The sequence below is a fragment of the Bombina bombina genome, chromosome 5 (genome assembly GCF_027579735.1).
Source record: "Bombina bombina isolate aBomBom1 chromosome 5, aBomBom1.pri, whole genome shotgun sequence".
Taxonomy (NCBI): domain Eukaryota; kingdom Metazoa; phylum Chordata; class Amphibia; order Anura; family Bombinatoridae; genus Bombina; species Bombina bombina.
Window position 1 is genome coordinate 837,613,688 of NC_069503.1, and position 144,179 is coordinate 837,757,866.

At 38.0% G+C, this 144,179-nt stretch overlaps 1 protein-coding gene across 1 annotated transcript; it reads left to right on the top strand.

Annotated features, from left to right (window-relative positions):
- Positions 1–31,620: 31,620 nt before the first annotated feature.
- Positions 31,621–107,662, top strand: THOC1 (THO complex subunit 1). Its single transcript, XM_053714966.1, has 21 exons — positions 31,621–31,717; positions 36,874–36,947; positions 37,072–37,132; positions 37,254–37,320; positions 37,926–38,044; positions 38,181–38,229; positions 43,777–43,872; positions 44,714–44,796; positions 52,906–52,979; positions 53,203–53,311; positions 53,813–53,944; positions 59,373–59,473; positions 60,265–60,331; positions 60,411–60,461; positions 60,541–60,611; positions 67,115–67,210; positions 67,548–67,613; positions 91,064–91,147; positions 104,236–104,383; positions 105,800–105,872; positions 107,159–107,662. The coding sequence occupies exons 1-21, from the start codon at positions 31,670–31,672 to the stop codon at positions 107,455–107,457; spliced, it is 1,968 nt and encodes a 655-aa protein (XP_053570941.1). The 5' UTR covers positions 31,621–31,669; the 3' UTR covers positions 107,458–107,662.
- Positions 107,663–144,179: the final 36,517 nt, after the last annotated feature.

Consider the following 144,179-nt stretch of genomic DNA (forward strand, 5'->3'; position numbering starts at 1 on the left):
ATCACTATCTCTTTGTCATTATATCTTTACAACTTTCAAATCCCCCAAACGTATAAACAAAGTACAGAAAAGAAAAAAAAAATTCACACCAAGCTGTTTCCAAGTTCTCCCTAGTGGGGGTTTACACTATACACTGTGGCCTCTGCCCATATATTGCTAACCCAGTATTATTTCAAACACCCTTCTCAGCATAGACTCCTCAGAATTCCCCTTTAACTCCTATTCCAAACAGTTTGTATTCAGCACTCCCACAGTCTTTCCTTTATCTGTTTAAGCTGCAGTTCATTTTCTGTGTGCTGTTCCTTGCCCTGTTTTATTTTCCTGAGCAAATTCAGAGTCTATAGGCAAACTATGTTGTTCCAGTTCCTTGTTAGCCCTCTTTTTTATCCCAGAACAAGACCTTTTCCTCTTGTGTCCACCCAGTTAATGATTTGTCTGCTTAGCTTTACTTGTATGATTTTTTTTCCTCTTTTGGAATTCTCCTCCTCCTTTCCTTCCCTACTTTCCTTTTTCTTCTCCTCCTCTCTGTTTCTTATGTATGCTTTAGGAGATTTGATTAATGCAGTGTTAAAACTTGCTGTGCCCTCCTTTTGTTTTTTTTGTTTTTTGGGTTTTTTTTCCCCCCGGGTCTTACTCCTGTATAAAATAGTTATTAGCGGGGTAAGCACGAAGAGAGGTTATAGATAGTGGTATTCTTTTCTTTGTTACCCTTGTTGATGTGTGATGCGAGGCCCAGGCCCTACCTATAGCAGGAAAGCCCCTTCTCCTATTCTAGGGATTATACACCTGGGTCTCCCCTCTCTCTTTACTTTTTCTACTTTGCTGTGGATGCTCCTCCTATGTCCCCCGTCGGTACCAAATGCCCCCTCAGTAATGCATAGTTCAAAACAAATAAGGCAAGGTACTTATCTCATTCTCCTCTGGCATACTTCTTTATCGTGCTGAGTATCAAGCCTGTTTTCTTCCCAGCTCCTCACAGCAGTGTCCCTGCACTGCCGCTCCATGCTAGCTCCTTTCCTTGACGATGGCCTCCCCCTGCCTTGAACTGGAACCAGCCAGCTGTTCGATGTACCGCGGCAGGTGTGTGCGGTAACGTGTCTCGCTTTACTCCGGGTGTGAACCGGAACTTCTTGCCCTCGTTGTCCTGGAGGGATGCCTTAGCTGGATGTACAGGTTGTTATGCTGCGTAAGCTATACTTCAGCTATATGCCGACCATCCGCTCATCAGGCGAGTATCCAGCTCTCGTCCCCTTGGGCTGTATCTCGGCGTGAGACTGTGTCCGCCTAGAGAAACACAGCTCCTGAATCTTAGGTGCGTAGACAGAGTACAAGCATGTCTCGGCTCAGCTTGCACACGTGACCACTTCCGCCGGACTTAGAAACCAGAATCAGTCTAATTATTTTTTAAGCTACAAATGTAGAAACAACCTATTTTGTAACTCTTCTTTTATCTAAATATTTAAACTACAGGTGTAGCAATACTATAATTTTAATGGACTACTGTCTTAAATATATCAAACATATTTTCTATATAATAAACTACAGATATAGCCACACTCTATTTGGACAAATTACTGTCCTAAAAAAATACAAAATTTCTTCTCTTTAAATTATGTCTACTTTAAGTATATTTCTTTATATACAACATATTTAGTAAAACAGGCATCACTTCCAGTTATTAATTACCCTTGTTCTTGTCCATCTATGACCTTAACTTTTACATCTGCAGAGCTTTTTACCCTTGAAAAGGTACATATTACTGTCCATGGTTAAAAACTGGCTCTGGCAAATAGATGCCAACTCTTTCTAAAGTTTGTCCCTGAGCTTTGTTAATGATCATAGTGAATGCTAATTTAACTAGGAATTGTCTTCTTCTTAATACAAAAGGAAGTTCACTATTACTTGGGGCTAAGTCTTTTCGGGGAATGAAAACATTTTGCCCTTCAGCTGTACCTGTTAATACTTGTGCAATAATTACATTTTCACGCAATGCTTTTACAACTAATCTGGTGCCATTACAAAGTTCTCTTTTGGTGTTAAGATTACGCAAAAGCATAATAATACTACCTATTTTAAGATTGAGTTTATGAACTGGCATTCCAGAAGGAGCCAATTCATTTAAAAACTCAACTGGGTAATTATCCCTATCTTCCTGCGATTTATCATCAATGGAATCTGTACTTAAGTAAGTAGAGGTTTCACCTTCTAACAAACTCAGTACTTACTCATTGATTTTATCAACATCACTATTTTCTGGACATAAAATGGCCATTTTTGACAACTTAAAAGCATCAGAATCTTTTAACTCTTCACCAAAAATCTGTAAATGGAGTCTTTGCAAATCATTTGGGATGGAATTTCAAAGATGTCTTCATGCAAACCATGCTCTTTTGTCAGTAGTCCATCTACAAGCTTTAAAAGCCAATAGCTAAACTCTGGATCAACAGATCTGACATTATTAGTCAGCTTCAAAAGTTTAAACTTATGCCAGAGTGGATTCAATTTTATGCTGGCTTCAACTATAGCTGCTCTGCTTCCATGTGCAACAACAGGAAGAGTTTGTCTAAAATCACCTCCGAGCAGAATAGTTTTACCTCCAAAAGGTTTGTTGTTGTTCATCAACTCTTGAAGGAGTTTGTCGACTCATCTAAGTGCATCACTGGAAGACATGGTTGATTCATCCCAAATAATTATCTTTGCACTACGGATCAATTGCGCATCATTAGAGGTTTGCCTCATGGAAGAGGTTGAAGTATTCACCAAAGAAACTGGCAATTTAAACTGTGAGTGGTATGTTCGTCCACCTTCCAGCAAATTTGCCGCAATACCTGTTGAAGCAACTGGTAATGCTACCTCATTATTCCCTCTAATTGTCCTCAACAGAGTCTTGTATAGGTAATTTTTTTTCAACTGTACAAATATCCTCAAAAGAAGTTGCTCCTTTAACATGAAGTAAAAGCAAGTGTAAACAAAATCTCTTAACATCTGAAATTAAACTTACAGAGTACATACGACCAATAGTGTTATTTGCTCGATCTTGTACTCTTTTTTTTCCATGTTGTTGTCTTTTAATGGAAAACAAAATGCTGAGGAATATCAGTGTAAAGATATGCATGAGCTGACAAATCTTCTTTGTTTAATTTAAACCAAGCAGTCAAAGTTGTGTCTCTATAATGTGTTCTTTCTACTGCAGTTTCAATATTGTCTTCAGTAAACTATACTGACTGTTCTCCAGGAAGGTGAACTTGTAATCGCACAATCGTATGTGATAGATGGTGCATATGAAAGTCAAAAAGCTGCCATGCTGCTTCTGGAGCACTAACATTTCTTGAATCCATAAATGAAGTTATCTCATCATGAAGAAGTTTTTCATGTTCTTTAATTGCAATATTTGCACAGTCATGCCCTTTATAAATATATTTAAATATGTACTTTACATTTTTTATAGAAGCTCAGCTTTCAATATTAATATGGCAGTTGTATTTTAAAGTCAAGTATGGGTTGTATGGTACAACCCAAGAGTTATCTATTTTTTTACCATTTATTTAAATTGAAAGACTTTTTTTGCTTCTCTTGTAACGTGGATAACCATCTACATTGTTTAAAGTTTCTTCTTTGAAAGATTTTGGAAATTGCTTAGAGCAAACCCCATCAACCATACATGGAGATCTTAGATTATGCTCCCCACAGGGCCCATGTATCATGTGTTTGGTAACAATTGCATGTAAACGTGGATTGACTTCAAATTCAGGTATTTCAGCACAAATAAAGCTATCAATAACTTGTGCATTTTTAGGCTTATCTTGTGCACATAATATAAGCAAAATATGTGCATGAGGTAACCCACGTTTTTGAAATTCAATTACATGAACTTTGGCAGCTGGTTTACCCATAACATGTTTCTTTGTGATATCATCAAGATGTAGTAACAGCCTTTTTTTATATTCAACTGTCCTATATATATATATATATATATATATATATATATATATATATAATAAATATACCAGTTTAGCCAAATCCTATTTGCCAAACTTATTAAAATTGTATATTTATATAACCAACAGGTATAGTGACAACCTTATCTGGATCGACTGTTGTCCTAAATATAGTCCAAATATAGTATAGATAATAAGGCTACTGATGTAGCTATAATATTTATTTTTGTTATAATGATATTGTTATAGCAACACTTGTATTAGCTATGCTGCTTTCATCTATATATATATATATATATATATATATATATATATATATATATATATATATATATATATAGTCTTTATAGCATGGCCTAGTACTCACGGTAACCTTTGAACCACCGGGGTGCACATCAAAGAGATCCTGCATAATTCACGGATCCAACATATCGCAAAAAGGAAGTCACTCGCTGGGTTTAATAAGGATAAAGTTTTATTCCTTATGAAGTTACTTCATAAGGAATAAAACTTTATCCTTATTAAACCCGGCGAGTGCCTTCCTTTTTGCAATATATATATATATCATCTACATGTGAATTATATATATATTTATATATATATAACCTACAGGTGTAACAACACCCTTATTTGAATGGACTACTGTCTTAAATATACTAAAAATATGAAATGTCTAATAAAACAACATAATATATAATAAAGCTACCAAAGTAGCAAAAATTTATTGTGAAAACTGCTTTAACCTATATATAAATATTTCTACAGGTGTAGTGACAGCCTTTTTTATATTCAACTGTCCTATATATATATATATATATATATATATATATATATATATATATATATATATATATATAATAAATATACCAGTTTAGCCAAACCCTATTTGCCAAACTTATTAAAAATGTATATTTATATAACCAACAGGTATAGTAACAACCTTATCTGGATGGACTGTTGTCCTAAATATATTCCAAATATAGTATAGATAATAAGGCTACTGATGTAGCAATAATATTTATTTTTGTTATAATGATATTGTTATAGCAACACTTTTATTAGCTATGCTGCTTTCATCTATATAAATAAATTCATCTACAGGTGAATTATATATATATATATATACTGTATATATATAACCTACATTTGTAACGACACCCTTATTTGAATGGGCTACTGTCTTAAATATACTAAAAATATGAAATTTCTAATAAAACAACAGAATATATAATAAAGCTACCAAAGTAGCAAAAATGTATTATGAAAACTGCTTTAATCTGTATATAAATATTTCTACAGGTGTAGTGACAGCCTTTTTTATGTTCAACTGTCCTATATCTGTTATAAATATACCAGTTTAGCCAAACCCTATTTGCCAAACTTACTGAAATGTATATTTATATAACCAGCAGGTATAGTGGTTATATAAATTCATCTACAGGTGAATTATATATTTATATATCAGTGACGTGCAGTGAGGTCAGAGGCTGGTGAGGCACTAGATATGATACGACGGAGAAACACATGTACAGAGGGCCGCAAGTACCCCCAAACAGGGCAGGTTTAAATGATAGCTGAACCAGTGCACAGGTGACATAAGCAGGTGATAGGTGAGAGCAAGGTAGTAACCACTGAGTTACTGATCAGCTGATTACTTCACTTGTGCACTGATTCAGCTATAATGAAAACCTGGCCTGTTGGGGGTACTTGAGGACCATTGTTGAGAAACACTGCACTAAAGCACCAGCTCATCGGAAATGTATTGATTACCTGGAGAATAAAGCACACATACTCTGCTCACTGACACCCACACACACTCTGCTCACATACACACTCACACAATTCTGTGGCACAGTGCCAGTTACTAAGCAATTAGAATGATCCACAATCTCTTCTCTACTCACTACTGTATTGTAAAAATAGAAATAATTTACCATACAAGTTTTACACAAATGACAAGTTATCAATACTGCCAACACAGCTGCTGCTGCAATATGGTGTTCAAGAAACGCACGTGCACATCCCACTTAGGTATGCTCTTCAACAAAGGGCATCAAAGGATACCAAAAGAATGAAGTACATAATAATAAAAGTAAAATAGAAAGTTTATTTATTTATTTTTTATGTGCAATTTCTATCTGAATGATGGAAATGTAATTTTGACTTTCATGTTCCTTTCAAAAACTAATTTGATTTGCTGACATGGGGCCAGTAACAGTTGATGGTAATTCTCAAAATATAAATAACTAGAAACGTCTATTAAAATAGCATGCTCTACCTCAATCATGAAAGTTTAATTTTAAATGTTTCCCTTTGACTATGTGTTTAACCAGTTACTTTACAGTGGCATTATTTCTAAAAACATTTAACTGCAATAATTACATATATTTTTTAAATGACTCATTATCTCCTTTTTATTAATATAAACTTGTATAAAAGCAGCACATATTAAAAACACAATGTAACAGCTTTCAATTGATTTGTGAATTACAAGTTAACAGCAGTCTTTAAATAAATGGAGACACAGAGAAAAATAAAAATAGATACTGCATCCTCTGACTGAACAGACATAACATATATGGAGTTTGTACCTAATTAAATCAAATAACCATGAAAAAAGGGAGGCTTAGCAATATTCAATGTCAAAAACTTTAATATAAATAATGTGGACACTGCACACTTAACTTCAAACTCTGGGTTTTAAATGATGGATTTAAATTTGAATTGACCCTTTGACTTCCTGTCAGTATTGGGTTATGCTCACTTACTGCCCCCCCCCCCCCATCCCTGTTAATGAGCTGTGCCTGAACACAATTTGTGAATCACAAGAGATGTAGAATACTACTTTACTCTTCTGCTTGGGTTATGCTCACTTACTGCCCCCCCCCCCCCGTTAATAAGCTGTATTTGAACACAATTTGTGAATCACAAGAGCTGTAGAATACTACTTTACTCTTCTGCTTGGGTTATGCTCACTTACTGTCCCCCCTGTTAATGAGCTGTATCTGAACACAATTTGTGAATCACAAGAGATGTAGAATACTACTTTACTCTTCTGCTTGGGTTATGCTCACTTACTGACCCCCCTGTTAATGAACTGTATCTGAACACAATTTGTGAATCACAAGAGATGTAGAATACTACTTTACTCTTCTGCTTGGTGTCATCTGTTCTTAGGTTACCTCAGTTTCCAGTTGTGTCACATGACCCTGCTCACTGCATCCTCCTTCTGATTAATCTATATATCCTTCACTTGCTAGGAGGCATCAAGAGGGGTGCCTCCTATTGGTACCAATTTCTGCTGCTAATATATTGACAGAACACAGGTGGCGCTGCAGCACAGCTTTTCCTTTGACCCATGTACTGCAATGGAGAGAAGCGTTCCTGTACCTGACTCTCCATAGCATTACATGGGGGGAAAATGTTTTTTTTTGGACTTTTTTTTTTGTTTTAATTAAAATTTAATTAAGCTTTGGCCACATATGGCAGGGTAGGCACTATATAAATAACCTACAGGTGTAACGACACCCTTATTTGAATGGACTACTGTCTTAATTATACTAAAAATATGAAATTTTAATAAAACAACAGAATATATAATAAAGCTACCAAGTAGCAAAAATTTATTGTGAAAACTGCTTTAATCTATAATATTATAATATTATTTTAATATATAATATTATTTTTGTTATAATGATATTGATATAGCAACACTTTCATTAGCTATGCTGCTTTCATCTATCTATATATATAAATTCATCTACAGGCGTTGTAATGCCTTTTTTTGAGGATCTGATTTCCTAAATATATTTATAAAAATATATATTTAATCTAAAGTTAAAATGAATGGACTTATTTGGACAGACTATAGTCCTTAATATATAAAATCTACAAATGTAGCAACCCCTATTTGCTATATATTTCTTAACTATAGTTCAATTTCAATTTTTCATATTTTTTTTTATATAAAAATTGTATACCTTATTAATAAAGAGTATACTTTATGTTCTTATATATATCTTAATATATCTTATATGTTAATGTGCTACTTTAACTACTTGAGCTTTTAAAAAAGCTTTATTAACATTATCATCCTTTTCTTTAGCTTTCTTTAAAGCTTATGATGTTAAATCTCCTGTTTTTTTTTTTTTTGTCACCACTAAAGCTTTGAAAAAAGCTGTTAAAAATAAAAAACAACAGGCTTATCTTTAGCTTTTTGGTTGGACTAATAATTCTAAAACGTTAAACTAAATACGATCTTCCGCTACTAAAGTAACAGATCTCTCTCAGCAACTCTCCTCACAGACTGTTTTTTCCTAACTGCGTCAGATAATATTAAACCTTAATATTTTAAATGTCTAAACGGCACGAGGAAGGGGTGTGTTTAGCCGAGCGAGAGGCGTGGCTTTCTACAAACGTGCAGTGTTTGATTGACACTCACGTATATGTTAATTGCTATGCCCAATACTACCCTAACCTAACACCCCCTTAAATTAACAAATTACCTAAACTAATAAATTCTAAAGTTACAAAAAAAAAGCTAAGTTTACAAAAAATAAAAAAGACTAACATTACAAGATATAAAAAATCAAATCACCAAATTTTAAAAAATGAAACCTAATCCCTATGAAAATAAAAGCCCACCAAAATAAAAACACCCCCTAATCTAAGAATGAACTACCAGTAGCCCTTAAAAGGGCTTTTTGCAGGGCATTGCCCCAAGATAATCAGCTCTTTTACATCCAAAATACACCAAGTCCCCTCTAACAGTAAAATCCCCCCCACCTACCAAACCCCCCAAAATAAAAAACCTAACACTAAAAAAACCTAAACTACCCATTGCCATGAAAAGGGCATTTGGATGGGCATTGCCCTTAAAAGGACATTTAGCTCTTTTACAAATTGCAACAAAAAAAATCCTAAATTAAAAAATAAAAGAAAAACCCATAAAAAAAAAAACCTAACACTAAAGCCCCAAATAGATACTCACAGGTCCTGAAGTCCGGCGGAGAAGATCTTCTTCCAGACGGGTCCTTCATCTTCATCCACAGCGAAGGCGGAGATGCGGAGTGGTGTTTTCAGATGTGGCGATCCTCGGAGGCGGCGATGGTCCTTGGCTGCGGTTCCTGGTGGCGGATCCCGGGCGGTGGTGCTCCACGGTGGCATGGAGGTTTCTCTTCATGCGATCGTCTGCCGCACACTGAAGATTAAATGCAAGGTACACCATTTCTCTTGTAAGGTGTATCCAGTCCACGGATCATCCATTACTTGTGGGATATTCTCATTCCCAACAGGAAGTTGCAAGAGGACACCCACAGCAGAGCTGTAATATAGCTCCTCCCCTAACTGTCATAGCCAGTCATTCTCTTGCAACTCTCAACAAGCTAGGACGTTGTAGGAGAGAGTGGTTAAATATAGCTAGTTTATTTTCTTCAATCAAAAGTTTGTTATTTTTAAATAGTACCGGAGTTGTGCTATTTTATCTCAGGCAGTAAATAGAAGAAGAATCTGCCTGAGGTTTCTATGATCTTAGCAGGTTGTAACTAAGATCCATTGCTATTCTCACATATGTCTGAGGGGATTACACAGATGAGGTAACTTCAGCGAGAGAATGGCGTGCAGTTTATTCTGCTATCAGGTATGTGCAGTTATAATTTTTTCTAGAGATGGAAAACACTAGAAAATGCTGCTGATACCGGATTAATGTAAGTTAAGCCTGAATACAGTGATTTAATAACGACTGGTATCATGCTTACTCTCAGGGGTAATACCCTAATGATATTTACAATATAAAACATTTGCTGGCATGTTTAATCGTTTTAATATATGCTTTGGTGATAAAACTTTATTGGGGCCTAGTTTTTTCCACATGGCTGGCTTAAATTTTGACTAGAAACAATTTCCACTATTGTAGTATAAAAGTTACAGTTGGTGCAGTTAAAAATTACAAACTGTGACATCCAGCTTCCCTCAAAGGCCCTCTGAATGCTATAGGACATCTCTAAAGGGCCCAAAGGCTTTCCAAAGTCGTTTATTGGGGAAGGTAGGGCCACAGCTTGCTGTGGCAGTTGGTTGTGACTGTTAAAAAACGTCTATTTCGTTTTTTTGATCCGTTTTTTGAACTAAGGGGTTAATCATCCATTTGCAAGTGGGTGCAATGCTCTGTTAGCCTATTATACACACTGTAAAAATTTTGTTTGATTTACTGCATTTTTTCACTGTTTTTCAAATTCTGACAAAATTTGTTTCTCTTAAAGGCACAGTACCGTTTTTTATATTTGCTTGTTAACTTGATTTAAAGTGTTTTCCAAGCTTGCTAGTCTCATTGCTATTCTGTATAAACATGTCTGACATAGAAGAAACTCCTTGTTTATTATGTTTAAAAGCCATGGTGGAACCCCCTCTTAGAATGTGTACCAAATGTACTGATTTCATTTTATGCAATAAAGATCATTTTCTGTCTTTAAAAAATGTATCACCAGAGGAATCTGACGAGGGGGAAGTTATGCCGACTAACTTTCCCCACGTGTCAGACCCTTTGACTCCCGCTTAAGGGACTCACGCTCAAATGGCGCCAAGTACATCTAGGGCGCCCATAGCGTTTACTTTACAAGACATGGCGGCAGTCATGGATAATACACTGTCAGCGGTATTAGCCAGACTACCTGAACTTAGAGGTAAGCGAGATAGCTCTGGGGTGAGACAAAATGCAGAGCATACTTACGCTTTAAGAACCATGTCTGATACTGCCTCACAATATGCAGAAGCTGAGGAAAGAGAGCTTCAGTCAGTGGGTGATGTTAATGACTCAGGAAAGATACCTGATTCTAATATTTCTACATTTAAATTTAAGCTTGAACACCTCCGCGTGTTGCTTAGGGAGGTTTTAGCTGCTCTGAATGACTGTGATACCATTGCAGTGCCAGAGAAATTGTGTAGACTGGATAAATACTTTGCAGTGCTGGTGTGTACTGATGTTTTTCCAAATACCTAAAAGGTTTACAGAAATTATTAATAAGGAATGGGATAGACCAGGTGTGCCGTTCTCTTCCCCTCCTATTTTTAGAAAAATGTTTCCAATAGACGCCACCACATGGGACTTATGGCAGACAGTCCCTAAGGTGGAGGGAGCAGTTTCTACTCTAGTAAAGCGTACTACTATCCCTGTCGAGGACAGTTGTGCTTTTTTTTTTTTTTTAGATCCAATGGATAAAAAATTAGAGGTTACCTTAAGAAAATATTTATTCAACAAGGTTTTATCCTACAGCCCCTTGCATGCATTGCCCCTGTCACTGCTGCTGCGGCGTACTGGTTTGAGTCTCTGGAAGAGGCTTTACAGGTAGCGACTCCATTGGATGACATACTTGGCAAACTTAGAGCACTTAAGCTAGCCAATTCTTTTATTCTGATGCCATTGTTCATTTGACTAAACTAACGGCTAAGTATTCTGGTTTTGCTATACAGGCGCGCAGAGCGCTATGGCTTAGATCATGGTCAGCTGATGTGACTTCAAAATCTAAGCTACTTAACATTCCCTTCAAGGGGCAGACCCTATTCGGGCCTGGTTGAAGGAGATTATTGCTGATATCACTGGAGGAAAAGGTCATGCCCTTCCTCAGGACAGGTCCAAATCTAGGGCCAAACAGTCTAATTTTCGTGCCTTTCAAAACTTCAAGGCAGGTGCGGCATCAACTTCCTCTAATAATAAACAAGAGGGAACTTTTGCTCAATCCAAGACGGTCTGGAGACCAAACCTGACATGGAAAAAAGGTAAGCAGGTAAAAAAGCCTGCTGCTGCCTCTAAGACAGCATGAAGGAACGGCCCCCTATCCGGGAACGGATCTAGTAGGGGGCAGACTTTCACTCTTTGCCCAGGCGTGGGCAAGAGATGTTCAGGATCCCTGGGCGTTGGAAATTATATCCCAGGGATATCTTCTGGACTTCAAAGCTTCCCCCTCAAAAGGGAGATTTCACCTTTCACAATTATCTGCACACCAGATAAAGAGAGAGGCATTCTTACACTGTGTACGAGTCCTCCTAGTTATGGGAGTGATCCATCCAGTTCCAAAGGAGGAACAGGGACAGGGTTTTTACTCAAATCTGTTTGTGGTTCCCAAAAAAGAGGGAACCTTCAGATCAATTTTGGATCTAAAGATCTTAAACAAATTCCTCAAAGTTCCGTCGTTCAAGATGGAAACTATTCGTACCATCCTACCACTGATCCAGGAGGGTCAATATATGACTACAGTGGATCTAAAGGATGCTTATCTTCACATTCCGATACACAAAGATCATCATCGGTTTCTCAGGTTTGCCTTTTAAAACAGGCATTACCAGTTGTAGCTCTTCCCTTGGGATTAGCTACAGCCCCAAGAATCTTTACAAAGGTTCTAGGGTCACTTATGGCGGTCCTAAGGCCGCGGGGCATAGCAGTAGCCCCTTATTTAGACAACATCCTGATACAGGCGTCAAACTTCCAAATTGCCAAGTCTCATACGGACGTAGTAATGTCATTTCTGTGGTCGCATGGGTGGAAAGTGAACAAGGAAAAGAGTTCTCTATCCCCACTCACAAGAGTTTCCTTTCTAGGGACTCTGATAGATTCTGTAGAAATGAAAATTCACCTGACGGAGTCCAGGTTATCAAAGCTTCTAAATTCCTGCCGGGTTCTTCATTCCATTCCGCGCCCTTCGGTGGTTCAGTGTATGGAAGTAATCGGCTTAATGGTAGCGGCAATGGACATAGTGCCGTTTGCACGCTTACATCTCAGACCGCTGCAACTATGCATGCTCAGTCAGTGTAGCGGGGATTACACAGATTTGTCCCCTCAACTGAATCTGGACCAAGAGACCAGGGATTCTCTTCTCTGGTGGCTATCTCGGGTCCATCTGTCCAATGGTATGACCTTTCGCAGGCCAGATTGGACAATTGTTACGACAGATGCCAGCCTTCTAGGTTGGGGTGCAGTCTGGAACTCCCTGAAGGCTCAGGGATAGTGGACTCAGGAGGAGTCTCTCCTTCCATTAAATATTCTGGAACTAAGAGCGATATTCAAGGCTCTTCAGTTAGCAACTCTGAGGTACATCAGATTTCAGTCGGACAACATCACGACTGTAGCTTACATCAACCATCAAGGGGGAACGAGAAGTTCCCTAGAGATGTTAGAAGTTTAAAAAATAATTCGCTGGGCAGAGATTCACTCTTGCCACCTATCAGCTATCCATATCCCAGGTGTAGAGCACTGGGAAGCAGATTTTCTAAGTCGTCAGACTTTTCATCCGGGAGAGTGGGAACTCCATCTGGAGGCATTTGCACAACTGATTCATCGTTGGGGCAAACCAGAACTGGATCTCATGGCGTCTCGCCAGAACGCCAAGCTTCCGTGTTACGGATCCAGGTCCAGGGATCCCAAGGCGACACTGATAGATGCTCTAGCAGCGCCCTGGTCTTTCAACCTGGCTTATGTGTTTCCACCGTTTCCTCTGCTCCCTCGACTGATTGCCAAGATCAAGCAGGAGAGAGCATCGGTGATTCTGATAGCACCTGCGTGGCCACGCAGGACCTGGTATGCAGATCTAGCGGACATGTCATCCATTCCACCATGGTCTCTGCCTCTGAAACAGGACCTTCTACTTCAGGGTCTTTTCAACCATCCAAATCTAATTTCTCTGAGGCTGACTGCCTGGAGATTGAACGCTTGATTTTATCAAAGCGTGGCTTCTCCGAGTCAGTTATTGATACCTTAAGACAGGCACGAAATCCTGTCACCAGGAAAATTTACCATAAGGTATGGCGTAGATATCTTTATTGGTGTGAATCCAAGGGTTACTCATGGAGTAAGGTCAGGATTGCTAGGATATTATCTTTTCTCCAAGAAGGTTTGGAAAAAGGATTGTCAGCTAGTTAAGCGTCTGGCAGATGTTCCAGACGTTCAGGCATTTTGTCAGGCTTTAGTTAGAATCAAGCCTGTGTTTAAACCAGTTGCTCCACCATGGAGCTTAAACTTGGTTCTTAAGGTTCTTCAAGGAGTTCCGTTTGAACCTCTTCATTCCATAGATATCAAGCTTTTATCTTGGAAAGTTCTTTTTTTGGTAGCTATTTCCTCGGCTCGTAGAGTCTCTGAGCTATCTGCCTTACAATGTGATTCTCCTTATCTGATTTTTCATACGGATAAGGTAGTCCTGCGTACCAAACCTGGGTTCTTACCTAAGGTGGTATCTAACAAGAATATCAAAATCAAGAGATTGTTGTTCCATCCTTGTGTTACACAATTTGGACGTGGTCCGTGCTTTAAAGTTTTACTTACAAGCTACTAAAGATTTTCGTCAAACATCTGCTTTGTTTGTTGTCTACTCTGGACAGAGGAGAGGTAAAAAGGCTTCGGCAACCTCTTTTTCTTTTTGACTAAGAAGCTTAATCCGCTTAGCCTATGAGACTGCTGGACAGCAACCTCCTGAAAGGATTACAGCTCATTCCACTAGAGCTGTGGCTTCCACTTGGGCCTTTAAAATGAGGCTTCTTTTGATCAGATTTGCAAGGCGACGACTTGGTCTTCGCTTCATATTTTTTCAAAATTTTACAAATTTGATACTTTTGCTTCTTCGGAGGCTATATTTGGGAGAAAGGTTTTACGGGCAGTGGTTCCTTCCATTTAAGTTCCTGCCTTGTCCCTCCCTTCATCCGTGTACTTTAGCTTTGGTATTGGTATCCCACAAGTAATGGATGATCCGTGGACTGGATACACCTTACAAGAGAAAACACAATTTATGCTTACCTGATAAATTTATTTCTCTTGTGGTGTATCCAGTCCACGGCCCGCCCTGTCATTTTAAGGCAGGTAATTTTTAAATTTAAACTACAGTAACCACTGCACCCTATGGTTCCTCCTTTCTCGGCTTGTTTTCGGTCGAATGACTGGCTATGACAGTTAGGGGAGGAGCTATATTACAGCTCTGCTGTGGGTGTCCTCTTGCAACTTCCTGTTGGGAATGAGAATATCCCACAAGTAATGGATGATCCGTGGACTGGATACACCACAAGAGAAATAAATTTATCAGGTAAGCATAAATTGTGTTATTTATTGGGGTACCTTGCATTCCTATTGGCTGACATTTTCACATCAGTAAATAGGATGAGAGCAAGTGAAATCTTATTGGTTGGTGAACAGCCAATAGGATTTCACCAGTGTATGGCGGCGATCGTACGAAGAGGATCCTCCCCACTACATGGCTCTGCAGTCACCGTACTTCAGTTCCAGGGTCGCCGGTCTTCAGTTCCAGGGTCGCCAGTCTTCAGCTACGCTGTCATCAGTCTTCAGCTCCACCATCCGCTCCGCGCCGGATGTTCCTGGAAGAAGAAAGAAGAGGTTGCTGCTCGGAAGAAGACTTCACCGCATAGGACAGGACCTTCTCCGCCAGACTTCAGCAACCGTGAGTACCAACCTGGGGGTTAGACTTAGGTTTTTTTGGGGGGATTTGTTTTATTTAGATTAGGGATGGGCAGTAAAAGAGCTAAATGCCCTTTTAACGGCAATGCCCAAACAAATGCTCTTTTCAGGGCAATGGGTAGTTTAGTTTTTTTAGTGTTAGGTTTTTTATTTTGGGGGGTTTGGTGGGTGGGGGGATTTTACTGTTAGAGGGGACTTGATGTATTTTGAATGTAAAAGAACTGATTATCTTGTGGCAATGCCCTGCAAAAAGCCCTTTTAAGGGCTACTGGTAGTTCATTCTTAGATCAGTTTTTTTTTTTATTTTGGTGGGCTTTTTATTTTCATAGGGATTAGGTTTAATTTTTTAAAATTTGGTAATTTGATTTTTTAATTTCTGTAATGTAAGTCTTTTTTTTTTATTTTTTTGGTAAACAGCTTTTTTTTGTAACTTTAGAATTTATTAGTTTATGTAATTTGGGTTAATTTGAGGGGGTGTAAGGTTAGGGGGTGTTAAGTTAGAGAATGTTAAGTTAGGGTGCTTAGTTATTTAAATAGTTATTTGCGTTGTGGGTTTTGGCAGTTTAAGGGGTTAATAAGTTAATCGGATTTATTGCGATGTGGGGGGTTTGAGGTTTAGGGGTTAATAATGTTTATTGCGATGTGGGGGTTTTGCGGTTTAGGGGTTAATACGGTAATTAGGTTTATTGTGATGTGGGGGTTTTGCGGTTTAGGGGTTAATAGTGCAATTAGTTTTATTGCAATGTGGGTGGTTGATGGTTAAGGGATTAACGGGTTAATTACTTTATTATTTTGTGATGTGGGGGTTTGCGGTGTATGTGTTAATTATTTTTATTTTTTTTAATACTTGATGCGGGCGGTTAATTTTTGCTTTTTTAATGCTCCGTTTGCCTTTGCTGCATCCCAGGGGATTCCGAAAATGGCAGGGTAGTAAAACAATCCACCTTTGGTAGATTCTTTCACCACCCTGCTATTTTCGGAATCCACCTGGATGCAGCTTTGCTGCATCCAGGTGAATTCTTTTGTCCTCGCGCAACCAACATTCCATTGAGGATGCATGCGCAACTGCCGATGGCGACGGACATTACAAACGCAATTATAGTATGGATGTGGAAAAAAAATATCCCTTAAAAGGAATCAAAGCAATTTGGTATTAAATATTCTATCAAATACACAATTTAATCACAATTAAACTAATAATAGACAGGATAGAATCACAGTAATGTAGTAATTGAACTCATCCCTTTACCCTGCAAAGTTAAGTAAATGGTGACACCTGCTGTTTTCAGTCAATACCACAATATTAACTGGAATAGTGGCTGTTGATATGATTATATTTTGCTGTATTTTTTTTAACAAGCTTTATACAAGAAACAAATATCATCTGGTTAGTGTATGATGACAAACCTGTGAGGTGTTAAATAAATATCAGACATTTTAGCATTTGTATAACAAAGTGTTTCACCGTCTATCTGCATGTTGATCTGTTTCACCATGTTTTAAATTTTGTAGCTAGATAGTTGTGGAAAATGTCCCTTATATTCTGACATGTCTTAAGTATATATGTTTTTCAACAGTATATATAATTTGTAAAAAGAAAGAAAAACAAATATGAATTTGAAGTAATATGATATCTTGGAGAGTCAGCTATATATTAATTTTGCTAAATGGACATTTAAGGCTAGATTACAAGTGGAGCACTAAATCATCACGTGCCCGCAAACGGGCAAATTTTCCCATTGGCGGGCTTGCAATAAATAACCAACAATTACAAGTGGCTGGCTATTGGTACCACGAGCACGCAGTAGCAATTAGCGCTCAGAAAATTAACCAGAGGTCAGACTGGCCTTAAATGTGTTATGATTGTAATATAACATGTTTATGTGTAGTAAAACACGTTGCAATATGCTTTATGTATTTTGTCTCCTCCTCCTGTAATGTTAGGTTTTCCAATTCCTGTAGATTCCAGACTTAACAATGCTATATCCCACAGTCATTGGTTGCACACCTTAAAGGGACAGTATACTCCAAAATTGTTATTGTTTAAAAAGATGGATAACACCTTTACTACCCATTCCCCAGCTTTGCACAACCAACATTGTTATATTAATATACTTTATAACATTTAAACCTCTAAATTTCTGCCTGTTTCTAAGCCACTACAGACAGCCACTTATAACATGCCTTTGTATTAGCTTTTCACAGCAAGACATTGCTAATTCATGTGTGCCATATAGAAAGCATTGTGCTGAATCGAGTGGATTTGTGCAGGAACCAGCACTAATTGGCTAAAATGCAAGTCTGTAAATAGCCCTGAGATAAGGGGGCTGTCTTCAGAGGCTTAGATACCAGGTAATTACAGAGGTAAAAAGTGTATTAACCAGAAAAAAAGTGGAAGAACCAGGCGCCAACTAGTGAAGGCTTGGTGAGAGTAAAATAACAGAGGTTTTAATGCTAAATTAATAACATATATAAATACAGTACATATAATAAAATCAAATTCCTAGTCTATGGATCCAAGACTTCTTACAGTCTAAAAATATAAAAATATATATATGACGATACAATAATCAATACAATTGAACAAATGAGTAAAATTCAACTCTTAAAAAATCCTGGTAGAAGAGATAGAAGAGTAATCTTAAAAGATGTATATGTGTGTATTCTACTGTGCTTTTAGATACAACCTGACTGCTATCAAAGGTTATACAAAATAGTCCATAAGTTAATGTTCAATATAATGGAGATTGGTGTTGGTTTCTAAAAATAAACAATATTCAAATGTTAGGTGTTCAATGTCACTTCCTTAATTGTGTCCTAATGTGATAATCCAAAAAATACAATCCAAAAGATAACTTGCAAGCCAAAAAATTGCTGGTGAAATCCAATAAAGATTCAATAAAAATATTAGAGTCAAATGTCAAATTCCAGAAAAATAATAAGTGCCAAAAAATCAAATGTTGCAAAAAGAAACGATTAAATCTAAGTCCTTCGCAAAGTGAAAAAGTTCTGTCAACCTAGGTGTAATTTTTTTTGCTGTTTCAACACCAGAAATAAAAATAATTATTGAATTTTACTCATTTGTTCAATTGTATCGTCATATATATATTTTTATATTTTTAGACTGTAAGAAGTCTTGGATCCATAGACTAGGAATTTGATTTTATTATATGTACTGTATTTATATATGTTATTAATTTAGCATTAAAACCTCTGTTATTTTACTCTCACCAAGCCTTCACTAGTTGGCGCCTGGTTCTTCCACTTTTTTCTGATTCATTTATCACTGGTGACAGCTAGGGATTCACCATCTTCCGGGCAGAGTGGTGTCAGTTGGCGCTTATGTAGAGATTCCTTCTATAAAAAGTGTATTAACCCCTTAACGACGAGGACGTGCCAGGCACGCCCTACAAAAAAACGTTGTTAATGACCAAGGACGTGCACGTCCTCTGGGGTTTCAAGCGCTGGAAGCTGGAGAGGGGAGGGAGCCGGCAGAAGGGGGCGGGAGCGGGTGAGACTGCTACAGCCACGGTACATTCATTTAGTGAGTGGGAAGGAGGGAAGAGAGTGGCTATGTATATATGTCTTGGGAAAGTGATCTGGAAGGGGGGTAGGGGAATGAGGGGGTGCAGCTACACTACAGAAAACATTATTTATTTATTTTTTTAAAAAGAGCAAAAAACATAGGAAACTAGGTACTGGCAGACAGCTGCCAGTACCTAACATGGCGGCTAATAGGTAGAGGGGGAGGGTTAGAGAGCTATATGTTGGGGATCATGGAGGTTGGGGGGTAAGGGCATATCCTACATTGCAGAATATAATTTTTTTTTTTTAATTAAATAAAAAAATATATATATTTTTATACTGGCAGACTTTCTGCCAGTACTTAAGATGGCGGTGACAATTGTGAGGTGAGGGAGGGAAGAGAGCTGTTTGAAAGGGGTCAGGGAGGGGGATGTGTCAGGTGGAAGGCTGATCTCTACACTAAAGCTAAAATTGACCCTACAAGCTACCTAACTAACCCCTTCACTGCTTGGCATAATACAAGTGTGGTGCGCAGCAGCATTTAGCAGCCTTCTAATTACCAAAAAGCAATGCCAAAGCCATATATGTATGCTATTTCTGAACAAAGGGGATCCCAGAGAAGCATTTACAACCAGTTGTGCCATAATTGCACAAACTGTTTGTAAATAATTTCAGAGAGAAACCTGAAGTTAGTGAAAAAGTTAACGATTTTTTTTATTTGATCGCATTTGGTGGTGAAATGTTGGCATGAAATATGCCAAAATGGGCCTAGCTCAATACTTTGGGTTGTCTACTAAAAAAAAATATATACATGTCAAGAAGTATTCAGGGATTCCTGACAGATATCAGTGTTACAATGTAACTATCGCTTATTCTGAAAAAAAATTGTTTGGAAATAGCAATGTGCTACTTGTACTTATTGCCCTATAACATGCAAAAAAAGCAAAGAACATGTAAACATTGGATATTTCTAAACTCAGGACAAAATTTAGAAACTATTTAGCATGGGTGTAGTTTGGTGGTTGTAGATGCGTAACAGATTTTGGGGGTCAAAGTTAGAAAAGTGTGTTTTTTTTCAATATTTTTAATCTTATTTTTAAAAAAATTTTTAGTAAATGATATGATATGACGAAAATAATGGTATCTTTAGAAAGTCCATTTAATGGCGAGAAAACAGTATATAATATGTGTGGGTACAGTAAATGAGTAAAAGGAAAATTACAGCTAAACCCAAAAACCGCAGAAATGTAAATATAGCCCTGGTCCCTAACGGTAAGAAAATTTAAAAATGGTCTGGTCACTAAGGGGTTAATATAACCGTGTTGGTTATTCAAAACTGGGGAATGGGTAATAAATCTATCTTTTTAAACAATAACAATTTTGGAGTAGACTATTCCTTTAATGGGACATTGAACACTAAATACATTTTTTTAAGCTTAGTTATTCCCCTACCTCTTTCTAGTTATGGGTGCAGCCATGTTGAAATATAGCAGTTTCTGCATTCCAGTTCTGAAGTGATTGCACGTGTGCATCAACTCTCGTTCAGATACCTGCAGAGTACATTATATAATTAATTCAAGGTCATATTATATGTTGAGCCATAATCAACACTCCCAATCGAGCGTTGATTGCAATAGAAGTAATTTTTTTGAGCTTGTCGCGTTGCGCTCCTATTATGAGTTGAAGGTAAATTGTTTTTGCTCGCGCACTAACCCGACGAGAGCAAAAAGACAAACTTAGAATATTGCCTGTGCATTTACGTATTCCCCCAAAGCAGGATCACATATTCTCATGTGTGCTCACCCAACATGAAAATATGAATATTTTACATTCCAATGTTCTTCACATACAAAAATATGTTCTATTTATTCTTAAATACACATTTCAACATATATCTGATGTTTTTTGGTACAATATATATGTATACCTAATTATATATATATATATGTATATATATATATATATATATATATATATATATATATATATATATATATATTAGAACACAGCAGAGCACTCTCACTTTATATATATATATATATATATATATCTGTGTTTATATGTGTATATGTCTGTAAATACATATATACACATATAAATACATATGTACACATAGATATATACATCTTTATAGATGTACAGTTTGCAGAATTTATGATTTCTTGGCCATTTTTCAGAGAATATGAATGATAACACAAAAACTTTTCTTTCACTCATGGTTAGTGTTTGGCTGAATCCATTTATTATCAATCAACTGTGTTTACTCTTTTTAAATCATAATGACAACAGAAACTACCCAAATGACCCTGATAAAAAGTTTACATACCGTGGTGACTTTGGCCTGATAACATGCACACAAGTTGACACAAAGGGGTTTGAATGGCTATTAAAGGTAACCATCCTCACCTGTGATCTGTTTGCTTGTAATTAGTGTGTGTGTGTAAAAGGTCAATGAGTTTCTAGACCCCGGACAGACCCTTGCATCTTTCATCCAGTGCTGCACTGATGATTCTGGATTCTGAGTCATGGGGAAAGCAAAAGAATTGTTAAGGGATCTGCGGGAAAAGGTAGTTGAAGTGTATAAAACAGGAAAGGGATATAAAAAGATATCCAAGGAATTGAGAATGCAAATCAGCAGTGTTCAAACTCTAATAAAGGGTTCTGTTGAAACCAAAGTCAGGTAGACCAACTAAAATTTCAGCCACAACTGCCAGGAAAATTGTTCGGGATGCAAAGACAAACCCACAAATAACTTCAGGTGAAATACAGGACATATGGTGTGGCTGTTTCAAGATGCACAATAAGGAGGCACTTGAAGAAAGATGGACTGCATGGTCGAGTCGCAAGAAGAAAGCCATTACTATGCAAATGCCACAAAGTATACAGCTTAGAATACGCCAAACAGCACAGAGACAAGCCTCAAACCTTCTGGCACAAAGTCATTTGGAGTGATGAGACCAAAATTTAACTTTTTGGCCACAACCATAAACGCTACATTTGGAGAGGAGTCAACAAGGCCTATGATGAAAGGTACAACATTCCTACTGTGAAACACGAAGGTGGATCACTGATGTTTGGGAGATGTGTGAACTACAAAGGCACAGGAAATTTGGTCAGAATTGATGGCAAGATGAATGCAGTATGTTATCAAACAGAACGCCTCATTTTCCACTTCTTGATTAAAGTTTGAACACTGCTGATTTGCATTCTCAATTCCATGGATATCTTTTTATATCCCTTTCCTGTTTTATACAGTTCAACTACCTTTTTCCCACAGATCCTTTGACAATTCTTTTTCGTAACCCATGACTCAGAATCCAGAAATGTCAGTGCAGCACTGGATGAAAGATGCAAGGGTCTGTCAGGAGTCCAGAAACTCATTGGCCTTTTTTACACTCACACTAATTACAAGCAAACAGATCACAGGTGAGGATGGTTACCTTTAATAGCCATTCAAACCCCTTTGTGTCAACTTGTGTGCATGTTATCAGGCCAAAATCACCAGGGTATGTAAACTTTTGATCAGGGTCATTTGGGTAGTTTCTGTTGTCATTATAATTTAAAAAGAGTAAACACAGTTGATTGATAATAAATGGCTTCAGCCAAACACTAAACATGAGTGAAAGAAAAGTTTTTGTGTTATCATTCATATTCTCTGAAAAATGGCCAAGAAATCATAAATTCTGCCAGGGTATGTAAACTTATGAGCACAACTGTATATGTATGTATCTCAATGTTAAAGACCTTTGCCTGCTTTTTTTTTTAGCACCAGAGACTTCATATCTTTGAGCCTTTATAACTTTTGCGTGCAATATTTTTTTTAATAATTTTCATTAGATAGTGTTATTATGAGTTTAAATATACTTTGTAATCAGAAGAAATAGGCTAATAGAGGCTTATATAGAATTGCTGATGTGTATATAGATGGAGACTTCATTTCATTTGAACAATACCGAGACACAGACCCCAATGATAGAAATATATGGTATCATTACCTACAGCTTAAATCCAGAACAAGAGCAGTGACAGACCTCGCTAAATTGCCACTAAACACAACTTTTGAATCACTATGCTTATCCAGAGAGCTGACATTTGGTACAATCTAAACACTTTACCCTATATTTAATAACTCCCCTAGAGAAAATAAGCCTCCAAACATACTGAAATGGGAACGGGACCTGAACAAGACATGGTCTTTAGAAACATGGAAATCTAACCTAGCCCAGGGCCTTTCTTTCTCGCACAATGCCACTTTAAAAGAAAACTACCTTAAGGTGGCTTTCCAGTGGTATTTTTATCGAACTAGATTTGGGGGATCTGACGAACCCTCCCGGAACCCATGCTACAGAGGGTGTGTTGAGAGAGGAACGTACATTCACATGTGGTGGGAGTGTGGCAGAACAAAAGAAATCTGGGAGAAAACCTCAGAGCTTCTTAGCAAAATCTTTCACAGACCTATTACACTATCTCCTGAACATGCTCTTTTACACTTTCCTATCCCCACCATACTAAAACAACACCAAAAACTAGCTAGGACCATCTGTACAGTAGTCAGGATCTGCATTGCACAGCACTGGAAATCCACCCCTCCAGGCTTTACCTTTATCGAAAGGAAAATAATCCATCACTATGAGATGGCAAGTTTAGCAGCAGAGAACCTGAACGCCAAAGATGCGTTCATTATACAATGGGAACCATTCATTATGTACAGGGAGGCTAGGAGACAGGTAGAGGCTGAGACCCTATAAAATTAACCCACTCGTTTATACTTTATACTAACTCAAGAGAGAGCCGGGACCGAAGGTTAACCACAGCTCACAATCACCAGGTGAACAAGATCTGTCTCTGTTTTCGCTTAATTAATGATATTAGATTCTGCATTAAACTCTGGAAATGGACAATATTGAAACCATATTAAATGCTTTATTATGATTGAATATACATGCCATTTTACGTTATGTAATGTTTTATTTTCTTATGGAATTGTTAAAGAGGAAAAAAAAGATTAAGAAAAATTTAATAAAAACTTTTTCAAAATAAATATACTTTGTAATGTAATTTTGATGTGTTTTGTGACTTTTTAGTTTTGTGAAACAATTAACCAGAGCTCTGAAGTGGCGGTAATCATTCTAGCGTAAATCACGATTGAGCTCAAGCGATCACGTTTACTTTCAACTCGTAATACGAGTGGTAAATCCAATGAGCGCAAACCCCGGCAATAAACCCCTTATCGCTTGCATGCAAACAACTGGGTAGCTCTGCCAAAGAATCCTTCCAACACCTGGAACCTGCCACTATGTAGTGGAGAAGAGTGATTATAGCAGTTCCCACCCAAATATCTAAACAGACTAGCATTCAGGTGAAACAAGAAGTACACTTTATTGGGAAAAACACACATTTATACACAAACTGAGCTTGATAAGAGCCTTATCATTCCCCCAAATCTCCCGCCCCACCAGACAGGATGGCGCCTCCATAATGTCCAATGGCCCCCAGTGTCCAGCGGTACAGGGAGGGTGTATTTGGGGTGATCCCAGGGAAAGCGGCGGCACTTCAAGGGTGTCGGAAAGCCCTTGGCCCCCAGTTACTTCAGTCCAAAAAGCGCCTTGATCCATGACTGGAGTTCGGAGTTATGGGCTACCCAGCGTACACCGGGAAGACCTTTGGGAAATGGGTATTGAGGGAAGGTCCAAAACCCCTGGTTCCTAAGAGGAAATCCCCTCACCTCTAGTCCCCAAAAGAGCGGAGCTCTAGGACGTGGGGCTGCTGGAACGACCTGAGGAAAAGGGGACCGGGAATCCGAGCTGCTGTGGCCAGCCGGCAGTTCCATGGGGCCGGCCAGCCGAAAAGCGTTCTGCTGAGTAGGGCTCGGAAACCCGGTACCCTATGAAGCTCACCTCCGGCAATTGGCCCACATCTTATCCTCCCCACGGGGTACCAGTCTCCAAAAGAGCTAAGGTCTATGGCAAGGGGCCGGAGGTAAAGATCTCCAGAGAACGCTGGTTGTGGAGGCTGGCCGGCCGGCCAGAGACAGATAGATCGGTTAAGAGATCAACTCTTTCAATATCAGGTTCACACAAAAATTCTCACAAACGGAAAGGTCTGGGGGATCGCGGTTGCTCTGAAGAGCCCAAAAACACCAAGAAACGAGAGGGGGTGAAGTAGTAGGGGGTAGGGGTTTAACCCTTGCAGCCCGGTATCCGTGACAATGCCCCTTTAAGAAGGCAATCAGAATCATCATAACAAATTGTTTGAAATAACATATAACCTTGTAACCTTGTGAGGGGTATCACAGATTCAAACTGATTCTACTAACTATTATTATTATCATCATTTATTTGTATAGTGCGGCAAACTTCTATAGCGCTGACTAATCAAATAGATCTTATGTCAAAACCACGTGTGGAAATTGATCCTAAAGAAAATAAATTAGAGTAAATTTAACTGTTATGTATTCTTCAAGTTGCAGAAATTAGGATATCTTCACTTATCACATGGTGACTGCTGGATGCATTGGAGATTAACATTGGGCACCTTGTTCCCTCACCCATCTTGGTAAAGCATTAGAGTGTAAGGTTTGTAAACACTTTAAAGGATGAATTGTGCCTCAGCAGTGTGTCCCATTATCAGATTTTTTTTTAAATGACTTTCTGGCTTACGTGTAGCGATAATGAAAATCAGCTATGAGATGGAGATGCAAATGAGTTAAGCACATAGTTAAAAAGGACATGAAACTAAAAATTGAACTTTCTTGGTTCAGATAGAGCATGCAATTTTACTAGACTTTCCAATTTACTTCTATAATAAAATGCACTTTGTTTTCTTGGTATCATTTGTTGAAAAGCATACTAAGGTAAGCTCAGGAACAGCAATTGCTCACCAGATGTTTATCTAATTCTTGATAGTGTAGTGCTACTGTGGAACTGACGTTTATTATGTGTTTAACCACTTTACAGGGTTCAACACACAGTTATATGCTATAGTGCATTTGAATTTACTCTGAAATGCAATGTGAAAAACAGTACAACCTTTTGGTTTAAATGAACAAAACTACTTCACCCCTTTTCTCTAATACATACAATATCACATAACCCCCTTTTGGGCATAGGCATCTTTTTATAACAAGCACCATTCCAACATGGACTGTTATACTATTAAAAACACAGGAATAATCTGAGAGAGAAATAAGGACAGGGGCTTAGATAGCACTCATTCTTACCGCTAAGTAGACAACGTTAAAATATATACTTTAATCGTAAATGTGTTAAAAAACAGGGATACTAAGCCCTGACCAATTAAGCTATCACCCAACAAACTGTGCAAAACCGTGAGTCACTCCCGTTTCCTGGCCGATAACAGGAAGCGACGGCTTCAGGTGACAGGAGTGACTAACACGGTATTAAAATAAACAAACGCGTTTCAGCCGTTACCCAGCCTTTCTCAATGTTTAAGCCGAGGCTGAGCAGGCTGCTGCATTTTAAACCCATTGACAATCTATTCTGACCAATCATAGCTGCGTATACCTGACACTCCCCCAAACCTTCCAATGGGAGTGTTCTGTCTTTATGTTTATTTGTTTCAGGGATTGGGTATCTATTGTATGAATGGGAGGCTGCTTCTCTTTGTATGGTTAATGATCAATGTAATATATGTATACCTAATATCTACGCTACCTATGATTTATACAATCTATTATAGTGATACACTGTTATTATAGTTATAGACCTGAGCGTAGGAATTATGCATAGTGTATCACTATAATAGATTGTATATATCGTAGGTAGCGTAGATATTATGTGTACATATATTACATCAATCATTACCCATACAAAGGGAAGCAGCCTCCCATTCATACAATAGATACCCTAATCGCTGTAACTGAAACAAATAAACGTAAAGACAGAACACTCCCATTGGAAGGTTTGGGGGAGTGTCAGGTATACGCAGCTACGATTGGTCGTAATAGATTCTTAATGGGGTTAAAAGGCAGCAGCCCGCTCAGCCTCGGCTTGTTCATTATTCATTGTCATTTAAACATTGAGAAAGGAGGGTAACGGCCGAAACGCGTTTGTTTATTTTAATACCGTGTTAGTCACTCCTGTCACCTGAAGCCGACGCTTCCGGTTATCGGCTAGGAAACAAGGGAGTGACTCACGGTTTTGCACAGTTTGTTGGGTGATAGCTTAATTGGTCAGGGCTTAGTATCCCTGTTTTTTAACACAGTTATGATGAAAGTATATATTTTAACGTTGTGTACTTAGCTGTAAGAATGAGTGCTATCTAAGCCCTTGTCCTTATTTCGCTCTCAGATTATTCCTGAATTATTATATAGGGGGCAGCACCGGAAACCTTAGCAGGGCTCTTTATCATACCTTAAGCACTTTCGTAGTGCCAGTATAATCTCTCTATTTTCCTTATACTATTAAAAACACCAATTTCAATCTGCCAGTCCAAATTAACAAACAATAAATTGCTGTTATTAGAAGTATTCAAATAATAATACATTAACCTCGGTGTCACCCCAAGATTAATATCATTAGTGATACATACTCTAATGAACAGTGTAGCAATTGACACTCAAACACTATAAAATCAATATGGGAGGTGTTTCTATTAAAACCAGCATAAACAACTCACTACTGACATGAGAACTATATTACTTTTTCTCAGTTGGTTATTCCCTTCTTGCTTAGTTACTCCATACACGTTCACAAGTCACTCATATTAATAATTATGTTCATTCATTTCCTTGAAGTTGCGATTAGTAACTCTATACACATCCACAAGTCACTCATATGAGAGATTATGTTCATTCACTCTCCTGAATTTCCCATTAGGATCTCTTATTTTAACATTTTTATTATTATGCCGATCATGATTAGTATAACTATTAAACATGCACTCACTAGTAACTTGATGTACTTTATTAATGTACTTCCTTGAACCTTATCACAGGATTTCCTATTCCAGCACTATCACACGCATTTGATTAATGTTTTTTGTAATATATCACAAGAACACAGTGGTCATCACAATTATTCAGTGTTGGTTTATGTTTAACACCATCATTTTTTACTTTTTGTTTCAAGTTGATCCTGTATATCTAATATCCTTACTATCCTCCTTATAGTGTATAATACATAGATATTTAAATTATTACATCAGATACATTGTAAACTATATAGAGGATCCATCTAGTAATCCGAGTGTTTATTTGACATACAACCAATATTTGCAATAATTTCTATCGGACATATCAGCTTGTGCTCATGTCAGCTTAAAGTGAAGGTAAACTGTGATGAATGAAAGCCCGTTTTTTTAAAAATACTATTAAAAACAGGGGCACTTTCATTCATCACAGTTTAGAAAGCAGCCGTTTTGTTTAAAAACTTACCTCTCTCCTCTTCACAGCCGGAGCAGCTTCCCCCACCCGGAGATCCTCTCTTCACACGTCAGCAATGACTAATCTGGCTTCCTCCAATCACGGCATGGCCTCAGGCAATGATTCCCCTGGGGGGAAAGCTGTGATTGGAGGAAGTCGGATTAGTCATTGCTGACGTGTGAAGAGAGGATCCCCGTGCGGGGGAAGCTGCTCCGGCTGTGAAGAGAAGAAAGGTAAGTTTTTAAACAAAACGGCTGTTTGTAAACTTTGGTGAATAAAAGTGCCCCTGTTTTTAATAGTATTTTTAAAAACTGGGCTTTCATTCATCAAAGTTTACTTTCACTTTAAATATTAACTTTCTCAACGCAATAATGTTACTGATTATTCCCTACTAATGTAGCCATTACAGAGAGATTTACGCTGCAAAAACAAGGATGGCTGTGATATCCATAGGATTGGTTGTCAGTTGATGACGTCGAAAAAATGTGGGCATGATCTATTGTTGACACTATAAAAGCCGACAACTCCGCAGCGCGCACTCCTTTGACAAAGCCAGTTACAGCGAAACATGTAAGGGATGTTAGGGTTTGTGAGAAGTCCTAGGAGCGCCTGTGTTTTAGATGGCCTTAGGCTACCCCATGTAGTATATTTACTCGCTCATTAGGTGGAGCGTTTGACCGCTTTCAGTTCACATCAATATAGCTACTCTGGGACTTTGCTTAAGTTAGCTCTGGATAACCTGATGCACGTGTAAACTAGTTCAAACACCCAGATTATATTACCCGTATAATCTAAGAGCAGTGGGCTGCAATACACTATACAAACGTATTCAGACGCTATATTTAAGCATATATATTATTGTGTATCAGTGACTCAGCTACTCACATTGTACCAGCTATTAACGGTACTATAAGGGTATATTATAATCAGTAAGGGTACCATTAGTTTGTATTATGTATGCTGATCACTAAGCCTCTCTATGTACTTCAGAGCTTTAATATAATCAGTGACGTATAAGCATATACTACTGACACTATAATGGGAACCAGGTGTGTTTCACATTGCATTTCAGAGTAAATTCAATTGCACATTAACCAGCTATATACCATTTGTGCTGGGAACTGCAGAGTTAGCTTTAAGCTATTTATATCAAAATGTTGGCAACTCACTCCACCACTATTATATATTACACTATGGGAGGTACCAAAGAGTGTTTAAAATGTTCTTTCCTATTTTATTGACAACTTAATAAAAGTTAGGTTTTAATATTATTTGAACCACATCTTCAACATTATATGCTAAGTTGTTTAAAGGGACAGTCTAGTCCAAAATAAACTTTCATGATTCAGATAGAGAATGTCATTTTAATTTTTTTTCCAATGTACTTTTATCACCAATTTTGCTTTCTCTTGGTATTCTTAGTTTAAAGCTAAACCTAGGAGGTTCATATGCTAATTTCTAAGCCCTTGAAGGCCGCCTCTTCTCTCAGGGTATTTTGACAGTTTTTGGCCACTAGAGGGTGTTAGTTCATGTGTGTCATATAGCTAACACTGTGCTCATGCACATGGAGTTCCAGTGAGCTAGCTCTGATTGGCTAAAATGGATGTCAAAAGAACTGAAATAAGGGGGCAGTTTGCAGAGTCTTAGATACAAGGTAATCACAGAGGTAAAAAGTGTATTTATATAACTGTGTTGGTTATGCAAAACTAGTGAATATGTAATAAAGGGATTATCTATCTTTTTAAACAATATAAATTATGGTGTAGACTGTCCCTTTAATTCAATCAGCTATTTAGCTAGCTGAATAATTTTCTCTAAAAACCTAAGAGTGCTATAAGTGTATTTCTTTCAAGAGTTGGTTCTTTCCCTCTCTTAAATACTTTGTATTAACACAATAATACACAGCACCTACAACTCACATTATTAACTCTTCATGTATAAAATATTACAGATATGGGATTAAAGGGTTTATGATCGATCAAGTAGTGCCATTGGTTTTCTTTCCCTTTCAGTGATACTGATAAATGCCCCTATTTATCATTCAAAAATACGCCTAAAATTGGGCAAATACCAGATGTAGAAGCAATTTTTGGAAAATAAAGTGCTCAACAAAGAGCAAAAATAATATATAACAAAGCGCAATAGTGATATATATATATATATATATATATATACAGGCAATCCCCGGGTTATAGACATTCGACATAAGTACAACTTGTACTTATAGACATTCGACATAAGTACAACTCATACTTACAAATGGAGAAAAAAGAGCTTTATCGACAATCCTTCTTTCCAGGATAACCCAAAATACTCAAAATCCAATTGTCACAAGGACAGAAAGTGATGTGAAATTTTCTGAACAGGGGCACAGATAGCAAAACAAACTTTTCTCTATGGTATCTAAAACTAAAAAAAAATTGGCTAGAGATTCACCTAAAAAAAGTGCCTGCTTAAACTTACAAAATCAAACTGCAGAACCTATCTTGTTCGTTACCTGGGGATTACATGTATATATATATATATATATATATATATATATATATATATATATATATATATATATATATATATAGTGCAAATATATATTGGTGCGCATAAATAATATATAACGGTGCAAAAATAATATATATATTAGGGCTCACAATTAATATATAAAAAGAAGTGCAAAATAATGAAAACAGATTTATTTTCTTCTGTTTGTTAAAGAGGGGCGTTAACAAAGCTACTAGTGGGTCTGTATAATCATTGCTATTGGTTCAAATACGATTATTTGCTTATTTTCATTGAAAATAAGGCGCAGAGTCATGCTGCTGCAGACACTAATCCGACGACAAATATACTTGTGTCCCTAATGCTAAAATTTGAACATGGATTTTTTTCATTAGAATGGCCCACTAACTGGACACCTACGTATTTAAAGGATTTAGTTTGCCATTTATAAGGGGCTATTCTATTGGCATCTTCTAAACTGTCAGGGAAATTTCGTATTATTAATTTATATTATCTACACATTAATATAAAAACGTGGCATTTCCCCATATTTGGATCTCTATTTCAGAACGATTCTGCCTATATTGCGTTATCAGCCGTTTAATTTTAACTCTACATCAGACGACTAAGTTTATAGCGTTGGGGAAGGAAGGAGTTTTATATCCCAATATGGTTTTCCCTCTACTGCAGTCCGACATGCACCATAAATGCGTAATATACTACAGCCTTCTATATTCCCTGCTAGGTCTACAGTACATTTCTCTATACGTCGCTAGCAGCGCGTCACATGTCACCCGGAAGTTATTCCTAGCAATGTATTCCTACAATGTTTTCTTAAACTAATCGTCATCGGGGTGCGACGCGGATGCTGTGTGGAGGGCTAAAATGTCTCCGCAGTTATTTACGCTCCCGGAGGCAAAGAGTAAATTAACGGTGAGAAATAAAAATCCTCAGCAGTGAAGTTGTGTAATCCGTTATAGATAGGACTTTGTGTTTGGATAGTTGCAGTGTTTATGCTGTAGTGACAAAATAATTTGGATAATACATGTTATAAACGGTTCAAATACAGAATCACACATTTTAAATACGTATGTTTACACATTTATAAAAGAATCCGATGCATTATTATAAACCTTAAACAGGTCCATGGCAAATATGGAATGAGCCATGGATTATAAAGTTTTTTTTTTATATTAAAGGGACACATGAAACCCAACATTTATTTCATGATTTAAGTAGAACATACCATTTTAAACAACTTTCCAGTTTAATTCTATTATCTAATTTAATTCATTCTCTTGATAGTAATGCACTCCTTGTTTGTAACTGAACACCTGGGCGAGCCAATGACAATAGACGTATATATGCAGCCACCAATCAGCAGCTAGCACTCAGGTGCTTTGCTGCTTATGAGCTTACCTAGATAAACCCTTCAACAAAGGATAACAAGAGAAGGAAGCAAATTAAATCATTTAAGTAAATTAAAGTTGTTTAAATTGTATGCTTTGCCTGAATCATGAATGAGTAATTATGATTTTACTGTCCCTTTAAGAATATGAAATTGATTTGCTTCGGTACCAGTATGTGTGGTTTCCACTAAAAACTGATTTTTATCATCTCCCCTTCAACCGATTTGAATTAATGGTTTGCACTAATACTTATCTGTTATAATGAAACTGTTCAGCAAATTTGCATGAGGAAACCCATTACATTCATCTTGCTGAAGAGTTTACCATAAAACTATGAGAATAAAGGCTGTGACACACTGCAAGCGGAGCGGTGCGCAGCGTGTAGATGCAGCTGTGCGCGCTCAGTGTGTCCTGCCTTTTCATCTCTGAGCACTCTGCTGCGTCAGGTCGCGTAGCTAAGCACTCAGAGATGAAATAATTGAACTTCAGAAGCGATGCGACGCGGTGCGAAGCAGCTGCATCGCCTCGCGCCGCATCGCTTGCAGTGTGTCACAGCCTTTAGGGTCCAAGAGCCACACACATACAGGTGAAACTCGAAAAATTAGAATATCGTGCAAAAGTTCATTTATTTCACTAATGCAACTTAAAAGCTGAAACTAATATATGAGATAGACTCATTACATGCAAAGCAAGATAGTTCAAGCCGTGATTTGTCATAATTGTGATGATTATGGCTTACAGCTCATGAAAACCCCAAATCCACAATATCAGAAAATTAGAATATTGTGAAAAGGTGCAATATTCTAGGCTCAAAGTGTCCCACTCTAATCAGCTAATTAAGCCATAACACCTGCAAAGGGTTCCTGAGCCTTTAAATGGTCTCTCAGTCTGGTTCAGTAGGAATCGCAATCATGGGAAAGACTGCTGACCTGACAGTTGTGCAGAAAACCATCATTGACACCCTCCATAAGGAGGGAAAGCCTCAAAAGGTAATTGCAAAAGACGTTGGATGTTCACGAAGTGCTGTATCAAAGCACATTAATAGAAAGTTATGTGGAAGGGAAAAGTGTGGAAGAAAAAGGTCCACAAGCAGCAGGGATGACAGCAGCCTGGAGAGGATTGTCAGGAAAAGGCCATTCAAAAGTGATGGTGACTTTTACAGGAGCCACCACACACAGACGGATCCTGGACATGGGCTTCAAATGTCGTATTCCTCTTGTCAAGCCACTCCTGAACAACAAATAACGTCAGAAGCATCTTACCTGGGCTAAAGAAAAACAGACCTGGTCTGTTGCTCAGTGGTCCAAAGTCCTCTTTTCTGATGAGAGCAAATTTTGCATCTCATTTGGAAACCAAGGACCCAGAGTATGGAGGAAGAATGGAAAGGCACACACTGCAAGATGCTTGAAGTCCAGTGTGAAGTTTCCACAGTCTGTGTTGATTTGGGGAGCCATGTCATCTGCTGGTGTTGGTCCACTGTGCTTCATTAAGTCCATGGTCAACGCAGCCATCTACCAGGAGATTAGGGCTGCAACTAACGATTATTTTCATAATCGATTAATCGGCCGATTATTTTTTCGATTAATCGACTAATCAGATAAAAAAAATAATCAATCATCCTTTCCTATATTTTAAATAAAATCCACATACTGAGTGCTACAAATATAAACTTCAGACTAAAACCTTACATTAACACAATTGTTTGTCCAATTTTTAAGCAGCAGAACAGTTTTATATTTAACCAAACGAAAACTGTTTGAATAGAGGTAGAACTAGAAAGAGTTAGACTATCACTGTTAATAACATTCTGTTATTCACTCTTTCAGAAACTTTGCATTGAAATGCAAAAATCTCAACATGTCCACATTCTCCTGGCTGAGGCTGGTTCTCTGTTTGCAGCTATATTTCCTGCAGCAGAGAAGAGGCACTCAGATGGTGCTTGAGATGCATAAGTAGGGTTTTGCCAATTTCACCAAACTTGGATATTTATCTTTGTTAGCTCTTCACCAATGCAGTGTTTTCCACCTTGGCAAGGGGCCTCTCAATAAAGTAACCCTTGACTTCATTCTAACATAAAAAATATCTTGAATATCTATATGCAATGGTAAATAACCAGCTATAAGGTTAGGGAAAATATTTAGTCCGCTCTAAAAATAACAAATATATACTTATAAAGGTTGAATCTGATACATACTATCACAATTTATTAAAAATATAAAAAAACAATAAAAAACAAATCAAAAGCACTGACTATATATCAATAAGATTACAAAGCCTTACACGTTTATTTATACAGTACATATAATCAGCAATAGCAAGCAATCTGCTAATAATTGTGCAAACAGATAATAGTGCACATCAAGTTAAATAACTCCCATCAATCTAGGGGCTAGGTGTAAATAACAAGCTTGGCACTATATCACGAAAAGCATAGTTCCAAATCACCTGATTTAATATAAACAATCCAAATGATGACTATTATATCTGGATGGCACATAAGCCAGGGGTAGTTGTAAACTTATGCTGTCCTGAAAAAGTAAAAAGTAGTCATCTGTAGACGTCCTTTAGGCTAAGGACATAACTATAAAACACAATATCATGTGCAGGAGTTCATTGGAGTAAAGCAGCTGGTTCTGTGCACAGACCAACCAATTGCAAACCAACTAATCGATTATGAGATTTGTTGACAACTAATTTCATAATCGATTATTATCGATTATGACGATTAGTTGTTGCAGCTCTACAGGAGATTTTGGAGCACTTCATGCTTCCTTCCCCAGACGAGCTCTATGGGGATGCTGACTTAATTTTCAGCAGGACTTGGCACCAGCCCACACTGCCAAAAGCACCAAAACCTGGTTCAATGACCATGGGATTACTGTGCTTGATTGGCCAACAAACTCGTCTGACCTGAACCCCATAGAGAATCTATGGAGCATTTCCAAGAGAAAGATGAGAGACATGAGACAGAACAATGCAGAAGAGCTGAAGGCCGCTATTGAAGCATCCTGGTCTTCCATAACACCTCAGCAGTGCCACAGGCTGATAGCTCCCATGCCACACCGCATTGAGGCAGTAATTGCTGCAAAAGGGGCCCAAACCAAGTACTGAGTACATACAGTATGCATGCTTATACTTTTCAGAGGTCCGATATTGTTCTATGTACAATCCTTGTTTTATTGATTGCATGTAATGTTCTAATTTTCTGAGATTGTGGATATGGGGTTTTCATGAGCTGTAAGCCATAATCATCACAATTATGACAAATCACGGCTTGAACTATCTTGCTTTGCATTTAATGAGTCTATCTCATATATTAGTTTCACCTTTTAAGTTGCATTAGTGAAATAAATAAACTTTTGCACGATATTCTAATTTTTCGAGTTTCACCTGTGTATATGGAGCTTCATTCTCAGAGTTCACAGTTAAAGTGAAGGTAAATCCTAGCGTCTTACAAACGCTAGTATTTACTATTGAAACAAATAAAGGGGACTTTCATTCATGAAGTATAAGATACTTCATGTAGAAAGCTCCTTTATTTGATTCAATCGATCACCGTTTTTACCTTGTACAGCAGCCCACAGCAAAAACATTTTTTGGCTAAGAGGTGACGTTTTCACCTCTTAGCCAATAGCTGTGCGGTAAGTTCGGCTTGGCGCCCATGGAAGCCGGATTTACCACACGGCTATTGGCTTAGAGGTGGAAACGTCACCTCTTAGCCAAATTTTTTTTATATCTTATGATTAAGATATAGCATGCTATTTTAAACAATGTTCCAATTTACTTCTCTTCATTCTTTTAGTATCCTTTATTGAAGTGCATAACTAGGTAGGCTCAGGAGTAGCAATGCACTGCTTCTAGCTATCTGGTGATTGGTGGCTGCACATATATGCCACTTGTTATTGGCTCACCAGATATGGTCAGCTAGCAACCAGGAGTACAATGCTGCTCCTGAGCCTACTCTTCAACAAATGATAACAAGAGAACGAAGCACATTTGAAAATTGAATTCTGATGGAACGTTTTTTTAAAATTGCATATGCGGTTTCTGAATCATAAAAGTTTTTAATTTTGACTTTACTGTGCCTTTAAAGTTTCTTAGAAGGAATTTGCCAGAAATAAAATTATTTTGGCTTTTACATAAAATATATATGTATCCATTTTAAAGGGACATTTAAATACAATTTTTTTTCTGTCATGATTCACATAGAACATACAATTTTAAACAACTTTCCTGTTTTACTTCTATCATCTCATTTGCTTCATTCTCTTGGTATTCTTTGTTGAAGAAGCAGCAATACACTACTGGAAACAGTAGGATAGCAAGAGAACAAAACTAATTTGACAATAAATGTAAATTGAAATGTTTAAAATCACATGCTCTATCTGACTCATGAAAGAAAAAAATTGGGTTTCATGTCTTTCTACGATGGTAATGATGTCATTGCTACCTTAAAACAGACTCAGCATTTGTAGTATGGTTTAATATTTTTATTCTAGATTTTGTAGTTTTATAAAACTTGTGCTTTATGGTACAGTTGTACAAAGAGAGAGGAATCATAGCCTTCTGAATTCTTCTTCTGTTTTTCAGTTTATTCTATGCACATTTATATACAAGTATCCATAACTGACTAATACATGTTTAGCTACGTCTCTGATATTCTTCCTCTGTTTTTTTTAGAAATCCACCAGAGAAGCTCTGATTTCCAGAAATGTTAAAACATTGTTGAATGTATTTACCTCACTTCCGGGATGGTAAAACTGAACTGAAATAATCCTCTTTTTTTTTTTTTTTTTTTTTTGCAATATGGATTGATATAGTTTCTCCCCAAATATTAGTATATTTCTTAAATTATAATGTATGATTTCATTTTTGCAGTGACAATGAGAAAAAGTTGACCCTCGACCAAGTTTTAAGAGGAGTTCTGGAAGAAGAGATTGTAAGTTTTTTTTTAGAAAAAGCAGGACCTTGTGCTTTACTAGCCACTCTTTAAACTCAAGGTATATTGTTGTTTGTTTTTATAATACGTTTTTTTTTTTGTGAATTGTATGTTCCTACAGACCAACCAAGCATCCTCTGACAACTGCCTTGAAATTATTTCCCTTGCAATTAATGGAGTTACGGAAGGTAAAAAAAAACTCTGAGAAAACAGACGATTTTATCCCAAAGCTTAGAATATAAAATGTTATTCTGGAATAAAAATGTGTTTAACGGTCGTTAACACCGTGTACACAACACCTTGATGATGCACAACAAAGGATTTCTTACCTTTCTCTTTCTTAGGAACAGCATCTGGTTAGTTTCCAATATAAAATCTCACTCTGGAATTTGCTTTAAATGTATATAAGGAAATAGAAATATACAGTGTAATGGGTGATTCATTATCTTTAAAGGGACATGAAAGTCAAACTTTCATGATTCTGATAGCAAGTGCAGTTTTAACAGAAACTCCAATTTGTTTTTATTGTCAAATTTGGGGGGAAAAATTGAAAAGCCTTCTTAGGTCTGCGCAGCTAGGTCTGACTTAAACTGTGTATTTAACACAACATAGTTATATACAAGCAATAATAAAATGCTCTGAAACAGCTTTTTCTTTTGTACTTTTATGTCTCTAAGTCTTGCTTCCCTAAAATTTATATTTATTGCCCCCATATACCTATTGTGAATTCCAATATAAAATTTCACAGCTACTATACTATCATATTTTCAGTAATCTTTTTATTTGTTGTAAGGTATCTGCACGGCAACAACACCATTTTTACTGCTGGGGGACGTCCTTGATTGCCTTCCACTGGACCACTGTGATCATATCTTTACGTTTGTAGAAAAAAATGTTGGTACCTGGAAATCTGTAAGTAGTTTTGAGTTTTTTATATTCTGTAAAATCATGTAATTCATATTTGTTTTGCATTTAGACTCAGCTGTCAGTTTATGATAAAAGGAAATACTAAAACTTTCTCTTTTTCTTTTTTTTTTCTTTATTTCAGCAAACATTCTATTCTGCTGGAAAAAATTACCTGTTAAGAATGTGTAACGGTATGTTTCATGCTTTTGTAAAATAATTTGCCAAGATTTAATGTCTCAGAAAAAAACTACTTCTAATTAAAACCCACACTTTCTAACATAGATGTAATTATTCCTAAGTAAAATTTAGACATCCGAATTTAAGATAGCAAATGGCTTCAGAGTATTTAATGTATAAAAATCCTGCCCTTGCATACCTTTTTTGCTTCTTTAGTAACAGTATCAAGTGTTGATTAGTTGTCTCATATGCATCATCCATTTGCACCGACCTATATCTGACAGTTTCCTAAATAAAAAGAAAAGCTTATGGTAACACATGTGTAATCACCACTTTTAACTGAAATGAGTAATATAAGTTATTATTTCCCTTTTTTGGCTGAAAAAAAGATTTCTAAACTGTCAGATTTACATTCTATAAATCAAAAACAATGTAACAGTTTAAAAAAATAAATGCTTGAAAGGTATAAGCATTAAAAACATGTTATTTTTTTGTTACTTTTGTGCATTCTAAATAGAAAAGTCACTTTCTAGTTGCACCAGGAGCAAGTCATTAGAAATAAGAGATTACAACAAGATTAATATAGATAAATAAAAGTATGGCATAAATGTAATAGCTAGGCTGCATTCTCTTTGAATACAAAAAGTGGCTAAATGTCTGCCATGGTATGTTGTGAAGCAAAAAGACATAAATATCAGAGGGAAAGCTATAAATGAATTACATAACTACTGCATATTCTGTATTATCACTAGGGCTATTGAGGAAAGGCCTCTATAATCGTTCCCTGGGCTAACTGAGCCAGTTAGTGATGTTTTATACAACTGTTTTTCATACAGACCAAGAAACGCATCATGTACACTTTCCTGTGTCAAATGATAGAAATCTAACGCCTAGATTTAGAGTTTTGTCGGTAACGACCCGCGTAGCTAACGCATGCTTTTTTTTCCCCCGCACCTTTTAAATACCGCTGGTATTTAGAGTTCACAGAATGGCTGCGTTAGGCTCCAAAAAGGGAGCGTAGAGCATAATTTACCGCCACTGCAACTCTCAATACCAGCGGTGCTTACGGACGCGGCCAGCTTCAAAAACGTGCTCGTGCACAATTCCCCCATAGAAAACAATGGGGCAGTTTGAGCTGAAAAAAAACCTAACACCTGCAAAAAAGCAGCGTTAAGCTCCTAACGCAGCCCCATTGTTTCCTATGGGGAAACACTTCCTAAGTCTGCACCTAACACTCTTACATGTACCCCGAGTCTAAACACCCCTAGCATTACACTTATTAACCCCTAATCTGTCGCCCCCGCTATCGCTGACACCTATTTTTTTAACCCCTAATCTGCCGCTCCGTACACCGCCGCAACCTACATTATACCTATGTACCCCTAATCTGCTGCCCCTAACACTGCCGACCCCTATATTATATTTATTAACCCCTAATCTGCCGCCCCCAACGTCGCCTCCACCTACCTACAATAATTAACCCCTAATCTGCCGACCGGACCTCACCGCTACTATAATAAATGTATTAACCCCTAAAGCTAAGTCTAACCCTAACACTAACACCCCTCTAACTTAAATATAATTTAAATATAACGAAATAAATTAAATCTTATTAAATAAATTATTCCTATTTAAAGCTAAATACTTACCTGTAAAATAAATACTAACCTAAGTTACAATTAAACCTAACACTACACTATCAATAAATAAATTAAATAAAATACCTACAATTAAACCTAACACTACACTATCAATAAATTAATTAAATACAATACCTACAAATAAATACAATGAAATAAACTAACTAAAGTATAAAAAAGAACTAAGTTACAAAAAATAAAAAAATATTTACAAACATTAGAAAAATATTACAACAATTTTAAACTAATTACACCTACTCTAAGCCCCCTAATAAAATAACAAAGACCCCCAAAATAAAAAAATGCCCTACCCTATTCTAAAATTAAAATACAAAAGCTCTTTTACCTTACCAGCCCTGAAAAGGGCCCTTTGCGGGGCATGCCCCAAAGAATTCAGCTCTTTTGCCTGTAAAAAAAAAAACATACAATACCCCCCCCCAACCATCATGTCCATGATCCGGCTGAAGTCTTCATCCAAGCGGGAGCTGAAGAGGTCCATGATCCGGCTGAAGTCTTCTATCAAGCGGCATCTTCAATCTTCTTTCTTCCGGATCCATGTTCATCCCGCCGACGCGGAACATCCATCTTCACCGACGAATGACGGTTCCTTTAAGGGACGTCATCCAAGATGGCGTCCCTCGAATTCCGATTGGCTGATAGGATTCTATCAGCCAATCGGAATTAAGGTAGGAAAATTCTGATTGGCTGATCCAATCAGCCAATCAGATTGAGCTCGCATTCTATTGGCTGTTCCGATCAGCCAAAAAAAGAACTAAGTTACAAAGTGTTTAATGTTCCTTTAAGACTAGGGGACCAACATTTCTTTTACAGTTGACTTGCCTTGAATATCACAACCTCACTATGGTTAAGGGAGCTGTGTCAGTTGCATATCTGACTGGTTCCCTGTGCATGTATTATTTATGATGTGCATTGTTAGAAAAAACCCTGGTTTCTTAAAGGACTGAAAAATGCATAGATCTAGATATACATATGAAAATATGATTTTAAAAGCCCTGAACTGTTTGTGTGTGTGTATATATAGAGTTAAAGGGATACTGAACCCAATTTTTTTCTTTCTTTCATGATTCAGATAGAGCATGCAATTTTAAGCAACTTTCTAATTTACTTCTATTATTCATTTTTCTTTGTTCTCTTGCTATCTTTATTTGAAATAGAAAACATCTAAGCTAAAGAGCCAGCAAATGTTTGGTTCAGGACCACAGACAGCACTTGTTTATTGGTGCTGTCCAATCGGCAAGGACAACCCAGGTTGTTCACCAAAAATGGGCCGGCATCTAAACTTACATTCTTGCTTTTCAAATAAACATACCAAGAGAATTAAGAACATTTGATAATAGGAGTAAATTAGAAAGTTGCTTAAAATTACATGCTCTATCTGAATCACGAAAGAAAAAAAATTGGGTTCAGTGTCCCTTTTAATAACTGTTTTTCAGTCTTATTTATCTTTGTTACTAAATGCTGCCATTACAATTTATTATAATTATACTAGTAGACTAGTACAATGTAAGTCAAGAAACATACAACGTTGGGGAGTACTTGGGTATTACTCATACTATAACTCAGTAACATAGGGTACAGGTATGCAAATCATCTCTTGACACCCACAATGGAGCTCAAGATATCTGACCTGTATTGACCTTGGTTGCAATGATAATGCAGAGAGAGATATATACAGTGGTAATTTACATGTACCTAGAAAGGTGCCCAGATACAAAAGAAAGAAATGGGAAAAACACGAGAGGGGGAAGATGGGTAGGAATCATGCATTTATTTAACAGAATGTAATCTCCCCACATCTCACACTTTATGCGTTTGTTCTAGAAAAGCCTAACGACGGGACAAGTCCACCAGATGTGTTAAAGGGACAGTCAACCATAGAATTGTTATTGTTTTAAAAGATAGATAATCCCTTTATTACTCATTCCCCAGTTTTGCATAACCAACACAGTTATATTAATGTACTTTTTACCTTTGTGATTACCTTGTATCTAGGAACCTTCTTCCAGCCCCCTGATCATATGACTGTGACTGTTTACTATCTATTGTCTTAAATTTAGCATTGTTTTGTGCTAAATCTTAAATAACCCCCTGTGCCTGAACACAGTGTTATCTATATGGCCCACGTGTACTTTCTGTCTCTTTGTGTTGAAAATAGATTTAAAAAGCATGTGATAAGAGGCAGCCCTCAAATGCTTAGAAATTAGCATATGAGCCTACCTATGTTTAGTTTAAACTAAGAGTACCAAGAGAAAAAAAGCAAAATTGATGATAAAAGTAAATTGGAAAGTCAATTAAAATTAAAAGTTCTATCTGAATAATGAAAGTTTAATTTATACTTGACTGTCCCTTTAATGTGGGCCTATAGTACCACAATTAGGTGATCAGTCAGCAAAAGCTCATATAGTGTTACACAGTAGTTTGCAGCATGTGTAAAGCCTGTCACAGTGCTTATCGCTAACCTCCCAACCCCCCACAATACTAGATTTATGAAAAGTCATACAATCCTAACAGATGTTTGCAATGGATAGACAGGGTTCTAAGAATGTGCAGGTTACTTGCACCTTGTTTTCTTCAAAGTCATTAAAGGACCAGTAAACACAGTAGATTTGCATAATCAACAAATATAAGATAACAATACAATAGCATTTACTCTGAATTTCAAATGAGTAGTAGATTTTTTTCTAACATATTTCAGTTATGTATATTTCCTCTCCCCCTGTACCATGTGATAGCAATCAGCGAATCACAAATGCATATACGTATATAGTCTGAATTCTTGCACATGCTCAGTAGGAGCTGGTGACTCAAGAAGTGTAAATATAAAAGACTGTGCACATTTTTTTTAATGGAAGTAAATTGGAAAGTTTAAAATTACATGCTGTATCTGAATCATGAAAATTTAATTTGACCTGAGTGTCCCTTTTAACGGTCAAAGGTTGTAGAAGCTGATCAGTGTGTAGAACCAAGGTGTTCTCCTGTTTAAAAAAAATCACTTAATGTTTGGAAAACACCAGAGCAGACTATGAATCGAGTGAATAGTTAAAGGGACACTCAAGTCAAAATTAAACTTCATGATTCAGATACAGCATGCAATTTTAAGCAACTTTCCAATTTACTTCCATTAACAAAATGTGCACAGTCTTTTTATATTTACACTTTTTGAGTCACCAACTCCTACTTAGCATGTGCAAGAATTCACAGCATATACGTGTATGCATTTGTGATTGGTTGATGGCTGTCACATGGTACAGGGGGAGTGGAAATAGACATAACTTTGAAATTTATTTAACAAAAATCTACTACTCATTTGAAGTTTAGACTAAGTGCTATTGCATTGTCTTCTTATCATGCATTTGTTAATTATGCAAATCTACAATGTTGACTGGTCCTTTTAAGGAGTGTGGTGCAACTGTGGTGTCTCAATTGTAACCACTTCTCTAAGCAACCTTTAATAAGACCATTGACTTTGACAATGGAAGAACGGTGGTGAAATGACATCCACAGAAGGTCCTTAAGCCGCATTTAGGAAAAGGAGAACCATTCTGTAGCATGCGATCTCTGATAATTTTTTTAACTGAAGTGATACATTGTATATTCTTTTTACTGTATAGATAGTAAAAAAATAAATTCAAAATGCCTATTTTAAATGTAAAATGATCCTAAAACAATAAAACTATTGTTTTTTACAGAATGACTGCAAATCACCCCCATCTCTCTTTCTCTGTGAAATCAAAAGGCTGTTGTTGAGATACTAGTGCTTTTCTGATTTATGTTTATGGGACATGAATATTAGTCATTTTTTAGTGTACATTTAAAATGAGGTTTTGAGTTCTATATCGGTTATGTTGACATAGTAGGATTCAAACGTAAATTGCTGTTCTATGTATTTCTCATTTACAGATCTTCTAAGAAGACTCTCAAAATCACAAAACACTGTTTTCTGTGGAAGAATTCAGCTGTTCCTTGCTCGATTATTCCCCCTCCACGAAAAGTCTGGTAAGGGTACAAAGAACTGCTGCATTGATAAAGTGTTGGTAGAAGTTTCTTAATGAATCTGAGCACAAATTTATAACGTACCTAGTTCAAGACTAAGCAAAGCGTAACATTTTTCCCATCTACCTCTAGGCTAACTAGTTGTTAAAAAGTGCAAAGACAAATATTGATTAAAATCTGTTTTCTTACAATGTGCATATTATGGATATTAGTAAAACAACACAAAAAAAGTGTTATACATTTTGTATGACTGCCTAGTGCTTATATCAGTGGCATTATGTTAAGAGTGAGAGAACAGTAGTACTACTTTATAAAGACATACAATATGAAGCTGTAAAACTTAAAGGGGCATTAAACCCAAACATTTTCTTTCATGATTCAGATAGAGAATACAATTTTAAACAAAATTCCAATTTACTTATATTATCTAATTTGCTTTATTCTTTAGATATCCTTTGTTGAAGAAATATCAATGCACATAGGTGAGCCAATAACACGAGGCATCTATGTGCAGCCTCCAATCAGCAGCTACTGAGCCTATCTAGATATGCTTTTCAGCAAAAGATATCAAGAGAATGAAGCAAATTAGATAATAGAAGTAAATTAGAAAGTTGTTTAAAATTGCATGTTCTATCTAAATCATGAAAGAAAAAAATTGGGTTTCATGTCCCTTTAAGCAGAGATAATGTATAACCAAGGCTATATGTTCTAATATAGAAAGAGTATTACAAATTAGATTTTACTATATTTATATAATCATGGAATATAAACACTTGTGCACATGCTGTATACATATGTTTATATTTGTGCGTCTTATTTATTTTTTATTTTCTTTATTTAAAAGGGTTGAATTTGCAGAGTCAGTTTAATCTGGAAAATGTTACAGTTTATAATGTCAACGAGCAGGAGAGCACTCTGGGGCAGAAGGTATTTTTCCCCTTTATTCAGCATGTGTAGCAGTAAAGAAATAAACTGTTCAGTTTTTTTAAATCTTATGCATCCTTTAAAAACCATTTTAGTCTAATAGATACGACTTGACTAATCCTTAAAATGTTAGACAGCAATTGAGTAAATATGGTCTTTGTTTTTGCTCACACGGTTGACAATGCAGACGTTAGTTTCCCAAATAAATATTGTGTGTATAATTTACTTTTCTGTAATGAAACCTTGAATATTTTAAGATAGTTTGTTTGAACTTAAAGTAAAACTATTTTTTTTCTGCCCTAAAATGCAATTGCAACTGTCTGATTTATGATTAAATCTTTACCAATGGCTCCCTTTATTTTTTTCTTTTAAGGAACCAGCTCTTACCTGTTTTATAAAATTCAATTTATTAAGTTTTCTTGATTTTCCTTAAAATCATATGAAACTCAAATATTTTCATTAATAATTCAGATAGAGCATACAAATTAAAGCAACTTACCAATTACGCCTGTTACCAGATTTGCTTCATTCTCTTGATATTCTTTGTCAACTGGGAGCTAGCTGTACACATCTACTGAGCCAATGACAAGAGCCATATATGTGCAGCCACCAATCAACACCTAGTTCAGTAGTTCTTTGCCGCTCCTGAGCCTGCCTATGTATGCATTCCAACAAAAAAAAGAGAGAGAATGAAGCAAATAGAAGTAAAATTGCATGCTGTGTCTAAACGATGAATTTTTTTTTTTTTTTTTTATTGAGAAATACAGCTTATAGATAACAAAAATTGCAATAGTGATGGTACATAAATTGATCATGTTACATAAGTAGGATAGATTTGGTAAACAATAGAGCTCTTATGGTAATTTCTTCTTTAGTATGAGTTCATATGCAGCCGATGTGAAAAGTCTTTTAAAGGACAATAAGGGTCCATGCCGCTTGTTTAGCATTCTTTTGTCATAGTCCGACTGTACCTAGTATTAGCTGTCTGCTTTTCCCATTTTTAAAAGGATAAATTAAATTATTTAACTGAAAACAAATAATAACTAAAAGTAACTGAAAACATAATATTTTTACTTTTCGTGAGCGTGACTGAGTACATGTAATAAGTGTCATGATATGATGGGTTCTCGATGTGCAGGGGTCAGGTATATAACAATGGATATAGGTGAAATCCTAGATTACCTTATTTTTTAGTGTTGCTCCTAGGGACCTCATTGGTTGGGTCGTGTCTCCCAGAGGAACATTATGTCAGCGTGCATGTCTAACTGATTTGTAATGAGATAATGGTATCTTTCTAGCTTGAGGTTTAAGAGTTTCACATGTGTTCTAGAGTCAAGTTTCGGGTATCTGTGGAAGAGGAATATCATTGGGTTCAGGGTTGAATTTTAGGGCAGGTCCACCAAGTATGATATAAGGTCCCTTCATCTGAGCATTGTCTCCAGCAAACGGTTGGAAGAGTTAGGGAAAATGTGTTTAAGTCTTTGTGGCGTTAAATACCATCTAGTAAGAAGTTTGGTGTTAGTCTCTAAGAGTTTGGCTGAGTGGGCTGATTTGCAGATGGAGATAAAAATTGATTGCCAGTCAGCAACTGGGATGAGAAACGGCAAATCTCTCTCCCAGGATTTGGTAAAATTCGGCAGATCTCCATCTTTTGGCGAAGTGAGTAGTTTGTAGGTCAGTGAGATAATGTGGTGTATGGGAGTGGAGGTACTACACAGCTTCTCAAACTGGGTTTTCTGTCTCGTTAGGTTGTTTTTATGTGTAGATTGGAGCAAATGGTTGAGCTGGTGGTATCTAAACCAAGTGGCAAAAAAACCCATAGCCTAAGTGTTCAGTATGTTGTCTTGGTAGTAACTTACCCTCCTCCGCAAGAATGTATGTAGGTAAAAGGAGATGTATATCTTTGGTACCTGATGGGGTAATCTTGATACCCGGTTGGAAGTCAGGGTTTTGTAAAGTAGGCGTAAGTGGTGAGGGTATTGTGGATATATTAGGGTGGGTTTTGACTATCTCAGTTCAGGATCTATGGGTTTCTGATATTATGGGGTTTGAAGATTTTCTTATTTTAGTCTGGCGACTGTCAATCCAGCATGAGGCATCCAACTGGGGATAATCTGCTAGTTTGTGATCTAGTCTAACCCATTGTTTATGATGGTGTTCATCATAAGTGCACCAGTCTACTATCCTGGAGAAGAAAACTACATTTCGGTATTCGTGTATGTTAGGAATGCCTAGTCCGCCATGAAGGGGGTCTCTGTATAAGGTTGATTTGGAAATTCTAGGAGGGCTTGATTTCCATATGTAGGAATTAATTATGGATTGTAATTTATGGAGTAAAGAGTTTGGGAGGGGGATTGGTACCGTTTGTAATATATATAACATTTTTGGGAGTCAGGTAATTTTTGCTGCGCCTATCCTTCCTAACCATGAGATAAATTTCGGGGTCCATGATATGGTGTGTGCAGCTATGCTAGAAGTAATAGTGTCATAATTTAATTTGATCAAATCAGCTAAATTAGAGGAAAGGTGTATTCCTAAGTATTTAAGTGAGTGGGTTTTAAGAGAGAATTGGGTTATAGATTGTAGTGATGCTAGGTCTTCATTTGTTACGTGTACTGGAAGTAGCTCCGACTTCTCAAAGTTGATTGAGAAGTTGGAGACCGTGCCATATGACGTAAGGATAGAGTGTGCAGCCTGAAGTGATTTTGTTGGTGCAGTTAGGGTCAGTAGGAGGTCTAGCGCTGCGGAATCTGTTGGCGCTCTACAAATAACCGATAATAATATGAGGTCATCAGTAAATAGAGCTAACTTGTATTCAGAGGATTTAATTTTTATTCCCTCAACCAAGGGGGAGGCACAAAGAATGGTAGCGAGTTCTTCCATTGTTAGGACGAACAGTAAGGGTGACAATGGGCACCCTTGTCTTGTACCGTTTCTAATTGGGAAAGATTCTGAAAGGAGCCCATTTACTTTAATCTTGGCTGAGGGAGGGGTGTAGAGGGTGGCTATTTTGGAGATTAATTCTTTGGGGAGGCCAAATTTATGTAGGGTGCATATTAAAAAGGTCCATTCTAAGCAATCAAATGCTTTTTCAGTATCCGTTGAAATAAAGATTGTTGGTATTTGGTGTTGAGAGGTATGGTGTAGAAGGTGTATTGCCTTTACCGTATTATCTTTGGCCTCTCTATGTGGTACAAAACCCGTCTTGTCGTTATGTGTCAGATGAGGGAGAGTGGTGTTTAGCCGGTTGGCAAGAATTTTTGAGTATAATTTGAGGTTAACGTTTAGTAATTATATGGGACGAAAATTGGAGGGAGTATCAGTCAGTTTACCCGGTTTAGGTAGTACTGAAATGTTTGCCTCGAGCATGCTTGAAGGAAATTAATGGTCTGGGTCTATATAATTAAATAATTTAAGGAGATGTGGGGTGAGTAATGGTTTAAATTGTTTATAGTAAAAGTTACTGAAGCCATCTGGACCTGGACTCTTCCCTGTTTTTAGAGATTTAATTGCAGAGTCCAACTCCTGGAGTGTTATTGCTTGACTCAGTAGATGTGAATATTCTTGGTGTACCTGGGGAAGATCTATTTGACTGAGATATTTTTCACATAAGTCTTTGTGGTCGGTTTTGAGCGTTCAGTGAATAAGTTGTATAGTTTGGTGTAATATTGACGAAATTCAGTAGCTATGTGTTTAGAGTTTGTGGTTTTAGAAGAATCTGTGGCTGTTAGGGAATGGATATATGATAAAGTGAGTTTGCGTTTTAGGGCCCTGGCAAGTAGTCTGCCCATTTTTTTACCCTGAATGTGGTATTTCTGGCGGAGGAAGAAAGATGTGTTTTGGGCATTTATGTCAAGGAGGTCATTGAGTTGCTATCTCGCTTGTTCTAGCTTATGCTGTAGTTCTGCATTTGCAGATGTCTCTTGTGGGAATAGTCTAGTTTTACTATTTCCTGTGTGAGTGCTATATGTTTTTGTCTTTCTTGTTTGTTTTTCATGGCTTTATGTTTCATTAAAATAACACATTTGTTGGCTTCCCAAGTAATGATTGGTATAGTGTCTTCCTTATTGTTAAGGGCGAAGTATTCTTGGAGTGCTTGTTCTATATCAATTTTAATTAAGGGATCTGATATCAATGTTTCATCTAGTCTCCATTGGAAAGGGCGTATTGGTATTGACGGCCATGTAAAAGAGCTGCTGAATGGTCTGACCAGCTGATGGGTATAATGTGAGAGGCTCGTAGGTTTAACAGTGAAAGATTGTCGGCCATGATATAATCAATCCTGGAGTATGATTTGTTAGGGTTAGAAAAGAATGTATAGTCTTGTTTGTGGGAGTGCAAGTGTCTCCAAGTATCGTGAAGGGTTAGTAATGATAGATTATTCCAGACAAAGTGTGTGGTTTTATTTGGTAGTAGTAAGTTAGGGTTTGTGCTGTCGATAGCTGGGTTAAAGGGACAGTCTAGGCCAAAATAAACTTTCATGATTCAGATAGAGCATGAAATTTTAAACAATTTTCCAATTTACTTTTATCACCAATTTTGCTTTGTTCTCTTGGTATTCTTAGTTGAAAGCTTAACCTAGGAGGTTCATATGCTAATTTCTTAGACCTTGAAGCCCACCTCTTTCAGATTGCATTTTAACAGTTTTTCACCACTAGAGGGTGTTAGTTCACATATTTCATATAGATAACACTGTGCTCGTGCACGTGAAGTAATCTGGGAGCAGGCACTGATTGGCTAGACTGCAAGTCTGTCAAAACAACTGAAAAAAGGGGCAGTTTGCAGAGGCTTAGATACAAGATAATCACAGAGGTTAAAAGTATATTATTATAACTGTGTTGGTTATGCAAAACTGGAAAATGGGTAATAAAGGGATTATCTATCTTTTAAAACCGTAAAAATTCTGGTGTAGACTGTCCCTTTAAGTGTGAGGTTGAATATGAGAGAGATCATGGAAAGCTTTCGACCTTTTAAATGGGGAATTTAGACCTTTGGTGTTAATGGAGATAAGGGTATATTTCTGCTCACTACTTCGTGCAGACATGGTGTGATATTCGTGGCGTTGGGAAAGTGTACCCTACAATGATTTTTTACAGAGTAGAATGACTTTATAGGCGGTTTACTCAGGAACAGTGAATAAGGTGTGGAGAAGTTGTGCAAAACATTTTCAATCAAAACAATTGTGAACAAAACATTTTTTAAACATTGTATAAAGTGTAACATAGTAGATGAGGTTGAAAAAAGACCGAAGTCCTTCGAGTTCAACCTATACAAATCTAAAATATATACAAAAAGATCCAGTTAAGATTAAATAATCCCACTAAAAGGTGACCCATTTAATACTAGCAATCATATCCATGAATTTTGTTTATAGACAGAAATGTATCCAAATAATTTTTAAATGTATCTAGGATATTTGCATTCACTACCTCCTTTGGTAATGAGTTCCACAATTTTATTGCTCTTACAGTGAAAAAACGTTTCCGTTGCAGGAGATTAAATCTCCTTTCCTCCCACCTTAAATTGTGACCTCTGGTCACAAACAATTTTCTTGGAATAAACAGAGCTTCTGCCATCTCTGTGTATGGGCCTTGTAACATCATTTAACGGTATACAATTAACTTGAAAACAAATACAGCTAGCTTTTTAGCTTTGAAAGTGGGCTAACGGTGCCCCAGATTATGCTAATCTTTTGAGTAATAAAGATCCAGCAATTTTTATATAGTAATGTTAATGATAATAACTAGAAATTTAGTTGCAATCTGTGAACCTACAGGGGAGAAAACTTGCATAAATGTTATATAGGTAACAAAGATAGTTTAATCTCACCCATTTTCGGGGTGCAGTCCTATGGATTTTTTCTGTCTTTTAGAGACGGCTGTCTGCCATGATGATCTTTGAGGTCTGGGAGAGTGTATGGATTGTGTGTCCTTTTGAGAAATGGATGTAGTGGGTGGTTGGCTATTGTCCGGGATGTTGAGGTTTAGTTCCTTGCAGAAGTCTTCGATGTCCCCAGGATCTGTGCATGTTTTCCTCTGTCCTTCCCATGATTCCCGTGCCAACTGAAGATGACACGGGAATCCCCATCTGTATGTAATGTTGTTTTTCTGTAGCAGGGTAGTGAGAGGGTCAAATTCCCTTCAGCGTTGTAGGGTTCTTAAGGAGAGGTCAGCATAGATGGATAAGGATGATCCTTGAAAGCTTAGTGGAGAGGAGTTTCTCGCTTGTTTCATGATATCTTCTTTTTTGCTGAAAATCGTGTCATTTTATGATTACATCGCAAGATGGGAGGCCTTCTTTAGGCCTTGGTCTCAGGGCTCTGTGAAATCTCTCCATGACTTTTGGGGCCGTGTAAGTTGAGCCTTTAAGATATTTAAAGAGATCTTGCAGATAAGACTGGAGGGTGTCCGTAGTGATCACTTCTGGAATCCCTCTGATTCTGATGTTTTGCCTCCTGCTCCTGTTTTCTATGTCCTCCAGCTTATCTTGGAGCTGTGAGATTACATTATTTTGTGTTTGTACATTCTAAAGGAGATTTGCTATGTCTGACTGGTGGGATTCAGATTCTTCCTCCAGAAACTCTACTCGATCTCCTATTTCATACATCTCCTTACGTTGCTCAGAGATTTCCTCTTTAATGCAGGATTTGACCTGTGTGATCAGATTGGTGAAGTCTTGTTTTGATGGCAGCGATTCTAAGAGTGCTTGAGAGACTTGCATGGTGTCAGAATTGGGGTTTTCTACTAGCGTGGAAAGCTGTGGTTCAGGTTCCGTTGATTCTAGGATTTCTGCTTGAGTTGAAGGATTTTCAAGAGGCTTGAAAAAATTATTCATAGAGGTGGTGCAGTTATGGCGGCTTTTAGATGCTTTGTCTGTTTTAGGTTGTCTCTTAGGTGACGTCTCTATTGCTGTGAGTTGCCATGCAGATGTGAAGTAACTATAGATGTGCCCTGCTTTAGAGACAGTTGTATTTAGGCAGCAGGTGTAGAAAAGATGCCCTGTTGTGGTAGCAATGTAAGGCTTCTCATAAATAATGATCTTTTTTTCGCTTGTTGTATATTAAACATTCAGATAGCCTTAAATGTAGATTTGTCTAGCCTGGTTTTTTTTTTCTTATGCGATGAAAACACAGAGTTAAACCCAAGGCTAGTGTAAAGGTAGGGCTAGAGCAATGTCAGATCAGATCATGTTAAAGGATTCATGCTGAATATGAGTTGCACATGGTTGCCATTGCGTGTGTGATAGATTATTTTCAGCTTTCTAAGTTATAAAAACATTGTAAAAGTGCCACCATGAATGTTCAAGTAGTTTCCCTGATTAGCATAATGTGTCTCTGTGTTGCAGAAAGTAGTATTGAGGTTGCTGGAATTGCTGGTGAGGCCTTAAGTGTACATAGGTTCTGATTTAGTACTGAGACTAAGCAGGATTAAAACACATCTAATAGTGGGTGCTTTGGCTTGAGCTTACCTCTATTAGTTTGATGTTTCTCATGTGTTGTAATTTGCAGCCAGGATGATGTTGATAGATGATGGATCTGAGGTAGGCCGGAATGAAGCCGGGGCCTAAATTTTGAAGTGATGTCCGGTCACATCGCAGATGGGTGATCGTGAGATTGTGGGACCCTTAGAATCCTTCTGTGGTGTTATCTCACCCTTTGTGCCAAGTGGGGCATAGGAGATGCGCTTTTTAACCAGGTCCCGGTTAGGCCGGAGTGAAGCCGGGACCTGGATTTATTGCTGGTGCCCAGCCTTGCAGCTGGAGATCGATCCGGAACGTCTAGGTGCTTTTTTTTTTGTTTTTTCTCCCCCCTACATGGAGGATCTGCTTTTAACATGGGATAGGGACTAAAATTTCTGATGTTGCTGAACGTTTGTTTGTTTTAAAGCATAATCCAAGGCAATACTCAGGAGCTCACCTAAGGTGCAGCCATACTCCATGACGGCCGGCTCCGCACTATCAACACACATTTTAAAATAAGTATTTTTTTCTAGATTTGAGTATCTGTTCATTTAATTTTTTGAAAGCAAAAGGTGAAACATAAGTGTTTTTCTCCTCGTGGTGTAAGCTCTACTAATTGTGGCTGGTACGACATTTGTGTTTTTACTTTGGCAGCAAGTGGAGGATAGAGATGATGGAATGGAGATTGAAGAGGGTGAAATGGGAGATGACGACACGCCTTCTAGTTCGTGAGTATGCTAAGGATTTCCTTATACTATTTTACCCTTCCTTGCTTACGTGCATCTTGTGACATTATGTTTTAGAATAGAACTTGTGTTTTACTTTGCATAGCTATTTAAGTAACCAGTTCATTTAAATACCCTTTTATACACTTCCTTATTTATTAAGTAATTCTGTCACAAATATGTTTACATTTTTTAACCAAAACTTTGTCTTTTTTTCCCCTCAAAGTACAATTCCCATAGATTACAATCTGTATAGAAAATTCTGGTCTCTCCAAGACTTTTTTAGGAACCCTGTGCAGTGCTATGACAAGAGCTCCTGGAAAACATTTCTTAAGGTAAATGTTCCTCACTTCTGGAGAACCTAGAAGCTTCGCTTTATAGCAGAGATGGACCTATTTGTTTGTTAGTTGTACATTCATTTGATGTTTATAGCAGTCTTTCACCACTCTTGCTTAAAGGTTAATCCATGTAGCCACTTGTTTTATTTATTTCACACGACAACATAAAGGTGAATGAGCTGTTGTAATCCTGTGTGATTTATACCCTTTACAGTGTTTCTGCCTTCCATTTCAGCAATATGACAAACTCTGATGTAGAACATTGGTTATTCACTAAGTATAACAGATTGTACTGCTTTCAATATCCAGCAAGCCATATAATGTGCATGGAGATTTCAGTCAATAACATGCCCAGTGAGATTGAGGAGCCTTTTGTATTAATACAATTAGACCCCAGTTAAATAGGAAATTAAGATGATGATTTCTAAATGCTAAAACTCTTATCAGGATGGAATCACAAAGAGTTACATAATCTAATCATATGACTTTATTTTTTAGTATTCAGAAGAAGTTCTGACTGTGTTTAAAAGCTACAAGCTGGATGATACACAAGCCTCAAGGAAAAAAATTGAAGAATTAAAAACAGGCGGAGAACATGTGTACTTTGCCAAATTTTTGACTAGTGAGAAGGTAATGCTATATAGCTAACATTCATTTTGTTGCAGGGTCTCCCTATTTAAGTAGTTTTAAAGCCAGGTTATCACAGAAATAAAAAAGCTGAATACTGGAGTAAGGGGCAGAGGGTGATCTCACAGCGATTTTATTCTGTATCTCAAGCATCTCTTGATTTTGTGACCGTTCCAGACCACATTAATTCATGTAAAATTCTCAAATCATATTACATTTGTATGTTTCTTATTATTTAATAAAGTGCTTTAAAAGGTTATGTCACTAACAGAGTAAGGGTGCTGAGACTTATTTTCCAGCTTTGTGTCTGTTAGTGATGGTCAGTTGCGTCACTGGAACTGCAGGTGGCCCTTAGAGGTCTCTTGTAGGGCAGAAGGTTCCATTTGCCTCCATAAAACTAATAACGTCTATAATAATCCCACAGATCCTGCAGTCCCCCCCCCCCCTTCTTAAAGGGACATGAAACCCAAAACTTTTCTTTCATTATTCAGATAGAGAATCCAGATTGCAACAGCGTCCTTGCATGTAAAGATTATCTACAGCTCCATTATATTCTGCTGATTCGACTCATACCCAGATTGCTGTATTCATAATCTTAGAGCGCTGATCTGGATAGTTGAGTTCTTTGGCATCGGCCTACCATCAGAACCTTGATTATATATTATGGGACAAAAAGGTATCTGTCAGAGCCCTTATGTTACCTCTTTACGGCTGTTAGAGTGGAGTCTGTATCACTGAATTAACGGGATCAGGACATTTTTGTGTTCAAGATTTTGAAATGTCCCCAGATTTTGAATAGAACTATATAACTTCCCTAAGAATTGGAATAGCTTAGACAAAAAGTACATCTGCGGCTTTAGTTGTGTTTTCTGAAACTTTCTATTGTTTTAGACTTTTTTTATGATGTTAATTTATACTTGAATGTTCTACACTGTTCTGAGTTTGAGCGTAGCTATATTGTCTGCAGTAACATCTATAAATTGAAACGTAGGGGGGTATTGTAATTACTCTGCTTTTTGGGGTACTTTTGTTTATATTACATATCAACAGGTCTTTACCATCGTACAACTGGTTTATAATCTAGCTAGTGTTCTAGTTAAATTCATCCTGTTACATGCACTATTTATGTCCATATGACAGATAGCAAGTTCTTCTGTCAATTCTCCCCTCTCCATCCAGCTAACATATTTCTCTAATATCTTGTTGTCAGTGGCCAGGGCAGCTAGATTTCCTATATGCTTAATTGTAGATAGGGTTGTGCGGTTTATTTTGTTTGTTTTCCCTCCATTTCCAGAAGAGGAGGAGAGTGATTAATGATGCTTTGTCATCCTCACTTTATAAAGCTGTTTTTATAGGTGGCATAGTTTATAGTCCACTTATGATTGGGGATGTCTAAAACACTTCTTGACTTCAGATATAGGGAAGTAGTGTATACAATTCTTCATGTGAGATGCTTATGTGTCTGAATTATTATGCCCTCATTTGTAGGTTCCATATCAAGTATGTTTTACCGTATTCAAGAGTCCAAGGGGTCGATCCGATATAAATCGTCGCCCGCAAAAGCCGGCGACGCCAATATTTGCGCGGATTTGGTATCACATATACGGCGTAACCTAGAAGTTACGCCCGTATATTTCTGCCGTCGCCCGCAGTTTTTTGGGCCATAGGCAGGTATACCAAACCCGCGCAGTTTGGTATCCAATATGCAGCGTAAGGACTTACGTGGCGAAAATGGAGAAAACTTACTCCATTTTCACCTCGCCACAAAAAGCAGTCGTAAGAAGCCTTACGCTGACTATTGGAGCCCCGTAACTCCCTAAACTAACTAGAAAATAAACCTAACGCATGCGCAATGTCTATCTCCCTGTCAACCGCGATCTGCTAAAATAAACCTAACACCTAACGCATGCGCAATGTCTATCTCCCTGTCAACCGCAATCTGCTAAAATAAACCTAACACCTAACGCATGCGCAATGTCTATCTCCCTGTCAACCGCGATCCCCCCCCCCGAAATCCCTAATAAAGTTATTACCCCCTAAACCGCCGCTCCCGGACCCCGCCGCCATCTACATAAACTAACCCCCTACTGTGAGCCTCTAAAACCGCCGCCATCTACCTTATCTATCCCCTAATCTGACCCCTTACACCGCCGCCACCTATATAAAAATTATTAACCCCTAATGTAAGCCCCTTACACCGCCGCCATCTCTATTAAAATGATTAACCCCTAATTTAATCTACCTACCCCGCCGCCAGCTATATTATCTATATTAACCCTAAGTATATTATAGTTAAAATAGGTATTACATTATATATATTAACTATATTAACCCTAATTATATTAGGGTTAATATAGTTACTATAGTATTTATATTAACTCTATCTAACCCTAACTAAATTTATATTAAATTAATCTAATTCATTTATAAACTAAAATATTCCTATTTAAATCTAAATACTTACCTATAAAATAAACCCTAAGATAGCTACAATATAATTAATAATTACATTGTAGCTATGTTAGGGTTAATATTTATTTTACAGGTAAATTGTTAATTATTTTAACTAGGTATAATAGATATTAAATAGTTATTAACTATTTAATATCTACCTAGTTAAAATAATTACCCAATTACCTGTAAAATAAATCCTAACCTAAGTTACAAATACACCTACACTATCAATAAATTTAATAAACTACAAACATCTATCTAAAAATACAATTAAATTAACTAAACTAAATTACAAAAAAAAAAAAACACTAAATTACAAAAAATAAAAAAAAGATTACAAGATATTTAAGCTAATTACACCTATTCTAAGCCCCCTAATAAAATAATAAACCCCCAAAATAAAAAAAATTCCCTGCCCTATTCTAAATTCAACAAATTTCAAAGCTCTTTACCTTACCAGCCCTTAAAAGGGCCTTTTGTGGGGCATGCCCCAAAGAATTCAGCTCTTTTGCATACAACAAATACAATACCCCCCCCCCCCATTACAACCCACCACCCACATACCCCTATTCTAAACCCACCCAAACCCCCCTTAAAAAAGCCTAACACTACCCCCCTGAAGATCTCCCTACCTTGTCTTCACCACACCGGGCCGAACTCCTGATCTGATCCGGGTGATGTCTTCCTCCAAGCGGCAAAGAAGAATTCTTCCTCCGGCGATGTCATCCTCCAAGCGGCAAAGAAGAATTCTTCCTCCGGCGACGTCTTCCTCCAAGCGGCAGCAAAGTCTTCATTCTTCCGGCGGCATCTTTCAATCTTCTTTCTTCGCTCCGCCGCCGCGGAGCATCCATCCCGGCCGACTGCTGAACTTGGAATGAGGTACCTTTAAATGACGTCATCCAAGATGGCGTCCGCCGAATTCCGATTGGCTGATAGGATTCTATCAGCCAATCGGAATTAAGTTAAAAAAATCTGATTGGCTGATTGAATCAGCCAATCAGATTCAAGTTCAATCCGATTGGCTGATCCAATCAGCCAATCAGATTGAGCTTGCATTCTATTGGCTGTTCCGATCAGCCAATAGAATGCGAGCTCAATCTGATTGGCTGATTGGATCAGCCAATCGGATTGAACTTGAATCTGATTGGCTGATTGAATATATATATATATAAGAGCCTAAACTACCACAGTCATTTTGTTACCTTGGGGGATCTCCCTTTTCACACTAAAAATCCTCCCACCGTCAGTCATGTTCATGTTCTTTTTTTTTTTAGTCTGTGCTTCACTCTACATAAAATAAAATTCAGTTTTGTAATACTTGTTTTACACAAATTGCATAATGTAGCATTGAAGTTGGTTGTGTCCTAATGTGCAATATGTCAATAGTATTTCCAATGAATCAGTACTGATTAGTAGGGATAGACCGATTTATATTTGAGCGGCCAATATTTGGAATTTCTGAAATATCGGTAGCAGACAGAAATTACTGATATGGGCCAAATGAAAAGAAATTTAGCTCTTTGTACTTCAGGGAAGCTATGTAGTTTTAAGTGGCACAAATCATCACACAAATCCTCTATAGCACATATAAGCTGGACATAGCATCTAATAATAAATAGCACTGATATAAGAGTCCAAGCCCAGGTGTTCCTGGGAGCTCAGTTACTAACTACCATACCAGGTCTGTAAATGGACTTGCATAAACAAACATATATGATTTGTGAAATGGAAATGTGATCTTTAAGTGGCACTTAAAACTAAATAGTTTCCCTGAAGTACACAGAGCGAAATTACTTTTGATTTGCTCATAGGGGTCAGCAATACATAAAATCAATCTGCTTGCTAATTGCTGTCACAAATATTTGTTGCTGATAAATTTTACACATTTGCTAAACATTTCACTAAAACTGCTGTCTTTGACGATTTTTTTAATTTAAAGATTTTATTTTTCCCTTTCATGGGCATAGAAAAAAACATTTAAAAAAAAGATAGATCAGGTACATCAATTAATTGTCCACATCAACAAACATTGAGTAGAAAGCTATGCAGTATAAGAGACTAGTATCCATATTCTCTAGTAGTGAATAACAATGCTCTGACCATTAGGTGGCGCTGTTACACAAGTATAAAACTGCCCATAAGTGACAAAATAAAGAAACTTAGTCCACTCCTCAGTACCAGGGAAGGTATTTGCAATCCGGTAAATATATGAGCATATTAAAAATGAAAGCAAATACATAAATCTAGCACTGATCTTCCAGCACGTCCTTTCTTTCTCTGTCAAGCAGCAATGTGTGTGTGTATGTATGTATGTATGTATGTATGTATGTATGTATATATATATATATATATATATATATATATATATATATATATATATATATATATATATATACAGGACATACTTGAAAACGAGAGAAATCTCAATGTATCCTTCCTGGTAAAATATTTTATAAATATATATATATATATATTTTATTATTATTATATTTTTTATTTTTTTATTTTTAACTCTTATCTGTAAAGTGCACCAAGTGAATGTGTTTTTATTGAAGTGGCAGTAATGTATGAAAAAAAACAAAAGCCGTTTAACAGGAGAACATGTTTTTCTACTTAACTGGGAGTACTGAAGAAATCGTGTAGTGTCTAGCTTTGCAGTAGTGACTTAAATTTAATTTTATATCAGTGTGCAGTTTAAAAGTGATTTATTAATTTTTTTCTATTTTTTGGGAAGCAATTTAATAAGTTAATTTTCAAGCACTTTATTTTTCCCAGTTGTTTACTTTTTAATGTCTAAAATTTTAATAAGCATCTTCAGTTTATACCAGATTTGTGTAGAAATTGTGTTGATTTTTCAAAACTTTAAATGTACAGAATATCAGCCCCTGTTATCGGCCTGAAAGGCGGTCAATAATCTGTATCGGCCCCGAAAAAGCGATATCGGTCTATCCCTACTGATTAGTATTTTCTCTTATAGTTAATGGATCTGCAGCTGAGTGACAGTAACTTTCGTCGCCATATATTGCTACAATATCTTATACTGTTCCAGTACCTGAAAGGCCAAGTTAAATTTAAAAGGTAATTATTATTTTTTGTTACACTTTCTCCTTCCTTCAATATTAAACTTTTATGATTCAGATAGAGCATGCAGTTTTATTAAAAACTTACAATTTACTTCTATTATAAAATTTGCTTTGTTCTCTTGGTATCCTTTTGTTGAATAATAGCAGCAATATACTACTGACAGTTAAAGGGACACTGAAACCAAATTTTTTCTTTCGTGATTCAGACAGCATGCAATTTTAAGTAACTTTCTAATTTACTCCGATTATCAATTTTTCTTCGTTCTCTTGATATCTTTATTTAAAAAAAGGCATCTAAGCTATTTTTTGGTTAAGACCCTGGACAGCACTTCTTTATTGGTCAGTTAAATGAATCCATCAATCAGCAAGAACAACCCAGGTTGTTCACCAAAAATGGGCCCGGCATCTAAACTTAAATTCTTGCTTTTCAAATAAAGATATCAAGAGAATGAAGAAAATTTGATAATAGGAGTAAATTAGAAAGTTGCTTAAAATTGCATGCTCTATCTGAATCACAAATGAAACAATTTGGGTTCAGTGTCCCTTTAACTGAACACATCTGGTGAGCCAATGAAAGCGCTTCCAACTGTGCATTGCTGCTATTGAGCCTACCTGTGTATGCTCTTCAACAAAGGATGCCAATAGGAATAAACACATTTGATAATAGAAGTAAACTGGAAAGTTCTCTACAATTGCAGCGCTATCTGAATCAAACACTTTTGACTTTACTGTTCCTTCTAAAGACTTTATTCTTTAGATTTCCTAACATGTTATTTTCTATTTTAGCTCTAATTATATTCTGTTAGATGAGCAGTCCCTGTGGATTGAAGATACCACCAAACTTGTCCATCAGGTCAGTGCATGCACAATGCTGTATATTTTATATTCTAGTGCTTGCTTCAGTGTTTGATGTTATATTAACCCATTTACAGTTGCTGTCTGAGACGCCGTCAGCTGGAGACAAGTTTTCAAAAATGGTGGAGGTAAATATTCTATTTCTTAACAGCATTGTATAAATAACTACAACTGAACTCCATTAAATAAATACAATCTGTGTTTCAGCACATACTTAATACAGAAGAGAACTGGAATTCATGGAAAAATGAAGGCTGTCCCAGTTTTGTAAAGGATAGGCAAGTAGATTGTTTGTCATCTGCATATTTTACAATATATTTTTTACAGCGTGTAAAAGATTTTGTCTGCTTATATTATCTGTGCTTTTTATTAAAAGGATATGAAACCCATATGTTATATTTTAGATTAGAGCATATCATTTTACTTCTATTATTAAATGTGTGTCATTCTCTTAGCATCCTTTGTTGAAGGAGCAGCAATGCACTACTGGGAGCTAGCTGAGCACATTGGATGAGCCAATCACAACAGGAATATATGTGCAATCCCCAATCAGCAGCTAGCTCCCAGTAAAGCATAGCTGCCCTGAGCCTACCTGGGTATTGTTTCAGCAAAAGGTTACAAAGAGAACAAAGCAAATTAGATAATAGAAGTAAACTGGAAAGTTGTTTAAAATTGTAAAATAAACATTTTTGGTTTAATGTCCCTTTAAGTGTTGTTCTTGGCTGCAGTGTGCATAAATGCACATATGTATATTTTGTGTGTGTTTATAATATACATATATAGATACTCACACAGCAAGTAGTATAGTTCATACGGGCAGTTAAATGCAAAAGTAACATGCTCTAATTTGTTACTTACCCTAGATTACTATGTATTTAACCCCCAGCAAAGGGTAAATAAATGCTTAGATAAAGTCCCATTCAGGAGCAGAAATAATTACATCTTTTGAGAAGAACGCAGTCAGTGAACCCAGCCTGGAACAGCAGGCACACAACCCACCACTCACCAGCTGTGCTCTGTCTGGGAACGCCTGTGATTCCTAAACTGGACTTTTCCTATGTCTTTAACCTCTTTTGTAGAGGTTAAAGGGACATTAAACTGCTTTGCACAACCAAAAAAGAATAGTATACTTACTATGTTATTGCATTTCCTTCTGTTCCTGCAGCTCTTTACAAACCAGTTCTATAGCTTAAATATATCAGATTCTGAAGCTCTGCCTCTTTGTACTGGGGACTGCCATCTTGGACCTCAGGGCCTCAATCCGATATACAGCGTCGCCCACAGAAGCCGGCGACGCCAAAATTTGCGCGGGTTTGGTATCCTATATTCGGCGTAACCTAGAAGTTACGCTCGTATATTTCAGCCTTCGCCCCCATAGTTTTTTGGGCCATAGGCAGGTATACCAAACCCGCGCAGTTTGGTATCCAATATACAGCGTAAGGACTTACGTGGCGAAAATGGAGAAATCTTACTCCATTTTCACCTCACCACAAAATGCAGCCGTAGTAAGCCTTACGCTGTCTATTGGAGCCCCGTAACTCCCTAAACTACCTGCCAAATAAAACCTAACATCTAACGCATGCGCAATGTATGTCTACCTGTCAACCGCGAACTGCTAAATAAAACCTAACACCTAACGCATGCGCAATGTCTACCTGTCAACCGCGATCCCCCGCCGCAATCCCTAATAAAGTATTTAACCCCTAAACCGCCGCTCCCGGACCCCGCCGCCACCTACATTAAAAGTATAACCCCCTAATGTGATCCCCCTACACCGTCGCCAGCTACATTACATACCCCCTAATGCGAGCTCCTACCCCGCCGCCAGCTATATTAAACTACCCCCTAATGTGAGCCCCTTACACCGCCGCCAGCTACATTACACTACCCCCTTATGTGAGCCCCTTACACCACCACCAGCTACATTAAACTACCCCCTAATGTGAGCCCCTTACACTGCCGCCAGCTACATTAAACTACCCCCTATGTGAGCCCCTTACACAGCCGCCAGCTACATTAAACTACCCCCTAATGTGAGCCCCTTACACCGCCGCCAGCTACATTAAACTACCCCCTAATGTGAGCTCCTACCCCGCCGCCAGCTATATTAAATGTATTAACCCCTAATCTAATCCCCCTACACCGCAGCCAGCTATATTAAATACATTTAACCCCTAATCTAATCCCCCTAAAGTAATCACCTCTATTACCAGCCCTTAAAAGGGCCTTTTGCGTGACATTGCCCCAAAGTAACAGCTCTATTGCCAGCCCTTAAAAGGGCTTTTTGCGCGGCATGCCCCAAAGAAATCGGCTCTTTTACCAGCCCTTAAAAGGGCTTTTTGCGGGGCATTGTCACAAAGTAATCGGCTCTTTTGCATCTAATCTAAATCCCCCTACACCGCCTCCACCTATAATAAATGTATTACCCCCTAATCTAATCCCCCAACACCGCCGCCACCTATATTAAATAGATTAACCCCTAATCTAATCCCCCTACACCACCGACAGCTATATTAACTATATTAACCCTAATTATATTAAGGTTAATATAGTTAATATCGTTATTATATATATATATATATATATATATATATATATATATATATATTAAGTATAATAACCCTATCTAACTCTAACATCCCTAACTAAATTCTTATTAAAATAAATCTAATTAATATTGTTAATTAAAATATTCCTATTTAAATCTAAATACTTAACTATAAAATAAACCCTAAGATAGCTACAATGTAATTAATAATTACATTGTAGCTATTTTAGGGTTTATATTTATTTTACAGGTAACTTGGTATTTATTTTAACTAGGTACAATAGCTATTAAATAGTTAATAACTATTTAATAGCTACCTAGTTAAAATAATTACCAATTTACCTGTAAAATAAATCCTAACCTAAGTTACAAATACACCTACACTATCAATAAATTAAATAAACTACAAATATCTAAACTACAATTAAATACACTAAACTAAATTACAAAAAATAAAAAGATTACAAGAATTTTAAGCTAATTACACCTATTCTAAGCCCCCTAATAAAATAACAAAGCCCCCCAAAATAAAAAAATTTCCCTACCCTAATCTAAATTACAAAAGTTAACAGCTCTATTACCAGCCATTAAAAGGCTCAAAGAAATCAGCTCTTTTGCCTGTAAAAAAAACAACCCCCCCCCATTACAACCCACCACCCACATACCCCTATTCTAATCCACCCAATCCCCCCTTTAAAAAACCCAAGTCTAACCCCCAAGTGCTCCTTACCTGTCCTGAAGACCGGCGGAGAAGGTCCTGTTCCAGGCGGCGACCTCTTCTTCTTCCAGGATCCAGCCGGCGCGGAGGAGTTGAAGACCGATGACCCCGGAACTGAAGATCGGCGACGCTGGAACCGAAGACCTCTGGAACTGAAGACCGGAGTCAGAACGTGGAGGATCCTCTTCATACGATCGCCGCCGTACACTGAATAGGAATTCAAGGTACGCGATTAAAAATGGCGTCCCTTGAATTCCTATTGGCTGATTTGAGACTTACAATTCAAATCAGCCAATCGGATGCGAGCTACTTTAATTCTATTGGCTGATTTGAATAGCCAATAGAATAAGAGCAACTGTAATTCTATTGGCTGTTAGAGTTAGATAGGGTTATTATACTTAATATATGTATAATATAATAACGATATTAACTATATTAACCCTAATATAATTAGGGTTAATATAGCTGGCGGCGGTGTAGGGGGATTAGATTAGGGGTTAATCTATTTAATATAGGTGGCGGCGGTGTAGGGGGATTAGATTAGGGGTTAATCTATTTAATATAGGTGGCGGCGGTGTAGGGGGATTAGATTAGGGGGTAATACATTTATTATAGGTGGCGGCGGTGTAGGGGGATTAGATTAGGGGTTAATCTATTTAATATAGGTGGCGGCAGTGTAGGGGGATTAGATTAGGGGTTAATCTATTTAATATAGATGGCGGCGGTGTAGGGGGATTAGATTAGGGGGTAATACATTTATTATAGGTGGCAGGGGTGTAGGGGGATTTAGATTAAATGCAAAAGAGCTGATTTCTTTCTGACAATGCTGTCAAAAAGCCCCTTTAAGGGCTGGTAAAAGAGCTGATTTCTTTGGGGCATGCCCCGCAAAAAGCCCTTTTAAGGGCTGGCAATAGAGCTGTTACTTTGGGGCAATGTCACGCAAAAGGTCCTTTTAAGGGCTGGTAATAGAGGTGATTACTTTAGGGGGATTAGATTAGGGGTTAATGTATTTAATATAGCTGGTGGCGGTGTAGGGGGATTAAATTAGGGGTTAATAATTTTAATATCGCTGGCGGCGGGGTAGGAGCTCACATTAGGGGGTAGGTAATATAGATGGCGGCGGTGTAAGAGACTCACATTAGGGGGTAGGTAATATAGATGGCGGCAGTGTAGGAGCTCACATTAGGGGGTAGGTAATATAGATGGCGGCGGTGTAAGGGGCTCACATTAGGGGGTAGTTAATATAGCTGGCGGTGGTGTAAGGGGCTCACATTCGGGGGTAGGTAATATAGATGGCGGCGGTGTAAGGGGCTCACATTAGGGGGTAGGTAATATAGATGGCGGCGGTGTAGGAGCTCACATTAGGGGGTAATATAGATAAAATTGGTAGCGGCGGTGTAAGGGGCTCACATTAGGGGGTAATATAGATAAAATAGGTAGCGGCGGTGTAGGTTGCTCACATTAGGGGGTAATATAGATAAAATAGGTAGCGGCGGTGTAGGGGGCTCACATTAGGGGGTAATATAGATAAAATAGGTAGCGGCGGTGTAGGGGGCTCACATTAGGGGGTAATATAGATAATGTAGGTGGCGGCGGGATCCGGGAGCGGCGGTTTAGGGGTTAATAAATTTATTATTATTATTAGGAGAGTGAGGGGGGATAGCGGATAGAGGGTTAGACGTGTCGGGCTATGTTTAGGAGGCGTGTTAGACAGTATGGGTGATTTAATAACTTAGTTAGGTTTTTTATGCGGCGGCAGTTTCTAAAGTGCCGTAAGTCACTGGCGACTCCAGAAATTTGTACTTACGCAGATTTCTGGACATCGCTGGTTTGTGAGACGGCACTTTAGCCTCTGACGGCGCCGTATATGGGATAGCTCGAGTTGCGAGCTGAAACTACTGGCGGCGCAAGTTTCCACGCCTGCGCCGTATATCGGATCTCGCCCCAGGTACTCTCACAGCCTGTGACAGAAGCTGTGCACAATCACAGATCAGTTTAAATATCTGGCACCTTTTAAAGTGAATGTCAAGTTAAGCTGACTTGGTCACGCCGTTGGATACTTTATTAAAAATGAGTGGTACTTTAATTCATTTTTTTTTTTAATATACACTAATGCATAACAATAGCGTGACGTTGACAAAAAGCGTCTGAACGCCCCGGGGGGGGAATGTCCATTGGTGTATTAAATAGGACTCGCATGTCAATCAATTTTACAAATTGTCGTACGGAGCAAAGAAGTGGATCAAAGGTAAAAAAAATAGCATGTAATCCATTAAATAAATCATTAAAATTATGAATTAAAGTAACGCTCATTTTTAATAAAGTATCCAACGGCGTGACCGAGTCAGGTTAACTTGACATTCACTTTAAGCTATTAAAACAGGAGAACAGATTTGAAAAGAACTGCAAGAACAGGATGAAATGCAATATTATAGTGAGTAGTTGCCGTTTTAGGGTAGTTGTGCCTAGCAGTTTAATGTTCCTTTAATTACAAGTTATCTCAAGTCAGCAATGCAAAAAAATGCTCTGGTCATTTAGAGCAGTGGTTCCCAAACTTTTTCCATTGTTCCTTTAACTATGCTCTTAAAGAGACAATAAATTGTAATATAATGTGTATGTGTAGTTAAAAAAACAAACCTGTAATATACTGTTAAAGGGACAGTCTACACCATATTTTTATTTTAAAATATAGATAATCCCTTTATTACCCATTCCCCAGTTTTGCATAACCAACACTGTTATATTAATACACTTTTTACCCCCGTGATTACCTTGTATCTAAGCATCTTCTGACAGCCCCCTGATCACATGACTTTTTATTTATTATCTATTGACTTGCATTTTAGCCAATTAGTGCTGTGTTGTGCTGACTTTTAAATAACTCCCCTATAATAAATATCTATATGGCCCACATGAACTAGCAGTCTCCTGTTGTAAAAAGCAAATAAAAAAGCATATGATAAGAGGTTGTCGGTAGTGGCTTAGAAACAAACAGAAATATAGAGGTTTAAATGTTATAAAGTATATTAATATAACAGTTGTTTGTGCAAAGCTGGGGAATGGGTAGTATAGGCGTTATCTATCTTTTTAAACAATAACAATTTTACTGTTGACCGTCCCTTTAATTATCTCCCCTCCCCCCTTTTCAAGTAATTTAAGTCTGAAAATAAGAGTTTTCGACAGGCCTATCCCTGCACTATATCTGTCCCTAATTGGCTTCAGCAGAGATGAGTAGATAAGATCTGCAAAACAATGGAAAGTTTGTTAACATAATGACTGTGGATAACCTTATTTACTCCAGTAAGAAGTCTGGATTGGCACCAAATAAGTGATGGTGTGGGCGAGGTTTGAAAAATATGTTTGTTCATTGCAAGATTACAAAAAAAAATCCTGTAATTGCAGTGTGTTTGGAGTCCCATTGAGAATAGGTATATAAATGTTTTTTTTTTATATATATATATATACATATACTGTTTTCTGTAATGACAATAAATATATTTCTTCTTGTCATATAGACCGTTTGATTCTAAGCAAGCTAAAGTGGCCAGAAAAAGACCAGCGCCAGAAGAATTTCTAGGAAAAGGTCTAAACAAAAAAAATTTAATGGGAAAGTAAGATTTCATTTTTTTTTTTTGTTTGTTTTGTTGTTTTTTTTCTTCACTTTTCTGTGTTTTCCCTGATGACACATATATCTAAATAGTGAGAGCTTGAAGCTGTGTTATCCACATTTTAATAATCCGTAATCAGCAAACATTGTGTTAAACAACTCCTATTGTTTCCTGGAAATCTAACCACAATATGACATCATTATTTGCACTTATGTGAACTTAAACAATTTATAGTGTATGTGTATATTACTGTAGGAACCCCTCTTGGTATTAGGTTTATAATAGGTAAATAGATAATCAATCCTTAGTGAGCTGTTGTGTTTTTTTTTCTTTTGCTTAGTGAAGAGCTAACAAGGCTGTGGAACCTTTGCCCTGATAACATGGAAGCTTGCAAGGCAGAGAGCAGGTGAGCGTGTAGACACTGTTTCATATTGTGATTCATTCTGGTTGTTAAAGGGACACTGAACACCTCATGTGTAAACATTGTGCTTCCCACACGCTCCCTATTAGGCGTTATCTTATAACCGGGGGTATCACTTGATTCTTAGCAGTATTCTACACCTTCACCTGGAACTGAATGGGTTACTTGACGAGATATCTCTGTGAACAGCATTTAGACAGCCGGCAAGTAAAGTCTAATCAGTGTTCTGTTTATTATTAGGCATCACATACTTTTATAGACAATGATTACAGTATATAGGGTTAAACAATGACGTAATCATAATCACACCATTTCACACAGTATAAGTTAGAACAAAGAAGCACAGTAAAACAAACCGTTTTAGATAACGGTGTATCCAGGCACATCGTCAGGACATAGCAAGGCCATTCTTGAGATACAGTTGTTGCATATGAAACTAAAATCTAATGTCAGCATGTATTCTCACAGCATAATAAAACACATTATGAAGAAATATAATAAACTCATCTTAAAATGGAATCTAAAACAAAATAGTGTCAGTATAGTTTTCTTCTTACATTCCACTCTTTTATTCTAACAGAAAAAAAATACTATGAAAATTAAACAACTATATAAAAGGCACAAAAAGTTAGTAAATCTATTAACAACAATATAAGCCTAATACTACGGTTTAACATGAATCTATGTGAGAATACTGTAGAGAAATTCATTCACATTTACTGCTATCATAGTTAACTAATATTAAAACGCTAAATAGTCCAATAGGGCACAATATGTCACTGAACATGAGTATGGTCTCTCAAATACTCTCTGTCTACCTCCCAGCATCCCCAAACTACTCTATCTGCACAAAGACCCAACCAGCCCCCCATCTACCCCCAAACAACACTGCATCTTTGTTTCTCAACCTGCATAGATAGCATCCCCAAATAGCATAGACAGTTCCCTGCTCTGTACACTCTCCAGAAGTGAAGCATAACATGGGAAGAGCACAAGTATCTCTGGGTGGCCTCTGATCACTTTAAGAACAGTGTTTGTCCTCTTAGAGCTCCACCTCCCTCAGACACTCTGCTTCAATACCATAGTCCATTTGCAGTAGGGGTGCTTTGCAAGAGTCAATCAGCAGGTACATGCTGGAAGTACGATGGTTTGTTCATGGGGTAGACAAGGGAAACGGGTGGATCCTCATAGCAACTCACTCAAGTCAGGAGGAGTCTAAGAAGGAAACAAAATAGCACAAGATGACCATGCACCCTGATACAATCACAATTGTACCCAACAAAACCTCTTTCACTTTTTTTGTAAGCATCACAATTTCCATTAATAGCTTAACTTATCCTATGTCATTTAAAACCAGGAAAACATTATGGATATATAATACAAGCTAAATACATTTATTATACTTTTACAGAGAATAACTAACAGCTTCTCTATACAATTTAAATGATACCTTAAACCTGAATACTAAGCAAGTAAAACTGCTAGACTTCATCAAGATGCTGTATGGCTATGCTAAGTAACTTGTGCTAAGGCCTGCCCTGCAACAAAAATGAAAAGTAAAACAGTCAATAACACTTTCGGCCAGATTACAAGTTTTGCGTTAGGAGCTGTGCGGTGCTAACGAGCAGTTTTTTCTCACCGCTCACTTACCTGCAGCGCTGGTATTACGGGTTTTTATAAACCCGGCGTTAAAAGGCAAGAAGTGAGCGTATAGCAAAATTGTGCTCCTTACCGCACTTCAATACCAGCGCTGCTTAAGTCAGCGGTGAGCTGGTCGTACGTGCTCGTGCATGCTTTCCCCATCACATCAATGGGGAGAGCCGGCTGAGAAAAAGTCTTAACACCTGCCAAAAAGCAGCGTAAAGCTCAGTAACGCAGCCCCATTGATTCCTATTGGGAAACACATTTTATGTTTACACCTAACACCCTAACATGAACCCCGAGTCTAAACACCCCTAATCTTACACTTATTAACCCCTAATCTGCCGCCCCCGACACCTGCATTATATTAACCCCTAATCTGCCACGCCGGACATCGCCGCCACCTACATTATACTTATTAACCCCTAATCTGCTGCCCCCAATATCGCTGACACCTACATTATATTTATTAACCCCTAATCTGCCGCTCCCAATGTCGCCGCCACTGTATTAAATTTATTAACCCCCCCTAATTGAAATATAATTTAAATAAATCTAAATAAAATTACTATCATTAACTACATTATTCCTATTTAAAACTAAATACTTACCTATAAAATAAACCCTACGCTAGCTACAATATAACTAAGTTACATTGTAGCTAGCTTAGGCTTTATTTTTATTTTACAGGCAAGTTTGTATTTATTTTAACTAGGTAGAATAGTTATTAACTATTTAATAACTACCTAGCTAAAATAAATACAAATTTACCCATAAAATAAAATCTAACCTAAGTTACAATAACACCTAACTGTACACTACAATTAAATAAATTCCCTATATTAAATACAATTATATAAATTAAATTAAATTGGCTAAATCACAAAAAAAAACACTAAATTACAGAAAATAAAAAACAAATTACAGATCTTTAAACTAATTACACCTAATCTAATAGCCCTATCAAAATAATAAAAGCCCCCCACAATAAAAAAAAAAAACCCTAGCCTAAACTAAACTACCAATAGCCCTTAAAATGGCCTTTTGCGGGGCATTGCCCCAAAGAAATCGTCACTTTTTCCTGTAAAAAAAAAATACAAACACACCCCCAACAGTAAAACTCACCACCCACACAACCAACCCCCCAAATAAAAACATAATTTATGTAAGAACTTACCTGATAAATTCATTTCTTTCATATTAGCAAGAGTCCATGAGCTAGTGACGTATGGGATATACATTCCTACCAGGAGGGGCAAAGTTTCCCAAACCTCAAAATGCCTATAAATACACCCCTCACCACACCCACAATTCAGTTTAACGAATAGCCAAGAAGTGGGGTGATAAAAAAGTGCGAAAGCGTATAAAATAAGGAATTGGAATAATTGTGCTTTATACAAAAAAATCATAACCACCACAAAAAAGGGCGGGCCTCATGGACTCTTGCTAATATGAAAGAAATGAATTTATCAGGTAAGTTCTTACATAAATTATGTTTTCTTTCATGTAATTAGCAAGAGTCCATGAGCTAGTGACGTATGGGATAATGATTACCCAAGATGTGGATCTTTCCACACAAGAGTCACTAGAGAGGGAGGGATAAAATAAAGACAGCCAATTCCTGCTGAAAATAATCCACACCCAAAATAAAGTTTAATGAAAAACATAAGCAGAAGATTCAAACTGAAACCGCTGCCTGAAGTACTTTTCTACCAAAAACTGCTTCAGAAGAAGAAAATACATCAAAATGGTAGAATTTAGTAAAAGTATGCAAAGAGGACCAAGTTGCTGCTTTGCAAATCTTCATTCCTAAACGCCCAGGAAGTAGAAACTGACCTAGTAGAATGAGCTGTAATCCTTTGAGGCGGAGTTTTACCCGACTCAACATAGGCAAGATGAATTAAAGATTTCAACCAAGATGCCAAAGAAATGGCAGAAGCTTTCTGACCTTTTCTAGAACCGGAAAAGATGACAAATAGACTAGAAGTCTTTCGGAAAGATTTAGTAGCTTCAACATAATATTTCAAAGCTCTAACAACATCCAAAGAATGCAACGATTTCTCCTTAGAATTCTTAGGATTAGGACATAATGAAAGAACCACAATTTCTCTACTAATGTTGTTGGAATTCACAACTTTAGGTAAAAATTCAAAAGAAGTTCGCAACACCGCCTTATCCTGATGAAAAATCAGAAAAGGAGACTCACAAGAAAGAGCAGATAATTCAGAAACTCTTCTGGCAGAAGAGATGGCCAAAAGGAACAAAACTTTCCAAGAAAGTAATTTAATGTCCAATGAATGCATAGGTTCAAATGGAGGAGCTTGAAGAGCCCCCAGAACCAAATTCAAACTCCAAGGAGGAGAAATTGACTTAATGACAGGTTTTATACGAACCAAAGCTTGTACAAAACAATGAATATTAGGAAGAATAGCAATCTTTCTGTGAAAAAGAACAGAAAGAGCAGAGATTTGTCCTTTCAAGGAACTTGCGGACAAACCCTTATCTAAACCATCCTGAAGAAACTGTAATATTCTCGGTATTCTAAAAGAATGCCAAGAAAAATGATGAGAAAGACACCAAGAAATATAAGTCTTCCAGACTCTATAATATATCTCTCTAGATACAGATTTACGAGCCTGTAACATAGTATTAATCACAGAGTCAGAGAAACCTCTTTGACCAAGAATCAAGCGTTCAATCTCCATACCTTTAAATTTAAGGATTTGAGATCCTGATGGAAAAAAGGACCTTGAGACAGAAGGTCTGGTCTTAACGGAAGAGTCCACGGTTGGCAAGAGGCCATCCGGACAAGATCCGCATACCAAAACCTGTGAGGCCATGCCGGAGCTACCAGCAGAACAAACGAGCATTCCTTCAGAATCTTGGAGATTACTCTTGGAAGAAGAACTAGAGGCGGAAAGATATAGGCAGGATGATACTTCCAAGGAAGTGATAATGCATCCACTGCCTCCGCCTGAGGATCCCGGGATCTGGACAGATACCTGGGAAGTCTCTTGTTTAGATGAGACGCCATCAGATCTATTTCTGGAAGTTCCCACATTTGAACAATTTGAAGAAATACCTCTGGGTGAAGAGACCATTCGCCCGGATGCAACGTTTGGCGACTGAGATAATCCGCTTCCCAATTGTCTATACCTGGGATATGAACCGCAGAGATTAGACAGGAGCTGGATTCCGCCCAAACCAAAATTCGAGATACTTCTTTCATAGCCAGAGGACTGTGAGTCCCTCCTTGATGATTGATGTATGCCACAGTTGTGACATTGTCTGTCTGAAAACAAATGAACGATTCTCTCTTCAGAAGAGGCCAAAACTGAAGAGCTCTGAAAATTGCACGGAGTTCCAAAATATTGATCGGAAATCTCACCTCCTGAGATTCCCAAACTCCTTGTGCCGTCAGAGATCCCCACACAGCTCCCCAACCTGTGAGACTTGCATCTGTTGAAATTACAGTCCAGGTCGGAAGCACAAAAGAAGCCCCCTGAATTAAACGATGGTGATCTGTCCACCACGTTAGAGAGTGTCGAACAATCGGTTCTAAAGATATTAATTGAGATATCTTTGTGTAATCCTTGCACCATTGATTCAGCATACAGAGCTGAAGAGGTCGCATGTGAAAACGAGCAAAGGGGATCGCAGCAGTCATAAGACCTAGAATTTCCATGCATAAGGCTACCGAAGGGAATGATTGTGACTGAAGGTTTCGACAAGCTGCAATCAGTTTTAGACGTCTCTTGTCTGTTAAAGACAGAGTCATGGACACTGAATCTATCTGGAAACCCAGAAAGGTTACCCTTGTCTGAGGAATCAAAGAACTTTTTGGTAAATTGATCCTCCAACCATGATCTTGAAGAAACAACACAAGTCGATTCGTATGAGATTCTGCTAAATGTAAAGACTGAGCAAGTACCAAGATATCGTCCAAATAAGGAAATACCACAATACCCTGTTCTCTGATTACAGACAGAAGGGCACCGAGAACCTTTGAAAAAATTATTGGAGCTGTAGCTAGGCCAAACGGTAGAGCCACACACTGGTAATGCTTGTCCAGAAAAGAGAATCTCAGGAACTGATATTGATCTGGATGAATCGGAATATGCAGATATGCATCCTGTAAATCTATTGTGGACATATAATTCCCTTGCTGAACAAAAGGCAAGATAGTCCTTACAGTTACCATCTTGAACGTTGGTATCCTTACATAATGATTCAATATTTTTAGATCCAGAACTGGTCTGAAGGAATTCTCCTTCTTTGGTACAATGAAGAGATTTGAATAAAACCCCATCCCCTGTTCCGGAACTGGAACTGGCATAATTACTCCAGCCAACTCTAGATCTGAAACACAATTCAGAAATGCTTGAGCTTTCACTGGATTTACTGGGACACGGGAAAGAAAAAATCTCTTTGCAGGAGGTCTCATCTTGAAACCAATTCTGTACCTTTCTGAAACCAATGTTCTGAATCCAAAGATTGTGAACAGAATTGATCCAAATTTCTTTGAAAAAACGTAACCTGCCCCCTACCAGCTGAGCTGGAATGAGGGCCGCATCTTCATGTGGACTTAGAAGCAGGCTTTGCCTTTCTAGCAGGCTTGGATTTATTCCAGACTGGAGATGGTTTCCAAACTGAAACTGCTCCTGAGGACGAAGGATCAGGCTTTTGTTCTTTGTTGAAACGAAAGGAATGAAAACGATTATTAGCCCTGTTTTTACCTTTAGATTTTTTATCCTGTGGTAAAAAAGTTCCTTTCCCACCAGTAACAGTTGAGATAATAGAATCCAACTGAGAACCAAATAATTTGTTACCCTGGAAAGAAATGGAAAGTAGAGTCGATTTTAGAAGCCATATCAGCATTCCAAGTCTTAAGCCATAAAGCTCTTCTAGCTAAAATAGCTAGAGACATAAACCTGACATCAACTCTAATAATATCAAAAATGGCATCACAAATAAAATTATTAGCATGCTGAAGAAGAATAATATCATGAGAATCATGATTTGCTACTTGTTGCGCTAAAGTTTCCAACCAAAAAGTTGAAGCTGCAGCAACATCAGCTAATGATATAGCAGGCCTAAGAAGATTACCTGAACACAGATAAGCTTTTCTTAGAAAGGATTCAATTTTCCTATCTAAAGGATCTTTAAACGAAGTACCATCTGACGTAGGAATGGTAGTACGTTTAGCAAGGGTAGAAATAGCCCCATCAACTTTAGGGATTTTGTCCCAAAATTCTAACCTGTCAGACGGTACAGGATATAATTGCTTAAAACGTTTAGAAGGAGTAAATGAATTACCCAATTTATCCCATTCTTTGGAAATTACTGCAGAAATAGCATTAGGAACAGGAAAAACTTCTGGAATAACCACAGGAGATTTAAATACCTTATCTAAACGTTTAGAATTAGTATCAAGAGGACCAGAATCCTCTATTTCTAAAGCAATTAATACTTCTTTAAGTAAAGAACGAATAAATTCCATTTTAAATAAATATGAGGATTTATCAGCATCAATCTCTGAAACAGAATCCTCTGAACCAGAAGAGTCATCAGAATCAGAATGATGATGTTCATTTAAAAATTCATCTGTAGGGAGAGAAGTTTTAAAAGATTTTTTACGTTTACTAGAAGGAGAAATAACAGACATAGCCTTCTTGATGGATTCAGAAACAAAATCTCTTATGTTATCAGGAACATTCTGCACCTTAGATGTTGAAGGAACTGCAACAGACAATGGTACATTACTAAAGGAAATATTATCTGCATTAACAAGTTTGTCATGACAATTAATACAAACAACAGCCGGAAGAATAGCTACCAAAAATTTATAGCAGATACACTTAGCTTTGGTAGATCCAGCACTAGACAGCGATTTTCCTGTAGTATCTTCTGACTCAGATGCAACGTGAGACATCTTGCAATATGTAAGAGAAAAAACAACATATAAAGCAAAATAGATCAAATTCCTTATATGACAGTTTCAGGAATGGGAAAAAATGCCAAAGAACAAGCTTCTAGCAACCAGAAGCAAATGAAAAATGAGACTTAAATAATGTGGAGACAAAAGCGACGCAAAATAACGTCAAAAAATGACGCAACTTCCGGCGACACGTATGACGCCGGAAACGGAAAAGAATTTTTGCGCCAAAAAAGTCCGCGCCAAAAATGACGCAATAAAATGAAGCATTTTCAGCCCCCGCGAGCCTAACAGCCCACAGGGAAAAAAGAGTCAAATTTTTGAAGGTAAGAAAAAATGAATAATTCAAATGCATAATCCCAAATATGAAACTGACTGTCTGAAAAATAAGGAAAGTTGAACATTCTGAGTCAAGGCAAATAAATGTTTGAATACATATATTTAGAACTTTATAAACAAAGTGCCCAACCATAGCTTAGAGTGTCACAGAAAATAAGATTTACTTACCCCAGGACACTCATCTACATGTTTGTAGAAAGCCAAACCAGTACTGAAACGAGAATCAGTAGAGGTAATGGTATATATGAGAGTATATCGTCGCTCTGAAAAGGGAGGTAAGAGATGAATCTCTACGACCGATAACAGAGAACCTATGAAATAGACCCCGTAGAAGGAGATCACTGCATTCAAATAGGCAATACTCTCCTCACATCCCTCTGACATTCACTGCACGCTGAGAGGAAAACCGGGCTCCAACTTGCTGCGGAGCGCATATCAACGTAGAATCTAGCACAAACTTACTTCACCACCTCCATCGGAGGCAAAGTTTGTAAAACTGAATTGTGGGTGTGGTGTGGGGTGTATTTATAGGCATTTTGAGGTTTGGGAAACTTTGCCCCTCCTGGTAGGAATGTATATCCCATACGTCACTAGCTCATGGACTCTTGCTAATTACATGAAAGAAATACTAACTAAAAAAACTAAGCTCCCCATTGCCCTGAAAAGGGCATTTGGATGTGCATTGCCCTTAAAAGGGCATTTAGCTCTATTGCGGCCCAAAGTCCCTAACCTAAAAAATAAACCCACCCAATACACCATTAAAAAATCCTAACACTAACCCCCGAAGATTCACTTGCCGGGAGAAGTCTTCATCCAAGCGGCAAGATGTCCTCAACGAAGCCGGCAGAAGTGGTCCTCCAGACCGGCAGAAGTGGTCCTCCAGACGGGCAGAAGTCTTCATCCAGACAGCATCTTCTATCTTCATCCTTCCGGCGCGGATCGGGTCCATCTTCAAGACATACGACGCGGAGCATCCTCTTCAAACAACGTCTTCTTCGTAATGAATAGCTCTTTAAGTGACGTCATCCAAGATGGCGTCCCTTAGATTCCGATTGGCTGATAGAATTCTATCAGCCAATCGGAATTAAGGTAGAAAAAATTCTATTGGCTGATGCAATCGGCCAATAGGATTGAGCTGGCATTCTATTGGCTGTTCCAATCAGCCAATAGAATGCAAGCTCAATCCTATTGGCTGATTGGATCAGCCAATAGGATTAAAGTTCAATCCTATTGGCTGATCCAATCAGCCAATAGGATTTTTTCTACCTCAATTCCGATTGGCTGATAGAATTCAGATAAGGACAATGAGACAAATTTCAGATAAAGACAATGAGATATGCTATTATCTGAAACTCAACCCATTGTAATAGGCTTTGGATTAAAAGCCACAAAAGCAGATACTTCATATATACAAATAAACCTGCAAATGAAATTTCTCCTAAATTTGATACTTTACAGCTGGTGTAACAAATCATTGAAAATACATCAACATAAAAACTATTTTACAGTGTACTGTCCCTTTAAGGGCTGACCATTTATCATATGTATATTACATATATAACCTATATATATAACCTAGCCATGATTAGGAAACTTGTATTATTTACCATTAAAATTCCACTTCTTTACTGTATCATAACCTGCATATATTTAAATGAGAGCCATCACAGCATAAATAATATTACACAGCAATATGTTACCGGGTATATTAAAACTCTACTGAATTACTCTACAAAAGAAACAGACCCAAATACTTTATATACATTTAATAACTTACAGCGTATAGTCTTTTTTTCTCTTTTTTTTCCACAAACTCCTTGCATGAATCTTACATTACGCACATAACATACTTATATCAACCTAATAAATACTTGCCAGAAAAACTTTTATTCACCAGACTTAAAATGACGCCTATCATCGCACTTACAAATTCCTTAGTTCATTTGCAAAAACAATATATTTATATGCCTTATACACATCAAATCTCTCATCAATCTTATTACTGGCACACAGAATTAAGCATTGTACTTTAAAATTAAGTTACAGCAATAACAAATGAATCATTACAGCGTCAGATTTCTTAGCTAAGAAACACTGATACACACAGCTTTAGCCTAAATAATTACCAGTCAGAAAACAGATTTAAAAAAAAAAGCAGCGATACACAAACACAAGCGTATATCAACTTGCATACCGTAAATTCACTCCCAGCATTCAGCAATTTTAACATACAGCAAACTTTTAAAGACACAGAAAAACATATTTTATTAACGTTCTATCTCTTTAAAACATATATTTCAAACATATCAGGGACATTAGAAATATGATAAGATGAACTCTCCACCAAATTTAAAATGTATCTAAAATTGTCCGAACTTGCTAAGAATGGCCATTTCCCAGCAAATTGAGACATAAACAAATTGTTTTTAGACAGGATAATAAATCCTCAGATATTAAGTGGGGAGTAAACCTTTTACACGGGACACAGTGAAACATCAGACAAACACTTCTTACAGATAAAATACACAGAATCTCTGTTTCGTTACTGCAAAGACCATACAACAAAAAGAAAGGGTTTTCGCATACCAAGCTATTTTTTAAGATACATCCTGTTATGTCACATTACAACATTATGTACAGGGGGTCAGGAACTTTTTCCATGAGCACAGTATGCAACAAGCAGCTACAACACTTATCACTAAACCACATTCACAACACATTAACGGCTAGATTTAGAGTTCTGCGGCCAAAGGGGTGCGTTAGCTACGCATGCTTTTTTCCCCCCGCACCTTTTAAATACCGCTGGTATTTAGAGTTCACAGAAGGGCTGCGTTAGGCTCCAAAAAAGGAGCGTATAGCATATTTACCGCCACTGCAACTCTCGATACTAGCGGTGCTTACGGACGCGGCCAGCTTCAAAAACGTGCTCGTGCACGATTCCCCCATAGGAAACAATGGGGCTGTTTGAGATGAAAAAAAAATAAACCCCTGCAAAAAAGCAGTGTTCAGCTCCTAACGCAGCCCCATTGTTTCCTATGGGGAAACACTACCTAAGTCTGCACCTAACACCCTAACATGTACCCCGAGTCTAAACACCCCTAACCTTACACTTATTAACCCCTAATCTGCCGACCCCTGCATATTATTATTAACCCCTAATCTGCCGCTCCATACACCGCCGCAACCTACGTTATCCCTATGTACCCCTAATCTGCTGCCCCTAACACCGCCGACCCCTATATTATATTTATTAACCCCTAATCTGCCGCCCCCGCTATCGCTGACCCCTGCATATTATTATTAACCCCTAATCTGCCGCCCCCAACGTCGCCTACCTACAATAAATAACCCCTAATCTGCCGACCGGACCGCACCGCTACTCTAATAAATGTATTAACCCCTAAAGCTAAGTCTAACCCTAACACTAACACCCCCCTAAGTTAAATATAATTTAAATCTAACGAAATAAATTAACTCTTATTAAATAAATTATTCCTATTTAAAGCTAAATACTTACCTGTAAAATAAATCCTAATATAGCTACCATATAAATTATAATTATATTGTAGCTATTTTAGGATTAATATTTATTTTACAGGCAACTTTGTATTTATTTTAACCAGGTAAAATAGCTATTAAATAGTTAATAACTATTTAATAGCTACTTAGTTAAAATAATTACAAAATTACATGTAAAATAAATCCTAACCTAAGTTACAATTAAACCTAACACTACACTATCAATAAATAAATTAAATAAACTGCCTACAATTATCTACAATTAAACCTAACACTACACTATCAATAAATTAATTAAATACAATACCTACAAATAAATACAATGAAATAAACTATCTAAAGTACAAAAAATAAAAATGAACTAAGTTACAAAAAATAAAAAAATATTTACAAACATTAGAAAAATATTACAACAATTTTAAACTAATTACACCTACTCTAAGCCCCCTAATAAAATAACAAAGACCCCCAAAATAAAAAAATGCCCTACCCTATTCTAAAATTAAAATAGAAAAGCTCTTTTACCTTACCAGCCCTGAAAAGGGCCCTTTGCGGGGCATGCCCCAAAGAATTCAGCTCTTTTGCCTGTAAAAAAAAAACATACAATCCCCCCCCCCCAACATTACAACCCACCACCCACATACCCCTAATCTAACCCAAACCCCCTTAAATAAACCTAACACTAAGCCCCTAAAGATCTCCCTACCTTGTCTTCACCACGCCGGGTTCACCGATCGATCCAGAAGAGCCTCCGATGTCTTGATCCAAGCCCAAGCGGGGGGCTGAAGATGTCCATGATCCGGCTGAAGTCTTCATCCAAGCGGGAGCTGAAGAGGTCCATGATCCGACTGAAGTCTTCTATCAAGCGGCATCTTCAATCTTCTTTCTTCCGGATCCATGTAGTTCATCCCGCCGACGCGGAACATCCATCTTCACCGACGACTTCCCGACGAATGACGGTTCCTTTAAGGGACGTCATCCAAGATGGCGTCCCTCGAATTCCGATTGGCTGAAAGGATTCAATCAGCCAATCGGAATTCGAGGGACGCCATCTTGGATGACGTCCCTTAAAGGAACCGTAATTCGTCGGGAAGTCGTCGGTGAAGATGGATGTACCGCGTCGGCGGGATGAACTACATGCATCCGGAAGAAAGAAGATTGAAGATGCCACTTGATAGAAGACTTCAGTCGGATCATGGACCTCTTCAGCTCCCGCTTGGATGAAGACTTCAGCCGGATCATGGACATCTTCAGCCCCCCGCTTGGGCTTGGATCAAGACATCGGAGGCTCTTCTGGATCGATCGGTGAACCCGGCGTGGTGAAGACAAGGTAGGGAGATCTTCAGGGGCTTAGTGTTAGGTTTATTTAAGGGGGGTTTGGGTTAGATTAGGGGTATGTGGGTGGTGGGTTGTAATGTGGGGGGGGGGGGGTATTGTATGGGGGTTTTTTTTACAGGCAAAAGAGCTGAATTCTTTGGGGCATGCCCCGCAAAGGGCCCTTTTCAGGGTTGGTAAGGTAAAAGAGCTTTTCTATTTTAATTTTAGAATAGGGTAGGGCATTTTTTATTTTGGGGGTCTGTTATTTTATTAGGGGGCTTAGAGTAGGTGTAATTAGTTTAAAATTGTTGTAATATTTTTCTAATGTTTGTAAATATTTTTTTATTTTTTGTAACTTAGTTCTTTTTTATTTTTTGTACTTTAGTTAGTTTATTTCATTGTAGTTATTTGTAGATATTGTATTTAATTAATTTATTGATAGTGTAGTGTTGGGTTTAATTGTAGATAATTGTAGGTAGTTTATTTAATTTATTTATTGATAGTGTAGTGTTAGGTTTAATTGTAACTTAGGTTAGGATTTATTTTACAGGTAATTTTGTAATTATTTTAACTAGGTAGCTATTAAATAGTTATTAACTATTTAATAGCTATTGTACCTGGTTAAAATAATTACAAAGTTGCCTGTAAAATAAATATAAATCCTAAAATAGCTACAATATAATTATAATTTATATTGTAGCTATATTAGGGTTTATTTTACAGGTAAGTATTTAGCTTTAAATAGGAATAATTTATTTAATAACAGTTAATTTATTTCGTTAGAATTAAATTATATTTAAGTTAGGGGGGTGTTAGTGTTAGGGTTAGACTTAGCTTTAGGGGTTAATACATTTATTATAGTAGCGGTGTGGTCCGGTCGGCAGATTAGGGGTTAATAATTGTAGGTAGGTGGAGGCGACGTTGGGGGCGGCAGATTAGGGGTTAATAAATATAGTGGTCGGCTGTGTTAGGGGCAGCAGATTAGGGGTACATAGGTATAATGTAGGTTGCGGCGGTGTACGGAGCGGCAGATTAGGGGTTAAAAAAATATGCAGGTGTCAGCGATAGCGGGGGCGGCAGATTAGGGGTTAATAAATATTATGTAGGTGTCTGCGGTATTAGGGGTACATAGGGATAACGTAGGTGGCGGCGGTGTGCGGTTGGCAGATTAGGGGTTAAAAAAATTGAATAGAGTGGCGGCGATGTGGGGGGCCTCGGTTAAGGGGTACATAGGTAGTTTATGGGTGTTAGTGTACTTTAGAGCACAGTAGTTAAGAGCTTTATGAACCGGCGTTAGCCCAGAAAGCTCTTAACTCCTGGTTTTTTTCTGCGGCTGGAGTTTTGTCGTTAGATTTCTAACGCTCACTTCAGCCAAGACTCTGAATACCAGCGTTAGAAAGATCCCATTGAAAAGATAGGATACGCAATTGACGTAAGGGGATCTGCGGTATGGAAAAGTCGCAGCTGCAAAGTGAGCGTTAGACCCTTTCCTGACTGACTCTAAATACCAGCGGTAGCCCAAAACCAGCGTTAGGAGCCTCTAACGCTGGTTTTGACGGCTAACGCCAAACTCTAAATCTAGCCATAAGATTAGCAATGAAATAAGCAATTAAGCAACAAGTTTCAAGTGACCATTCAGCTCCAGTGATATTTAAACTATACTATATGCTTATATAAGGGACTTTAACCCTTAAAATACCATGCAAGACTTTAACTTGCAGGAGTTATCACAGTGCAAGACTCAAACTTGCAGACAAAACTATTAACCCTTTAAATACAGTGCAAGACTCAAACTTGTGCTTTAACTTGCACTAGGACTCAATCCCACGCTTAACGGCAGGACTCAAACCTGTCCAGGGGACTGTAACCCCTTATTATTTCCCCTTAACGCCGGCCAGACTTTGGGTTCAGATTCACAGAGGGAAAAGCGGAATAAAAACACTTATCTACTTACCCCTGTGTGAATCCCACACTCTGACACCAGAATTGTTAGGCGTTATCTTATAATCGGGGGTATCACTTGACACTTAGCAGTATTCTACACCTTCACCTGGAACTGAATGGGTTACTTGACGAGATATCTCGGTGAACAGCATTTAGACAGCATTTTCTGTTTATTATAAGGCATCACATACTTTTATAGACAATGGTTACAGTATATGGGGTTAAACAATGATGTAATCATAATCACACCGTTTCACACAGTATAATTTAGAGCAAAGAAGAACAGTAAAACAAACCGTTTTAGATAACGGTGTATCCGGGTGCATCGCCAGGACCTAGCAAGGCCATTCTTGAGATACAATTGTTGCATATGAAACTAAAATCTGTCAGCATATGTTCTCACAGCATAATAAAACACATTATGAAGAAATATAATGAACTCATCTTAAAATGGAATCTAAAACAAAATGGTGTCAGTATAGTTATATGTATTCTTACACTCCCTAAAGAGGCCAAAATGCAAATTCTGTTACCTAGAGTTTTACCTTGCTACAGACTGCATAAACCAGCTGTTTGATTTACCGGTTATAGAAGTTGCTGTTCTAGGAAGAGGGGGGCAAGCACAATGTTTGCACAAAGCAAGAGTTGTTTAATGTCCCTTTGAATGTTACTGTTTGACAACATTGATTTTAACAATTGATTTAGCTCTGCTCTCCAAGCCTAATGGGCAGAAGCATTAAACAGTAATTAAAATAGTTAAATAGCCCACTTTTTTTTGTTCCTGTAGTTCTGCCTATAGTTTCTGATAGGGATTTGTATTCCATTTGCACACAAATGCCGAATATGACCGCCACCACCTGTGGCATTTGGCTCTTTCCTTCCTAAAATAGGAAGAGTCCACAGCTTCATTCCTTACTGTTGGAAAATACAACACCTGGCCACCAGGAGGCGGCAAAGACATCCCAGCCAAAGGCTTAAATATCCCTCCCAATTCCTCACTACCCCAGTCATTCTTTGCCTTTCGTCACGTTAGGAGGTGGCAGAGAAGTGTCAGATTCATTGAGTCCTGAAAAAGGGTATCTGCCCTTCGAGATAGGACTGGAGTTTGAAGTAGTCACGTGAACCTCTCAGTGAGAGTATTGATGAAAGTTAGAGTCTGGAGATGCAGGGAAAGTTTTTTTCTGCGAACCATCCAGACTACTGCTAACAGATCCTAAGCATTTAGTGTTGACGAGTTTCACTGCTTGCTTTCTCTCACTCAAGTCCATGTCAGGAGCGCTGCTATAAGACTGTCACACTTGAGAGGATGTGTTCTGTTCCACAGCATGGATCCTGGAGGTAAGATCATTTCATTTTTTACACATAAAATGCTATAACAGTGTCACAGTGTGGCTCCTTTATACCTTGATAGGATCCAGGGTTAATATCCTCTGAAGGGGGTTTATTGAATAGTTGGGGTTAATTAATCAGTGTATTAATTATTTACATGCTGCTTTGTTTGATTTTTTTCCTGGGCTGATAGACTGTGTGTTTTTGGCTGGAACAAACAGGTTTCACTTTCATGATTTAAATAGAGCATGCAATTTTAAACAACTTCCCAATTTACTTTTATCACCAATTTTGCTTTGTTCTCTTGGTATTCTTAGTTGAAAGCTAAACCTAGGAGGTTCATATGCTAATTTCTTAGACCTTGAAGACTGCCTCTAATCTGAATACATTTTGACCACTAGAGGGCATTAGTTCACATGTTTCATATAGATAACATTGAGCTCATGCACGTAAAGTGACCTAGGAGTGAGCACTGATTGGCTAAACTGCATGTCTGTCAAAAGAACTTAAATAAGGGGGCAGTCAGCAGAGGCTTAGATACAAGATAATTACAGAGGTAAAACGTGTATTATTATAACTGTGTTGGATATGCAAAACTGGGGAATGGGTAATAAAGGGATTATCTTTCTTTTAAAACAACAAAAATTCTGGTGTTGACTGTCCCTTTTAAGTTTCACTTTCGATTTTGAAAGTGTTGCACAGCTCCTATTACCTGCTGTACTTGTAATAACAGGGGTGGTCTATGTTCATTTCCTCCATTCCGGCTGAGACTTGAACCTCAGGAGTGCCATTCCTCTGTTAACTGTCTGGGTCTAGGTGGTGGTGAGTGCCCCAGCCATTGGGAGTATAAAGGTGCAGTTTTCTATAATAAAAAACGTTATTTGTGTTCTTCTGTGGGTATAACCTGAGCTATGGAAGACTCTGACATGTTAGAAGGTACTCTTTTTGTACTAAATCATACCTGTTGATATTGTGAGGAGGCCGTGTTTTTTCCGCCCACTCAATTATGTTCCACATGCCTTAACACCATTATAAAGTCTAAGAAGGGAGAAAAGCACATCTAATCCTCCATTCGGAGGGGGCCTTCTTCCTGCGGACTTTGCTGCGCAGTTACAAACGGCGGTGTCTGCGGCCCTTGGTGCATTACCTCGCTCTAACAAATGCAAGAGAAAGGTTAAACATAGCTCTCCTGACCCGGAGTCATCTAAATATTTATTGGATTTAGCTATTATGTCTCGGTTATCCGATGATGAGTTAACCTCTGTAGCTTCAGAGGTTGAACTTTCTGGGTCAGAGTCCTTAGCGTCTAAGCCTCCTGCTTTACAGGAACCGTCCTTTATATTTAAAATTGAGCACTTGCGTTTTTTAGTAAAGGAGGCTCTTTCTACGTTAGAGGTTCCAGAGGCCGCGCTGCCTGAAGAACCTACGATACCTAAATTAGACAGAGTTTACAAAGACAGGAACGTTCCTTTGACTTTTCTAGTGCCGGTTAAGATAGTGAACATTATTAAGAACGAATGGGAAAGAATTGGTTCTTCCTTTCCCCCTCGTCTACTTTTAAAAAGTTGTTCCGGGAATCTGAACTGAATTTGTGGGGCTCCATTCCTAAGGTGGATGGTGCTATCTCTACGCTTGCTAAACGTACTACTATACCTCTTGAGGTTAGTTCTTCGTTCAAAGAGCCGATGGATAAGAAAATGGAAACCTTTCTGAGAAAGATGTTTCAACATACAGGTTTTTTGTTTTAACTGGCGGCTGCAGTTGCCGCGGTTGCCCGAGCGGCTACCTACTGGTGCGACTCTTTGTCGGATTCATTGAGGTGGAGTCTCCCCTCTAGGATATTCAAGACAGAATTAAAACTCTGAGAATTGCTAATTCTTTTATCTATGATGCGAACATGCAAATTATTCGCCTTAAATGCAAAGGCCTCTGGCTTTGTGGTCCTAGCCCGCCGGGCACTCTGGTTAAACTCCTTTTCTCTTCCCTTCAAGGGAAAGATTTTATTTGATCCAGGCCTGGACTCCATTATTTCTACAGTTGCCGGAGGCAAGGGTGCCTTCCTACCGCAAGATAAGAAGAAGAAGTCTAAGGGACGACAATCTTCTAATTTTCCTTCCTTTCGTTCTAACAAATCCCAACGACAATAATCCTCCTCCAAGCCCGAGCATCCCAAGAGTACTTGGAAGCCGGCTCAGTCCTGGAATAAATCCAAACAGAATAAGAATCCCGCCAAAAACAAATCGGTCTGAAGGGGTGGCCCCCGATCCGGGATCGGATAATGTAGGGGGCAGACTGTCTCTTTTCATACGCCTGGTTCAAGGGCATACAGGATCGGTGGGTTCTGGAAGTGGTATCTCGGGGATACAAGATAGGCTTCAAATCTTATACACCAAGGGGCAGATTCCTTCTCTCTAATCTGTCTACTAGACCAGAAAAGAAGGATCTATCCTCCTTAGGAGTTGTTGTCCTGGTGCCTATCGAAGAAAGAAGTTTGGGGTTCTATTGAAACTTTTTCGTGGTCCCAAAGAAGGAGGGAACTTTCCGCCCAATTCTGGACCTAAAGTGCTTAAACAAATTTCTCAGTGTCCCTTCCTTCAAGATGGAGATAAGGTCCATCCTTCCTTTAATTTAGGAAGGCCAGTTTATGACCACTATAAATCTGAAGGACGCTTACCTTCATGTTTCAATCCATAGGGAACACTTCCTGTTCCTGAGGTTTGCATTCCTTGACCAGCACTTTCCAGTTCATTGCCCTTTCTGTTTGGCCTAGCTACTATTGCCAAGCACCATCCTTTCATCTTGCGGAAGAATTCTCGGAGTCCCATCTCAGTCTTCTTCGATCACATGGATGGAAGATAAACTTGGAAAAGAGTTCTCTTATCCCAAGTACCCGGGTGGAATTCCTGGGTACTATAATAGACTCCATATCCATGAGGTTTTTTTCTAACAGACCAGAAATGTTGCAAGCTAACTTCGGCATGTCTTGCCCTCCTTGAGTCCCTCTGTGGCTCAGTATATGGAGGTGATTGGTCTCATGGTGTCCTGCATGGATATCATTCCTTTTATCTAGGTTTCGTCTCAGACCTTTACAACTGTGCATGCAGTGGAACGGCGATCATTCAGATCTGTATCAACAGATTGTATTAGACAGTCGGTCGAGAGAATCGCTCTCTTGGTGGCTCTGTCCAGATCATCTGTCCCGAGGGACATGCTTTTTAAGACCATCCTGGGAGATTGTGACTACGGACGCAAAAAAAACTATCCGGATGGCAAGCTGTTTGTGGTGCCGGGAAGGCACAGGGGTTGTGGACTCAGGAGGAGTCCTCCCTCCCGATCAGTATTATGGAACTATGGGCAATCTTCAAGGCCTTGAAGGCTTGGCCACTTTTGGTTTCGTCCCAGTTTATCAGATTCCAATCAGACAATATAACCTCGGTGGCTTACATCACCCATCAAGAGGGAACGAGAAGTCCCTTGGCAATGAGGAAAGTATATCAGATTCTGGAGTGGGCGGAGGCCCACAGCTGTTCGCTGTCAGCGATCCACATTCCGGTTGTGGACAACCGGGAGGCGGATTTTCTCAGCAGGCAGTCCTTTCATCCAGGGTAATGGTCTCTTCATCATGAGGTGTTTGCAGAGATATGCAGCAAGTGGGGGACACCGGAGATAGATCTCATTGCGCCCCGTCTCAATACCAAGCTACCCAGGTACGGGTTGAGGTCGAGGGCTCCCCAAGCGAATCTAATAGATGCACTAGCAGTGCCTGGAGGTTCAAACTCATATTTTTCCTCTATTACTGCTTTTTCCTCGAGTGGTGGCCCGCCATCAAGCAGGAGCGGGTATAAGTAATCCTGATTGTCCATTGTGGCCGCGAAGGACGTGGTTCGCGGATCTAGTGGAAATGTCCTCATCTCCTCAGTGGACGTTACCTTGTCGCATAGACTTGCTGATACAAGGTCCATTTGTTCGTCAAAACCTAGATTCTCTGAGGCTGACTGCATGGAGATTGAATGCTTAGTCTTAGCCAAGAGAGGTTTCTCTCAGAGTGTCATTGATACTCTTAATCAAGCTCATAAACTAGTTACTCGGCGTATCTACCACAAGGTGTGGAGGACCTACTTATTCTGGTGTGAAGAGCGTGGTTTTTCCTGGCACAGAGTTAAGCTTGCCAGGATCTTATCTTTTCTCCAGGATGGGCTGGAGAAGGGCCTTTCTGCTAGTTCCCTGAGGGGACAGATTTCGGCCCTGTCGGTTTTATTGCACAAGAGACTGGCTGAGCTTTCAGACATGCAATCCTTGTTAAGGCTGTGTTTAGATCTGGGGCTCCTCCTTTGAGCCTAAATCTTGTTCTTCGGGTTTTGCAACAGGTTCCATTTGAGTCTCTGCATTCCGTTGACATTAAATTGTTATCTTGGAAGGTTCTCTTTTTTTTATTGGCTATTGCTTCTGCGTGCGCAGAGTTTCTGAGATCTCTGCTTTGCAATGTGAGCACCCTTATCTGATTTTTCATGCAGATAAGGCAGTTTTACATACTAAATTTAGGTTTTCTTCCTAAGGTTGTTAGATCGCAACATCAATCAGGAGATTGTGGTTCCTTCCCTGTGTCCTAATCCTCCTTCATCGAAGGAACGCTTACTTCACAATTTGGATGTGGTTCGCACCTTGAAGTTCTAAACTAAGGAGTTTAGACAATCTTCCTCTTTGTATATTCGGGGAAGCGTAAGGGGCAGAAGGCTACTTTGACTTCCCTTTTGGTTAAGGAGTGTCATCCGCTTAGCTTATGAGACAGCTGGACATTGTTCTCCTGAAAGGATAACAGCTCGTTCCACTAGAGCAGTGGTTTCCTCTTGGACCTTTAAGAACGAGGCTTCTATGGATCAGATTTGTAAGGCGGCTATCTGGTCCTCCTTACATACTTTTTAAAAATTTTACAAGTTTGATGTTTTTGCTTCGGCTGAAGCAGCTTTCAGGAGAAAAGTTTTGAAGGCTGTGGTGCCCTCAAAATAGGGTCCGCCTCTTTCTTTTTGTTCCCTCCGGTTATTCATTCAGTGTCCTCTGGAGCTTGGGTATAGTTTTTCCCAACAGTAAGGAATGAAGCCATGGACTCTCCCTATCTTAGGAAGGAAAACATAATTTATGCTTACCAGATAAATTCCTTTCCTAACGGATAGGGAGAGTCCACGGCCCCCGCCCGTTGTTTCTTGTCTATGGGCGGTCCCCTATTATTTATTTTATGCTTCTGGCACCATTTATACCCTAATGTTTTTCCTACTTTTCCTTGTTTCCTCGAATAACTGGGGTAGTGAGGAAGTGGGGGGGATATTTAAGCCTTTGACTGAGGTGTCTTTGCCTCCTCCTGGTGGCCAGGTGTTGTATTTCCCAACAGTAAGGAATAAAGCCGTGGACTCTCCCTATCCGGAAATAAAGGAATATATCTGGTAAGCATAAATTATGTTTTCAGAGCCAGATTTCTTGTTGTGAATTTGGATTTGCCCAGATTTCAGTGTTGCACTTTCACAAGAAAAAATCCAGCTCTGCAAATATGTAAAACACCAGCGGCATTTGGCTATTTTCAAACTCCTTTTTTTTTTTTTCTTTTTGTATATCCCAGAAAGTATTAAAATACATTGTATTTGTGCCTGCCACCTCTTCTGCACATTTCAGACCCCAATATTGTAAGCTGAAAAATAATAAATGAAAAATTGATAAAAAAAAAAAAAAAAAAAAGTGTGAATAGTGTAATTAAATTCCCTAAGGATAACATGATGTAATGTATGTAAACATTTTTTTGTTAAAGTGAATTATAGTAATGAGTTGTGACTGGCACTCTAAAACTAACCACAGAGTGTGAAAATAAATTAGTGATTGTAGTGCTACATGATGTAAAAAAATTCAGTAAAGTAAAGAAAAAAAGCGATAAACCCCCAAATTTATGATGATATAAAGAAAAAAGTAAAAAAAATAACTAATGAACCCCAAATTCTATATTATTGTAGGGTGTGAAAGTGATCTTGATGAAGTGAAGCACTTTAGTTTGTTGCTAAAATAAAATATTGCAGTCCCTAAAATGGTAAAAACAAAAAGTAAAAAAAAAAAGCAAAAACAAAGTATGAAATAAAAATAGATAATTTAAAATTAATTTTTTTATTATGATAAATTGAAATTGTATAGGTGCTAGAAAACAGTTCCATCATTGGAACTGTTTTCTAACACATCTACTCAATGGTTCTTTTTAAAATAAGGCTGGCTAAATTCCACTTTAATATTTTCTAAAAAGAAAAAAATAATGTTCAGAAAAAAAAGCTGTCTGAAATTAGCAATATCAACATATAAATGTAACTTTTTTAGATATTTCACCAATGCTTAAAGGGATATTAAACACAAAATTTTTCTTTCATAATTCAGACAGAGAATACAATTTTAAACAACATTCCAATTTACTTCTATTATCTAATTTGCTTCATTCTTTAGATATCCTTAGTTAAAGAAATAGCAATGCACATTGGTGAGCCAATCACATAAGGCATCTATGTGCAGCCACCAATCAGAAGCTACTGAGCCTATCTAGATATGCTTTTCAGGAAAGAATATCAAGAGAATGAAGCAAGTTAGATAATAGAAGTAAATTAAAAAGTTGTTTAAAATGTTATTCTCTATCTGAATCATGAAAGAAAAAAAATTGGGTTTAATGTCCCTTTAAAAAAATAACAACAACTTTGTATAGATCTATACAGTAATTTCAATGGCGATACAATGTTTTTTGTTTTTCACTTTATGGAATACTCAAAGCAAAACAATACAAGAAACTGATCATATTGTTCAGTACAAGTTCTGATACTTAAATCGTATAACCAAGATATCAAATAACTGCTTCATTACTAAATGGTTATTTCTAACAAAATGTGTTATAATTAGCAACATGCATTTTGGTAACTAAAAAGTGAAGTGTTATTAGGCATGAATCTAGTTTCTCCTGCCCTGGTGGGGGTGGGGGGTTCTTTCCCTTTACCCCTCCCATAATGGGTTTAACCCTGCAAAGCACCATCTGCCCTTTAACTGCTCTTCCATTATTAAGACTGATAATGAGAAGGGGTGCCACTATCTTTATTTTTGTGATGTGGTAAGCAGAGTTAGGATGTAAACCTCAAATATGACACAGCTTGTACTTTTCTCAATTGTTCATGTACCCTGCACTTTTGTTCTATAATTTTGGGGGAATATTAGTCAACCAAGGTAATAGCATAAGCTTTTGTGCCAACTGCAAGATTGTATTAAGTTTGTAATGTTTTTTTGTCTCATCTTTCTACCAACATAATTTCCCAGGGCAGTGTATTATTTTGTTTACTCATAAATCTTCCAAAGCTCAGTCATCCTCCAGAATCTGTTAATTAAAATGTTCTGTTTTAATTAGGGAATTTATGCCTACATTGGAGCAGTTCTTTGAAGAGGCAATTGAACAAGCCGATCCTGAAAATATGGTTGAAAATGAATATAAGTAAGTTTTATACATTAAAATTACCTGCACGTTGATGTTTCAGTTGAAATATTTTGTAAGTAAACAAGATCATTGCTTAGGCAAATAAGTCTGCATAATTGCATTACTTTGTATGTAAGCGTGCCATTTCCTTAAAGAGACGGTAAATCTTAATTTCTTTTCTAAGATATGGAGAGTCCACAATGGCATTCAATTACTAGTGGGAATATCACTCCTGGCCAGCAGGAGGAGGCAAAGAGCACCACAGCAAAGCTGTTTAGTGTCACTCCCCTAGCCATAATCCCCAGTCATTTTCTTTGCCTCTGTCAATGGAGGAGGTGAAGTTTGGTGTCTGAAGAAAAATGAATTCCTTTTTCAGGTACTTTTCCCTGCAAGCAAGGATTTGGGTTTAGCTGAGTCCACGTCAATCTCTTCAGTAGAGTAGTGGTGGCTTTTAAGCAGTTAGGAAGTTGTGAGGTAGTCCTTGCTTTGTTTCCTATCACATTGCTGCCCATGGTACAGAAAGCCAGAGTTGGTTACTCTGTTCTTTCTTTTTCTACAGGTCTCTGTAAGAAGTATGTGTCCTTTCACGCCTTGTGAGCTGTCTTCCTGCCGGACAGCTAGACTGCAGGTAAGTGCTTTTGTCTTCTAGGTCTTGGAGACTTGCACTTCAGAAGAATATGTTGTATGCAGTAGATAAGGACATTTTTAAAATCCTTTATACAGGATTTTCTTTGGCAGTGGGGAGGCACAATTATGTATGTTTAGACTAGGGGTTAATCTTCCCTTTATTGGGACGTTTTTCCTCTTTGGGCTAATTTTTTTATACTTTATTAGTATGTGTGTGGCTTATGTTTTATACAGGAATTTATGTATAAACTTAAAATTTTCCATTTGTTTTTCTTTGCTTGCTTAGCTAGAACAGGCTACCTGACAGACTGCTTGAGCGTTTGTTTTGAATTTCAGTCTCTTCAGTGTCAATCTACTATATGATCGTTTTAGAGACTTCTGGCAGCAAAATTGTGTATAAGTGTTACAGTAAGGCACCTCAGCCTGTCTGAGGTGTAGGGGGCCTGATTGGTTTATTATTTTAAAGAATTTTTGCATAACGTTAAGCGGCCGTGGTATTAAAAATTCTTAAAGTGACAGTGTATTTAAAAAAATTCTACAATTTGGGGATTTTTTTTATTTAGTATTATAGACATGGACCAAGACTCTGTGTCTTTAGACTCTGTGCTTGTTATGCTTTGAAGCACAAATTGTTTTGCTTATGCAATTCTGTGCTGCATGCTTAGCTAGAACACTTCAATATAAAGATATATTGTTGCCCTCTGAGCCCAATGTCTCTCAGGATGATGCTGTTCAGGCAATGCCACAGCTTTCTCCTCAAACATCCCAAGCCTCTATGGCATCACATACAGTGCCCTGCAGTTCCTCTCAGTCTCCTGGAGGAGTTTATTTGCCTGCAAATTTTGCTGCACAGGTATCTTCTGCGATATCTGCAGCATTATCTGCATTTCCTATGCTGGTAAAACGCAAGAGGAAAATTAGACATTCAGATAGTAAGGTTTCTGTTCCACCTACTGCTACGCAGGTTGCCCTCCCTCATAAGTCTGATGAGGAGAATACGTCGGTAGCCTCTGAGTGTGGAATCTCAGATTAGAACAGTATTATTCCTTCATCTGATACTGAAGAAGTAAACTTCAGATTTAAGCTTGAACACTTTCGTGTACTGTTAAAGGAGGTATTGGCTACTTTGGACAACTCCGATACTTCTGTCGCCAACCCTAAGAAGTCTAGTAAGCTTAATAAATACTATGATGTTCCTTCCTCTGTGGAAGTTTCTCCTGTCCAAGACCATGTGACAGAGATTATTTCACAGGAATGGGAGAAGCCAGGGATTCCTTTCTTCCTGTCTCCTGTATTTAAAAAGATGTTTCCTGTTGCTGACTCCATTAAAGACTCTTGGCGCGTGCCTAAAGTAGAAAGGGGCTATTTATATTCTGGCATTTCTACTCTTGCTAAGAGAACTACGATCCCTATAGAGGATAGCTGCTCCTTTAAGGATCTCATGGACAAAAAGCTGAAAGCTTATTCGAAGAAGATGTATGTTCATCAAGGTCTTCAATGGCAACCTGCAGTTTGTATTGCCACAGTAGCAAGTACGGCATCTTATTTCGTAACTTCAAAGGTCAAAAGTCTTCCTCTCCCTCTTCCAAGCAGGAGCAGTCCAAGTCTTCTTAAACGCCCAATCAGTCTTGGAATAAAAAGAAGCAATCAAAGAAACCCGTAGCTGAGTCTAACTCAGCATGAATTGCCAGCCCCCGGACCAAGATCGGATCAAGTGGGGGGCAGACTTTTCCTGTTTGGTCAGGCGTTGAGATGAGATGTCCCAGATCCTCGGGCTGTGGACATAGTATCTCAGGGTTACAAAATAGAATTCAAAACTTTCCCTCCCAGGGGCAGATTCCACCTCTCAAGATTATCTGCAGACCAGGTAAAAGGAGAGGCATTCTTGAACTGCGTTTAGGACCTTTCCTCCCTGGGAGTGATTGTTCCAGTAAGGGAACAGGTTCAAGGATTCTATTCAAATCTGTTTGTTGTTCCCAAAAAAGAGGGACCTTTTCGACCCATTTTAGACCTAAAGGGCCTCAACAAGTTTCTCAGTGTAGGCAAAGAAGAAAGAACAACGATGGCACTACATGGGTTGTTGCCTTTAATACTGCAATAATATTTTCCCTTTAAACTAGTAAGGGGCTAAATGTTCAGGTAATATTAGGCGGGTGCTGTACATAAGACAGAAGTTACGTACAAGAGGATCCAGTGAATAACTGGCAAAGAATGTACATATATAGCACTCAACAGACCTCAATTGGGTAAATTCACAGAGATAAGCAGAGAGGAAAGAATGTTGATGTAAACATCCGGTTCGAGTGGTTTAAGTAAAACTTAACTTTTATTCAAGTATCATGTAATGTCTATTTACAGTATAACAACCATAAGGTGCTTCATTACATGATTCACCTATTGAATGCAATGGTTTTCCTCACGGGAGATCTATTTCTTAGGTTCTCTGTTATCAGTCATAGAGATTCATCTCCTACCCCCCTTTTCAGATCGCCGACATACTCTCATATTCCATTACCTCTACTGATAACCGTTTCAGCTGGTTTGGCTATCTGCTATATGTGGATGGGTGTCTTTGGTAAGTATGTTTTCATTACTTAAGACACTCTCAGCTATGGTTTGGCACTTTATGTATTTTATAAAGTTCTAAATATATGTATTGTACTTATATTTGCCATGATTCAGGTTTTCAGTATATTTCTTTTTGCAGACTGTCAGTTTCATATCTGGCAAATGTTTTTTTAAGAAAAAATTATTTCTTACCTGGGGTGTAGTCTTTTTAAAATTTGACTATCTTTTAAATTCGTGGGCAGAATTAGGCTCGTGAGGGATGCTAAATGCCAAAGTTTATTGCGTCATTCTTGGCGTTACGTTCGTTGAAGCAATTTCATCATTTCCGGCGTCTTAGTTGACACTGAGTCCTTCACAAGGTTGCGTCTTCTGTGACGCAAGTGTGTAATTTCCGGACGTTTTTGGTGCCAATTTTTTTTTTTCTGTTTTGTGTCGTGCGTCATACTTGGTGCCAAATATTTTCATTATTTAAGACCCCATTCCTATATGCCTCTTGCCTTTTCTCTATGTCAGAGGGCTATGCTGTTTGCATTTTTTTTCCCCATTCCTGAAACTGCCATATAAGGAAATTGATCATTTTGCTTTATATGTTGTTTTTTTCTCTTACATTTGCAAGATGTCTCAATCTGATCCTATCTCAGAAATCACTGTTGGAACTCTGCTGCCGGATAACGGTTCTACCAAAGCTAAGTGCATTTGTTGTAAACTTGTGGAGGTTATATCTCCAGCTGTGGTTTGTAATAGTCGTCATGATAAACTTTTACATGCAGAAAATGTATCAGTAGTAGTTCATTACCTGTTGCTGTTCCCTCAACATCTAATGCACAAGATATACCTGTAAGTTTAAAAGAATTTATTTCTATATCTATACAGAAGGCTTTGTCTGCCATTCCGCCTTCTAATAAACGTAAAAGGTCTTTTAAAACTTCTCATAAAGTTGATGAAATTTCAAATGACCAACAACATACTGAATTGTTCTTCTCTGATGAGGATCTATCTGGTTCAGAAGATCCTGCCTCAGATATTGACACTGACAAATCTTCTTATTTGTTTAAAATGGAGTATATTCATTCTTTGTTAAAAGAAGTGTTGATTACATTGGATATCGAGGAAACTAGTCCTCTTGATATTAAAACTAGTAAAAGTTTAAATTCTGTTTATAAACCTCCTGTGGTTATTCCAGAGGTTTTTCCAGTTCCTGATGCTATTTCTGATATGATTTCTAAGGAATGGAATAGGCCTGGTACTTCTTTTATTCCTTCTTCTATGTTTAAAAAATTGTACCCTTTGCCAGCAGTTTCTTTAGAGTTTTGGGAAAAGATCCCCCAAGGTTGATGGAGCTATCTCTACTCTTGCTAAATGTACTACTATTCCTACGGAAGATAGTACTTCTTTTAAAGATCCTTTAGATTGGAAACTTGAATCTTATCTAAGGAAAGCCTATTTATATGCTGGTCATCTTCTCAGGCCTGCAATTTCTTTGGCTGATGTTGCAGCTGCATCAACTTTTTGTTTGGAAAATTTAGCGCAACAAGAATTGGATTCTGATTTGTCTAGCATTGTTCGCTTACTTCAACATGCTAATCATTTTATCTGTGATGCTATTTTTTATATAATCAAAATTGATGTTAAATCTATGTTTTTAGCTATTTTAGCTAGAAGAGCTTTGTGGCTTAAATCTTGGAATGCTGACATGACTTCTAAGTCCAGATTGCTATCTCTTTCTTTCCAAGGTATTAAGTTATTTGGTTCTTGGTTGGATTCAATAATTTCAACTGTCACTGGGGGGAAGGGAGTTTTTTTGCCTCAGGATAAAAGACCTAAGGGTAAATCTAAAGCTTCTGTTTTCGTTCCTTTCAACAAAATAAGGAACAGAAATCTAATCTTTCCCCCAAGGAATCTGTTTCCGATTGGAAGCCTTCCTCAAATTGGAATAAGTCCAAGCCATTTAAGAGATCAAAGCCAGCCCCCAAGTCTGCATGAAGGTGGGGTCCTCATTCCAGTTCAGCTGGTGGGGGGCAGATTAAGATATTTCAAAGATGTTTGGATCAATTCGGTCCAAAATCAATGGATTCAGTGTATTGTCTCTCAGGGATACAGAATAGGATTCAGAGTAAGACCGCCTGTGAGAAGATTTTTTTCTCTCACGCATTCCAGCAAACCCAGTAAAGGCTCAGGCTTTCCTGAAGTGTGTTTCAGACCTGGAGTTATCAGGGGTAATCATGTCAGTTCCGTTTCAGGAACAGGGTCTGGGGTTTTATTCAAATCTATTCATTGTTCCAAAGAAAGAAAATTCATTCAGACCAGTTTTGGATCTAAAGATTTTGAATCGATATGCAAGAGTACCAACGTTCAAAATGGTGACTATAAGGACTATTCTGCCTTTTGTTCAGCAAGGGCATTATATGTCCACAATAGACTTACAGGATGCATATCTTCATATTCCAATTCATCCAGATCACTATGAGTTCCTGAAATTCTCTTTTCTAGACAAGCATTACCAATTTGTTGCTCTTCCTTTTGGCCTAGCAACAGCTCCAAGAATCTTTTCAAAGGTTCTCGGTGCCCTACTCTCTGTAATTAGAGAGCGGGGTATTGCAGTGTTTCCTTATTTGGACAATATCTTGTTACTTGCTCAGTCTTTACGTTCTGCAGAATCTTACACGAATCAACGAGTGTTGTTTCTTCAAAGACTTGGTTGGAGGATCAATTTACCAAAATGTTTTTTGATTCCTCAGACAAGGGTAACCTTTTTAGGTTTCCAGATAGATTCAGTGTCCATGACTCTGTCCCTAACAGACAAGAGATGATTAAAATTGGTTTCAGCTTGTCAGAACCTTCAGTCTCAATCATTCCCTTCAGTGGCTATGTGCATAGAAGTTTTAGGTCTCATGACTGCAGCATCGGACGCAATCCTCTTTGCTCGTTTTCATATGAGACACCTCCAGCTTTGTATGCTGAACCAATGGTGCAGGGATTATACAAGGATATCACAATTAATATTCTTAAATCTCAATGTTCGACTCTCTTTGACTTGGTGGTTAGATCACCATCGTATGATTCTAGGGGCCTCTTTCGTTCGTCCAACCTGGACTGTGATCACAACAGATACAAGTATTTCAGGTTGGGGGGCTGTTTGGGGATCTCTGACAGTACAAGGGGTTTAGAAATCTCAAGAGGCGAGATTACCAATAAATATTTTAGAACTCTGTGCGATTCTCAGGGCTCTTCCGTTTTGGCCTCTGTTGAAGAGGGAACCGTTCATTTGTTTTCAGACAGACAATATCACAACTGTGGCTTATGTCAATCATCAGGGTGGGACTCACAGTCCTCAAGCTATGAAAGAAGTATCTCGGATACTTGTTTGGGCGGAATCCAGCTCCTGCCTAATTTCTGCAGCTCTTATCCCAGGTATAGACAATTGGGAAGCGGATTACCTCGTCAGACTTTGCATCCAGGGGAGTGGTCTCTCCACCCAGAGATGTTTTCTCAAGTTGTTCAGATGTGAGGTCTTCCAGAAATAGATCTGATGGCATCTCATCTAAACAAGAAACTTCCTAGGTACCTGTCCAGGTCCAGGGATCCTCAGGCAGAAGCAGTAGATGCGTTGACACATCCTTGGTGTTATCATCCTGCTTATATTTTCCCGCCTCTAGTTCTTCCAAGAGTGATCTCCAAAATCATCATGGAGCAATCGTTTGTGCTGCTGGTGGCTCCAGCATGGCCTCACAGGTTTTGGTATGCGGATCTTGTCCGGATGTCCAGTTGCCAACCTTGGCCACTTCCATTAAGGCCAGACCTTCTATCTCAAGGTCCGTTTTTCCATCAGGATCTCAAATTATTAAATTTGAAAGTATGGAAATTGAACGCTTAGTCATATAGGTTTTTCTGACTCCGTGATTAATACTATGTTACAAGCTCGTAAATCTGTTTCTAGAAAGATTTATTATCGAGTTTGGAAGACTTACATTTCATGGTGTTCTCATAAATTCTCTTGGCATTCTTTTAAAATTTCTAGAATTTTACAGTTTCTTCAGGATGGTTTGGATAAAGGTTTGTCTGCAAGTTCCTGGAAAGGACAAATCTCTGCTCTTTCTGTTTTATTCCACAGAAAAATTGCTAAGCTTCCTGATATTCACTGTTTTGTACAGACTTTGGTTCGTATCAAGCCTGTCATTAAATCAATCTCTCCTCCTTGGAGTCTTAATATGGTTTTGAAGGCTTTACAGGCTCTTCCATTTGAGCCTATGCATTCTTTGGAAATTAAACTACTTTCTTGGAAAGTGTTGTTCCTTTTGGCAATCTCTTCTGCTAGAAGAGTTTCTGAATTATCTGCTCTCTCTTGTGAATCTCCTTTTCTGATTTTTCATCAGGATAAGGCAGTTTTGCGGACTTCATTTAAATTCTTACCTAAGGTTGTGAATTCTAACAACATTAATAGAGAAATTATTGTTCCTTCTTTGTGTCCTAATCCTAAGAATTCTTTGGAGAGATTTTTACATTCTTTGGATGTGGTGAGAGCTCTGAAATATTATGTTGAAGCTACTAAAGTTTTCAGGAAGACTTCTAATCTATTTGTTAGCTTTTCTGGTTCCAGGAAAGGTCAGAAGCCTTCTGCCGTTTCCTTGGTTTCGTGGTTAAAGCTTTTGATTCATCAAGCTTATTTGGAGTCGGGTCAAGCCCCGCCTCAGAGAATTACAGATCATTCTACTAGATCAGTCTCCACTTCTTGGGCTTTTAAGAATGAAGCTTCAGTTGATCAGATTTGCAGAGCTGCAACTTGGTCTTCTTTGAATACATTTACTAAATTCTATTATTTTGATGTATTTGCTTCTTCAGAAGCAGTTTTTGGTAGAAAAGTTCTTCAGGCAGCAGTTTCAGTTTGATTCTTCTGCTTCTGATTTAAGTTTTTTCTTTTCATTTATGAGACTAAACTTATGTTTTGGGTTGTGGATTCATTTTTTTTCAGCGGAAAATAGTTGTTTTTATTTTTATCCCTCCCTCTCTAGTGACACTTGCATGGAGTTCCACTTCTTGGGTATTGCTATTCCATACGTCACTAGCTCATAAGCACAATTATTTCCAAATTCCTTTGTTGATGCTTTTTACTCCTTTCTTATCACCCCACTACTTGGATATTCGTTAAACTGAATTGTGGGTGTGGTGAGGGGGTGTATTTATAGGCATTTTGAGGTTTGGGAAACTTTGCCCCTCCTGGTAGGATTGTATAGCCCATACGTCATTAGCTCATGGACTCTTGCCAATATGAAATAAATGAATTTATCAGTTAAGTTCTTACATAAATTATGTTTTTATTTACTTTAGATGTATTCATTTAATTATGTTTACTATATCTATTATGATTTAAAATATATTTTATCTCTATCTTGTTAGGATAATAATTTGTTTGATTTCTATTATCTCCACTATTTCTAGAGGTTTTTTTCTGCCCTACTTTTAGTCCGGTGATGTAGATCAGTTGGTGAATGTCCTGACTACAAACGCTTTTTCTAGATGCAAGGGTCATAGATTAATTTCCCGGCAGGGTTAATACAGCCCTTTGGCCCTTTGAGGTCAATTTATTGTGTACCATTTATTTGTGTAATAATAACAACTGTTTTTATCAGCTCCTAATTTGGTTAACTCAGAGTGTAAGCACTGAAAAAGCGTTTTTTTTTTATATCCTTCTGGGTGAAAAACGCTATATAGTTACTAGTTATTAGACTGCATGAAAGTGTGGTTCTCAAACCAGTCCTTCTGGTGGGGGGCAGATTAAATTGTTTTTGGATGAACTCAGTCCAAAATCTGTTATTCTTAGGGTTTGAATAGATTTTTAGAATGAGACCACCTATGGGAAGAATCTTTCTTTCTCAGTACACACTCTGAGTTTTTTTCAGGAGTGATTATACCAGTTCTTTTAGCAGGAACAGGGTTTGGGTTTCTATTCAATTCTATTCTTTGTCCCAAAGACGAAAGTTTTTTTCAGCCCAATCTTGGATCTGAAGACTTTTATATTGTTTTGTTAGAGTCTCAACTTTTTAAGTTGGCGATTATAAGGACTATTAAGCCTTTTGGTTCAGCAAGGTCATTTTACTTCATTGAGACCACTTGTTGATTCTGAGATTTTCCTTTATGGATAAGCTTTACTAATTTTTAGCTTTTCCGTTTGGTCTAGCGTCAGCTTTATGAATCTTTTCAAGGTTCTTGGTGCCCTTCTTTCTGTTTTCAGACAGTAGGGTATTGTGGTGCTTCCTTATTTGGATGGTATCTTGGTATTAGCTTAAACTTTTCTTTTATTAAAGCCGGACAGATAGCTCAGCATGCTTATGCACTGTGGCTGAGCTCTGTAGCAACCTGAGGATTGCAGGTTTGATTCCTGGCGAGGTCCATTCAGCCTTTCATCCTTCAGAGATCGATTAAATGAGCAGCGTCTTGAGTCCCTTATGGGTGATTAGACGCGGTTTACAAGTACCCAATACATACCTATGAAAGAGCAGTATTCAAATATATGGACTTTTCTTTTTTTGGAATCCCTCATGAATCAACTAAGTTTTGTTTCTTCAAGACATGGTTAGAGGATTTAATTTACCTAAGAGTTTTGTGATTCCTCAGACAAGGGTCACTTATTTTTTTGTTTCTAGATGGCTTCTGTGTTCATGTCTTTGTCTTTATCGGACAAAAGTCAATTGTAATTGGCGTTAGCCTGTCTAAATTACAGTCTAGAACATTTCTTTCAGTGGCTATGTGCATGGAAGGTTTAGGTCTCATAACTGCAGCATCGGGAGTGGTTCCCTTTGCTCGTTTTTCATCAGAGTTCTCTTTTTGCTTTGCATACTGAATCAATGATACAGGGATTGTTTTTAGATATCACAGTTGATATTTTTAAATCCTAAGACTCTACTCTCTCTGTTTTGGTGATTAGTCTATCATTTTATTCAGGGGCCTCCTTTGTTTGTCCTTCCTGGACTGTATTCTTAATGGATGCAAGTCTTACAGGTTGGGGAGCTGTCTGAAGGTCTCTGACAGCACAAGGGGTTTGGAAACTTCAAGAGGCAAAGTTTCCAATCAATATTTTAAAACTCTGTGCTATTTTTCAGAGTTCTTTCAGACTTGGCCTCTTTTATGAGAGAGCTTTTTCATTTTTTTGCTTTCTGACAGACAATATCACAACTGTGGCATATGTCAATCAACAAATAGGGACTTGTTAGTTCCTTAAGCAATTAAGAACTATTTTGAATAAGTTCTTAGATGGAATTCATATCCTGTCTATTTTCTACTATTTTTTTATCCCAGGTTTAGACATTTGGGAGGTGGATTATCTCAGCCGTCGGTCTTTAAATCCAGAAGAGTGGTATCTCTATACAGATGGGTTTTCTCAATTTCCCAGGTACCTTTTGAGGTCCAGGGATCCTCGGGCAGAAATGGTGGGTGCATTAGCAGTGTCTTGGTTTTGCAACGTGACTTCATCTTTCCACCTCTGGTTTTTTCTTCCAAGAGTGATTTCCAAGATCATATTGGAACAGTCTCATGTGTTTCTGATGGCATCTGCATGACCCCACAGGTTTGGTATGTGAATCTTGTTCAGATGTCCAAGTTGCCATCCTTGGCCGCTTTCTCTTTGGCCAGCCCTCTTGTTTTAGGGGCTATTTTTCCATCGGGATCTCAAATTACTAATTATTTGATGGTATGGAAATTGATTAGTGTTTAGTCATAGAGGTTTCTCTGACTCAGTTTGTATCACTATGTTGCAGGCTTATAAGTCTGTTTCAAGGAACATGTGTTATCAGAGTTGGAAAACCTATATTTTATGGTGTTCTTCTCATAAATTCTTTTGGCATTCTTTTAGAATTCCTAGAATTTTACAGTTTTTTTCAGGATGGTTTGGATTAGTTTGTCTGCAAATTTTTTGAAGGGACACAAATCTGTTCTTTCTGTTTTATTTCCTAGAAAGATTGTTTAAACTTCCTGATATTCACTGTTTTGTTCAGGCTTTGGTTGGTATCAAGCCTGTTTATTATTTTCTCCTTTTTTGAAGTCTTATTTGGTTTAAAGATTTTGCAGGCTCTTCTCTTTTGAGCCTATATTTTCTTTGACTATTATCTACTTTCTTGGAAAGTGTTGTTTGTTTTGACTATCTCTTCTGCTACAAGAGTTTCTGATTTATCAGCTCTCTTGTGTGTCTCCTTATCTCATTTTTTCATCTAGATAAGTTGTTTTGTGGACTTCTTTTTTTCCTAAGGTTGTGAATTTGAATAACATTAGTAGATAAATTGTTGTTCCTTCTTTGTGTCCTAATCCAAAAGAATTCTTTGAGAGTTCTTTACATACTTTGGATGTGGTAAGAGCTTTATAATTCTATATCAAGGTTTCTAGGTCTATTTGTTGTTTTTCTGGTTCCAGAAAAGGTTAGGAAGCCTCTGCCATTTCTTTGGTATCCTGGTTAAAGCTTTTGTTTTTCAAGGCTTATTTGGAGGCAGGGCAGGATTTACAGCTCATTCTACTAAGTTCAGTCGCCATTTCTTGGGCTTTTTCAGAATGAAGCTTCGGTTGATCAAATTTGCAAATCTGTAATTTGGTCTTCTTTGCATACTTTCTTGTTTTTACCATTTTTATGAATTTTGCTTCTTCTGAAGCAGTCTTTGGTAGAAAAGTTCTTCAGGCAGCTGTCTGTTTGATTCTACTGCTTTTGATTTAAGTTTTTTTTTTTAAAGAAAAACTTAATTATTGTGTGTATTTAATTTCTCAGTAGAAATAGCTGTTATTTTATCCCTCCCTCTCTAGTGACTCTTCTGTGGACTTCCACATCTTGGGTATTTCTATCCCATATGTCACTAGCTCATGGACTCTTGCCAATTATATGAAAGAAAACAATTTATGTAAGAACTTACCTGATAAATTCATTTCTTTCATATTGGCAAAAGTCCGTGAGGCCCACCCTTTTTATGGTTGTTATGTTTTTTTGTTTTTTTATAAAAGCACAATTGTATTTCCAGTTCCTCTTTTTGTATGCTTTTTTACTTCTTTTTGTTATCACTCACTACTTGGCTATTCGTTAAACTGAGTTGTGGGTGGTGTATTTATAGGCATTTAAAGGTTTGGGAAACTTTGCCCCCTCCTGGTAGGAATGTATATCCCATACGTCACTAGCTCATGGACTCTTGCCACTATGAAAGAAATTAATTTATCAGTTAAAGTTCTTACATAAATTATGGGGGGGGGTTAAACCACACCCCCTAGCATTTTTCTGGTCTGAAAAGCTGTGACGCCTGAATATGACATTCTTGTGAGCAATGCACCTTTGTATTACTACATTTTTACCTTGTAAATATATGTTGGACCAAGAGCAAAGGAAACACATTTTTTCAAGAGACATTTTAAAATCTTAACAATTTCTCTTTTTTTTTTCTGCAGCTAATTTGCAATGAGAGTTTCAGCTGCTGTGATACAACCTAAAATTGTTTTTTTCCCAGTTAATCAACACATTGTAATTAAAATTGTGCTTTAGTGTAATAGCCTAATATAAAATGAATTTCATTTTTAAATTATTTTTCATTAAAAAAAATCTCATTGCAGAAAGTGAAAAAAGTCCTGCCTCTGAGGCTGCAGCATGCTTGTGTTTCATGGAATTTTCATATATTTACATTCTGACTTGTGCAAATGATCTGCTAATAATCAATATTGCACAATATAGTGTGGCTAGGGCATGTTTGTTTGTGTAGTTAAAGAATGCCCTGAGAAGCCCATAGAACATAATAATGAAAACCAGACAGTGCTGTATACCTATAAAATAAGTTACTTACCCAGTACTGTATATGCTTTCTGTCCTGATCTAAATGGCCTCTTAAAATGTAAATGTTGTTTTGCTAGATCCTAAATTATGCTGGTGTTAGATCTTTCTTTTCTTTTTGCAGAGCGGTGAACAATTCTAATTATGGTTGGAGAGCATTACGATTGTTAGCACGTAGAAGTCCTCACTTCTTCCAGCCAACCAATCAGCAGTTTAAAAGTTTACCAGAATACCTTGAGAATATGGTGATCAAATTGGCCAAGGAGTTACCTGTAAGTCTGCATGTTAGCCTATTAAAAATATTCAAATTCAATAAAAGTTAATGAGAAAATACTCACACACACGATATGGCCAATACAATATGGACATCTGACCATCACACCTGTATGGCTTGTTGGACATCCCAGCCCAAAACCATGAGCATTAATATGGAGTTGGCCCCACCTTTGTCTGTTGGAATTTGTGCTCATTCAGCCAAAAAAACATTTGTGAGGTCAGGCACTGGTGTTGGAGAAGGAAGTCTGGCTCGCAGTCGGGGTTCTAATTTATCCCAAAGGTGTTCAATGGGGTTGAGGTTGTGGCTCTGTGCAGCCAACTCGACTTTCTCCACACCAAACTCGCCAAACCATATTTACAGGTGCACAGTCACGCTAGAACAGGAAAGGGCCTTGCAAAATTGTTCACACAAAGTATACATACACATATCTATAATCATTTCCATTTAACTAGTAAGGAGGTGGAGGTACGTCTAAAAAATAAATTACTAATGTGTCTTGTCAAATCTCTAGGTTTGTGGTGAGTACTGTTTTTTTATGTACTCTCAGACAAATGCAGTCAATCAAAATCAGTATTGCTTGAGTCATATCCACTGCAAATATGCTCCCAAAGAGGGTTTCTAGTTTATTGTTTTAATTTTACAGAATTTTATTAGTAGAAATAAAAAATTAAAAAATACAATGAAAATCAAAGAATCATCTGACAGTATTTGGATGTTGTTCTGAAGTAGTGTTTACCCAAGGTTGGTGAAAGTCCCATAGTATATTCTAGAATACAATGTGGCATTCTCTAAAATCTCTAACTCATCATTGCTGAACACAATATAAATAAAACCACATTGTCATTTGGCATTAGTACCAAACTGTGTATCCATGGAGACCACATTTGTGTCCCAGGTTGTTAACCTTCTGTTGGAAAACGCCACAGTCAGAAAGCCAACTATTACTATTTCCAAGCTTCAAACAAATTTGTTCAAATGTTTTTGTGCTGCTAATACTGTTAAATTCTCAAATTATCCGAAGAACATTTCTTAGTTATATTACACATAAAGTAGAGAGAATGTAAAAAATAATTTCCAGTATGTGGCCTGGAATAGGTAACTCTACTTTAATCTACACCCTTAATATTTACTGTGCTAATTTTTGCCTTGTGTATCCCACCTACCAGTGTAGTCTGTTAGTCAGTTTACTTGATACCCCATTTGTCTCAGCACATTTAAAATGAATACAAACTATATTAGTCAAACCTGTGTTAGATTTGTATTTTTTTTTATTAACAAACATATTTAATCAATTTAAACATTTTAAATTATAATAATAAATTAAAATTGATGCAAGGCGTTGTCAACAAGTATCAGTTTATTAAAGCCTATTTTTTATTTTTTTATTATTCAATTAAAATTTGGTTTAAAGCCACCATCAGAAGAAATCAAAACAGGAGAAGATGATGAAGATAATGAATCATTGTTAAAGGAGACTAATGAAAGTAAGTGCTTATTAGTTAACGTGTTTTCGTTTAAATATCTGCTTGCAGTGTAATAAAAAAAAAAGTTATCTGTGTTTAAATCAAGTCATTTTATCACATGGAATATGCACCCTTTATATATAACAGTGATGACCGGCTTCCCAACGCATGTGGTCCGCAGATCAATATTTTAGCCTTTAGGGACAATCAATTAAAAAACTTTTGTGATTCAGATAGAGCACACAGTTTTAAACAACATTCCACATTCACTTCCACTATCTAAATGTGCACAATCTTTTTATATGCATGGTTTCTGAGGCATCAGTTCCCACTGGGCATGTGCAAGATTCACAGGTTATGCATTTTGTGATTGGCAGATTGCTGTCACATGCATTAGGAAGGGAAATGGCACTAACTGTGATTTTGCATTGTCTTATGCATTTGATTATGCTATTCTACTGTGCTTAGTGGTCCTTTAAGTGCCACATATTAATTTAAACTCACACATAATAATACATTTCCTAAAAAAATGTTGAGTGGCACAGGAACACCTTTAAAGGGACAGTATAGTCAAAATTAAATTTTCATGATTCAGATAGGGCATGCAATTTTAAATAACTTTCCAATTTACTTTTATCATCAAATTTGATTTGTTCTCTTGGTATTCGTTGTTGAAGGCTAAACCTAGATGTGCTTATTTCTAAACCATTGAAAGCTGCCTCTTAGCTCAGTGCAGCTAATGCTTTTCATAGCTAGACAGTGCTAGTTCACATATGGCATATAGATAACATTGTGCTTGCTCCCGTGGAGTTATTTATATGTCAGCACTAATTGGCTGAAATGCAAGTTTGTAAAAAAAAAAAAAAAAGCACTGAAATAAGGGGCAGTCTGCAGAGGCTTATGTACAAGGTAATTACAGAGGAAAAAAGTAAATTAATATAACAGTGTTGGTAATGTGAAACTTGGGAAATGGTAATAAAGGGATTATCTATCTTTTTAAACAATAACAATTTTCAATTAGGCTGTCCCTTTAAGTAAGTTGTACAGTACCCATTATCTGCGGTTCTCCCTTCCAGAGAGCTCTTTTGAGTTGCAGCTCCCTTGATTGCTCACCTAAAAGAAGTCCTCAAAGCACACATTTTCATTTTCCTGGGGCCAGCAAAACTATAGAACACGTTGTTAGTTCTACTTTTCCCCAGGGGATCCATGAACTAGTGCAGAGGGCCACATGTAGCCCATGGGCCGCCAGCTGACCATCCCTGATATATATTCTATATAAATATAATCATTTTGAATTATTCTTCTAGGTCCGGATGTACGACAGCAGAAGTTAATCCTCACCGGAGAGCAAATAGAAATATTGGCAAACAAGCTGGGAGAGCAATGGAAGACTCTAGCCCCTTTCCTAGAAATGAAGGATGTGGACATTAAAGAGATTGAATCAGATAGTGAGGATGTGAAAATGAGAGCCAAGCTTCTTCTTGTTGCATGGCACGATCGAGAGGGAGTTCAAGCAACCCCTGAAAATTTGCTTAATGCCTTAAATAATTCTCAGTTGAATGAGCTGGCTGAATACCTGACTAATGAGACTGAAAATAGCACATAGATTGTGCTTCCGTGTATATTTGTTACTGTGTAATAGAGGTTTAGCTAATGCCTTCACTTCCAATGCTGAGAGTTACACATTGCAGTGCAATGCAGTTTTATTTCATCTAGCAGTGAAGTTATTGGGTGGAGGATCATTGTTTTTTATATGAACTTGTCTGTTATGGATAGCGATAAACCGTTAATAAAGTATCTGCTCACGTCCATTTTGCTTTTGTTTTTTTCTGTCCTCTCATTATCTTTTTACAATATTTTTAATCTATTCATATTTGAATAGATTAAAGTGATGTTAACAAACACTGGTACAGCTACAGTTTCTAAAATCCAGTACAAAAGGCCTTATGAAAGCAAATCAAAAGAAAAGGGTACTTCTCTGTAATTCTACTTTTATCAGTCCAGTATCAAAAATGTGAAAATTAATATCTATTCAGTCTTGAGATTCATCTGCTGACAATAAGTAAGATTATTCAGTCTTCACTCAGGAAAAGTGTTAAATGGGAAGTTGCCACTCTTCTGGAAAGAGTTAAGAGTATGCCTTTTTAGTATTTGTGCCATTTCAGCCAAAAGAGCATTTGTGAGGTCAGACATTGATGTTGGGCAAGGTCTGGCTTACGATCAGTGTTCCAATTCACACAAAGGTGTTAAATGGAGTTGTGATCAGGCCACTGAAGTTCTTCCATACTAAACTTGTCAAACGTCATGGACCTCAGTTTGTGCACAGGGGCGCAGTCATGCTGGAACAGGACATACCATACATACACATATATACATACAAATCCACATATATATATTATACACCTTTTGAGCACTTACCAGTGCAACACCTTGTCATATACCATATCTCTTTAAAACACTTTTTGAACATTTATTTTAATATATATATATATACACACATATATATATATATATAATATATATAGATATATATATATACACAGTATCTCACAAAAGTGAGTACACCCCTCACATTTGTGTAAATATTTTATTATATCTTTTCATGTGACAACACTGAAGAAATTACACTTTGCCACAATGTAAAATAGTGAGTGTACAGCCTGTATAACAGTGTAAATTTGCTGTCCCCTCAAAATAATTCAACACACAACCATTAATGTCTAACCGTTGGCAACAAAAGTGAGTACACTCCTAAGTGGAAATGTCCAAATTGGGCCCAAAGTGTCAATAGTTTGTGTGGCCACCATTATTTTCCAGCACTTCCTTAACCATCTTGGGAATGGAGTTTACCAGAGCTTCACAGGTTGCCGCTGGAGTCCTCTTCCACTCCTCCATGACGACATCACGGAGCTGGTGAATGTTAAAGACCTTGCACTCCCCTACCTTCCGTTTGAGGATGCCCCACAGATGCTCAATAGGGTTTAGGTCTGGAGTCATGTTTGGCCAGTCCATCACCATTACCCTCAGTTTCTTTAGCAAGGCAGTGGTCATGTTGGAGATGTGTTTGGGGTCGTTATCATGTTGGAATACTGCCCTGCGGCCCATTCTTCAAAGGGAGGGGATCATGCTCTGCTTAAGTATGTCACAGTACATGTTGGCATTCATGGTTCCCTCAATGAACTGTAGTTCCCCACTGCCAGCAGCACTCATGCAGGCCCAGACCATGACACTCCCACCACCATGCTTGACTGTAGGCAAGACACAATTGTCTTTGTACTCCTCACCTGGTTGCCGCCCCACACGCTTGACACTATCTGAACCAAATAAGTTTATCTTGGTCTCATCGGACTACAGGACATGGTTCCAGTAATCCATGTCCTTAGTTTGCTTGTCTTCAGCAAACTGTTTGCAAGCTTTCTTGTGTGTAATCTTTAGAAGAGGCTTCCTTCTGGGACGCTAACCATGCAGACCAATTTGATGCAGTGGGCGGCGTATGGTTTGAGCAATGACAGGCTGAACCCCCCCACCCCTTCAATCATACGTCTATTTCCCAAAGACAACCTCTGGATATGTCACTGAGCACGTGCACTCAACTTCTTTGGTCAACCATGGCGAGGCCTGTTCTGAGTGGATCCTGTCCTGTGAAACCGCTGTATGGTCTTGCCCACCGTGCTGCAGCTCCATTTCAGGGTCTTGGCAATCTTCTTAAAGCATAGGCCATCTTTATGTAGAGCAACAATTCTTTTTTTTTTTTCAGATCCTCAGAGTTCTTTTCCATGAGGTGCCATGTTGAACGTCCAGTGACCAGTATGAGAGTGTGCGCGTTAACACCAAATTTAACACACCTGCTCCCCATTCACACCTGAGACCTTGTTTCACTAATGAGTCACATGAGATCGGGGAGGGAAAATGGCTAATTGGGCCCAATTTGGACATTTCCACCTAGGGGTGTACTCACTTTTGTTGCCAACGGTTTAGACATTAATGGCTGTGTGTTGAGTTATTTTGAAGGGACAGCAAATTTACACTGTTATTCAGGCTGTGCACTCACTACAAGACAGGGAATTCAGACAGGGAATTCAGCACTGTTTTCAAAGTTTAAATTTAAGCTCAAAAAGGGTTTTTATGATGTGTCAACCATAGATGCTTGTGTAGCTGCAAAGGAGAGAACTCTCTGGCACTTAAGGTGTAATTACAAATGTGTATTCAAATAGGTAAAAAATATACCAAATGGTATATATGATCTCTTTATAAAGATGTTAGATAGCATGAAAAATACAACATACTTACAAACCTGACCGGTCAGGGGATAGTGTCTATACATGAACAGAAATCATTAACATGATATGTAAATGTTTACACAGGCCAGAAGAACCTTTTGAATATACTGCAGTGTTAGAATGGGGAACAGTAATCAGACTACTACACCCTACTGCTTGCGGCACCTTAGTATGTAAGGCTTAATGCCGGGCAGATATATAACTGGGATCTAAGTAGTTACAGTTAGTGTGCCCCAAATCGTATGCAGATGAAATAATACAATTTAAGGCCTAAACATTTATAGTATACATACATGTATCATAAAAGATATATTACTGGGGGACAAATAGTCAAGCTACTACACCCTGCTGCGTACGGCACCTTAAAGTATAAGGCTAAATGCCGGGCAGGTATTTAGATGGGATCTAAGTAGGTTGCAATAATGTGCCCCAAAATATGTACATATATCTTATTACTATGCAAGCAAACAGCGTAAGACAATAAACATATACAGCTAGCTCTGCCAGATGAATGAACAGCTGAAAAGATAGGTAGTCGCATAGAGGCAGCTAGTCATGCTGTCGGGTGTAAATGTCCCTTAAGTATAGTCATGCATGCTGGAAAGTAGTTAGCCATGAAGCAAGTAAAAGCATTATGCAAAGTACAGGATTTTGCCTCAGTGTAGCGTGATATTAGTAAGACTCAAGCATTTGTTAGCAGTATCATTCTCCTTAAAGAGCTTAGAGTATAACCCTCTCATCAGGGTAGCAACATCCAAGTCAGTCATGCAAGTGCCTATCAATCAGGCAATGAAAAGGCAGTATACGACCTGTTTCCTAAGTTTTTCCTTATGACTGGTTCTTAGTAGATGAGCCTCATTGAGTATAAGGGAACCCCGTTCTAGAGATCCATCAGGCGTGTTCGCTTGCAGCGTGTCTGTTCCATGTAATCAACACCAACCACATGTTCCGGTCGGCTTGTCCAATGCCGATGCGCGTTTCACCCGCTAGGTGTGTCGGGCTTCGTCAGGGCGTGATGACGCTGGGAGCATTTCGTCTCCCTTTTAAACTTTGCTGAATAGCACGCCCCTATTGAGAAAGTCTCACAGTGCCTCATTAAAAGGATAGTTAGTAAAGGGACAAACCCCTTGAAGTGTGCGTCAACCAATACATATATAGTAATAATGAAGACAATTAGAATATACTCTTTTAAAACACTTACATGCTAAGATAAAGAAACCTTATACACCTATAGAAATCAATTGGGTTTTGGTCTATAAATAGTACTGATAGAAAGTCTTAAAGAGCGTAATTTACCTATTAACCTTTGTTGCCCTAGTAAGTTTTTAGTGAAAGTGCACTAATACTTAGAAATGTATAGTATGTTATGGAATATAAAGGCATGTCTGGTCTGGGTAATATTGTATATTAACAAGTAATGAAGGCAACAGCCATATTTTATAAAAAAACAGGCCATGTCAATTCTATCATTTAACCCTTTAGTTATCTGAGTTTGGAGGATCATAATCCACCTGCATTCCTTCTGGAGGAGGACCTTATCATTATCGCCTCCTCTATTGTTAGTAATGCCTCTGTCAATACCAATGAATGAGAGGGAGTCAGAGATACAAGCATGAGCATCTTCAAAGTGCTTAGCCACATTGCTCTTAGGATTTTTATACTTAATGTCATCCCTGTGCTCAGTAATCCGGTCCTTGATGGCTCTCCTGGTTTTGCCCACATAAAAACGTGGGCAACTGCAGGAGAGAAGATAAATGACACCTTCAGTATTGCATGTAATGTGATGCTTTAATTTGTATGTTTTGCCAGTGTGGGTGGAAAAAACTTTAGTTTTCACCATGTATTTACACGCCACACATCTTCCACATGGATGATTTCCAGTGGATCTGTGTATAGTGAGCCAGTCTGTTTGCTTTTTAGGTGATACAAACTGACTTCTCACCAATTTGTCTCTGAGATTAGGTGCTCTTCTGGCAGTGATGTTTGGGTGGTCTCCCACCTCCTTAGATACCCCTTCATCACTTGTTAAGACATGCCAGTTTTTATCAAGTATCATTCGCAGAGCTGACCAGTGACAGTTATAGTCTGCGATCAATCTGATTGGACCTTGCACAGATTTCTCCTTTGGCATCAGAAGTTGCTCACGATTTAGGTGGGCTGCTTCATTGAGAGCCCTTTTGACGACTCTCTTCGAGTACCCCCTGTCCTCAAAAAGTTTTTTCATTTCCGAAGCATGCTCATAATATTTTGTTTTTTTTGAGCAATTGCGACGTAGTCTAAGGAACTGTCCCTTGGGTATTCCCTTTTTGAGATGGTCAGGATGGTGGCTAGTTGCAAGAAGCAAACTATTTGTTGCTGTTGCCTTACGGAAGTTCTCAGTTTCAATTGAGCCCTGATTAAGATTTATCTTAATATCCAAAAAGGATATTTCCTCCTTACTGCTCTGCAGTGTGAGAAAGATATTTTTATCATTTTTATTCAGTCAACAAAGTCAAGGAGACCTTGTTCAGAGCCCTCCCATATGAGGAAAATGTCATCCACATATCTAAGCCATATGTGGATGTTCTCCTCAAAGAGAGGGCTCTGATACACATCCTCCATCTCCCAGGCTCCCAAATGTAGGCATGCATAGGTGGGGGCACAAGTTTCCCCCATAGCTGTCCATTGCTGCTGTACATACACCTTATTGTCAAAGAGAAATACATTGTTTGTCAAAATGAACTCTAACAGTTCCATGACAAAATCTGTGTGTTGCTGTGTTTGCATTCCTCTCATCATAAGAAAGTGTTGCTTTCATGCCAACATCGTGTGGAATTGATGAGTACAAGCCTTCCACATCCAGACATGCCATAATGGCACCTTGAGGGACCGAAAGCTTGTCAATTTTCCTTAGAAAGTCCGCTGTATCCAGGATATATGATGGTAATGTACTTAGAAAGGGTCTAAGAAAAAAGTCCACATAATTGCCTAAGTTTTCAGTCAAACTTCCAATTCCTGCAATTATTGGACGACCTGGCGGATGGCTAGCGTTTTTATGTATCTTCGGGATACAGTAGAAGACAGGTGTTATAGGGTGCTCAGGATAAAGATACTTATGCTCCGAATTTGTGATAAGGCCATTACTTTTTGCCTTTTTTAAGATGTTAAACAGCGTGTACTGAAGGGAAGATGTAGGATTATATGTCATAGATTTGTAGTGCTTTTTATTCAAAAGCTGACGTTTAGCCTCCAAGACATACATGTTTTCATCCCAGAGGACAAGGTTACCACCTTTGTCCGCTGGCTTTATTAGGAATCCTTTAGCATTCATGAGATCAGTTAGAGCTTTCCGTTCGGGTTTTGATAGGTTGTCATCCACTATTCCTGTAAGGGATAGTTGGTTAACCTCCTTCTCAACCTGTTTCACGAATATATTGACTGCCGGTACCATTGAGAGTTGTGGCATATATTTTTTTTTTTTTTTTTTTTTTGTTTTTTTTTTTTTTATATTTTAAAATGCTTTATTGAAACATTCACAATACAGTCATAGTTAAGAGCATCAAACATTAAAGTTACAAGAGTAATAGCCATATTCAACAGGTAGTACATGACAATAGGACGCACAGCATATAACAAGAAAGCTGAGCTCTCAGAGTTCTCAACATAGTGTAATGTCCCATAGCATAATAAGAAAATGGCATCTACATTTAACATGAACATATAATTATGACAGTGTGATAATCATTAAATAACAAATAACTAGCAAACATTGTAAAATTGACTCACAGGTAATGTAGCTATATCAACAGAGTAAAGCATTCTGTGAATTAGTCGATATCTAGGTCTCGACAATAAATGATATCTCCAGAGCAAGATAAGAAGAAGAGAAGAGGAGGAGAGAAAAAATGTATTAGAAGAGAAAAAGAAAAGAGAAAGACAACAAGAGATAAAAAAAAAAAAAAAAAGGGGGGGGGGAGGAGGGAGCTGGGTAATGGGCAGAGGGAAGGGGAGAAGGGGATAGGAAATTATTGTCTTAAAGGCAGGCTAAGTGGAGGGAAGTGGATCATAATCCTAGGGCCCAATCAAAGGGACACGAGGTCCCTAGGTGTATTGGTTTGGACAGAAGTTACAGAGGCTATTGAACCTGAGAAGCTTTAATCAGGACAGTACTCCCAAATCAGGACATGTTGATCTTCAGTACTATGAACATGAAACACATAGGCTTCCATGGACTTGAGATATTTTAGGGTTTCCACAATTTGGTCCCAGCTTGGGGAGGTCGACTGCAGCCACATCCTAGCAATAGATAATTTAAGTGCAAGGAATAAGTAGACACAGAACCTTTTCTGTGGGACAGGCAGCTTAGGAGGCAAGATGTGGAACAAGGCCACACTAGGTGTAGATGGTATAAGAATACCTTTAGTATTGCAATAGTCGATTGCTTTTTGCCACAATGGTACAATAACAGGACAAGACCACCAAACGTGGAGTGGGGTACCCAGGGCATCGCAGCCTCTCCAACACTTTGGGGAATTTGTGTGCGAGATCTTAAATAAGCGGACCGGCGTCAGATGCCACTGCAAAAGCACTTTGAGAAACAAGAGAGTTGTGGCATATATTTTGATTTAGCCTTAAAGTCTGAGGTAGTTCTGTTGTAACAAGGAATATCCTTTAGTTGCGTGGGGGTATACTGACTCCCCTCATTTTCTTCAAGAAGGCTTTGTAGAGTCTCTACCGTGGACATGTCATCTTTAGTAATGTTGACATCTTCCACTAAATGTCTGCTTTTGCCCTTCATTATCTGAGATAATACAATTTTTCGGGCAAACAGGTGAAGATCTTTTATAAAGTTGAATTTATCAAGGTAGTTTGTGGGGCAGAAAGAAAGGCCTTTCTTAAGCACCTCTATATGTGCAAGGTTGAGTTTAAATGAAGATAAGTTAATTATCTGAAGGCCTTCTTCTGCTGTCTTTAATACCCCCTGCGTCCCCGGAATCGCCGGGGTCTGCCCCTGGCAAAGTTCCCCTGATTCTGATCTTGTCTCCGTTGTCTGGAGGGATATCTCCTCTCTCTTGAGTCTGAATTTATCCCTCCTCCGCCTTCTCTTCCTACCTCCTCTCCTCCTTCCCCTAAAAAATTATGTGATTTCTCTGTAGTTGATCTATGATGTTCAGATTCTGCATCAGAAACATCAGTGCCAGAGTCATAGGTACCTCTTACTGGTAGATAATTATATACTTTGTTGTTTTTAGAATCATCATTATCTCTGGAAAGTTTTCTACCTTTTCTTAATTTGATATCATTTTGCAATCTAGCAATCTGCTCTTTAATTTCATCATTTAATTTAGCAAAATTAGTATTATTAGAAAAGGTATTAACCACTTTTTGGCATTCCTCTGCCTGTGTGATTGTTTTATCCAGTCTTTCTTTATTGCGCTTTACCATTTTACCCATCAAAATGATGGAACAGTCGGTGAGACTGGAGTTCCAGTCCTCCATGAATGCATCTCCTCCTTCATCTTCCCTCAGGTTAGTCCCAGGGTCTAGTCTCAGACGTAGACCCCTTGGTATAATGTTGTTTCTTATATAATTCTCTAGGCTGGATGTCTCAGCCCTGAGTTTAACCTGTTTAACCAAGAGTTTTTTTATAGTTTTTAAAGGCACCATATATATTAATCGGTGCACTATTTTCAATCTGGCTCTCTTCCAAGCCGGACATAGACAAAGTTTTAATAGGTAAATTACGCTCTTTAAGACTTTCTATCAGTACTATTTATAGACCAAAACCCAATTGATTTCTATAGGTGTATAAGGTTTCTTTATCTTAGCATGTAAGTGTTTTAAAAGAGTATATTCTAATTGTCTTCATTATTACTATATATGTATTGGTTGACGCACACTTCAAGGGGTTTGTCCCTTTACTAACTATCCTTTTAATGAGGCACTGTGAGACTTTCTCAATAGGGGCGTGCTATTCAGCAAAGTTTAAAAGGGAGACGAAATGCTCCCAACGTCATCACGCCCTGACGAAGCCCGACACACCTAGCGGGTGAAACGCGCATCGGCATTGGACAAGCCGACCGGAACATGTGGTTGGTGTTGATTACATGGAACAGACACGCTGCAAGCGAACACGCCTGATGGATCTCTAGAACGGGGTTCCCTTATACTCAATGAGGCTCATCTACTAAGAACCAGTCATAAGGAAAAACTTAGGAAACAGGTCGTATACTGCCTTTTCATTGCCTGATTGATAGGCACTTGCATGACTGACTTGGATGTCGCTACCCTGATGAGAGGGTTATACTCTAAGCTCTTTAAGGAGAATGATACTGCTAACAAATGCTTGAGGCTTACTAATATCACGCTACACTGAGGCAAAATCCTGTACTTTGCATAACGCTTTTACTTGCTTCATGGCTAACTACTTTCCAGCATGCATGACTATACTTAAGGGACATTTACACCCGACAGCATGACTAGCTGCCTCTATGCGACTAACTATCTTTTCAGCTGTTCATTCATCTGGCAGAGCTAGCTGTATATGTTTATTGTCTTACGCTGTTTGCTTGCATAGTAATAAGATATATGTACATATTTTGGGGCACATTATTGCAACCTACTTAGATCCCATCTAAATACCTGCCCGGCATTTAGCCTTATACTTTAAGGTGCCGTACGCAGCAGGGTGTAGTAGCTTGACTATTTGTCCCCCAGTAATATATCTTTTATGATACATGTATGTATACTATAAATGTTTAGGCCTTAAATTGTATTATTTCATCTGCATACGATTTGGGGCACACTAACTGTAACTACTTAGATCCCAGTTATATATCTGCCTGGCATTAAGCCTTACATACTAAGGTGCCGCAAGCAGTAGGGTGTAGTAGTCTGATTACTGTTCCCCATTCTAACACTGCAGTATATTCAAAAGGTTCTTCTGGCCTGTGTAAACATTTACATATCATGTTAATGATTTCTGTTCATGTATAGACACTATCCCCTGACCGGTCAGGTTTGTAAGTATGTTGTATTTTTCATGCTATCTAACATCTTTATAAAGAGATCATATATACCATTTGGGTCTTTGGTATTTTTTACCTATTCGAATACACATTTGTAATTACACCTTAAGTGCCAGAGAGTTCTCTCCTTTGCAGCTACACAAGCATCTATGGTTGACACATCATAAAAACCCTTTTTGAGCTTAAATTTAAACTTTGAAAAGAGTGCTGAATTCCCTGTCTTTTATCCTGGTCTATTTATTTTTTCCAGGATTTACTCTCTCTATATAAACTCTTCTATTCTATATAAGGGTCTGCACCAGATACTTGATATATTCTAGACCATACCAGTACAAGCCTAGTAGCCAACTGGTTGGATATCTTTTTTTATAAGCTCATAGCAGTTGCGTCCCCTCCGTAATTAAAATTTGATTCTTTCATTATTATACCTAAGCAATTGGGTCTAAGGACCACTATATAGGTTTCCGGAGAGGTGATCCCTAAGTGCTAATTACTGAATCTATCAAGAGTTTACAACTCTTGGGTGTGTCATTTGCTTGGTGGCTACAGGGGACAGAAATATCTCTGACACTTGTGCCCTATTCTACACTACGCTATTATAATGGCATTCACACTGTCTGATGAGAACTGGGAAGCTGAATTAACAGCGTCTTTGTCTATGTCCGGCTTGGAAGAGAGCCAGATTGAAAATAGTGCACCGATTAATATATATGGTGCCTTTAAAAACTATAAAAAACTCTTGGTTAAACAGGTTAAACTCAGGGCTGAGACATCCAGCCTAGAGAATTATATAAGAAACAACATTATACCAAGGGGTCTACGTCTGAGACTAGACCCTGGGACTAACCTGAGGGAAGATGAAGGAGGAGATGCATTCATGGAGGACTGGAACTCCAGTCTCACCGACTGTTCCATCATTTTGATGGGTAAAATGGTAAAGCGCAATAAAGAAAGACTGGATAAAACAATCACACAGGCAGAGGAATGCCAAAAAGTGGTTAATACCTTTTCTAATAATACTAATTTTGCTAAATTAAATGATGAAATTAAAGAGCAGATTGCTAGATTGCAAAATGATATCAAATTAAGAAAAGGTAGAAAACTTTCCAGAGATAATGATGATTATAAAAACAACAAAGTATATAATTATCTACCAGTAAGAGGTACCTATGACTCTGGCACTGATGTTTCTGATGCAGAATCTGAACATCATAGATCAACTACAGAGAAATCACATAATTTTTTAGGGGAAGGAGGAGAGGAGGTATGAAGAGAAGGCGAGGAGGGATAAATTCAGACTCAAGAGAGAGGAGATATCCCTCCAGACAACGGAGACAAGATCAGAATCAGGGGAACTTTGCCAGGGGCAGACCCCGGTGATTCCGGGGACGCAGGGGGTATTAAAGACAGCAGAAGAAGGCCTTCAGATAATTAACTTATCTTCATTTAAACTCAACCTTGCACATATAGAGGTGCTTAAGAAAGGCCTTTCTTTCTGCCCCGCAAACTACCTTGATAAATTCAACTTTATAAAAGATCTTCACCTGTTTGCCCGAAAAATTGTATTATCTGATAATGAAGGGCAAAAGCAGACATTTAGTGGAAGATGTCAACATTACTAAAGATGACATGTCCACTGTAGAGACTCTACAAAGCCTTCTTGAAGAAAATGAGGGGGGTCAGTATACCCCCACGCAACTAAAGGATATTCCTTGTTACAACAGAACTACCTCGGACTTTAAGGCTAAATCAAAATATATGCCACAACTCTCAATGGTACCGGCAGTCAATATATTCGTGAAACAGGTTGAGAAGGAGGTTAACCAACTATCCCTTACAGGAATAGTGGATGGCAACCTATCAAAACCCGAACGGAAAGCTCTAACTGATCTCATGAATGCTAAAGGATACCTAATAAAGCCAGCGGACAAAGGTGGTAACCTTGTCCTCTGGGATGAAAACATGTATGTCTTGGAGGCTAAACGTCAGCTTTTGAATAAAAAGCACTACAAATCTATGACATATAATCCTACATCTTCCCTTCAGTACACGCTGTTTAACATCTTAAAAAAGGCAAAAAGTAATGGCCTTATCACAAATTCGGAGCATAAGTATCTTTATCCTGAGCACCCTATAACACCTGTCTTCTACTGTATCCCGAAGATACATAAAAACACTAGCTATCCGCCAGGTCGTCCAATAATTGCAGGAATTGGAAGTTTGACTGAAAACTTAGGCAATTATGTGGACTTTTTTCTTAGACCCTTTCTAAGTACATTACCATCATATATCCTGGATACAGCGGACTTTCTAAGGAAAATTGACAAGCTTTCGGTCCCTCAAGGTGCCATTATGGCATGTCTGGATGTGGAAGGCTTGTACTCATCAATTCCACACGATGTTGGCATGAAAGCATGCAGACACTTTCTTATGATGAGAGGAATGCAAACACAGCAACACACAGATTTTGTCATGGAACTGTTAGAGTTCATTTTGACAAACAATGTATTTCTCTTTGACAATAAGGTGTATGTACAGCAGCAAGGGACAGCTATGGGGCGACTTGTGCCCCCACCTATGCATGCCTACATTTGGGAGCCTGGGAGATGGAGGATGTGTATCAGAGCCCTCTCTTTGAGGAGAACATCCACATATGGCTTAGATATGTGGATGACATTTTCCTCATATGGGAGGGCTCTGAACAAGGTCTCCTTGACTTTGTTGACACTCTGAATAAAAATGATAAAAATATCTTTCTCACACTGCAGAGCAGTAAGGAGGAAATATCCTTTTTGGATATTAAGATAAATCTTAATCAGGGCTCAATTGAAACTGAGAACTTCCGTAAGGCAACAGCAACAAATAGTTTGCTTCTTGCAACTAGCCACCATCCTGACCATCTCAAAAAGGGAATACCCAAGGGACAGTTCCTTAGACTACGTCGCAATTGCTCAACAAAAACAAAATATTATGAGCATGCTTCGGAAATGAAAAAACGTTTTGAGGACAGGGGGTACTCGAAGAGAGTCGTCAAAAGGGCTCTCAATGAAGCAGCCCACCTAAATCGTGAGCAACTTCTGATGCCAAAGGAGAAATCTGTGCAAGGTCCAATCAGATTGATCGCAGACTATAACTGTCACTGGTCAGCTCTGCGAATGATACTTGATAAAAACTGGCATGTCTTAACAAGTGATGAAGGGGTATCTAAGGAGGTGGGAGACCACCCAAACATCACTGCAAGAAGAGCACCTAATCTCAGAGACAAATTGGTGAGAAGTCAGTTTGTATCACCTAAAAAGCAAACAGACTGGCTCACTATACACAGATCCACTGGAAATCATCCATGTGGAAGATGTGTGGAGTGTAAATACATGGTGAAAACTAAAGTTTTTTCCACCCACACTGGCAAAACATACAAATTAAAGCATCACATTACATGCAATACTGAAGGTGTCATTTATCTTCTCTCCTGCAGTTGCCCACGTTTTTATGTGGGCAAAACCAGGAGAGCCATCAAGGACCGGATTACTGAGCACAGGGATGACATTAAGTATAAAAATCCTAAGAGCAATGTGGCTAAGCACTTTGAAGATGCTCATGCTTGTATCTCTGACTCCCTCTCATTCATTGGTATTGACAGAGGCATTACTAACAATAGAGGAGGCGATAATGATAAGGTCCTCCTCCAGAAGGAATGCAGGTGGATTATGATCCTCCAAACTCAGATACCTAAAGGGTTAAATGATAGAATTGACATGGCCTGTTTTTTATAAAATATGGCTGTTGCCTTCATTACTTGCATTCCACAATATTACCCAGACCAGACATGCCTTTATATTCCATAACATACTATACATTTCTAAGTATTAGAGCACTTTCACTAAAAACTTACTAGGGCAACAAAGGTTAATAGGTAAATTACGCTCTTTAAGACTTTCTATCAGTACTATTTATAGACCAAAACCCAATTGATTTCTATAGGTGTATAAGGTTTCTTTATCTTAGCATGTAAGTGTTTTAAAAGAGTATATTCTAATTGTCTTCATTATTACTATATATGTATTGGTTGACGCACACTTCAAGGGGTTTGTCCCTTTACTAACTATCCTTTTAATGAGGCACTGTGAGACTTTCTCAATAGGGGCGTGCTGTTCAGCAAAGTTTAAAAGGGAGACGAAATGCTCCCAACGTCATCACGCCCTGACGAAGCCCGACACACCTAGCGGGTGAAACGTGCATCGGCATTGGACAAGCCGACCGGAACATGTGGTTGGTGTTGATTACATGGAACAGACACGCTGCAAGCGAACACGCCTGATGGATCTCTAGAACGGGGTTCCCTTATACTCAATGAGGCTCATCTACTAAGAACCAGTCATAAGGAAAAACTTAGGAAACAGGTCGTATACTGCCTTTTCATTGCCTGATTGATAGGCACTTGCATGACTGACTTGGATGTCGCTACCCTGATGAGAGGGTTATACTCTAAGCTCTTTAAGGAGAATGCTACTGCTAACAAATGCTTGAGGCTTACTAATATCACGCTACACTGAGGCAAAATCCTGTACTTTGCATAACGCTTTTACTTGCTTCATGGCTAACTACTTTCCAGCATGCATGACTATACTTAAGGGACATTTACACCCGACAGCATGACTAGCTGCCTCTATGCGACTACCTATCTTCTCAGCTGTTCATTCATCTGGCAGAGCTAGCTGTATATGTTTATTGTCTTACGCTGTTTGCTTGCATAGTAATAAGATATATGTACATATTTTGGGGCACATTATTGCAACCTACTTAGATCCCATCTAAATACCTGCCCGGCATTTAGCCTTATACTTTAAGGTGCCGTACGCAGCAGGGTGTAGTAGCTTGACTATTTGTCCCCCAGTAATATATCTTTTATGATACATGTATGTATACTATAAATGTTTAGGCCTTAAATTGTATTATTTCATCTGCATACGATTTGGGGCACACTAACTGTAACTACTTAGATCCCAGTTATATATCTGCCCGGCATTAAGCCTTACATACTAAGGTGCCGCAAGCAGTAGGGTGTAGTAGTCTGATTACTGTTCCCCATTCTAACACTGCAGTATATTCAAAAGGTTCTTCTGGCCTGTGTAAACATTTACATATCATGTTAATGATTTCTGTTCATGTATAGACACTATCCCCTGACCGGTCAGGTTTGTAAGTATGTTGTATTTTTCATGCTATCTAACATCTTTATAAAGAGATCATATATACCATTTGGGTCTTTGGCATTTTTTACCTATTCGAAAACACATTTGTAATTACACCTTAAGTGCCAGAGAGTTCTCTCCTTTGCAGCTACACAAGCATCTATGGTTCACACATCATAAAAACCCTTTTTGAGCTTAAATTTAAACTTTGAATAGAGTGCTGAATTCCCTGTCTTTTATCCTGGTCTATTTATTTTTTCCAGGATTTACTCTCTCTATATAAACTCTTCTATTCTATATAAGGGTCTGCACCAGATACTTGATATATTCTAGACCATACCAGTACAAGCCTAGTAGCCAACTGGTTGGATATCTTTTTTATAAGCTCATAGCAGTTGCATCCCCTCCGTTATTAAAATTTGATATATATATATATATATATATACACACACACACACATATATATATATATATATATATATATATATATATATATATACTGTATATATATATATATATATATATATATATTTATGCGACAATAATCCCAACAATAGTCATAGATGGGAAGCGGCAGTCACTGGATTTTTGAAGAAAAACACTCTTGTGACGTTTTGGGGTTGTTAACCCCTTCCTCAGACAGTGTAAAGTGAGTAAAACAAATACAATATATAGTATACACAATCAAATATGTAAATATGTAAATGAGAAAACAATCAAAAATATCCCTCTGAGCGTTAGTGAACCGCAACAGTTTGAAGCAAGCACCATGGTGACGTGAAAAAACAAAATGTTAAACTCTAAAAATAAACAATAATGTGTCTCAAACAATCTAATATAGTGTTATATGACACTGTGTGTATTGGCAAACTTGTGTCAGTTTACATGGTGTAACAAAATAAGTATATTAATACCAACGATAAGATAGACATAAAATAATCATTAGCCATACGGCAGTTGTTGAAACAAATAACCTTAGTGATAGCGGGTAGGATCTACCTGAGATGATTAGGTATCAAATGCGAAGCTATTCTATCTGTAAACAACAGAGTTTCATTGCGGGGACATTGCCCTTTGTGTTAATAGCTTTGTCGTGTTGATTCCTTAATTTCACGATTCAAACATACAAGTGAATGCGTAGAACAAATAAACATCTATGGCAATGTAGTGTAATCAGTGTATCACTGTACGGACGACTGTAGAATATAGCCTAAAATTAATAAACACTAAGTTTAGACTATTGCGTTAAACATATAGTTAGTGCAAAATGTTGCGGTTTATGAAAAAACCTTCTTTGGTAATATTATGTCTAAAACTATGTGGTGATGCCATGGATAGTAGCTATGCTAATGGTAAACAGCCTTAACTTAATGTATAATCAGCAATATTAGTATTTCTTGTGGCATTCCAAGCCAAATTAAACACATAGTTAGTGCAAAATGGACGGTTTATGAAATACTTATCTTTAACAGAATTGTATTTGTAGCTATATGATAATCCCATAAGGAATAGCTATATTGGCAGTGTAAGAATTTTTGTCAAGCTTATTTTAGTTGACATCATCATCACTTATCAAACGTTTCAAGTAAGGCAGGTGTATATACATCAAACAAGAAATAAACCATAGAGTAATCGCATAGTATGGTCAAGACAATCCACCCTTAATATAGATGTATGTATCGGCCAGCATTGGCTTTAGTGAGATTACAATTGTAAATAATATTACATATAACCTAGATAGGGAGGCTGCAAAGTCAAATCCCAGAGAGAAATCAAAGATGTTGGCCTTGAAGCAAATAGATCAAATCTATCTGTGTAGAGGGAGCCCTATTATAGGATGTTGCATCTCATTTCTTTCATGTAATTAGCAAGAGTCCATGAGCTAGTGACGTATGGGATATACATTCCTACCAGGAGTGGCAAAGTTTCCCAAACCTCAAAATGCCTATAAATACACCCCTCACCACACCCACAAATCAGTTTTACAAACTTTGCCTCCCATGGAGGTGGTGAAGTAAGTTTGTGCTAGATTCTACGTTGATATGCGCTTCGCAGCAGGCTGGAGCCCGGTTTTCCTCTCAGTGTGCAGTGAATGTCAGAGGGATGTGAAGAGAGTATTGCCTATTTGAATTCAATGATCTCCTTCTACGGGGTCTATTTCATAGGTTCTCTGTTATCGGTTGTAGAGATTCATCTCTTACCTCCCTTTTCAGATCGACGATATACTCTTATATATACCATTACCTCTACTGATTCTCGTTTCAGTACTGGTTTGGCTTTCTACTACATGTAGATGAGTGTCCTAGGGTAAGTAAGTCTTATTTTCTGTGACACTCTAAGCTATGGTTGGGCACTTTTATATAAAGTTCTAAATATATGTGTTTAAACATTTATTTGCCTTGATTCAGGATGTTCAACGTTCCTTATTTCAGACAGTCAGTTTCATATTTGGGATAATGCATATGAATAAATCAATTTTTTTCTTACCTTAAAATTTGACTTTTTTTCCTGTGGGCTGTTAGGCTCGCGGGGGCTGAAAATGCTTCATTTTATTGCGTCATTCTTGGCGCGGACTTTCTTGGCGCAAAAATTTTCTTGTCATTTCCGGCGTCATACGTGTCGCCGGAAGTTGCGTCATTTTTTTGACGTTTTTGCGCCAAAAAATGTCGGCGTTACCGGATGTGGCGGCATTTTTGATCGTCATTGTTGTCTCCACAATATTTAAGTCTCATTATTTATTGCTTCTGGTTGCTAGAAGCTTGTTCATTGGCATTTTTTTCCCATTCCTAAAACTGTCATTTAAAGGGACACTGTACCCAAAAATTTTCTTTCGTGATTCAGATTGAGCATGAAATTTTAAGCAACTTTCTAATTTACTCCTATTATTAAATTTTCTTTATTCTCTTGGTATCTTTATTTGAAATGCAAGAATGTAAGTTTAGATGCCGGCCCATTTTTGATGAACAACCTGGGTTGTCCTTGCTGATTGGTGGATAAATTCATCCACCAATAAAAAATTGCTGTCCAGAGTACTAAAACCAAAAAAAAAACTTAGATGCCTTCTTTTTCAAATAATGATAGCAAGAGAACGAAGAAAAATTGATAATAGGAGTAAATTAGAAAGTTGCTTAAAATTGCATGCTCAATCTGAATCATGAAAGAATTTTTTTGGGTACAGTATCCCTTTAAAGGGACAGTCAACACTTACTTTAACATGTTTTTATATTGAAAATAACAAAACGGAGGTCCGCCTACACTATACCCCTCCTGCCTTGCCGCCTTGCTTCTGTCCTAATCAGCGGCGCTAACTACTCTAATACCCAGTAAATATGGATGCCGGACTCCCCCCACCATTACGTAGCTGCCTTCTTCTTCAACTGATAAGCAAATCAGAATCCAGGCATCGGACAGAAATTGCAAGCGCATGCAATTTCAGTCCGAGGACTGGATTCTGATTTGCTTATCAGTTGAAGAAGAAGGCAGCTACGTAATGGTGGGGGGAGTCCGGCATCCATATTTACCGGGTATTAGAGTAGTTAGCGCCGCTGATTAGGACAGAAGCAAGGCGGCAAGGCAGGAGGGGTATAGTGTAGGCGGACCTCCGTTTTGTTATTTTCAATATAAAAACATGTTAAAGTAAGTGTTGACTGTCCCTTTAAGGAATTTGATCATTTTTGCTTTATATGTTGTTTTTTCTATTACATATTGCAAGATGTCTCAGATTGACCCTGAATCAGAAGCCACTTCTGGAAAAACGCTTAACTGAGTTTCAGTTCTACCAAAGCTAAAGTTCATTTATTTTAAATGTTATAAATGTTTATCTTTAGCTATGGTTTGTAATAAGTTATTATGATATACTTTTACATGCTGAATCCATTAGTATTTATGCTTTATATATTTCCATTCTTACATCTTATGTACAAGAAATATTTAGAAGATTTATAAGAAAAAATTTTCTGATTCTATTTTAAAGGCTTTGTCTGACTTCGTGCCTTCTAATAAAATTTTTAGGTCTTTTTCACTTCATTTTTTATTTATTGAAGTTTCAAATGACCAACAACATACTGATTTATCCTTCTCTGATGATGTTTTTTCTCTTTCAGAAATTTTCTTCATCAGATATTGACACTAACAAATCTACTTTTTTATTATTTTTCTATTATTAAAGTACATTTGTTTTTTGTTGAAAAGGTGTTGATTATTTTGGATATTAAGGTAACTAGTTCTTTAAGACTAGCTGACACTATTTCTGCCTATTTTTTTCTTCTGTGTTTTCAGAGGTTTTCTTTCCAATTCCCCATTCTAGGGAATGGAATAGGCTGAGAATTTTCTTTTATTCCTTCTTCAAAGGTTTTAAAACTATATTCTTTGCCAGCAGTTAAATTCAATTTGGAGGGTTCTCCAATTTATTGGGGCTATCTCTACTTCTACTAATTATGCTATTGTTTCTATAGCAAAATAGTATTTATTTTCCTTTAGATAGTTGTATCTTATTTATGGAAAATTATTTAGTTTCAGGTACTTTTCTTGGTCCTGTGATTTATTTGGATATTGCAATTGCTTCATTTTTTCTGTTTACTTTAAGATCAAGTATCAGATTATGATTTATTTTAGCATTGTTAAGGGACAACATTTACTAGACTAGGTGCTGTTGCATTTGTCTTGTTGTTTTGCATTTATTGATTATGCAAGTCCACTGTATTGACTGGTCCTTTAAACTGGACTATCATGCTAATAATTTCATTTGTGTCTTCATTTTATTGAATATTTTCGCAAATGAGGGTTAATCTATGTCTTTTTAGCTTTTTTAGCTAGAAGAATTTTGTGATTTTTAAAAAAAATAAAAAATAAATCCATATTTCTTTTGTTCTAAGATAATCAATTATTTGTTTTATAATTGGATTCATTTCTTAACTGTTACTCTGGGCTTCAAGATTGAGTTCTAAGACTAAAACTTTAAGCTTATACTAGTTTGGTTGTTCTTATTAAGGAACGAATTCCTGAGTTCTTTCCCAAGTAACATGTTTATAATTGGGGTTCTAAATCAGCTCCCTAATATTGCGATGTACGTGCCGTATTCCAGCTTGGCTGGTAAAGGGCAGGTTAAGACTTCTTTGAAATTTATTTGGTTCTATTTTGTCCAAATTTCTTTGATTTTATTCCAGTAAGGCTAACACTTTCTTTAAGTGTGTTTCTGTCCTATATATTTTGGGTACTGTTGAAGCATGGCTGGGCACCCATGGGGTTCAAGCGCTGCTCAGACCTGGAATCTTCTGGGGTATTTCTTCCAGTTCCTTTTTTTAGGAACCGGGTTTGGAGTTTTATTCAAACTATTTTGCTTTTTTATGGTCATTAATAGCATTATTTGTTTTCATTAGATACAATAAATGCATATTTTCTTTTTTCTGTTTTCATTCAGATTATTTTCTGAGGATGCGGAATCTCATATGATTCACTTGCTCTTCAGGACATAGTTAGAGGATCTTTTTTTCGAAAGCTCTTGATTCCTCACACAAGGGTCACCTTTTTTAGGTTTCCAGATAGTTTGTGTCACTGTCTTTGTCTCTATCAGACAAGGGATAATTCTATTGGGTTCCGTCTGTCGGTACCTTTAGTCTCTATTATTTCCTTCAGTTGCTATATATGCATAGAAGTTTTAGGTCTTATGGCCACAGCATTGGATTCAATTCCCTTTGCTCATTTTCACTAGAAAGAACCTTTCCAGTCTTTTATGAGTATTGTTTCTTCTAGAACATGGTTGGAGGATCAATTTACCAAAAAGTTTGTTGATTCCTCAGACAAGGGTAACCTTTTTAGGTTTCCTGATAGATTCAGTGTCCTTGACTCTGTCTCTGACGGACAAGAGACGTCTGAAATTGGTTTCAGCTTGTCGAAACCTTCAGTCTCAATCTTTCCTTTCGGTAGCCTTATGCATGGAAATTCTAGGTCTTATGACTGCTGCATTGGACGCGGTCCCCTTTGCTCGTTTTCACATGCGACCTCTTCAGCTCTGTATGCTGAACCAGTGGTGCAGGGATTATACAAAGATATCTCAATTAATATCTTTAAAACCGATTGTACGACACTCTCTGACGTGGTGGACAGACCACCATCGTTTAGTTCAGGGGGCTTCTTTTGTTCTTCCAACCTGGACTGTGATTTCAACAGATGCAAGTCTGACAGGTTGGGGAGCTGTTTGGGGGTCTCTGACAGCACAAGGGGTTTGGGAATCTCAGGAGGTGAGATTACCAATCAATATTTTGGAACTCCGTGCAGTTTTCAGAGCTCTTCAGTCATGGCCTCTTCTAAAGAGAGAGTCATTCATTTGTTTTCAGACGGACAATGTCACAACTGTGGCATATGTCAATCATCAAGGAGGGACTCACAGTCCTCTAGCTATGAAAGAAGTATCTCGAATTCTGGTATGGGCAGAATCCATCTCCTGTCTAATTTCTGCGGTTCATATCCCAGGTATAGACAATTGGGAAGCAGATTATCTCAGTCGCCAAACGTTACATCCGCTCGAATGGTCTCTTCACCCAGAGGTATTTCTTCAGATTGTTCAAATATGGGGACTTCCAGAAATAGATCTGATGGCTTCTCATCTAAACAAGAAGCTTCCCAGGTATCTGTCCAGATCCAGGGATCCTCAGGCGGAGGCAGTGGATGCATTGTCACTTCCTTGGAAGTATCATCCTGCCTATATCTTTCCGCCTCTAGTTCTTCTTCCAAGAGTAATTTCCAAGATTCTAAAGGAGTGCTCGTTTGTTCTGCTGGTGGCTCCAGCATGGCCTCACAGGTTTTGGTATGCGGATCTTGTCCAGATGGCCACTTGCCAACCGTGGACTCTTCCGTTAAGACCAGACCTTCTATCACAAGGTCCTTTTTTTCCATCAGGATCTCAAATCCTTAAATTTGAAGTTATAGAAACATAGAAACATAGAAACATAGAAACATAGATATTGACGGCAGATAAGAGCCATAGGCCCAGCAAGTCTGCCCCACCTTACCTAACAGTATAAACTTATCTAGTTCGTAGGATAGCCCTATGCATGTCCCATGCATTTTTAAAGTCCCCCACAGTGTTTGTTGCTACTACCTCTTGAGGAAGTTTATTCCATAAATCAATCACTCTTTCTGTAAAGAAGTGCTTCCTCAAATTACTCCTGAATCTACTACCCTTTAGCTTGAGCTCATGACCCCTTGTTCTTGAATTTTCCATTTTATGTAAAATACCCACAGCCTCAGTTTTACTAAACCCTTTAATGTACTTGAAAGTTGCTATCATATCACCTCTTTCCCTTCTCTCCTCTAAGCTATACATATTTAGGTCATTGAGCCTATCCTGGTAAGTTTTATTTTTTAGACCATGTACCATTTTGGTAGCCCTCCTTTGCACAGATTCAAGTTTGTTAATATCCTTCTGAAGATATGGCCTCCAGAACTGCACACAATACTCAAGATGAGGCCTAACTAATGATCTATAAAGTGGCATAAGAACCTTACTATTTCTGCTGCAAATACCTCTACCAATACATCCAAGCATTCTGCTAGCCTTACTCGCTGCCTTACTACATTGTTTACTAAGTTTTAAATCATCTGAAATAATAATTCCCAAGTCCTGTTCCTCGTCTGTAACAGTCAGTAAAGTGTCATTGAGTCTGTAATTAACATTTGGATTTTTCTTCCCTAAATGCATTATTTTACACTTTGCTGTGTTAAACTTTAGATCCCAGTCGTTTGTCCAATCCTCCAATTGTTGTATATCACTTCTCATTTTGTCTACCCCCCCTGGAACATCCACTCTGTTGCAAATTTTTGTATCATCTGCAAAGAGACATACTTTCCCCTGTAGCCCTTTGCTGATATCGCAGATAAATATGTTAAACAAAACAGGCCCCAGAACTGACCCCTGAGGAACACCACTAGTAACAGCCCCCTCTGCTGAATGAACTCCATTTACTAAGACACTTTGTTTTCTGTCCTTAAGCCAGCATTCCACCCAGTTCACAATTTTTGAATCTAGACCAAGGAGATATAGTTTGTGAATAAGTTTATTGTGTGGGACGGTGTCAAATGCTTTGCTGAAATCTAGATATGCTACATCAACTGCTCCTCCCTTGTCTAATACTTTTGTTACATAATCAAAGAAGTCAATTAGATTAGTCTGACATGATCTCCCTGAAGTAAAACCATGCTGATTTTGGTCCTCTAAATTGTTTGTCTTTATGTAAGTCATAATTCTTTCCTTTAAGAGGCTTTCCATTAATTTCCCTACTACTGAAGTTAAACTAACTGGCCTGTAGTTGCCAGATTCTTCTCTACTGCCCTTTTTATGAAGAGGTATTACATTTGCTATTCTCCAATCATCTGGGACAGCTCCTGTTAATAGTGACTGATTAAACAGATCAGTTAATGGGACAGTTAGCACTGAACGAAGTTCTTTTAAAACCCTTGGATGAATATTATCAGGACCCACTGCCTTTGTAACATTTATTTTTGATAATGCTAACAAAACCTCATCCTCTGTAAAAAGATTACTGTTAAGCTTGTTTCTATTTTGCATAGCATCCCTTAATGTAGACATTGTATCTTCACAATCTTTAGTGAAAACAGAACAGAAGTAATCATTGAGACAGTCTGCAATCTGCTTATCTCCTTCTATTATTCTACCATCAACTGATTTCAATTTTACTATTCCTACCTTATTTTTTCTTCTTTCACTGATATATCTAAAGAATGTTTTGTCCCCATGTTTTACTGACTGTGCTATCTTCTCTTCTGCATCAGCTTTAACCTTCCTAATTAACTGCTTAGTCTTTTTTTGTTGGAGTCTCCATATTTTCATATCATCATCTGCTTGTGTGTGTCTGTAATTTTTATAAGCTATCTTTTTTGTCTTTACAGCATGTGCTACTTCTTTGGAAATTGAATTATGGAGATTGAATGCTTGATTCTCAGTCATAGAGGTTTCTCTGACTCTCTGATTAATACTATGTTACAGGCTCGTAAATCTGTATCTAGGAAGATATATTATCGAGTCTGGAAGATTTACATTTCTTGGTGTTTTTCTCATCATTTTTCTTGGCATTCTTTTAGAATTCCTAGAATTCTACAGTTTCTTCAGGATGGTTTGGATAAAGGTTTGTCTGCAAGTTCCTTGAAAGGACAAATCTCTGCTCTTTCTGTTCTTTTTCACAGAAAGATTGCTAGTCTTCCTGATATTCATTGTTTTGTACAAGCTTTGGTTCGTATAAAACCTGTTATTAAGTCAATTTCTCCTCCTTGGAGTTTGAATTTGGTTCTGGGGGCTCTTCAAGCTCCTCCGTTTGAACCTATGCATTCGCTGGACATTAAATCACTTTCTTGGAAAGTTTTGTTTCTTTTGGCCATCTCTTCTGCTAGAAGAGTTTCTGATTTATCTGCTCTTTCTTGTGAGTCTCCTTTTCTGATTTTTCATCAGGATAAGGCGGTGTTGCGAACTTCTTTTAAATTTTTACCTAAGGTTGTGAATTCTAACAACATTAGTAGAGAAATTGTGGTTCCTTCATTGTGTCCTATTCCTAAGAATTCTAAGGAAAGATCGTTGCATTCTTTGGATGTAGTTAGAGCTTTGAAATATTATGTTGAAGCTACTAAGAATTTCCGAAAGACTTCTAGTCTATTTGTTATCTTTTCCGGTTCTAGGAAAGGTCAGAAGGCCTCTGCCATTTCTTTGGCGTCTTGGTTAAAGTCTTTGATTCATCATGCTTATGTCGAGTCGGGTAAAACTCCACCTCAAAGGATTACAGTTCATTCTACTAGGTCAGTTTCTACTTCCTGGGCGTTTAGGAATGAAGCTTCGGTTGATCAGATTTGAAAAGCAGCAACTTGGTCTTCTTTGCATACTTTTACTAAATTCTACCATTTTGATGTGTTTTCTTCTTCTGAAGCAGTTTTTGGTAGAAAAGTACTTCAGGCAGCTGTTTCACTTTGATTCTTCTGCTTATAATTTCAGTTTTTTTCATTATAAGATTTAAACTTTATTTTGGGTGTGGATTATTTTCAGCGGAATTGGCTGTCTTTATTTTATCCCTCCCTCTCTAGTGACTCTTGCGTGGAAGATCCACATCTTGGGTATCCCATACGTCACTAGCTCATGGACTCTTGCTAATTACATGAAAGAAAACATAATTTATGTAAGAACTTACCTGATAAATTCATTTCTTTCATATTAGCAAGAGTCCATGAGGCCCACCCTTTTTTGTGGTGGTTATGATTTTTTTGTATAAAGCACAATTATTCCAATTCCTTATTTTTTATGCTTTCGCACTTTTGTCTTATCACCCCACTTCTTGGCTATGCGTTAAACTGATTTGTGGGTGTGGTGAGGGGTGTATTTATAGGCATTTTGAGGTTTGGGAAACTTTGCCCCTCCTGGTAGGAATGTATATCCCATACGTCACTAGCTCATGGACTCTTGCTAATATGAAAGAAATGAATTTATCAGGTAAGTTCTTACATAAATTATGTTTTTTATAGGGGTGGTTAAAGGAAACAGTGCCATTCAAGCATCATGTTTAGTCCTTTGGGGATTAGAGTGTCCAGTTTATGGATCCATCTGGATTCTAATTGGATTCATTTCTTATTCCGGTCCCCACCTCGTTTGAGAGGCGGAACATGATCAATTATCATGGTTATTAATTGAGACACAGTATGTCCCATTTCAGCAAAATGTCTTGCGAACGGTTGGTTAGAGGATCCCTTGTCAATGGCTGCTCTTATGGCAGAGCGATGGTTAGTGATTCTTATCCTCAGGGTGTCACTCGTCTTACCTACACAATAAAGTCCAAATATACGGATGATATAGATTATATGTGTGGTGGTACAGGTGATGTGATGTTTAATCAAAAACTTTTTATTTGTGTGTGGATAGTGGAATTTTTTTCAGGGATCAGGCTGTTACAAGTGGTGCAACTCACACAGCAATAGCAGCCTGTTTTTTAGATGGTAACCAGGTTCTTTGTGTTCCCTTAACATCCATGTCAGTTCTCCATCGACTGGTCTTTTAAGTTTATGCCTCTGCGAAAACCCACTAGTGGTGGCTCAAAGTCCCCAAATAGTAAACTTGGATCAGATTTAATAATGTCCCATTGCTTGCGTAGAATAGAATTAACTAATTTCTTGTCTGGATTATGTGTGGTAGTGAATGTAAGACGTTTCTGGTCTGCTTTAGTAGATTTAGGCTTGGCATCTAATGCTTTCTTTTTGGATTCAATTAGCATCTTAGCACCATAGCCTCTCTGTACAAATCTTTGTTCCATTTCCTTAATTTGTGCTTGCTTGTTGTCTTCAAGTGTGTTGTAACGTATCACACTATCAAATTGTGCTTTTGGAATTGCACGTAAAAGAGCTGGAGGGTGACAACTCTTGCCATGTAGGATTGAATTCCTATCTGTTTTCTTTCTGTACAATGTTGTTCCCATTTTTTGTTTAAATTTGAAAATCCTGATATCCAGGAAATCGATCTGTTCTTTACTGTGTTGGATCGTAATTTTTAGGGGACTAGGTAAATCGTTAAGTTTAATGAACCAATTCAGTAATGAAGTTTCATCTCCACGCTAAATGAGTAAAACATCATCAATGTAGTGAAAGTAAGCTATGATTTCTGTTGTATTCATAAGATTATTATACTCAAATTCTGCTACAAAAAGGTTTGCATAACATGGTGCTACATTTGAGCCCATGGCTGTCCCTGCTATTTTTAGAAGTTCACAGATAACATCAGGTGGCGGACCAACATAACGATATTTTAATAACTGTGCCTATACAACAGCTAATCCTTCCTGATGTGGTATACAGGTGTATAGACTATTAACGTCTAAAGTAACAAGAATGTCATCTTGAGTGATAAGTTGTAAGGTGTTAAGTTTGGAGATTAGATGTCCAGAGTCTTGTATGTATGATGGCATATTTAGAACTAATGATTGTAGGATGGAATCTACATATTGTGCTATGGGCTGGAGCAGTGGACCCCTGGCTGAGACTATCGGCCTGCCTGGTGGATTAAGAGCATCTTTGTGGACTTTTGGTAGTGTATATAGAATGGGTACAATAGGGAAATCCACAGTTAAAAAGGCTCTCTATTCTTTGCTGATGTATTCTAGCTTGTAAAATAGCCTGATAGTTTGATTTATCTGAGATTTGAATAAGCAAGTAGGGTTGTATTTAAGCCTTGTGTATGTTGAGATGTCACTTAGTTGTCTGTTGATTTCCTGTTGATATCGTGTGTAGTTCAGTAGCACTATGGCACCCTCCTTGTCCGCTTCACGTATCACAATACTAGCATTGTTTTCTTTCCTAAGATATGGAGAGTCCACAACGTCATCAATTACTAGTGGGAATACCACTCCTGGCCAGCAGGAGGAGGCAAAGAGCATAACAGCAAAGCTCTTAAGTATCACTCCCCTACCCACAATCCCTAGTCATTCTCTTTTGCCTCTGTCAATGGAGGAGGTGAAGTTTTGGTGCCTGAAGAAAATTGGATTTCTTTTCGCTACAAGCAAGATTTTTGGGTATAGCTGTAGTCCACGTCAATCTCTCAAGTAGAGTAGTGGTGTCTTTAAAGCAGTTAGGAACTTGTAAGGTGGGCCTTGCTTTGTTTTCCTAACATATTTGCTGCCCATGGTGTAGAAAGCCAGATTATGTTTACTCTGTTCTTTCTTTTTCTTGAGGTCTCTGTAAGGAGTATGTGTCCTTTCATGCCTTGTAAGATGTCCTCCTGCCGGACGGCTAGACTGCAGGTAAGTGCTTTTGTCTTCTAGGTTTAGAGACTTGCACTAAGAAGAGTTAATTGCAGGTTTTTATTGGGACTTATTAATCCTTTGGAAAGGATTTTATTTGGCAGTGGCAGGCACTTATTATATGTGTGAGACGTGGGATTTATTCCTTTTATTGTGGAAATTATCCCCTGAGGCTGTGTTTTTTGTTAAGTTTGATTTCACTTTTATTTTCCCCTTTCTCAGTAGTTTTTATTCTCTGAACTACCGTTATGCATGATCCCACTGTAGTACAGTGGTAGGTACATAGTTTGGGGAAGGGAAGAACCGGAACTCACTGAGTGAGGTTTTTTTCTTGTATATGTGCAAGATCGTTCTTTAGCAGAGAGGGCTGACTGTTAAATTTTGTTTGCCTGTGATGAAAATGAAGCGCGCTGTTAGCTCTAGCTGCGCACTTCATTTCTTTGCTGAGCTTGTGACTCTGCCTCCTTCTTAGGTTTTTAAAGATGGAGCAGCGCCATTTTTAGCTGTTGCTGAGCCGATCTCGTGACCCCGCCTCCTCCTCTGACTGAGAATGGAGCGGCAATCTTTTCTGCTGTCTCTGAGTTTCGGAGATTTAGTTGCTTAACGGATAGTTTATCCTCCAAGTGTGTAGTTATTTTTGTCACAACCTGATAGGAATCTTTGCTTGTAGAACGATTTTGCATTATTGAGTATAGATTGTAGAGATGTGTTAAAACCATCATAAATTACTTAAAGTGACAGTGCTTCATGAAAAGTACTTAATAAATAAGTTTAGTGAATGGGCATTTCTATCATATTTTTGGAACAGGGGTCTGTTCCTATGCATAAATGCTTATCGTGTCCTGGGGTCCAAATTGTTTTTACTAGGCAATTCTGTTCTTCGTGTTTAGAACAAGTTTATAAAAAAAAAAAGCCTCATGTTTCTTAGGTTGATGCTGTTTTAGCGTTGCCACTGCTATCTCCTCAAATGTCCCAAGCCCTAATCGCTACACATATAGTGCCGTGCCTTTCCTCTCAGTCTCCTGAAGGAGTTTATGTGCTATCAGATTTTGCGACATAGATATCTTCGGCGATATCTGTGGCTTTATCTGCTTTTCCCATGTTGGGGAAGTGCAAGAGGAAATCTTACGTCTGCTGCTTCGTTTTTATGTGGGGGATTCCTCGGTAGCCTCTGAGGGTGAAATCTCAGATTTGGACAGTATAATTCCTTCATCTGTTACTGAAAGGGTAAACTTCAGATTTAAGCTTGAACACCTTCTTATATTGCTAAAGGACGTATTAGCTACTTTGGATGAATCCGATACTCCTGTCATTGTCAATCCTAAAGATGTTCCTTCCTCTGTGGAAGTGTTTCTTGTTCCAGGCCGTGCGTTAAGGACTTTTTTCACAGTTATGGGAGAAGCCAGGGATACCTCTCTCCCCGTCTCCTGTCTTTAAAAAGATGTTTCCTGTCATGGCGCACGGTACCTAAAGTAGAAGGGGCCTTTTCTACTCTGGCTAAGAGAGCTACAATTCCTATAGAGGATAGCTGCTCTTTTAAGGATTCCATAGACAAATAGCTGGAGGCTTATTTGAAGAAGATGGTTGTTCATCAAGGCTTTCAATGGCAAAGCTTGTTGGTTAGCTTAGCTACCTAGCAAGTGGAAGGTTTTGCAGTTTAAAACCAGCTGCAGCTACTTGCACCTTGAATGGGTGCTCCCAAGCTGTTTAAGGGTGTTGTGACTAGAATCTTGCTTAACTAATGTTTCCTTTTATTACATGATTTTTGACGCTTCCTTAAAAGGGTAAGACCTTGTCTGGGCCTGGTCTGGCAGAAATAATTTCTGACATTTCGAGTGGAAAAGGGTCCTTGCTTCCATTAGATGAAAAGAACAGACCTAAAGGACGTCAGAGTAATTTTAGTTCCTTTTGTAACTTCAAAGGAAAGTCTTCTTGATAACCCATTCAGTTTTGGAACTAGGGAAGCAATCTAGAAACCTGCAGTTGAGTCTAAGTCAGCATGAAGGGTTTGCCCCGGTCCAGGATCGGATCTAGTGGGGCGGTCTTTCTCTATTTTATCAGGATACATGATGCCCCAGATCCTTGGGCTGTGGACATAGTATCTCAGGTTTAAAAAAAAAAATTGAATTCTAAATTTTACCTTTCAGGGGCAAATTCCACCTCTCAAGTTTATCTGCAGTCCAGAGGAAGAAGAGTGGCATTCTTAAACTGTGTTCAGGTCCTTTCCTCCTGGGGTGGTAGTTCCAGTTACAGTACAGGAACAGAGCCTAGGGTTCTATTCAATCCTGTTTGTGGTTTAAAAAGAGGGAACTTTTCAACCCATTATAGACCTTAAGTGTCTTGACAAGTTGCTCAGGGTACCATCCTTCAAAATGGAAATTATTGGTTCCATTCTTCCTTTGGTCTAAGAGAGTCAGTTCATGACAACCATAGACCTGAAGGATACATATCTTCATGTTCCCATTCACAGGGATCATATTTAGCTCTTGAGATTGCCTTTATAGACAGACACTTTCAGTTTGTGTCTCTGGGGGCTCTCTTGGCAGTGATTCTGGAAAGAGTTTTTAGGGACCATAATAGATTCCCTATTTTTGAAAATATTTCTGACAGAGGTCAGTAAATCCAATATTCTTCCCTATTGCCTCTCTCTGCAGTCTACTGTTCGGCAATCAGTGGCTCCATGTTTGGAGGTAATTGGTCTGATGGTCGCTTCTATGGACATCATTCTCTTTGTTAGATTCCAGTTCAGAGCTCTGCAGTTTTGCATGCTCAGTCAATGGAACAGAAACCATTCAGATCTGTCACAGAGAATAGATCTAGTCTAGTCTCTCCCGTGGTGGTTTTCTCAGGAGCATCTGTCTCAGGGCACTTGCTTTTGGAGACCTTCCTGGGTGATGGTGACCACAGATGTCAGTCTGCCACGCTGGGGAGCAGTCTGGGACTACTTTAAGGCGTAGGGACTTTGGACTCGGGAGGAATCTGCTCTCTTCATAAACATCTTGCAGTGGAGAGTGATTTCCAATGCTCTGTTGGCTTGGCCTCAGTTCTCCGTAGCTCGGTTTATCTGGTTCCAGTCGGACAACATCACTTCAGTGACTTTCATCAACCACTAGGGAGGAACTTGGAGTTCCTTAGCCATGAAGGAGGTGTCTCGGATATTCAGTGGGCGGAAGCTCACAATTGTTGTTTATCTGCTGTCCACATTCCAGGAGTGGTCAACTGGGAAGAGGATTTCCTGAGCAGACAGACATTTCATCTCGGGGAGTGGGTTCTCCATCCGGAGGTGTTCTCCAGGCTAATCCTCAAAGGGGGGATGCCGGAGTTGGTTCTGATGGCGTCTCACTAGAACGCCAAGCTTTCAAGGTACGGTTCAAGGTCAAGAGATGTACTGGCGGTTCCTTTGGGGTCTCAGTCTAGCATACTCGCAAGCTTGTTACTAGAAAGATTTTCAATAAGGTGTCGCATTAATACCTTTATTGGTATGAATCCAAGGGCTAATCTTAGAGTAGGGTCAGGATTCCTAGGATTTTGTCCTTTCTCTAGAAAGGTCAGGAGAAGGGATTGTCAGTCAGTTGTCTGAATAGTCAGATTTCTGCATTATCTTTTTTGTTACACTGGCACATCTGCCAGACGCTAGATATTCCATCTTTTTGTCAGGCCCTGGTCAGAATCTGGCCTGTGTTTAAATCTGTTGCTCCTCCTTGAAGCCTTAATCTTGTTCTTAACGTTTTGCAGCAGGCTCCGTTTGAATCATTGCATTCCATAGATATTAAGTTGTTATCTTGGAAGGTTTTGTCACTTATTGCTATCTCTTCTGCTCTGAGGGTCTCGGAAATCTCGGCTTTGCAGTGTGATCCGCCTTACCTTATATTTAATGCTGATAATGTGGTTCTTTGTTCTAATTTGGGGTTTCTTCCTAAAGTGGTTTCGGATTGAAATTTTAATCAGGAAATTGTTGTTCCTTCTCTATGTCTTAATGCTTCTTCTCATAAGGAACGTTTGTTGCACAACTTGGATGTTGTGCATGCTTTAAATTCTACCTACAGGCGACTTCTCTGGAAAGCGTAAAGGTCAGAAACCTACTGCTTCTTCTCTTTCTTTCTGGTTGAGAAGTATAATTCGTTTTGCATATGAGACCGCTGGTCAGCAGCCTCCTGAAAGTATTACTGCTCATTCCATGAGGGCTGTCTCCTTTTTTGGGGTTTTCAAAAATCAAGCTTCTGTGGAACAGATTTGCAAGGCTGCAACTTGGTCTTCTCTGCATTCGTTTCAAAAAATTTCAAATTTGATACTTTTGTCTCGGCTGAGGCCTCTTTTAGGAGAAAGGTTCTTCAAGTGGTGGTGCCTTCTGTTTAGATCTGCCTGTCTTGTTTTCCCTCTCTAGTCATCTGTGTCCTCTAGCTTGGGTATTGGTTCCCACTAGTAATTTATGACGTCGTGGACTCTCCATATCTTAGTTAAGAAAACAAAATGTATGCTTACCTGATAAATTTATTTCCGGATATGGAGAGGCCATGACCCCACCCTTTATTTAAGTTTTACAGTTATTTTTTTAATAAACCTCAGGCATCTCTACACCTTTGTGTTATTCCTTTTTATATTTCCCTTCGGTCGAATGACTGGGGATTGTGGGTAGAGGAGTGATACTTAACAGCTTTGCTGTGGTGCTCTTTGCCTCCTCCTGCTGGCCAGGAGTGATACTCCCACTAGTAATTGATGACGTCGTGGACTCTCCATATCCGGAAAGAGAGAAACATATCGGGTAAACATAAATTTTGTTTTTTAGTGAATCCAAAGCTTGTTTTTTCAATTTGGTAAGATTATGGAATATAGGATCCCCACTTTGTAATAACGACTCTTGTAGATCTTTAGTAATCAAACGTATGAAAGCCTTGATACTATGGTTGTTGGAAACTGGATCAAAGCTGCTTTTAGATCTTAAAGGGCTGTGTCCTTGATCAGTTTGATTCATAAAGAATTCTTTTAATTTCAAAGTTCTATGAAATGTATTAAAGTCAATCAATAGGTCAAAATCACTAGATTTCATGGTCGGTACAAAGCTTAAGCCCTTATTTAGCAGTTTCTCTTCAAATGGGGAAAGTTTATAGGAGCTTAAATGTATCACTATATTGGTATTTATCTCCGTCTTGGGGCTCTGTGTCGTGTGCCTCCCCCTCTATATGTGTGGCCTTGTACTCTTTGCAAGTTTTTTGACCTAGTAGTTATACCTTGTGTGAAGTTTCCTGTGCATGGATCAGTCCTCAAGATAGGTGGTATAGGGGTTCTGTTAGAGGTGTCCCCTGATGTGTCTACTGTTTGTAACGTAGTAGGTTTTGGTCTGGCTCTGAAACGTCTAGGTCTGAACTGTCTCTTCTGTGGTCCCAGTAACCATTTATATACTATTTTAGCTCTGTAATAGTGATTACATCAATTTTTTGTTGTTTGAAAGCAAAAAGTTCAGATCTATAATTAGATACTTGTGTTTTTAATTTCTCTAACCAGTTTTCAGTGGTGTCTTGTGTTAATGTGCCAAAATGAGTGGCCTCAAAGTTGTTAATTTCTAATTTCGTCTGAGCTAATAATGCATTGGTTTCCTCTATGAATTAGATCAGAGGAACATTTATTAAGAATATTGCACCATTTGATGCAGAATTCTTTATTATTTCTGCCAATTGTGGGAATGTTTTTAATACGAAATCCTCTGGGTATCAGGGTGGGTCTGTGATACTCAGAGAGATAGCTTCCATGTAATTTTAAGTCCACTTCTATTTTCTGCAATTTCAATAACTTATTGTATATCTAATTAGGGGTCTCACCTGATAGCTCTGTGTTCAAAGGTTTAAACCGGATCCTCTGTGCGTCATCATCTGAATAGGTAAAATTACCCTGTAAAGTCACATCCATATCATCAGTAGAAGCGCCCGCTATCACAATATCCTGTGGTTCTGGAACAGTCAGCAACCAGGGTGTCCAGCTTGTAAGTAAAATATCCAACAATAATCCCAACATTATAGATTAGTCATAGATGGGAAGCGGCACTCGCTGGATTTTTTTAAACAAAAATTTACTTATATTCAAAACACTCAGTGTAAAGTGAGTAAAACAAATACAATATATAGCATACACAATCAAATATGTAAATGAAAAAACAATCAAGCATAGACCTCTGAACGTTAGTGAACCGCAACAGTTTGAAGCAAGCATTTCCTGTATTATCTCCCATGTGATCTCTATGTCATCACCATGGTGACGTGAATATACAAAATGTTAAACTCTAAAAATAAACAAAACTCTTTTAGACCAATGTGCTTTTCACAGAGGAAAACTTTCCTGTAGCATATCAGTCTGATTCGGCCAAGTAAGGTCAGTCCAGCCCCGAAATACCAGGCAATTGTTGAGATCAGACTGATATGCTTCAGGAAAGTTTTCCTTTGTGAAAAGCAGAACTGGGCTAAAAGAGGCTGCTCCTAGGTGGTGACTTGCCATAGAACAAGCTATTGAGCTAGTTGTTTGTTCCTGGTAGAGCGCTTCTCTCTTTGTATGCATTTGAACAATGACTCTGGAGAGGTCTCCCTAAGGGTGATAGGGTAAACCCTTAGGGGTTGTCATGTTACTTGTTCAAAGGAGAATTGCCTGGTATTTCGGGGCTGGACTGACCTTACTTGGCGGGATCAGACTGATATGCTTCAGGAAAGTTTTCCTTTGTGAAAAGCAGAAATGGGCTAAAAGAGGCTGCTAGGGGTAAAGGGAAGAAGCGCCAGAAAGGCAGCTGATTTGCACACAAATATGTTATCAAAATACACAAATGTAATGGTCTACACAGCAATAAGATAATGAAATAAAATACCACCGGTGGTGTACAATGAAAAAATCTGTTCCTGCATATGTGAGCACTTCGTTACCTTATCAGCCCTGTTTAGACCAACCAAGATCCAGCTGAAACTCGTTGATCATTCAATATGTAACACAGTCTATCACCTATTTGTGGTACATCAGAGAGCTCTGAAACTACCCACTAAACTGGACGAAAAGCCGATAATTCCAATTATCCTAATATTATGACGGAATAATCTAGATTTTATTAAAGAGACAGAGACGAGTATTTTGCTATTCTTTTCCTTTTACTACTCGAATAGCATTTTTAAAGTATAACAGATAACAAAACAAAAACAGAAAAATGTGAAACATAACCAATGACAGATAATAATACAGCAGTCAGTACATATCCAATCAGATAACATCATAGTCCTTTAAACTGTGAGAAAACCGTTAAACCTCCTCTTTTCTATTTGCTGATAATAGGAACAGTAACATAGGAAACAAAAAGAAACAAAAGTCCGAAAAAAGACAAAATATGCTGAAGATCAGCAGGACAAAAACAAAGTTCATCTGAAGAAAAAACTGGAAAGTTGAAGAAACTGGAACATCTTTAAAACGTGAAACTCTTTGAAACTGCAGAAGTCTTTCCTCTTTTGAAACTCTGGAAATTCTGAGACGATGGTACCACTTTAGGGTCCTGGATTAGATGGGGGTTGAACTGAAATATATATATAAATAAATAAATATTAAAACGATCAATAAAATAATCAAATACAATTCTTTAATTAACTGAATAAGAAGGGAGGGATAAAGAGGTGGGAAAATACTCGTCTCTGTCTCTTTAATAAAATCTAGATTACTCCGTCATAATATTAGGTCATAATATTAGGATAATCGGAATTTTATTACAAGGACAGAGACTCCCATTTTGCTAGTTTAAAGCAAATAAAATCAAGCTGCCAGATGATGTGGAATAGAAGAAATAGGTTTAAAATAAAACTGATGAAAAATAGTCAGAAGACCAGTCTCCAGCATTTAAAATATCTTGTAACGAAGCAGACTTAGATAAGGCCTTAGAAGCAGATGCTCCTCGAATAGAATGAGAAGAAAAAAATAAGATCCACACCAGCTTGCAGCATAATCCACTTGACCCACCTACTAATAGAAGAAGTAACAGGTAAGGAGGAGAAAAATAAATCAATAATTGTTTAGAATTAGAAGATCTTAAAGAAAGAGTTTTAGACTCATACATTTTTAAACAAGACACAACACATAGTTTAGGATGCTCAGAAAAATAAGGATAGAATATAGAAGAAGTCATAGTTTTAGTACGTCTGGAAAGAGAAAAATTACACCTTGAGGGGAAAACATTTTTGCATCATAATCTATAGCTTCAACATCTGAAACTCTTTTACATGACAAAAGACATAATAAAGTTGCAAGTTTACAAGTAAGTTGTTTAAGAGACAGATCTTTATTATCTGGCCAATTCCTGAAAAAAGAAAATAAATCAACATCCCAAAAATAGTTGTATTTAGGAACAGGAGGTCTTTTAACACGAATAGCTTTAAGAAGTTTGCAAATGGTAAAGTGTTGACCAATTGGAGCATTAAATAATGTCTTGTCCCGCTGAAATAGTGGAACAGACAACATTGATTGATCTGTAAGCCAGACCAGCCTCAAAAAGAGAAGTAAGATAATCACTTCACTCAAAGGGGCTGGAATGGGATTCCTGTCACTGCACCAGCTAGTCCATTTAGTCCATGCGGATAAATAACATTTTCTGCTGCCCAGGAGTCCTGAATGAGGAGTTTAGCTCCTGACGGAAGACCAGGAACCCCTGAAATCTTACAGGCAATGAGCCGAAGAGAACCTGCGAGAATTAATTAATGAAAATCTCCATTGTGGTTGGTAAGGAGATTCTGTTGAAAGGGAAGAAGAACTGGTGGAAAGATGGACATTTCTAGAATAATTGGGAACCATGACTGAGCTGTCCACCAAGGAGTGATCACAAGAAGGGATATTTAATTCCTCTTCACATAAGAAATTGTTCGGGGAATCATTGAGAAAGGGGGAAAAGCATAAGCTCCTATCAGAGGCCAATTCTGAAGAAAGGCATCTGTTGCAAGTGCTGTCGGATCTGGTCTCCAACTGTAAAATGGGAGAAGTTGTTAATTCAGAAGAGAGGCAAAAAGATCTATTACAAATGGACCTCTCAACTCTTGAAGTTTGAGGAACAAGAGTTTGT

Excerpts from the sequence above, each read along its gene's own strand:
- THOC1 (XM_053714966.1), top strand. The coding sequence starts at position 31,670 with ATGTCTCCGCAGTTATTTACGCTCCCGGAGGCAAAGAGTAAATTAACG. Across the intron at positions 60,332-60,410 it reads CCACCAAACTTGTCCATCAG|TTGCTGTCTGAGACGCCGTC; the intron begins GTCAGTGCATGC and ends ACCCATTTACAG. Across the intron at positions 60,462-60,540 it reads AGTTTTCAAAAATGGTGGAG|CACATACTTAATACAGAAGA; the intron begins GTAAATATTCTA and ends TCTGTGTTTCAG.